Consider the following 144179-nt stretch of genomic DNA (forward strand, 5'->3'; position numbering starts at 1 on the left):
GATGAGCTGTAACTTGACAAAATAAGGCTTGAATTTTTTAATCAGTAAAAATATGAGTTATAAGAAAAAAATTTCAAAATATGAACTTTATATTACACTAGATGAAGGGCATTTCTGTGTATATGAGAAAGGTAGATTAGTTATAAAACTATTTTTAAAATTGTGCTGACTCCATTTAAATTTATAATGTCTCTTGGAATTAAACTATAAATATTTATGAATTATGTTATTAATTTCTGTAACAAGTCAGATTTTATTTGAATATTTTTGAAGCAAAACTATTTCCTTGGGTAATGGAATCCAAATGAATAAATAAAAATGTTCATTTATAATAAATATCTAACATGAGAATTTCCAAATAGTTGTTTCCTTTGGTTTTTATCCTCTCCTAATACCTATCATAATGAGCTGTGAGCTGAAAAAGGTCATTTGTAGTATGACAAAGCTGTTCAAGTGGTGAATTAAGCTTTTAAATTATATGGAATATTAGAGTCATTTTTTATCTGAACAAATCAAGTTTAATCCCCCCAAGAGGGCTGACTTTCTAGACATTAAATAAAACCAAAGGAAATATCTTTAGAACTTGAATGTCTTTTAATCTATTGTACTGAAACCAATGGCAAATAATTTCTTAAAATGTCCTTTTTATGAACTATTTTTGTCTGTGTAATAGGCTAAATGCTATGGAAGAAATCTGCAGAGAACTGTTACCAAGCACCAGAAATTTACAACTGATTTATTTCTAAGTTACAGCTTAATAGCTATTAGAAGTTAGCTAATACTGCATGAATCTCTGTTCAGAGAAGATATTGAATTGCACATAACCGAAAGCTGTTTATATCCATGATAAAGGGAGTTGATATGATATTAGAGGATGAAATGCCAATTGTTTCAGAGTCATTCTAGTTCACATACCTGTGATGCATACACTATGTATTAGTGACAAAGTTCAAAATATAAAGCAGCAGGTTTAGGCAGTAGCCAAATTTTCCAAAATTTCTTTTTGAGGCCTCTTAGCTTCTGTATACGAAGAAGACCAAGAAAATAGGCTTAAAAATGAAAATCTATGGAAAACATTTTGAGGGTGTGGGAGTGTTAAAAAAAAATAGCTGAATATACAAATGTACTTTTCCCCAGGAATAAAAGGGGAAAATTAACATAAATATATAATGAAATAATCTTCTGCTGCTGGAAAAACAAAACATGTTGATATTGGGTTTTTTTCTGTTTTACCTGGTGGCGTTTTTTGTGTTTTGGTTTTTTGGGGGGGTTTTTGGTGTTTTGGTTTTTTTAATGTATCCATGTTCCTAGGAAAAAAAGCTTTTTTCCTATATGAAGTAATTTTAATAGTAATATTTCTCAACATGAAATGGCAAAAGCTTCCTTTTATAGACAAATATCGGTAAACCATGAGAAAAGAAATGACGTTCCGTTCTTTTTTTTTTTTTAACAAAACCACCCAATACGTGTGGTTCATCCTGCATGGTTCAGAAGGTGGCACTGTTCTCCCTGTTGAGTTTAAATGCTTGGGTGGCATATTGGAACAGGGAACAGCTGTCATTTAATGAAGTAATATGAATTCCTTCCCCGTCCATTAGCACATATGTCAAGCAAATGGAAAAATAAAATGTATTTTAACACTTTTCTTATTATTCACTGATATAAGTCAAGTAATATCCTTTTACAATTCCAATTATGTTTCTTACCTGCCTCTCTGTGCTTATAGTATGTAAATAATTCTTATTCACACAATGGAATTACAGACTGCAGAATTTCATTATGAATATCTTTTCTTAATTGTTTTTCTCATTGTCAGACATTTGTTATATGGTCTATTTTGTTCATTCTGCCCACAAGTATATGCCAAACACAGTAAAGACAGCAGGCCCTGAATACCTCTTAACTCACCCAAGTAAATTATTTTGTTTTCTCTTATAAAGAAAAGAATATTTACAGTTTTCAGAAAGGGAAAATAATCCACTTTCTAGCTGTATTACATTAACTGAAAAACTGTAAAATAACAGATGTCAGTGCAGATTGGATTTATTTTTCCAATATGCTTTCAAATGAATGAATGTGAAACTGTTTAATACTTGTTGTATCTCAGAAAGTTGGTTATATTTACATGATTTGAATGTCTGTTTTTTTCAATGTTAGAACTGCAGTCACGTATGTGGGAGGTAACTGGCACTTTCCCAAAAAAGGCTAGCTGTATGAGCTTGTCATTTAGCATGACAGACATCTTTTCTTTCCTATTTATTTTGTGGTTTCATAAATCAGATCTTTTGTTGTTGTTGTTATTGTTATTGTTGGGGTTTTTTTCACAGTTAGATACTGAATGTGTATTTCTACTCACAGGAGAGCTCAATAATCAGATTGAGTCTAACAATGCTCTATGGGCAATCAGGTCTAACAATGCTCTATGGGCAATGAAAAAGGCTGTCCTTCTCCAGGGAGAAAGACATTGTAGTCTTCTACAGTGGTGTTTCTTGTATTGTTGTTGAAGCTGTACAGAGATGTTTTCTTATTGATGCAGATAAAGAAATAAATTCATTCATGGTTCATTACTTGTTGGCATCGTGAGAACGTGACAAAATGGGATACAATAATAAACCAATCTTCAAAAAGATCTTCAGGAAAACCAATAATGTTATTGTCCTGTTACTCTAATCTACACCCTTGGATGCTGTGGAGTCACATGTACTTCCATTAATGACAGAGATTTTTTTTCCACTTCTGTGCTATGGTATCAATACAGTTATGGAAGAATGAGCTGAGCAGGTCTCCAGCTTTCCTTCTACATCATACACACTGTCAGCTTAGCTCTCTGTCTGCAGAGTCCTCATTAAAAGGGGAGTGGAAGGAATGAACAGATTGCTTTTTTCAGATTCCAGATGGAGTTTGTAAATCTGACAGGTGAAGAAAAGAAATGAGTTGGAAAGAAAAAATTTCATGCTTGTGAAATTACAAAAATCTGTCAAGAAATTATTCAGAAAATGAATATTGGACAAATTTGGGTTGTAAATTATACCCTTCCTGAGTATAACAGTATCTGAGGGGTTAATCATTCAAAAATGCTTGAAACTGACACCCAGATAATCTGCAATTGCAAATATGTCAGATGAATACCAGCTGAGATCCTTGTCCATGAACAGATTAATTTGTATAAAGACTTGTGCTATTAGGTGTTTATTAAAATTTTATACAACTTAATATACTGAATTCTTTTGTGACCTTGTAAGCATGAGGCTGTAATTTTCCAGATATGTGTATTAAACTACACTGCACAGGTGTCTGACCAGGTAGCTCTCTAGCTCCAGGTCACTACTTATTTGCTTGCTTGCTTCATATCTGACTGTGCTGCTTATTTGAAATGAACCAGACTTAAATAAATACAGCAGTTAGTTTATATGGAATCATACTTGCTATACTTCCATACATCCATTCATATGGAATTATTTTGCACATTTGCAAATATTGCAGGCAATAGAAAAGAAGTCAGCTTGAAAGCTTAAAAGCTAAGGTTTATACTACAAGCCACTAAATTTCTATGTTTTCCCAAAAGGTAAGGAAAGAGCAGGGGGAAATCCAATTAACATGTGATAATGAAATACATAAGACTGAAATACAAATTTTCTTTATCAGTGTGAATAAGTATGTGGATATATCTGACTGGTCTCTGCAAATCCAAGCTAAGCAGTTATGCAATACTACTGGTAGCAGCAGGTTGAGACGAGATATAAACGATTAAATATAAATATAAACATATTATCCATATTCCAGATTACATTGTGTCATGGTAGAGCCTTTAGCTGGCTTGTAAGCCTCTCCAGAGTACAGAGAGGTGAAACAAATGCCAGGTAAAATAAATAACTATATGTCACTGGGTTGAGCACTCCAGTACTTTAGAGTATTTAAAGACTAACACTACAAGTAACTCACAGAAAGTCTTTCATATTAATTATGATCCAGACATGGACCATAATTTTATAGAAAGAAAATTAAATATGTTCAGAATATGATGATAAGAATTAAGCTACTTAATTCTGCACAATAATATATGCTTTTATAGAATTACTTCAAGATATTAAGAAAACTTACTTTCTGTTAGCCTCTCACTTTGGTATTACACCATTAATTTTAAATTTAAAAAATAAATCTAATTTTCTTTTTGATTTTTTTATTATTTTCCCAGGTTTTGTACACCATTATTCTTGAAATAATTTATTAGTTTTGCATTTTTTATTGTGAGTGTTCTTATCTTATGTTTCTTTTGACTTTTCATGCAAGAGCTGGAAATTGAAATAAAAGGAATATTGCATAGGGTCAGTGCAAATGCTTATCTAATCCTTGCAGTGGCTGAGAGTGCCTGCAGAAGAGTACAAGAACCAGGGTATTTATATTATTCTTTCTCTTTTGGATTCTGGAAGATCAGTAAAACTGGAGGTTTAAAAGAAACATTTTATGTTTATCAGCTATAAGTGGAACTATCTTCCTAAAGTTATCTTTCTCTATTATCTTTAAATACAGGAAAAAAATTTTGTTTATTTTTCATTTACTGTGCTCTATCCTCCAGCCTTTATAGTAGAGACTGAATCAAGATGACTGTACTTTCTCCTGAAAGAGCCCCAGAAGCTGTGAATCCATCAAATGATGTCAAAGCACCTAGAAAAAACTGATATGTAAAAAGCTATTCCTATAGCCTGAAATGGGTTATTGTCAGGGCTTCAAACTCTGGATATAAACTTCTTCTGACCACAGAAGGCCTGAATATGGGTCAGAGTAGAGCAAGTGCTCTCAAGGAATATGAGATTCATGATTTTGCTCTCAGTGGATTGTAAACTGCAAAAGGCTGCATGCCTGCAGTCTGCATTCAGAAGGAACTCTGGCTCCTTTGTATTCACCAAGGGATATCAGACTCCTAGATGTCCTCTGGGGAAAATATATATATATATATGCTGGGAAAATAAAGGTCTTGTCTCTGCCTCAGGAAAGTGTTACACTGATGCTTTTATAAACTGTGGAAGTATATTTGTGACCTGCTACGCTGTCTTGTACACTAGAAATTCTTCAGGCTTTTCTTACAAGATGTTATTTTTCCTTTAGTTCGATTTAGAAAGGAAAACTACCTTTTAGGCTAGTATTTCACACCTCTACTGTCTGCAAAGTATGCAGAAAAAAAGGATTATTTAGTCATTGAGTCAGAGAATTCTAATTTCTCTTCCCATTTTTTATCTTTTTGCTTTAATCTAGGCTCTTTAGGAAGCAGACATATTATCTATTCTCATAAAGGCTCTGGTAGAGATTTATTAGCAACATACTTCTGAATTCTTCAGATTAATATATGACTGAAATGCAAAATGCCCTTACTGATTATAGAAAATGCAGCTTGTATTTCCAGAATACAGCTTTTTTCATTGACTTAAGATAGAATTAAATTCTGCTGCATTTGTGTCCAGGGTGTGTATTAGTTAGGTAGTAAGAACTACCAGAGTCTCATTTATTTTGTTTCTCACCAAAAAACATGCATTCTAAAAATATACTTAAAATATTACTTGGGCAGCCTCTAACAGTGCTTGGCTTTGAATTAGTCACCAAGTATTGAGAGATAATTATAGCACTTAGAGTGAGTGTGAGGAATTGTGGTTCTAGTTGCTGAAGCAGAGATAATTGCTGTGAACAGACTCTCCACCCAAGCCATTCTATAAACACTCACAGTGTTTGGGAGAGTGGTGAAGAGATTGCTGAATGTCCACGAGTTCATAGCCTAGAGCATTAAGAAGAAATTTGTTTCAGTGAAATCAGTGGTAATTTTTTCTTCCACAGCTGTGTCTTACTCTACCAAACTATCTGAGGCTCAAATGTATTTATCAGTCCATCTCTGCAGTGTTAGTAGCATCCATCTGACAACAATACCTGCTTTCTGCAGAAGTATCCCCAAAGGATCATGACTTCCTCATGACCCTCTCTTCTCTTTCCACTTCAGTCCCAGATGTCCTTACAAGCACCAGAAAAACCACACAAGAACTGAATAAAAACAGTCCTCTCCTTGCTGATGCGAACCCCCTCGTTTCTGGTATCTAGCAACTCACTGGCATGCACAGGTCTTTTTTTTTTCCTCAAGATATGAATGCCCTCCATCCCATTTACATGGGAATATTTGGCATGTAATAAGTTTTTAGGTGGTCCCCACAGATGCCTTGATTACCACCATACCTTTTTTCTCCAACTTTCACTAAAACTGGAACTGTACACAATAGCAATCTGCTCTATGTAGACTGCAGATAAAAGTGCATCCAAGGACTCTAAGGTTTGATGAAGATGTTGCCTAGGCTGGTGCCAGAACATGTTCTAGAAAACTTGCTGTTGTTTCTCTGTCCCCTTGTCAATCCCACAAGCTTTTTCATGTTTTTCTCAAGATCTCTCTTCTCTTTTTCCCACTTTCAGACTGGCCAAAACGCAACTCTGAATTTGGCAGCAATTCCCTAAGGAAAGAATTCATCCAGACTTATCTCCAAATGCAGCAGAGCATGTGGGGATATTCTGAAAGAATATGGAGAGGGATTTCACATGGAAGGAACTATGAAAAAATGCATACCAACTGAAAAATTCCCAAGTAGTAAGTCATGCATGTGATGACTCAGCTGGCCTAAGGAGCTGAAGCACTCAAAGCATCTCTGTTTCAGGTACAGACACTTGGACACTTATGTCAGATGTCCTTTCCACAACGGCAAGAGAGGAAGGAGCTTGTGAAGAGCTCACTCTCCATTCTCACTAGGACAAACACAACAAATTAGTAGATTTTCTGAGACCAAGAATAGAAAATGAAGGCCCTTCCTTTCCTCTTTTCCTATGCTTACCTTTCTACCTACCCAATGGAATATCTAACATAACCATGCTCGCTCTTCCAGAAACCTGAATCTACAATGTAGAGTTCAGCTACCTGGAAGACCAGCATCTAAACTTCCTTCTGGAAATAAAAATAAACTCCCATAGTCCCCTATCACCATCTAAGAAAATATAAGAAACATTTGCAGAGTATGATCACATACTGAAATTACTTTTGTGTCAGACACAGTAGCCTATGAAGATGTTTTAAAAATACAGTTCTGATTCAAAGTGCTCTTCATTATCTGAGTATGGACTTTTAACTTTTTTTTTAATGATTTTAGTATCATGTAAAAGATTCTATTGTTAGACTTGTTTCACCATGAAAACCAAGTCTGAGTTTGTGTCCCATCCTCCATTTGATCAGGCGAGTGTATGTTCTTTACTATAGACTCAGTGTGTTTTTAAGGCAATTGCATCTTATTTGCAGATCTCTACATTTTGGAAAAAAAAGCCTAGTGCTCTTGTGTGCACATTAAATGAACCATATTTTAAATATCTGAGAAAGAGTTTTCATATATGATGTGATATCAGGAAGTAGTTTTTTTCAGCCCAGTCAGCAAAATTAGGTTCTAATGGAGTTAATTATCCCCCACATGAGAAGCAAGTGCTTGCAATGTGGCATCTTAAGAAGCAAAAGTATAAATTTAAATATGATTTTTACATGCTTTTAAATTAAAAATCACATTACATAATAATATTTATTGTCTATACACAATTTTTATCCTAGACAAGTTGTTGTAACACAAAATGTCAATTCCCAGCTGTTAAAAACATGAATTCTATTTTGTATTTTAAGTTGTTTCCCCTTGAAATGACATTGCAAAAAATATATTTTTGGGAGTAGTTGTCAGTGTTTTTTAATATTATGTGCTTCTTCTGTGGGATTTTTACCTAAAAATAACTACCTAAACTACCTACCTTGATATCTGCACGCTCTTCGCTCTGTCTATTTTAAATATTTTTTGCACACTACAAAGTGGCAGTATGTTTTTAAGGAAATACACTTATGGTCCTTTGTTGCTATATTCTGTTTCCAAAGATCTGTAAATAAAAATTACATAAAACTCAATAAGGTGGTTTGAGTTTTTGGGTTTTTTTTATTTCTTCTAGCAATTATCCAAAAGTATTGACATCAGTATCTGTATATTTATGTAAAGTACTTCAATAATTTTGACTTTAGGGAACAAGCTCATTCTAATACTTAATAGCTAAAAGGTCAATTCAAAACTTCAAAAATTCAAAGACTCTTTGTTCAGCTTGCTTTGAGTTTTCAACAATTAGTTGATCAGTTGTGATTTTTGAAAAATCTAATTACAGTCTCAGAGCTGTAGGACATCTTGGATTTTTTAACAAATCCTTATGTATTGAAAATCTCTTTACTCATCATGAAATCTGAATAAATATTTAATAAAAATTTTATTATATAGTCATAGAAAAAATTACTGAATCACCTTAACTAACATCTTGAAAATAGAAAGTGAAATAATTATTGACTGATTTTAATGTCACATTGCTTCGGACTGTCAGGATGGCGAGCTCTTTAGAAGAGCTTCACGAGAGCTTGAGGCATCTATAAAAAACACCAGAACATCTGGGTTAGACCAGTTATAATCTGAGTAAATTGTTAGGTTTTGAGTTAGTGATTCTTCTTCTTCTGGGCGCTGACTGGTGAAGAATTGGGAATTAAAAAGAACAGACATGACAGGCAGCATCATGTTCATAACCCAGATACAACTGGGGTGAGAAAGCACAAAGATGATTCCTTCTGTATCTGTCACTCACGAAGATGATGGGCGAGAGCTTTTGAACTGGTGGATGCTACCTCCTGAATTGCCTTGTCAGATGATACTCAACAGTAGGCTCTCTGATTGCCAGAAATGTCACCTGTCTACCTCCTCAGCTGAAGGGGCAGCTCAGCACAGATTTCTGGGTATGGCCATGGACGCTCATCTGGAAGCTGCTCTTTCACTGATGGCCACACTACAGCACTCAGTCAGTATTGTCCCCAGGCTCCAGACACTACTTGGTGCTGGTGTCTGGGTGTTTCTGAGAGAGACATCTGGCAGTGAGATGCATCAGCTGCACTGCCAGCTCTGTTCCCTGCCTACCACTCTGCACTTTTTGGAGAGCTGGGAGCTGTTCCATGGCTGCGCAGCTCCATTCCCAAAGCCCAGCTGCTCTCAGGTTGCAGACCAGAAAGGTTTCTAAAGGGTACGCTGGAAATCACTGGGCTGAAAGGCAATGCTGTCCTGATAGTGATGTTTCTTTATCAGGGGCTATTTTTGCAGGGCAGAGCTAAGAAACAGGAGAGCCTAGGAACCAACTGCCAAAAGCCTCCTGAGTGTGCCATGCAGATAAGCAGAGGAAAAACACCAGGCAATCTGGAATGGCTCCCATGTGCCCACAGAGAGTGCAGATGTAAATGCCATAGTATGAGCTTTTCTGCTCTCCTACCTACTCCTATTCAAATCTGCACTACTAAGTGAGCTGAGGGCATAGGGATCCCTTTTAAATCAATATGAATGTATGGCCCTAGGTACCCACAGAATCCTTTCTCTCCTAAAAGCTTTCCCCTAGTTTAATTTAGTTTTTTTCTTACGTTAAACACTCCTTCTAGCTAAAGTTCTCTGATTCAGAGTTCTCAGTATTAACACCTGAGAACAAAATCACAGATCAGTATTTTGAAAACAAATGTGTTCTGAAAACTGTCAGGGGGTCCATGATATTTTCAATTTATTTAGTTTAAACTGCATTAACCTCTAAAAGGACACAGTGCAGTTCTTTGTATATCATTCTATGTATTGCTGCAGTGTACTCGGTTATCTTGGGGAGAAGGCTTTGCCATTTTAAATTCTTGTATCTGCACTGTTGCACAGAAGAATATTAAACACATGCAAACAAAAGATTGCAGCTGAAAAGAAAAAATGTCTTGTGAATTTAGTTTACTGACTGTAAGCAGTAGAAGAGTGTTGGGGGTTTTAAAATGCTGTATATATATATATATATATATATATATATATATATATATATATGTATGTATGTATGAAAAAAAACAGCTGAAAAAAATGGTTTTCCAGTCATAGAAAGATGTTTTATGGGTACACAAGCAAAGTATTTGCTTTCATGAGAGCAAAATGGAGAAAATAAGTTTGAGAAGATTACCAGATCAAACAAGAAGTAACTCCGTGGAAATTAGGGAGCTACAAGAACAGAGCAAAGTCAAAGTGCACATTTCAGAGTAGGGCCAGCACATCCTGACTATCAACGTTGATATGCAATGGAAAAACACAAGTTAGCTGCAGTAACATTCTCATTCATAGAACACTAAAAACCAGCATTTGGACGTTAACAAGAGTGTACAATTTCACAGTTTTCTCTTCGTCAACTGCCCTTTTTATCTTGAGTATTTTTAGCCTGACTACTTTCTTCACTTCCCTTTAGAAGGAATCAAGCCTCAGGAGGCAGAAGTTGCACAACATGGATATTTCATTTATTTTTCTTTCACCTTAAAAACAAAAGTTTACCTTTAGATACAAAAGCAAAAATATACAACAGATATCCACACCTTTTTCACTTTTTTTCACTTAGATAGGATGGGTACAATGAAAGCTCATTTCAGAGCTGCTTATTTAAACACTAAAGTGCCCATAAAAGAAAGAATTTATCCTAACTGTTTGCCAGAGATATGCAAGTTAAAAATAGTATGGCAGTGAAGCAAAACACATGATGACACTGTGCCAGATGACAACAAAATGGCCTAACAATGGAAAAGAAATTAATTTTATATACAGTAAGTTTTTCTCAAATACTCTTATTTTCTACACAGATTTTCTCTTCTCAGTTATCCTGTATTATAGCATGACTCAAAAGCAGAATAGGTAACAAAATGAAGTGTTAAGTACAAATTAGAGATATGCTACTAGACCTTGGTGTTTGGGGAGGCGGGAGGGATTATTTTGTAGGAAATAAATTCTAGATTTTATCCATTAAATATCTTCAGCGTTATTTCTGTTAAGTAACAACAGAATTTGTTAACAAATTATCAAACAGAAGGCCATTCCAATATTTTGTATATAATTAGTTTAAATGCCTCACAGGAAATATTTCTGGTAACAGTACTGAATGTGCTTTGAGAACTGAATTTATTCAAGAGTCTGTTTGGTTTTCATATTATGTTATCTCTTTCTTTTATAGACAGAGGATGTTTTACTATTTTTTTTCTTCTCTTAGTTTGCAGAAATTAAAAGTTAAGGAAGAGATATAATTTAGAATCCATTAAAAAAAATAGGTCATCATTAGAAATGTTAAACATAAAGCCTAATCAAGACAAAGTTTAAAGTGCAAAGAGGTTCTTCCTAACTTATGCTAAGAAATGTTTACATCAGTAATTAAATTAAAGGAAATTAGTCTATTGTTACTATTATACAGAGAATGAAAGCTTTTCAGAACAAACCACACTTTAAAATTACCTGAATATCTAGAAGAGCAAATTTCAATTACTTGAAGAGTTTATGATCCTTCTTGGGAAGTTAAAATTACTGGCCATAAATGGGTATGCAATTAAACTAATTTTCTAATACTAAGGCAAAGTATTCTTTTTTAAATCCTCAAGAATATAAATTTTTAAAGTACCTATCCATTACATGTGCTCTGATCCCTCAAATGCAGTATTGTCAATACAGTAACCTCTCCCCAAATTGATTATGTCTGTATATTGGCTACAGATATTGAATCAACATTTTTAGTATTTAAAGAAACCTGATGGTGTTATCAGTTGTATTATTTGGTAAGTGATTTAGGATCAAAACCACAGTATTGATCAGACTCCATCTTTGAAAGAAATAAACAGACTGAACATCTATTGCTTTACCTTTCTGTGCATGTATATGTGTGTGCCTGCATACATGCACAGCTGTTTATTTTGACAAACATAGTTTTATTTGTCCCCAGAGGAAATGGTGCCATTAATCAGCTAATTATGAGTGCAAAACTATCCATTGGGCATTTAATTATTTGTCAGAGTACACAAAGCCATTTCACCCAACTGATTTTTTTAATGGTTAAAGAGGCTGAGTACTATGTTACGTACGGGCTGAAAATTGATTATCTTCAACACAAAGTGAAACTCAAAAGTTATTAAGTATTCACACTTGCTGCTTTCTTTTTTTTTTCTATGCAGTGGAACCTTTTTATGGCTGGAAATGGAGCTGACTGGACTCCAAGGCTCTTCACTCTGAAGCAAGGATTGTGCAATCCCCCAGGGTTGGTGGGACACCGAGAGGATGCACTGGCTTTGCACTGCTTAGGCCCCCCTGAGAGTGGCTTTTTCACCTCTGCTGCAGAAAGTCTCAGGGCACTTGTACTTAATCTTCAAGAACTTTGGTTATTTCAGAAAGGTCCTAGTTTTAAATAGTATCCCCACAGAAATATATGCATATGTAGGATATAGATACATATTTAAACATTATTAAACATTATTAAATAACTTTTTAATTTCCTTCTTAAGACCTCTGATTTTACTCTTTCTGCCTCTGAATACAAGATTTAATTTACTGTTGATAATTGGGCAATGAATCTTACAGCTTTCAGATTGTAAGTGGGTTTCTACATAATAATCCTTACTATTATAAAAATCATTCTCTGACATTCTCCTACTTTCATAAATCCTTATCCAAGCAACCTGTCCACACAAATTATTTCTAACCTAATTTCAGTATGACCTCTGGAATTGGCAGACAGTGAACATCTTTTAGTGTTAAATGCCTTAACAGGGCCTGTGGCTGATTTTACAAGACTCAAATCTACCCCTGAATTTAATACTATTTCATATATTAAGTCTGTGACAATTTTGAAACTATTTTCAATTTAATACGTCCTCACAAGAGGCAGACATAAGGTCAGTTGTAGAAAAACAAAGATAAAACCCTAGGAAATCTATTTTAATGTTAGAAATCTTAGAAAATATTAGAAAAAAATTGTCAACACAATTCAAAGAGCGATGATGCAAAATTATTTCTGGAATGATTTTTTGTATCTGCCTTCTTGTGTTTTATTCAGACTGGTTGCAGGAAGTAAACTCATTAGAACAACAAATCTGAGGTCTGGAGAATAAAGCCTGGCAAGATCTCGAAGCTTCTCAAAGATTTATGTTCTTCCACTTTTTGACTGATGCTGAATCCACTGCTCTGCAGATACTGATTTTCTGATTTTTTTATGGTTTAATTTGGTGATTCTTAAAAAAAAATAAAATATAAGGAGAAATATTGGTGAGTAAAAATTTTTACAGTTCAGTGTGTAATCCAAAAGCATGCCTTTTCATTGTGTTCTGCTTATGATGAATATTTATAAGCAGAGGTTTCACTTTTTTTTTTTTTTTACAAGTAAGTGAGTCCTTTCAATTTTTCTTATGACTTACTCCTACTTTGAAGATTCAGAAATACACAGTTTGGAAATCCTTGAAGGATTTTACATGGGATGTTACAAGAAATACAAGCAACTTTCTCAGTCTCTGAGAGAGACATCTGCCCACCACAGTGACAGAACACAGCTTTGCAGAATGTATCGCAGTCCAGGTTCATCTCCTCGTGTCCCCCTCAGGGCTGTGTCAGGATAAAACCTTCTCAGGCAGGTTTTGAATGTCTGTGCTGGCCTCAGATCTTACTCCCAGTTCCTCAGGTGGACACTTGAATCTAACTCAGACATGGAATGACAGAAAATATTATTGGGTTGAGACCTTCAGAGGTGATTTTGCCCAAACTCAAAGCAGGGCTCACTTGAAAGACAGATTTGCCCACTCTAGTGATGGCTATTCCACTGCTCCCCTGAGCAACCCCTCCCTTGGTTCTGAGAGTGTATCATCACTCTCACGCCCAAGAATTTAGTTACAGATGTGTCTATGGACAATACTGTAGTTGGGGCAAAATTATTATAGTTACATCAGTAAATCTCATTAAGAAAACAAGTCCCCCTTAACCACCAAGTTACAGAACAAAATGTACTGTTTCAAACCTACCAGCTGCCTTGAAATCATGGCCACAATTTTAAAATATACTTCTAACTTTACAGTTCTTATTCTTGTATATTATTTTATGCATTTAAGATGGTTCTTAAAGTCTAAGATGCAGTTTTTTGCATATCTGGCCTTTAATTCTTTACTTGAAAAGGTAAAATATACTTTATAAACTATTATGCATGCCATTTGTCAAAAATTGGTGTAACTCTGTTTATTAGTTTAGAATGGTGAATTTAACCTGTGGATTTTCACTAAAAACACTCTTTTCACCTTCAGAATATCTACAACTGCTCTGGAGCATATGTTATCCACATCTCTCATCCATGGCTCCACTTATATCAGAAAATCTGTTAATCTCACAACTAGAAAGTACAGGGTACTCTTCTAATTCTGAGTTGTAATCAGACATGAGATATGAGATGCTTGTTTTTTAGGTATAATGTATTATTAAATATGAATTCCTTTGTATTGACAATTTTCTGTAAATATTTGTGTTTATAGCTTTGACTGTCTCATAGAATTACACTTTAAACAGAATGTAAGACTCTGCCTAAATTATTTTCCCTTAATTAAAATTCAGAGAGTTTGTGTATGTATATATATATATATATATATATATACTATTTAAAAATAATACCTATTGAAGAAAATATATTTCATGTCCATTTTATATTTCAAATATAAACCATATAATGGTTTACACATTAAACAAAATTAGGGTTCGTAATCACTGAAATAACACAAAGTAATGGTTTTCCAGAAGAACAAAACTTTCCCAAAGCAACCAGATTTTTCTCTTTTTTTTCATTCGCAGCTGCAAGCTGAATAGAAAAATAAACTTGTTTCTTTCATTTGTATTATCTAGTCTTGGACATAATTTAGCAAAGAATACTAAGGAGCTGATAAAACATTACACAAGTGCTTTGTACAGGCATCACAGTAAATTATGCAGTGCTATTTGCTTTTTCTCCCCTTTACCATGAAGGGTATTTTTTCAAATAATTGCTGTTAACTTTCTATGAACTCTTGACTCCAAAGCAAATAGCAAAATGTAAATTTTTTTAAATTAACTGTCATGAAAGCATATTTCTAACCTTTCTAAAGTCCTTGGATGTCATACTCAGACCCATGATATTTAACACCACTGTCCACATGGCCATGATACTAACCATTAAGTGATGATAAATAGTAAGGCATGCTGTGCAAATGATATATAATTTTATGTTGCATTCCCCATACCCTATTACAAATCACAGCAGAATTTCTGTGGTTAGGTCATATACTGTGCTAGGCCAGGCAGCACATGATGTCACTCCCCTGATAATCATAAACATTATGCACAGATTTTATCTACTGGTCAAAAGAAACCTGTAATTAGTGACTAAGCCAACCAGATCTAATAAAATGACAGGGTCTTTCCAGTCCTATAAGCATGGAAAAATAAAATCCCTTAAAAACTTCCACTGCTGCCTAGTATATTTTATGTCTTTTCAGAAAAGTGCATGTTCTCAAAAAAATTTAGGAAAATATCACAAACATTTCCAAGATGTCTGAGGCTTACTTGTGCCCCTTTACCCTGCTCTGCCTTGCTGTGCCTGCAAGTCTTCTGAGCCACCACTGGTCAATGAAGGCAATTACTCATCTCATTTTCACATAGTTATTTTTAAACTGGTCCAAGCATGTTCTGACAACACAATCCAGTACCTTCATTGCAGGAACTGGGACAATTTTAATGTATCCCAGTAATTAGGGATTTGGATTTTCCACATATAGATAGACACATATCTATCAATGTCTCTGCATATCTTGATGTTATCTTAATTAATTAGAATTAAGGGTTATTTATTTTGGACAGTGTTCCTACTTAATTAAACATTTTAATTTTCAATTGGCAGGCTTAGAGGAGATCTGAGTTTGCAGTTAGAGATAATTCTTTTAGTGTAAACAGAAAATTAATAAACATCAGAAGATATCAGTGAATAAAGAATGAACAGAAAAATGGTGAAATATTTTTTTCTTGCCTCATTTTGTCTGTCTAAAGAAGGATAAAACCATCTTTTGAATGTAGAACAGCATTCTCCACATGCTGTTCTTTTATTGACATATTGTAGTAGTGAAACTTCCTGCTCTTGTTTTATGGTGTCGTAAGATGAGAGGCCCACAATGAACCTCCTTTGCTTTACATGTCCCAGAGATCCTGCTGTGGAATATCCCATAGCCTGACATGGCTTTTTGCTCAGCCTGTCTTGCTTCCTATGCTCAATCCTTGTGGCTGTTCTTTCAGCTGCATAGAAGGAATATTTTCAGGAAGGTGTTTGAGGGGAGAGATATTTTTATTATATGGGAAAGGAAGAGTCCTGAAGATAAGAGAGAAGGAATGCCTCCTTTGCTACCTGCCAATGCATTCTGCTGCTGAAAGAAGTGCAGAATTCCTGAATGTTCCCTCCACAGGTAAGAAAGGGCTAGAAGCAATTTGTCAAACGACCCTACTATCACCAAAAAGTCTCTATCTATTAATGTAAACATCAATTTTGCATTGAATAGATATATAATGCTTTTTTTTGCAAACAGTAGTAAATCATATTAATTCTCTGGATTGGGTTGTATTAAATTTCTTTTCGTTTAGCAACACTTGCTAATACTGAGGTCTTCTACAAGAAAATATGACTCAGCAAGGATCATGGGAAGTATCCTTTTATGTTAAAATTTTATTTGTATCTTTCACAAAAATACAGAAGCAAATCTGTCCACTTACTTTTGTACATATGGAGGCATTCTTTCATGATTGGAAGAAACAACTTATTTATTCTGAAGCAAAAAGAAAAACAGTGGTGGTCCTTCAGATGACACACTGGGGACATGCTGTAGTTCTGCAGTTTGTATGCATTGGTCACAGATGAGTAGCTTCTGCTTTTATCCACGCTGCACAAGGGTTCACCCCTCCTGCCATCAGCTCTTCAAAGGGCCCACCTCTTGGCTCAGAGACTGGCTGCTTTCCCACTAGGCAACAGGAACACTGCCTGCCACAGAGACTGCCCTGCCACCACCCAGTCCCTGACTCTCTTTACTTCTAGCCACAGACCTGGTGGATTTGCCATGAGGGGTTTTATGATCTGAGCACTAGAACAATTAGCTAGGGGGGCAGTGTGTGCAGGTGACTCAGAGCCCAGTGCTGGCTCCTACCTGACAATTCCAAAGTCCAGGACACAGCTCCCCTCTCTATATAGTTCACCAGGAAATTGTATCACACACTTTCTTATGATCCATTTTCTCTGTCTTGCAAGTGTAAAGCACTTAAATTGCTTAATGACTTTGGCTATGCACTAAGCATGAGGCCCAGCACTTGTCATTTAGCAGCCTTGCACATTCAGTTTATGCTACCTATCTTTAAATAATACATTTAAAAATAATTTCCTATATAAGACTTCAGGTGTCCTGCACTGTTAGTACTGTGAGGAATTGTAGATATCCTGCTTGTTAGTCCTTTATCAAGCTGCTTATCAGTGACATTCTGGTAGTTCAACTGCATAACTGTAACAGTCAGACTTCTGCTCTCTAGGCCCACAAAACACTTTCTTTAGTCTTAATTCTGAGGTCATGTTTCTCAGAAACAGTTTATTATCTAAATGTAATTTTAAGTATCTTGCACACAAACCATTTCAATAGCCTTATGTGTTCCTGGAGCAAAGGCTGAGGTTTGCTTTTGAATACTCAGATGAGTCTTACACACAGATAACCACCAATATCTCTATTTCATCTCTATTCCAGTGGAACTGATGAAGAGGGAACCTTTCCAAATCTGGACCTCTCTCCTGATCCCACAGGATTACAGGCAAGCTCCGACTTTGTTTCTCAGATCTCACTCCTGCAAACACTATTCTTCTTAGAGATGTGCTTTGGTACAATAATTTAAAATTATTTAAAACACTATCACTACCTCGGTTTAAGCTCTGTCTCCTGGCCAGCAATTGCTACAAGAAATGTTTATGTTAGAGGTGAGGTTTGTTTGTACTGAGATAAAAGACTATGAATTGGGGTAGGAGAGACACAAACATGTCCTGTTCTACTATGAAGAATTCTGGAATACTGCAGTGGGATTAACCTTTCAAATTCATTCATCTAGGCACTTAAATAATTTTACATGGTTGACTGACACATTTTTTTGTGTTGCTTATGGCCACTTCCATGTGGAAACCCACTTGCTTTCCTTGCTTTCCATGTGGAAACCCACTTGCTTTCCTTGCTTTCCATGTGGAAACTCACTTGCAACCCACCTGTTTGGCATGAAGGTTGAAAGCTGCTGGACAGTTTTTTTATGCTAAATCTGTCTAATAGCATAATAATAAATAATAAATTTATCCAGGCATAGGAGGAGAACAATGGCTGAGCCCAAGCATGCCACTCAGCCTGACAAGCCCAAGGACACTGAAGACATTTTACAAGCATACATGTCACTGGAAATGACAGGCTATATGCTTAAATATAAACTCAAGGCCATCAATACACTTTACATCAATACATTTCTAGCAACACCAATCCAGTAACCCAAATTAAATACTATTAGTTCAAAAGACAATGGAAGCAAAAATTAGACAAATTTGAAAAGTCTGAGTAGCTGCAAGAATAAAAGCTGGAAATTTAATTTCAACTCTTACCTAAAACACATTGCTTGCAAGAATCTACAAGAGGGAAAAAAAAAAAAAAAAAAAAAAACAGAAAAAGAAGAGGAAAAAATCTAAAACAAAACAAAATGAAAAAAAAAACAACTAAACAAAAAAATTCCCAAAACCTGAAGCTTGCCAAAATACACTAAAAAGAGAAGAAAAAAGGGGTGAAAGGCTGAAGGGCTGAAAAGTGTCATTATTAGTGTTCATGAAGACATATTCAGCTTTTCTCTTGGTTTCTGTAATCAGGCAATACCCATTGTAACTTCAGCATTCCTAGTCTGTATTGCTGCAGGAAAATTAGAAAATAACATTTTAAATGACTCAGTACTTAGATAGTAGATAAAGATGCATCACTTATCTGGATGTTCCCAAGTTTATCTTTCTAAAAAAAGGTCATGGGGAACTCTTTGAAGATCTCAATGCTCAGATTCATCAGAAAAAAAAAATAACCTTGTTTCCAACTTTGCCTTTCCTAACTGTGGCCTGTCCTCCCTGTTTCCGTTCATGGCTATCTATCTGGCCTAAAATTCACAGATGCTGGAGACACTGAACTCTACTAGCAGTCATATTCACAGAAAAAAAGGGATCCATCTTTTGAAAAATTGGTTTTAATACAGAGGGGCAGCTGAAGGCCACTGGAGGTTGAACTTCTAATATATAAAATAGGAAGACATTTTCAGGAGGCTGTTGCCTACAAAAGTAGATTGACCTATTTCCATTATATCCATGCAAAATTTATTGGAATTAATATGAGTCACTGAATGGATTTCACAGCATTTCTAAGAGAGATCTAAAGGAACAGCAATACAAGTGAGTGTAATGGTCTGAAAAACTGAGGCTGTAGGGAACTGCCACTATGTAGCATCAACAAGCATTAGATTAAATGACAGGATCAAAACACACACCCCCTGAGGAAACAGTCCACTTACATTTCTATTCACTAACGGAAGTTGTACCAACTACAATTCACATTGACAATCATACAAAAACTCAGCGTTAAACATTGTAAAATAAAGCACAAAAATATTTTGCAATGTAGTGAATGTTTATTTTCTAACTAACTGGCTCATTTTTTCCAAGCATTACATTCCCAGCATTGCCACAGTGGACACACAGCAATGCGTGTGGCCCAGGATCTGGACACGTCACTGACACCCAATGTAGAAAATACAATAGCAGAATTTGTTTCCACCCTTATCCTCTGAGTGTGGAGGAACATCCCGCTGTTATTTGTGTGACGCTCTAGCAGCAGACAATGCCTTCCAGGAACGTCGCTGGGGGCCTGGCAGCGATCGCACACCTGACCGATCCCAGGATCTCCGCGGGCCGCTGGGAAGAGCCGAACCCGGCTCCCGCCCCGCGCGCTTTCTGTGCCAAGGTGAGAACGCGTTTCTGTTCCCAGCACGATTAGTGCTGCAAAACTCGTCAGAGAGCTGAAAGGGCGCTTTACACGTTCATTTTGGAGGTTTGCCCGTCTAAACTCTTAATTCCGGCGCCGGGCTCCTCCGCCTGCCCCAGCGGCTCCGGCGGGACTCCGGCCGCGTTGGAACCCGGCCCGCGGGAGGCTTCCCGGCCGCGGCGGGCGCACGCCTCTCCTGCGGAGCGCTCTCGCGGAGCGGCGCTGCCGCCAGCCCGGCTCCACGGCGGCCCCGCGGGCGCGGAGGCGGCGCGCAGCCCCCGAGCAGCAGCGTTTGGGGTTCCCTCCCTTCAGCGCTCCCAAACTCCACTCCAACGCGCTTATTTCCTCCTGCCTCCCAAGCCAGCTTCCTGCCCGCGCAGCCACCGCTTCTCCCCGGCATCCCGCCCGCCCCACCGCGCCACGCCGCCGGTTCGCGGGCGGCCCGGGACGGTGGCGGCGGGGGCGGTGGGCGGCCCGCGGGCGGCCCCGATTGGCGCAGCCGGCGCACGTGGGGCCGCCCTCACGCCTCGGCGCTGGCAGCGCGGCCGCCGCCGCGGGGCACGGCAGGGCAGGGCGGGGGAGCGCACCGGGCTCCGCTCCGCGCGGGTCTCCGCGCACCGCACGCGGCGCTGCGGCGGGGAGGGGAGAGAGAGGAGTCGAGCCGAGCCTGCGGAAAGGTGGGTGTGGAGGGGGCCAGGCGCCGCGCTGCGGGTCGCGGTGGCCGTGGGGTGGGCGATGTGCCCGTCGGCTCCCTCGGTGGCGCGCCGCGCTCGCCCCGTTGGGGCTGCCGGCTGCGCGGCGCCCGCGGGCGGAGCTCTCGGAGGGAGCGGGCCAGCGAGTTAGTGATCAACTCCGCGGCGGCGTCCCCCGCCCCGGCACGGCGCCGGGACCTCCGGGGCGCGCTGGGGGTGCCGGGCCAAGGCGGCCGCTCCCGAGGGCGGCCGGGGCCGCGGGGCTCCGCCGAGCGCCGTCTGCGGGCGCGGCTGGGGCGAGGCGGGCGGTGCGTCCGGCAGCGCAGCCCTTCAGCCCTCGCCGTCGGAGGCTGCGGGAGCGGGGGGGGGCCGGCCCTGCAGCCCCGGCACCGGTGGCTGTGCTCTGACACCGGCCCCGAAGTCTGCCTGGAGCCGCTGGTGCAGCCCGGCGGTGGTCGGTCCCTGTCGACCGTCCTCGGGAGGCTCTGCGGGTGATGAAGAGCAGCACGGAACCGGCCAGTAAATGTAAAGCTGATGCACTGCTCCCCTTCCAACACGATGTTTCGAGAGTAACCTTGTCAGTCCGGTGGACCGACCACCACCACCTTCCCCTCTTTCTGTTTGAGCCAGCTTTGCTAATGGAAAAAAGTAAAATTTACAGTAGCTGTAGTCATTACCCACTTGTGATGGATAATCCTCAGCTGATGAAATCTGAAGTTCAAGGAAATATTTACCATTATTTAGAGAAATGTGTTATTCTTTTTTCATCATATTTTGCCCCCTGTCAAACAGAGGAGCTTATGTTTAAGGAATTGCATCACTTTGCAAATCCCTCTATCTTTCTCTAAATATAAGCTGTCTTAGGATGTCTTCAACTTGGCTGTTTTCCTTTTGTGAGTCAGAGCTAGTGTTACTGCTTTTCATTGCTTGAACGGGCTCCACAGACCCATGACACCTCTCTTCAGAGTTTTAAGAGTTGTTGCTCATGTGATGGGGATCATCTGGCAACTCTGCTTAACGTTACTGAGGCAGACAGGACCTTTTCCAGCCTAAAATACTGGAAGATGACGATAAGGTATCTTGATTTTCTTTTGATTATGACATCTAATCAGTGCTGCAGTGACTAACTGTAGGGGAGGTCTGTAACGTGTCATCTCTTGTAAGGGAGGAGTAAGCAGAGGGCAGGGAAGTTGTATCTTGCTGGTGATGCATTGCGTTAGCAACTCAGGGGTTTCTTTTTCACATCTGTTGTTTCCAAGCACACTTTACCTCTGATTCTTTCTGTAATTCTAGTAAGTTATTTTAATGAGGCCCTAAGAACTCAAAACATAGTGAACACAGAATACTTGTGGTAGTTTGAGTGCAAGTAATCGTAATGGGGTGTCGGGCTTTATTTTATTTTTTTTCCCCATGCTCTGTGAATAGGAATTTTCAGCTTCTTGCCCTTAGGAAGAATGTCCCCCATGGGCCTGATCTTAGTCTGCTTGGTAAATACTTGAAAAAGTCACTTTCAGTGAAATGTTTAAGGCCTTTCTGCTTGAAGAAAAGCAGTTACATTGTAGTCGTGCTACCCTAATTTCCCATCTATTTTTTCAGGACTATGCCTTAAAAGTTGCATGGCACCTTTAAAAATACACTGAGGTAAAACAGCGAAAATAAAAAGTACTCTAACATTTTGAGTGTAGAGTGAAAGCAGCATTTTGGAAGTTAGCCCAATCACCATTTTGTGATAGCTTCCTTCAGTGAAGGAATTTCTAGGTGGAAAAAGAAGGCTGTGAAGAATTGTGCAATGGAAAGTAAGGGGTATCTTTCCCTTGAGTAAGAGTGTTTTCTTGGTGACTGAGATTTCTTTTAACTTGCACATGTTGATTTCTCATCTCTATTTCATTTATTCTCAAGTTTCTGAGTGTCTCCTAGACATGGTCTGGATAGGAACATGTAAAGTCAGGGAAGTGCAATGATAACATGGTGTTATGAGCTATAGAAAGGTCAAAGAGAAGTACTTTATGGTTTTTTTTCCCTTTGAGATTTGTGTTCAGATCACCTCAGTCCTGTGTGGATGTGGGATGTTTGGACAGTGAAAATAATATAATCCATTTATAAAGTCCTCAGTCTGAAGGGTTTTTTTTTCGTCCTAATCGAATATTCTTTCTTTATACTATTTAAGGCATCTTTTACTAGAAGTTCACTTCTTAAGTAAGATGAATTCATCAATAGGTACTTCTTGTGTTTGTAGTGTTGTTACTAGATTAAAGCATACATTTTAGAAAACTTAAAAATACCTTTTTTTTAAAAAAATGCAGCTTATAAGACTATATGGGATATCTTCTGTTTTATAATGAATAAAATTCTGTGAAATGCCAGCTCTGCAAAAATAGTAGCTGTTAGTTTCCTTTGGGGAGAAGCATTCTGTCTGAATAATAGTGCATTTGTGCTCTCTTCTTTCCTCCTTATTTCCAGTGTCCAGCTGGTAAGCTAACATTCCCAAGGCTGTACAAAAGTGTATTAATCACAGGTGTTCGGATAATATGGTGGTAAGACAAACTTGCCTTCTGTTTTTAACCAAGCAGGAATGCCATAGCTAACATGTGTGCAGAGAAAAATCAAGTCCTTCAAGGGGAACACCTAATTTTCCTAGTCCTGGGTTGGTGATCTGGTGATGCTGGGGATTTGAAAAATGGATGAAATAAAAAGCCTTGATATTAATTTATATTGTATCCAGACATGCCAGTGAATTCATTAATACACTTTTGCATATGACTGCAGCAGTTAGTGCTGCTTTAACTGTATAGAAGCATGTTTAAATTTAGGCTTTTGGTTTGCTTGTTTCTTGTTCTGAGTCAGGAAATGCAAACTAGGATGTATCTAATATTTTATCAGTTCTAATAAACATTGTGTGTTTGTTTACAGTTTCTTGTTGTGTAGCATTCCTTGGTTATACAGATCTTTAATCTTATCCCCAACAAATTTCTTAAGCTTGAAGAAAAGGAGAGGAAAATAATAATAATAATTCAAAACAAGAACTATGTTAACAAGAGAAGGGACTATTGGTTTTCCTGCCTAAATGATGTCATAGAACATTTAGGCTGTAGTGTGCAGGGAGAAAGTGGTTTTAGGGAAGTGGGAGGAAGGAAGAACATTGCTTCTTACTACTTTTTTTCCCTCCTCTGGGTAACCTGCTATCACGGAAAGGAATGATGATTTTTCAAAAGCAAATGCATTTCTGAAGCTGTATATAGCAGAAATAGACTCATGAAATATATTCACTGGGTAACTGAGGAACAAAAAGATATCAGACCATTTAACAAAATCATTGTATTCAAACTCTTTCAAAATTGCCAGTATCCTCTTCCATCCTGAAAAATCTTTTCCCAGTAGTCCATTTTCTTTTCCAGTATACATTTGTTGGAGGCCCAGTTGACTTCTGGTATGTGTTGTTCATTGTGGTGCTCTAGAGCTCACAGTTGAACATTAAGCTGCCTTTTTTTCCATATTAAGCTTAGGCAGACAGCCTCTTCACCTGAGGTTTTTGACACAGACAGTGCTGTGGGGCTTCTTTGTCATAAGTATAAAAGATTCCTTTGTAACTGGGATTGCATGACTATGAGTTAGCTTGATACATTACCTATTCCTACTTTCCCTTTCATCATTTTTCTTTGCAGATAGTTTTGGGAAAGGATTCCTGCTGTGCTGAAGTGCTGCAGGTCTGGGAGCAGTTTGGACTGTAATGTTCCTGTGTTCTTTACAAGACAGCACTTGTATTGGATTTCTGATGCTTGGAAGACCCAGTTTCTGTATGTGTGTGTTGTCAGTTTCAGACTTTTATATGTAGATAACAGTGCTAATCTACTGTCAACAGCCCCAAGGGAAAAAAAAGCAGACACTTCTGTTCTGTAGCATTTTGATTTCCTCAGTAAAACAGGAGCATTGTGGGAGTTCAAGGTTGCTCAGTGGTGCACAATTCTTACCAGTGGCTATGAATCCAAGTTACTGAAGGTTTTTATGGTCATGAACTGCGGATTAAAGTCCAGCACTAAAAGCTGAACTTGGGGGTTTTTTGCCCTTTTAACTTGGTTCCAGTCTTGCTGTAGACATGGGAATGGTGCTGGCTCCAGGAATCTTTTTTTTTTTGTTTTTTCTTCTACCTTTATTGTCTTGTGTGGTTTTAAACTTCAGACACTTTCACTTCATTATCTCTTCCTAGAGATTGCACATGTTTTTTATATATGTGAAGTTTCTAAGTAGTGTGAGACCCTCTGTGTAATTACAGACAGATCCATTAATAATACGGCAAACCCCCAGATTATGTGTATCTGTATGAAACACTTAGGATGGAGAGACTTTGGAAAACAGGTTTCTGGGTAGGTTGAGTTTTTCTTGTCTGTGCATAAAACAGTACAATTAAATGTATCATAGTAATAAATAAACTTGTTTTGGAGTAGATTTCAATATAAGAAATTAACATACTCTTACTTAAGCCATGGTTAAATTATTAAGATTCTGCCACTGTGGAAACAATTCCTTTTTCTTGATGCATTACCATGAGATAAAACTGAAAATGTAACTTCTGTAGAATTTGGTGCTTGCCATTCATCTGCAAAAAAGAAATACTTATAATTTCTTCTTGCAAACTGTGCTGGCCAACAAATTTTTTATTTACACAGTTTGGTTTTGGGTCTCCTTTTCACAAGCCATTCTGTGCTATGTTTGCAGCCTGTTTTAGAAAACACTCTTTGTATCTTGTGAATACTTGCTTGGAGAGCCAAAACAGTAATTCCTTAACTTTACTTACAGGTTTTCTTCAGGGTTGTTGAGGTGCAAAATTGAGATGTAATCTAATATTTTTCCTACCTTTCCACTTGCTAGTGTATTTAGGAGGAGGGGAAGAGCAAACAACTGGCCATATGCAGTATTCTAGGATGTTCATGAGTTTCCTCTTGAATTGTTTGCCTTTAATGGGCCATATCAACTTTCTGTATTCATTTAAAGCTAGACAATGCTCAGTTCAACATTGTTAATCATATATGGAAAGAAAGAAGGAAAGAATATGATCAGTTATTGACAGATTTGAATTACACAGAGTGAGTTCCTGTTAGTTAATTTATTTCATTGAGCTTGTATGGCAGGTTCCTGACAGTGTAATAGTGTCCAAGAGCTTTGATATACCCAGAGGTTAGTGACTAGTCTGTAAGCACATCTGTGACTTTAATATAAACATGGCAAATAGTTTTTTGAAGTGGCAATTTGTTCAGTGTAGGTTAACAATCAACTCTACTCTCTAACAGCAAACACTTGTAAGTCTGTAGGATGCCATGCTGGGGCCTTAGGCTTTCAGGCAGCGTGGAGAAAGGATGGATGCTCAGAGATGTGCTCTGCTCATGTGTGACAATGCAAAGGGGCTTCTTTCTGGCTTCCTGCTGGCCATCAGTTCCTTGCTGGTAGGCATCCACTGCAGGTGGGCTCTCTACCTGGGCCTTTGCCACATTTTTCATTGCATGAAAGTTACAAGATTCAGAGAGACAAAAAAGTGTCTGGTGTCTTTACACAGGAAAGGGCCAACAAAAAACTTGTATTCATTGTATTCTTAAGGACAGATTTAAAGGTGGGTGTTTAAAGTCCAAATTTATAACTTAGTTTTGTCATTTTAAAATCTAGATCCATACTGAAGGGGTTGCCTTAAAGAAGCAGTCTGACTTTAAAAAACAAAAACCCCCAAAAGATCACAGAACCATAGAACAGCTGAGTTTGGATGGGACCTCTGGAAGTTCCTTTTTACAGTTTTATTATACCACTCTCTTTAGGAGAAGAGCTGTGTTAAGCTTAGCTTTTTTTGGACAGTGCTCTCAGGTCCATGGTGTGATTCTTGGGTTTGTCTGTGCAAGGCCAGGAGTTTGACTTCATGATCTTTGAGGGTCCAACTCATTCCAACTCAGGATGCTCTATGATTTGTTTTGGGGCATACAGAAAGGAAGTTGCAGCTTGTAAATATAGAGGTTCACTAGTATGAGGGGATATCAAACAAAGAAGACTTTGTTTTTTAAGCAGACAGCTGAGTGAACTCAGAGGCACATTCTCAGATGGAATGGAGTTCTTGGTTACTAGAACTGAAATTTTCCTAACTTACATTTTTTTGAACGCTAAATGGGGACCTTTTAAGAATCATCTTACATTGTGCCCAAGCTATTAATTTTTGTCTTGATCAGTACAGAATTTCAGTTTCATTATGAACACATTTTCAATATGTTCTTTGAAAAAGCAGTATTCTTGACTGATTTTAGTAAAACTCACAACTTAAGAAAATTAATGTGTCAATTATTTATTTAAAACATTGGTTTTACTGTAGCCTGTGTGCATTTACAGCTGTTCAGAAGTGACTGTCAGAGGGGCAAAGAATGATTCAACAGCATATGAGGTGCTGGATGCTTCCCACATCATTGGTAACGTATGATCTGTATTTGAAAAATGTAACCAAGACTGAATCTTTACATGTTTTCATGTTTCTTTTTCTGGGCAATTGACTAGTTAGTTTGGCTATAACAAGAGACTGTGTTTGCTCTAAGTTGGGGTATTTGGATTGCTTTCAGTTCACCAGGGCCTGAAATACACATAACGAAATTCACAACGGAAGTGTTTGCTTTGAAGATTCTGATTTAATTTAACTCCTGTGGAAGCTAAAGGCTGTAGCTGACTTCACTGGGACTTGAACAGAGCAGGTAGGCAAGCTTTGTCCCATAGAGTTGCTTTAATGTTTCTGATTCCTGTGTATTTAGTAAGGCTTCAGATGTTCCTTTATTATGTAACTATAGGGCTAGGTAATGTGTTTCACAGATGCTGAGATGCAGTTACAGTATATAACCTATTGTTTAAATATCCAAGTGCAAGATTAAGGATTTGCCATAGATGATCAGTTGTACCTTGCAGAGTTGTTAATTAGACACAGATTGTGTTTTTGACTGAGTCTGGGCTTAAAATGAGTCTCTTTTTTGTCAGTTCAGCATTGACTTGTGAGTTAATGCTGTCTACTTAGGCACCTGATTGTCTTCTGACCTGAGGTGTCCACATTTCCTGTCAAGTCAGTGGAAGGAGTTGAAAGCCTTGGGGGCATGAATCACAGCATTGTAGTGTTTCACAAAATAGTAATGACATTATTTCAGTAAGCAGTATTAAAAAGCATGAACAGAAGAAATAGCTTTTATGTGCGTTGGGAGTAAGGCAATACAATTTTGTCACTGCTGTGTTAGCTGAAGGTAGCTGTGTCTGTTGAGTTCCACCTCATTTACACATCTTGACACGCCACTGTCCCTGCTTGCCCCAGTTTGCCAAGGTCCTACTGAATTGTGGATGGTTCTTGTCCCCAGCCCAGGAAATCAGATGCTTGGGGGTGTCTCTGGAGAAAGTTTTGGGAAGGTAAGCTAAATGATTATCTGTGAAATTTTTCAGGAGGAAGCTAGGACTTAGGACCTTAATGATTTGATGGGATCTGAAATGTGGCATTTAGTGTCTTAAAAGTAAATTCCTTGTGTCCAATATGATATTTTAACGCAGAGCCCTTATCTGACCAAAGGCTAATGTGACACCCTTTAAAGGATTAAGAAACCAGTGTGCCTATACCTTGATAAAGGAATTTAGTAGATAGAAACCATGTATAGGGCACCTTCAGGTCCTTGTGAGATTACATAAAAGAGTTTCAGGTTCTGTTTGGTTGCTAAACAATGTTTCATTTTAGAGGACAAGAAGCCTGCAATTAAAAAATATTAGACTTCAAACTTTTAATTGTTTGGGGGGCAAACATTATGCATTTTAACCTCCTAAAAAGAAAACTTCAAGGATAAGCTCTGTAAGCTAAGAAATATACTGGATTTAGTCATGTCATGTAAAACAACAGTGCATTAAACTGCCCTTCTTTTTCTTTCAGCGGTGGTTATTGTGAAATATACAACAGTGTTTTGGAGTGGGAGTATAAGGGCTTATGATGGTTCCGGATGCCTGTGGGTCCAGTTCTACTGCTAGTTACTTCTGTATAAATCTTCTCATTTATTCTTGTAGAAATGATTGCTTATTTGTGAGAGTGGGCAGGTCTGGGCTGAGGCAAGGCTTGATCCTGTTGTCCTTGGAGTGCAATAACAGTGCTTCTGCATTCCTCTTAAGGGGGTGATAAGACCATGTTTGCAACTCTGCTTTCTGTTCCTCTCCACTAGTTTATTAGGGAGCTGGTTTAGTTTTCTGGATGTTTGGGTAAAGAAAACTGAGAATTCTCCAGTAGTATCTGACACTTGTTTATTTCATGTTTGTTCCCTATGGAAACTTGTGAAGCAGGATATAGTCAAGATGCTGACATAGCTTGTGATTAGTTGCTTGTTTCAGACAGTAATAGCTGATGTCTTCACATCTTAACTTGGTAATACTGACTGGTTTTGTGTGTGAAAGTAGGCTTGTTATTAATTCAAAAGCTAAATGTGCAGTTTTGTTTTTGCTTTTTCTCTTCTATTTGGTTACAGTGGAAAGTGCAGGAATGGATTGTCTTTGACAGTAACCCAGGTACCACTTTGGGTGCTAAGTGAGGCTTCCTTCCAGCTCTCTCTGAGCAGTGATTAAGCTGAAGAATGCATTTTTGTAGCCTGGTAACACTGACCTGGTGGCCCCATAAGTGCTTAGCAGATGCCAAACTCTCCCATACATTTATGAGCTGGGTGTGGTGACCCCTCATTTTCTGCAGAAGGAAATGATCTTAAATGAGTTGTTCAAGTTGATATCTGTAGTAAAACTGTGATAATACATCTTTCTAGTTCTGTTTTTATAGATTATCAGTGTATCAGACTTTATCTTTTAAGCAATTCAGTAAGAAATTTGTAATCAACTCTGTGTGCATTTGAAAGCCTCTTAAAAATTTGTCAATTTATCTCATGGAGAATCTTGCCCAATGTATAACGCAAACATCTTCCCTTTCCAGCTTATAACAAACCTGTTACTTAGTTTTCTAGAATAAAACAGGCAGTGATGTATATGGACTGTTCTTCTGTCTCTTTCATGGTGCATCTGTTGTGTCTTCCTCTGTGTCTGACATAGTTTGTGCATGTACCCCACACATAGTCTGTGCATGTCTCTGCACAGAAGGAAGTGAATTTTCACAGGTGGAGCAATAAAAGCCACCCTTGTGAAGGTGTAGTGTCTGGATGTTTCGTAGGGAGTTGGTTTGGTGGCTGTGAGCAGTTTCTCACTTCCTGCTGGTGACAAAGCAGTAAATCCCAAGTTGTTTTTCTCTATGTTTCCCCCACTATGTGGATTTATTTCATGTTCGTACAGCACAGGCTTATCTGAACTTCAGGATGTTCCCAGCTTTGACATGAGCGCTCATACTTACTTTTGCCTTTTCATTTAAACATTTCTCCTCCCTCCATTTTCAAAAGGGTGGCATGAGGTGAGGTTGACAATTGATGTCTGTTATGACTAAAAGGGAACCTTGCTTTTCTGATAGAGGGATAAATACATAATTTACCTTGCAGTAAGAGGAAAGTGCTTTTCATTTCACTATGCTGAGGAGGGGATAGTAGGGATTCAGAAAAGTGGAATCCAGACTGTGATAGACTGTATTGTAGTATGTTATGATGAATAAAATTTCCTGAAAATAGAAAAGAGATATTAGAGGACTCCCAGGAAATGCAGCAATTCCCCTAGAAACATGTCTGAGATGGGAGGAAATGAGAGTTCAGTACCACTGAAACACAGAGAGGTGCAATGAATTGTCTTCTGAAGTGTGGGAGCTATGGGAGGTATTTATCTGATTAATGAACCAGTAGCACTGGTTCAGCTGTCTTCCATGGACGAGGATTATTCCTGTAACATGGTCTCAGCTGTGTCTAATCTCCTTCTAATGTCACTCTTTGTTTTCTGCCTTTATAATGTTGTCTGTTTCTTCTTAATTTCTCACTATTTTTTATCTTAGCATCCTTTGTACATTATTTTAATCATGGGGCAGTTCTCTTTCAAACCTCATTTAGCAGTTCCTAGGGACTTCTTAAAGGCCTTAATAGGTGTGTATTTCCCTGTCATGTGTCAGTTTAAACATTAACTTTGGCATCTTTTGTCAAAGAATGTTGACTAGAGATTGATTTCCTCTATTTATAGGTGAGTTATCACCTTTCTTCATGTTCTTACTTCCTCATTTAAATAATTACACTTTTCTAGTTTATCTTAGAAACAAGGTAACTTTGGGAAGAGTAAGATGTGACCCAGATGACTGGAAAAGGGGAAGGATTTTGCCCATCTTGAAAAAGGATAGAAAGGAGGATCCTGGAAGCTACCAACTTGTCAACCTCACCTCTGTGCCTGAGAAGGTCATGGAACAGATGCTCCTGGAAGCCATGCTAGGGCACATGGAGGACAGGAAGGTGACTTGAGACAGCCAGCATGACTTCAGCCAGTGCAGGTCCTGCCTGATGAAGTGGCCTTCTATGTTGGAGTGACTCCATCAGTGGACAAGGGAAGCTATAGATGTCATTTATCTGGACCTTTGACATGGACCTCCCCAACATCCTTCTCTTTAAACTGGAGAGAGAAGGATTTGTTGGGTGGACTGTTAAATGGATAAGAAATTGGTTGGATGGTCACATCCAGAGGGCAGTACTCAACTGCTCAGGGACAAGTGACGTCAGTGACAAGTGGTGTTCCTTAGGGATCTGTAAAGTGTGTTGTTTAGTATCTTCTTCATTGATATTGACAGAGGGATTGAGTGCACCCTCAGCAAGTTTGCAGGTGATACCAGGCTGAGTGGTGTGGTTGACACACCTGAAGGATGGGATGCCATGCAGAGGGACCTGAACAACCTCAGGAACTGTGCCCATGGGAATCTTAGGAGTTTTAACAAGACCAAGTGCTGGTGCTGCACCTTGGCTGGGGCAACCCTGGTATCAGCCCAGGCTGGGGATGAACAGCCCCAGAGCAGCCCTGCCCAGAAGGACTTGGGGGTGCTGCTGGCTGAGAGGCTGCACGTGACCCAGCCGTGTGTTGTTGGAACTTGATAATCTTTAAGTCCCTTCCAACCCAAGCCATTCCATAGTTCTGCAGTTGCGTGACTTACTTGGTAGTTTCCATTTCCCTCTACTTGCAATTCTACTCCCCTTTCACAATGTTTCTTCTGAGTTGCATACTTTCAATGAAACAACAAAGTTATTGACGATAAGGGATGAAAGGTAAGTGTTCTATGAATGCCACTGTGGTATGTTCTGGATCTTTCCAGATATGTTACTGCACTCTGTGACAGGATGTGAAATATTCCACACACATTGAGTAAATAATAGCTGTTATGAATAAATGCTTTTAAATTAGCAGAGCTGGATAACTTGTTTCTGAACATCTTAAAATGAAAAGCCTGAAGAAATGTAGATAGAATAAGGAAAGACCTGGAATTATGTTAGATATGTAATTAAATGGTTGCTTCTTATTCTGTTGTGGAACAAAAGAAGCCAGTGCTTTGCCAGTGCTGAGGGGTCACTGAAAAGAAAAAGACAAATTTGAAATTGTAGGCGGTTGTTTGCCTCGGTATGGTGCTGGCAAGTCTAATATACTTTATTATGTGCAGAGTATTCTGTATATAATTAAGCTTAAAATGTGAGTAACGTACATTCAAACACAAGAGAAATGCGTCTGTTATCTTTTAATCTTTCATTGAATGGAGCAATTGATTTCAGTGTAGGATTATCTGTATTACAGGGTACAGGACACGGAAGGGCTGCTTCCACTTCTGGTTGGCATTTTTCATTGTTCTAAAATGTCTGAGCACTTTAAGTATGGGCAATATATATATAATACTTTGAATTTTCTATTGTGTTTCTTTAAAATTACTGGTTAAAGGTTATCTTTAGTACATAATTTACATAATTTCTAAATTATTACATTATGTGTGTGTACCTGAGATCTTTGCTTTTTAAGAGGTGAATTCGCATCTCTGCATAACCACAATATTTTGGTTTATTTGCTTAGGTCTTTGGCCCACACGGACATCTGAGGCAAAAACATTTTTGGAAGGTTTATTAGCAGTAGATCCTTGCTTGATTCCAGATGGAAATCTCTCAGTTCTCTTGGGGGTCCTATGAAATTGTTCTTTCCTACAGTAATAAAATAGTCTCTCAATTATAAATGGTGCTAGAATTGTCAAGCTGAGCGAGCAACTAAAACTAATGAGTTGCAAAGAATTCCAAGTATGCATCTGGCTTTAAGGCTATACCCACAGTTTTGTGATATCTTTATTTGGGAAAACATCTCTTGCTTTCTTTACTTGCTGTGCAGATGGCCATATAAAAGATTGCTCTTTGAAGGAAGACTAAAACATCAGTAGGCATAGTAGATAAAAGCACAGAATGCACTTAACACTCTCTTTCTTAATTTCAGAATCTTTCTCATGAGGATTTAGAAGCAGCTCTTATAATGATGTAGCTTTTGAGAAATTAGTATCCTTGTAAAAGCTAGATGAAAGCCTTTTAAGAAGTTGTAAGAACAATATTTGTACCATGTGCTATGTGCCTACATTCATGGCTCCTTTATTATAGATCTTGATTTTTACAGAGCTGCCTGTCCTTGCAAACCTTTCTGTATGAAATTTTCTTGGAGAGACAGAAGGTTCTAAAATACTAATAGATCTTGTAGTCTATAACACAAGTGTACTTTGCAAATGAAATGCTTCTTTCTTTTTTCAGCAAATGGAGTAATGTGAATACTTTTTTGAAGAAAAAACCAAAACCCTAAGCTTCCCCTTCCCTCCTTTTCTCCCTGACCAAAGTATTTTGGGATATTGGCTTTAAAAATGTGGTTGACTCTTTTCATTTTCGGAAATGTTCTAACATGTAGACAAGAATAGTAAAAATTCTTAATCACTGCAATCCTGATAATATCCCACTTTTTAAAAAGTTATTAGTTCTGTTGGACTCTTGGAAGTATATGAACTTGTGGAAGACTTAAGTTCAGCTACCTTAGTGGTGAATGACCAGAAGAAAGCACATCTAAATTCCATTTAGGGTGCACTAAGACCCTAATAAGGATATTGCTTAGTGGGGTCTCTTTTCTGAAACTTCCCATCCTATCTGTAAACAGTGTGTTTCATTGGTGGCCTTGCTGTACTTGTCAGGCTGAATAAAGGCTGTTAGTTCATATTGTGACTCAGCATCACCTCTGAAATGTATACTGTACATCTGCATTGTATGGAAACTCACTAGTAAAAAACCCCAAGCAACTTTTTAGTATTTCTTATATCTACCAAGGCTCGGATTCAGACATTTGAGTTTCTGGGTGGGTTATTTTGCTTGAAGACTGAAACTTACATAGGCAACCCTGAGAAACTGTTGTGATGGTAACATGATGGCTGATACTTACTGGGTAAGGATGAAAATGTTATTTGCAAAGTGAATGTGTGCAGAATCAAATGGATCTGCCTTATCTCTGTGGGGTATGAGAAATTTTTGGTTCATTCGAGGTTTATTTGCCTTTGTCTTTTGTTTATACTGTGTTCTATTTTATTAGTGATAACATCTATGATAAAATGCATGGCTGGATCCTTGCATAATGGGAAAGCTACTGAAAGAGCTCTTAAATATAAGTAATTATCTGTGAGGCTTTACCTGCCTGTCCTGAAGATCTCTCTCAGGGATTTCTCCAGTTGTTGAACATAATGAGCACAGACCATCATTAACTTTAGAGATACTTGTGTGCCTCACAGGATTCTGGGTCCCTGTTGATTGGATGACACTTACTGATTTTCTTTGTCTTGGAGGAAGACATTTCTCCTTTCTTTTAAGTCTGTCCTGTCACTGCTGCACATTTGTCTTTATATAAAAATTAGTAGGGATTCCCTTCCTTTTCTTGTTTTCTTCTTTCTTAAGTTTCTTTCTCATTGTTCTGTTGTTACATACTCAGATTGCCTTTCTTTTATCTTCTGTTTCATTCCTTCACCAAATTTCACATAGGTATGGGTGGTTAAAAAGACTCTAGTTGCATCAGGTTGCCTACTCAGGGTACAGCATGATTAGTGTGAAAGCTTGATATTGAAAGGAGAAGATTTCAAAGATAAGTGTTAAACTACCAGCAAAAATGTACAAAACCTTGATATTTACCAAGGTGTAGAATGCCATGCACACTTCAGTAAAGAATATTGATCACAGTACTCACAGAAGTGTATTAATAATCTGGATAAGATTTTAGCAATCTAGAACAATCAATCCTAGTTGGTGCAAATTTGCTTAAAAATATTTACCTTCTGACTTCAGTGTACATTCTCACACTTCTCTGGCCTTGCCACTGTATTGTAACAGGGCTCACACCCCCTGAGTAAAGCTATTTTTAATTCCTTTTAGGAATTAATAGAGGAGGGAATTTGTTTCTGGTGAAGCCAGAGCTGTGTACAAGGAAAGTACTAGGTCTGAATCGTTCTTATTACAGTTGTGAAAAGGCATTAGAGCGATAAATAATTCTCTTGTATAGCAGGAAAGACAAAAGACAGTAAACATTTGCATTTGATCTTGAATCTGATTTACATAGTTTATTTAACAAGGCTATCTGCTTTGATTGTAGAAGAGCAGGAACTTTTGGTGATAAGGTGAGTTGCAATTTGAGTCTCCATTTATGCCTTTCCTCTGTTTGTACCTTGGGCTTACTGGGTGTCAGATACCTTGAAGCAGTTAATAGATCTGCAAAAGCTAGAAGGAATACTGCTCACATTTGAATGCTCAGCAAACAGATGTATGTTATTTTAGGAAACCTGACAGGTCTTAGAGTAAACTTAAAAGTCACCAAATGTACTGGTACATTGAGAACACATCTCCTCAGTGTGAATACAGCTGCACTACCCTCCTGACTACTGGGAGATGAGATCCTGGGAAGGGTGAGTTGTCGTAACAGAAGGCAAAGAAAACCTGCTGATGTTTGAAGGACCTAGTTCTTTCTGTGTGTGAAGTGCAGTTAGCATCATCTTTGCAGCACAAGGGAAGAGAGAATGAGGTAACCTTCTTGTGAGAACTTCAGAGTCCACACTGACTGGGTTTGAAAGCACTGTATGAAAACATTCTGTAGTTTTCTGTCCCAGCAATAGTGTAGCCTGGGAGTAGGGCTGAAGACTATGGTTAATATCTTTGGGGTGTTGACAAATTGCAAATGAAAAAAGATTACCTGGGCTAGAAGGGAAGATTGTATTCATCTTCTTTCATTGTCAATTACAGCAGAAATAGCCAGAATAACATGTTAATTTCCAGTAGACTGTTCAGTGTAGATTTAAAAGCTCTGAAATATGTAGACTCACATTTGTTCATGAAACTTGGGTAACTTGAAGCAAGTTGGGAATGTTGTTCTTCCTTTCACCTGCACCCCTCTATTCACATTTTGAAATTATATTGGGATTGTACCACCGATTTCTGTCAATGTCATTCTGTATTTCATGACAGAAATCGGTGGTACAATCCCAATATAATTTCAACAGAGAGTTTCTGCCTCTCCTTAAATGAAGGTAAGAAAAATGACATCATTCCTATTGTCATTGAAAGCGTGTTGTTGAGTAATAACAATGAGGGCATTTTATTAAAGCTGTAAAACTGTCCCAGATCTCTCTCTCATCAAAACATGGTTCTTCAAACAAGACTGAAATACTCCAAAACGTAGTCTGCCAATATATGTGAACTAGAAGACACAGGCTCAAAGGTCAGACACAACGTAGTGTAAGCACTTACTGAAACTAAGTTTATGTAAAAAGTGGTAGTAGGTAATTTCTTTTTTTGTCTTCTTTGGGCTAAAGCTAATAAAAGCAGACTTGTGTGGATCAGTAATGGTAATATTCCACAGGTATAGCATTCAGATCCAACACTTTGCTCCTAATTCCTTTTCTTCCGTATCACCTGCATAGTACTGCTGTCTCCTTCCCCTGCAAAAGAAATGTACTCTGGAGATCCATAAATTGGGAAATTATTTCATCGCCTGTAAGCAGCTAAGTTCATTATCACTTCTGTGTATTCAGGTTGTGGTATGAAATTTGCAGATTTGAATTGCTCAAGACATTCCTCAAAACTATATCAAAACAGTAAGCACAGGACAGGAGTTAGAGCTTGATGGAGTTGAAGTAGAGGTGTTGAACAGAAAGTAGTACTGTGGTGAATAAATAATGTGCTTGGATTATCATAATAATTTTAAAGGATATTGGGGCTGATTTAGCATAGAGATAAACGTTTTTTTCTTAAACTACATAATGAGAGGAAACATTGCAGTAAGAGACAGACTGTTCCTGCCAGACACTAGAATTATGACTACATTGATAAAGTTAGTTGGGATGATTTTTTTTCCTTTCTAAGGTGGAGGTGGCAATTCCTCTTTTAGAATATGATTTCTGAGATCTTCTGTTAATATGTGCAACAGTGAGACTGCCAGAAAATGGTTTTCTAAAAATGCAATCTCTTAAGTCAACCAAATGCTTCATTGCAAGCAGTTTCTTTTAATCCACAAGTCAGTAGGCATCAATCCTGTTTAGTAGTTTGAGTTTTAAAAGAAGAACATTGATGTCACACTGAAGCTTGCATAATGCCAGTGGTGGCTGCCTAATAAATATTATTTCTATGAGCTATTCTAAATTCTAGATTTCTCTGGTAGTGCAGATACTGTACATCATTTTATGGAAATAGAAATGGATGCTCTTCTGGATATTCTTTTCTGCATTGTTTTCCATGTTCAAGATTCAGAATGACCAAAGATGATCTTTTGCCTACCATTTTCCACCAGTGGGCACAGCAATGTTTGTAAATATTTCCAATTTAGCAAGACAAGTTTATGAAGGTAATCAAAGAAAGGTCATTTTGAAATAGAGCAGGAAGAGAAAGGGAACCTTCCCCTGTTATACTGTCCTTCTACTTAGGTGAGAATGGCTTGGAAATCTGACCGTTGCATATGGGTTTGCTTCTTTTTTTCCTTTTTTCCCCTGTTGGTTATTAATAGAGTGGGTATACTGGAGATTAACCTATGTTAAGCCCTCTGTTATAGTATGTGGAGTGCTGTCTCTGAACTAAAATGGGAAGAGAAGTGGTGATATATAATCTTATATGGGTCAGAAGGATACAATTTATGAATGTGAGTTTTCAAATCTAGTGTTTTATTTCAGTATACTTTCAGTTTGCATCTGTTTATGTACTTGACACAGTATTACTACGTATAACTTTAGGATTGACCATTCAATTGTTTGTTGGTTTTTTTTAATTTATTTTGTATTTTGGAGCATTTCCTATTATTAGACCAACTAAAATGTAACAGTTTGTTGGTGAAGTTGATAATATCTTTTGCTGCTCTGGCTAGAAGGAAGAGCTGTGCTCTCTGTTCATTGATTACCTCTTTGTTTTGTATGATTGTGTTAGAAGGTGGTAACTGGCACCTTGCTTTTTCGTACTATTTAAGGATACCTTGTAGTTAATATAATTTGCTGTTCTTCAAGGTAACTAATTCACATGTGCAGTAATTCAAAGGAAACCAAAAGGAGGTTACATGGAATTTCACTTTTGGCAGTGCTTGGTAAGCATGTTTCATCATCCCAGAAATTCTGTTCAGTCAAAGCCTAATTTTGGAAAAGAAGAAAAACTGTCTGTTTCTGTCTGGAACTTGCTTGATACAAAGCAAGCAATTAAGCTTTCTGCCTAAAGACTTGTAATTTGTATTTGAAAAAATTAATAACTGTAAGGGAAAACTCAATAGGAGTTGGAATCTTAGGTTTTTCATTTGATTTCAACTGTCACTAAAGATTTGAGTGGTTTCATTTCTTCACTAACCTCTTTTTATGAATATGCTCTATGTTTCTAGTTTCCTTCTCCTTTGGGAATGCTTGATGACTGTCATTGTGGATTTTTATTTGAGTGAAAATGACAACTTGAGTGTAAGTGACAGTTTTCAAATCCACTTTTAAATAGATACAGATTTTCCAAATGCTTTGTAGATTATATCAAACCACTTGCCTTTAATGGGTCTGTAGGATCTCTTCAGCAGATGCCAAGGAGTCCATCTTAAAACACTGTCAGGATCACCATTTATCCTTTGCCCATTGTAATATCTGTGGTTTGCTGCAAAAGTGCTGAGCAATCCCAGCATGGATACCCATGATTCATGAGTCTGTTGCATACCTTTTGTGCATAAGCCCTGCAGTTACCTCATGCTTATGTGTCACAAGCACAGGCATGAACCTGGTGTGTAACAAGGAATGCTCAGGTGAGAGAGGAATGCTTGGCAGGGCAGTGTAATTAAGCATGGCGCAAACAGGACATGTCCGTCTGTCAGATGTGAGCTGTGTATTCTGCAACCAAAATGTCCAAGTAAGTGCTCATCCTTTGCATGGACAGATATGTAGTGTTTTTGATCTTTCCAATGCTAAATGACAGAATTATCATGTGCTAAATGGAAAGCTCTTATTTTTTCAGTTTTAAATTTTGATTTCAAAGATTTAAATCTGTATTTCTTCTAATACTGTTCAAACTAATTTTATCCATCAAGACAGGGACAGTAGTTTCTGATTTTGAAATGTCAGATTACTAGTTTCATTACTACTTTTTAATGCGTTTATGCACCCTGGCAGTGTTTGTGAGTTTGAAGTATTATGCAGATGCAGCTGAGGTATAAATTGTATAAATGACATTAGTAGTAAGATAGACTAAAGGATATTAAAACAGGCCAAGCAATTACTTGTTCCATTTATTTATATCTTGTATGCTTAAGGGGGGTTTCCTTTGGTTTAGACAGATGTAGCAATGACATTTCCTGATTTCATGTCCTGGGGCAAAAAAATACCTTTATACTACTATATACCTAATACTAGCTGCAGGTGCAGCTAATTGTCTGTTCTTTCTGTTTCTAAGGCCTGCTTTCCCAGCTTTCTGAAAAACTTCTTACCTTTACTGTTTCCCACAGGAGGTTACCTTGAGTTGGTGTTAACTGCTTAGAGAAATATCAGTTCTAAATAATGTATGTTTGAGTTACCCCCAGTAGGGAATGGATCTTTTGAAATACTTTTGAAATCTATTTCCTGAGTTTCCGTAGTTTAAACTTCTTTCTGAACAAAAACTTCCTCATTGTCCTGTCACCAGAAATAAGTTGATCCATTGTTTTTGGTGTTCTACTATAAGTAAGTCTTAACTGAAATTATGCCTGTCATTGGTACCTGATTATTTAGGTTTTATTGATATTTTCTGCTTTGAATTTCAAAACATCACTTCCTTATGCAACAGAGAATACTGTAAAGAATCTTTTTTATCTGTAAGTGGGTATAAGAGTGCTTGTTTACAATGGGCAGTTGTGCTTGTCATTTTATGTATTCACTGACCAAACGGGGAGCAATCCTGTGGAAAATCCTGTGGAAATAAGCCTTTGAAATTCAGCAGGGTTTATTTTGAAATATTACCTCAAAATTTCTCATAACTGTTCAGGGAGAAGTTTCAGTCTTATTTTTTATATACCCAGCATTTTGAAAAATAGAATTAAACTATAGAGGCTTGTAGCGTAGTCTCTTACTGATAGTTACATCTACTAGTATCTGTGAAACTGCTTTTACTTTTTTTGAACCACTGCACAAATTGCTCAAAAATCTGATTTTAAGTGTTAATTCCTCTGTTATGTGTACACCATAGCAATGCTAACTATTTGAACTTGTTTTTCTTTCTGTTCAGATATGGTTATAGGTTCAAGGTTTTATTTTCTGTTTTAATTTCAAATTTACAGACTTTCTTAAATTCAGATGACTGCCTACTGGTGGCCCATATGGAACAGGAACCATTCTTAACTGTGAGCGAGACCATTTTGGGCATAATTCTCCTTTTTGGCCTGCTCTATTTATCATCTTACTAGAATGGGATTATGCTCCCAGGATGTTGATAAATGTTGATGAATTGTAGTTTGAGCACTATTATGCATATCGTATTTGAATAACCAGGAATTTTTATTGACACATAAAGGATGTATATGTCTCTCTAATTATCATAGTGTTGTTGAAGTGCTTATCTTTTTATCTTGACTTAGAGTGGAAGAACTGGCAAGGCTTGGCAGCTCCTTTGCCTCCTGTCTAATTTGGGTTTCTTGCCAGTGTCACTGAAGCAATTTTTAATGTGCTCTTATTAGACTAGAATGGCTTGTATCATTTTTCTTTTCTACTAAGTCTCAGCTCAGAGCTTGTCAGCAGGATTATGTATGTCCTTGTGATGCTGGTGTTTCAAAGAACATTATCAGTTACTTTGGCCCTGTGTGTTGAGGCTTGCCTACAGGGGGTGTGGTGACTGAGGGAGATGCTACAGCCTTTTTAGGTCATCGTTAAATCAGGCTGCTGCTGTCATTCTGCAGAAGTTTTGCAGCCCTCCCTCTGAAGATCTCCATCTGCAGTTTTGAAGTCCTTGCTGCCCTTGCTATACACATATAAGCAGAAAGTTTTTGATTCAGTGGTATAGCTTTTCAGATGCATGTTGTCTTCTTTCCCACTGCTGAGCTGGGCAGTCTCTTGCATAATTACCTTTTATTTGAAGAAGAAATAACTCCAGCTGGCTACTGCTGCTGCATTACCGTGTGCAGGCAATGATTAGGTGTTCTGACTTTCCTTCCTTGTGCTTCTCTACTCTCATTGCTTTGCCTGTCCTTTGCTGGTACCTTCTCTAGTAGTCTCTCTCATTATCTGCCATCTGTTACTTAAAACCTTCTAAAAGCAGGTAAAAATAAGTTTTGTTTGCTTGATTCCTTTGTTTTCCCTTCCCCTGTCCTTATGAAGTTGAAATAACTGCAAAAGGCTTGAGTAAGCACAGGCTTTAGATCCTGTTTGCTGCTTAGTGTGTTTACTCAAGCTGTTGCTGGTGTTCCTTGTGCAAACAGCTGCTGGTGGTTTTAAGTTGATCTTTTGTTTCTCACGTTGGTTAAACCTGCCTAGGTGCCCTGTGTGCTGGAGTTTCCCTGTGGCTGTGGCACCAGGAGTGGTGAGGGCTCCCTGGGGTCCGGGCTGTTGGGTGGCCTCAGCCTGGGGCATGGGACACCTCCCTGGGGCTGAGGTCCAGCCCAGGCTGGGGTATCAGCCCACCAGCAGCTGGGGGGGCTGGATCAGAAGAAGTTCTGCTGAGAGGAGCTTCGGTCTCACAGGGCTGTAGGGATGGCCTGAGGCCAGGCTGGGATGTGGGCCCACAGGTTGGGACTGGCTTGCTGGGGCTCATGGCCACCTGGGGGGAGCTGGAGAGGAGCCTTTTAGAAAAGAGTAATGCAGGAATAGGACTGCCCTGCTTTGTCTTTTGCATACAAAGTAAAGCCTGATTATTTTTTATTATGAGCAGGACGTACTGAAGGAATTAATTCATAAACAAAACATCTGTCTCTCCAGCAGTTTTTTCTGCTGGGATTGGAATGAGTCATGAGTTTGGGAACTGTGCTGGTCTCAGCGCAATGAGATCACCAGAAGACTTAAGGATTTTGACTGTGTTTTCCAGGAAGAAAAAAATATATTGTGACGTCAGCAAAACTTACCCTCCTTTTACATTTGCACATGGCCACCTACTCTTATGCCTTTATGATTTTGGGAACTGTCTTCCAGGAGAGCAGTTTCCTTTTGTTCTCCAATAAAGCATTACAGAGACTTGGACAAGACTTTCTATACTAGTAAAAGTTAACAATCTGAATGTAATGAGAGGAAATGAAGAATGTCAGGAGTGGTAAAGAGCAGTATGTTGTTGCCAATTCAGTTTTGGCCTAAACTTAGATGTGGGTAAATACCATTATTGAGGAAAAAAAATTGAGTTGACTGACTAAAAGTAGTCCAGAAATGTTTAAAAGAAAATAAGATTTTAACTGTAACTTACTTGAAAAGCAGTATTATGGCACTAGGAGATGCAAAATAGTCATTGAAAATGAAACTCTGTTCTTCTGCACTTGCCATTTCTGAGGTTTTATTTATGAAATGTTAGTTTATTTATCTAGCTAAGTTATGATTTACTTACAAGAAGAAATTGAAGTGATCAGTGCTTTGCTGCTCAGTCAAATTGAATTGACTTGGTTAATTCCTTCTAACTTTTATAGGAGCTGTAGCAGGTTTTTTAATACTGTCTAGCAAGGCTATTGTATCTGTATTCTCTGGATTTGGTGCTGTAGTTCTTACTGAGAACAGTCAGTAATTTTGTTGGCAGAAATGCACACAGTCATGTTAGCACAATAACTTTGCACTTGATCTTTCCTTCCTAACACTTTATACAATTCTATAAATTTGATATGTATAGAAATTGATCCAGTCTCAGGCCCTTAAAAGAATCTAGTATTTATACCTTAGCTGCTGGATCCCACGTTTGAGCTGTTTTGTTACCGTGGTGGTCAGTGGCGCTGTCTCCATGTCTCTTGCATATATTCTCACACTGAGATTCTCTATTTGACAATCTCATTAAGCAGTGGGCTTCTGTGCTCCATTTATTAGTAATAGGCCCTTGCATAGTTTTATTTTCTCTTCAGAGTGGGATTTTCTATGGGGGTTTTAATTTTCAAAGTTGATTTTATATATGTTAATATGTCCTAGATGCATAGAAGTTGAGGAGGAAGACTTTTGGAGCATGAACTGTTACTTTTATCCTTGGCAAGGCTATTAGGGCACAAGAGTGAGCTGATTCTTGACAGTCTTTGACATTTTCCTATCTAGCCAGCCCCTGGCATAGCTGTAGTCCAGCATAGTAAAGCCCAGTCCTGGATTTCACCATGGACACTCACACTCTATGGTATGGTCTGTGAGGACCACCTTCAGTGCTTCTGAGTGAAAGAGGCTTGGCTTCCTCTAGCACAGGAGTTTCTGTTGTAAAAGAAACATCTTCCTCTGTGCATGAGAGGAGACTTGTGAAGGCTGAACAAAATGACAAGATGCATACTCCCAGTGCTTCTCTTCTGATGTCATTGTAGCATTTTGAGAAGCGGAGCTTTGTCTTTCCCCTTTTTATCATAACCTATGTTCCTTCTGTTATTTAATAAATTATTATAAATAACTTATTTATGTTATTAGTCTGTTTCCTCTGGTAGAGTTTGGGTTCTCTCTGCTCAGAGATGATTATGTTATGTGGGTAAAAAGAAGTTTTACCCTTTTGTCTGGAATGCAGAGACATCTTTGTTAATCTCTTGTGGTAAAGTAGTTTGTTACTGTGTCACTTGCCAAATGCTTCATAATCAAGGGCCTCTTGTGCTTGGAGTTATACTTGATTTTTACTGGTATTTCAACAGATATTCTCTGTGTCCCATCTGTTCTTCACTGGAAGCTGGGATTGCTCTGAAGTTTCTTGACTTATGTAACTGTACCCATACTGTTTGAAAAAAAAAAGTATTTGTTTAACCTACATCCTACCTTCCTTGTACCTGTGCTCATGGTGCCTATCTGGATAGCTAGTGCTTTAAGGCAGATGTAGTGAGCCTTTTGTTTATTATGTACTTAATGTTGGCAAAGTGCTGTTTTCAATGTGGATCAACAAGCCACAGAAATAAGCCTTAATGTCAGTTTGTCAAAGTACATTGTCTTAATAAGTTCCTATATACCTTAAACATGCAAGCATATTTTAGGTGTTGGAAGTTGTAAATGTGTCTTGTGAATTTAAAGCCACCTGTGTAAGTTCTTAAGCTTCTTTGCCTGTTGTGTTAGCCATTGTGAAATGAATATGTTTGAAGTAAATTGTTAGAGTGATTAAGTCTAATGAATGGCCAAGTATCAGGTTATAAAGTCATTTATTTACCTACTGACTGTGTGAAATGAAAAGTAAAGGGTAAAGCGAAGCTTGATTGAATCATTCATGTTTTTAGATTAACCATTCTCTTTTAATGTAGCTGATTTCTAGATGGGTGATTTTGAGGAGTTACAAGTCTGGAGATAATGCTACTGATACCTTTTATGAGCTTTATGGGTTTTGTTGTTACTATGTCTGCAAAATATATGAAAGGAAAAACCTATAGCAAGAACAGCACTTGATTTAACATAAGATGTACTTACAAAATTTTCTGGGTGCTGTATGTAAGCAGTTAATTACTGAATTATGGAATTGCTTTTAACTACTTATGTTGGTTGTTGGATTACAAAGGCCAAGTAGTTTAATAGCTTTTAAAAAAGTGTGGTGTTACAATTAGTAGAGGTTGTAGGTCCTGTTGAGTAAAGAAAGAAAAAGATAAAAACTGCAGTTGAGTCTATAAGTTGACTGTAACAGGGACATATCATTGTCTCTGAAATGGGTTCAGGATTCAAAAATAATAAATTTTAAGAATGTAATTTTAGGACTTGGTTATAGAGGAATGTGCAGAGATGAGGGTAAGGTTGAAGAATGAATTAACCCAGTGAACTGTAGATTACTGCCAAGAGTAGTGCATAGTCCTCCCACAGTCTCACTGTTTTGATACTAATGTGCAGCTGCAAATTTTACTATAGGTTGAGTGTTCTAATGAATCAGGAAAATACTGGGAGATGAAGGATGTTGACCCCTTTATTTGGTAACATCCCACAGTTTATCTGGCATAAGCCACTACTGAAAAGCTTCTTTTAGTTGAGGACAGGACTAGATTTTTTTTCTCTTTGAAACAGTATTCTTATCTGTAACTGCAAATTTCTGTCCTTGAGCAATTGTATGAGTTGCTACTATTGTGTAGTGATGGTTAGGTTTTGTATAGGAGGAGGATTTTCATAAGGCTGTTTATGGTAGAAGAAGAGTGATTTGAGATAAACACATCTATATCTACATGAATTTGTTTTCTAGGCTGCACACCACAGCCAGGGCTATGTGGCTGTCAGTTGTTTTCCCTTACCTTGTATTCAGATGTCTTAGTTAAAGATGTAATATATTTCTTCCTGCTGTTGGTGCAGAATGCATTTGTGAAATAAAACTCAGAATATGTACTTGTTCCTTTCGTTGAATGCCATTTTATCTAGGGGTGTGGCCATGTAAAATATGATGTGGGTTGTATGAAGTTGATTTTGGCACAGAATTGTTGCAGAGGATTTATTGCTGTGGACCTTGTCAGTTACTATACATACTAATCTGATAGGGGAAAATTGAAAATGCCACTCAATTTTAAAATGTGTATTTATCAGTCAAGTATGCATTTGGTGCTAAAATTACCTTTTCATAAGCCTGTGGAGATATACTGAGAGATTATATTATTTCAGGGTCCATAGCTGTGCCTGCTCTTTAGAGACAGCATAAATTATTCATTGCAAAATGCTGGTTGACATTTAAGTTGGAAGGGTGTCTGATAATTGATTGAGCTGGTGTCTTCTGGGATTTGTCTGAAGGAAGACATACATTGTATATTTTGTCATAGTTTTTGTTTGTTTTGTTGTTTTTGTTTTTTTTTTTTTAAACAGCCCTCTTACTTTGACGTGGGAAATTGGTAGATTTCTGGTGCCTGTAAGTCTAAGTTCTGTGTGCAATAAGCATGGAACCACTCCTAAATGTACGAAGTGGATGATACAGGGGGTTTGTGTTGTACTGTCTTGCTGTGTCCCCGCTCCCTGGACAGGATGCTTCTTAACAAATGTCGGTGTTACTCCTTCATCCACCTTCTCACCCTCATGTTGTATTGTCTTAGTTTCAGGCATGCAAAATAGACATGATTCTCCTAATGTTTTCACCTCAAATAAAGGCATTCCAGTCTCTTCCTTGACAAACTATAAAAAGACATAATAGAAGTAGAGAAGGATGTTTTTTGTTTGCTTGGGCTGTCTAGGTTACCATAATTCTTTCATCCTTCACTGTGCTGTTATACCGTTGTTCTCAGAATTTAATGTAGAACTGGAAAATTTTGCTATGTGTTTTACAGGTATCCCATACATTGATTAATACCACACTGATCTGTAAGAGATACTAATCTAAAACATAATGGTTTGTCTGCATCCATAAACCTGATGAAACCTTCCCCTACCTCAAGAAGTTCCTGCTTGTTCCCTGCAAGGAGTGCAGAGGGGACAATGGTATTTTATTTATATTTTTATTTTGAAAGAAGACTGTCTTCTTCCCAAGAGGCTATCACTTGACAAAATTTCTGCATTGCCATGTTTGATGGAAACTTTCTAGCTATTAAAATAAAACAATTCTACCACTGATCACTGATTGCAAATTACTATGAAAATAATTAAGGAGAACTTACTTGAGATGAGAGGAGAAAAGCCAGTAGTTTCCTATCTAGGTTTTTCTCAGCTTTCTCTAAGATTGAACAGGTCAGTCCTCAAACCCAACCAACCAAAAATAAAAACCCGCACAAAACCCCATAAATTTCAATGTACAAGGTCTGTTTGCAGTCATGGTTTTCTTAAATAGATTCTGTCAGGAGAGCAGAGCTAAGTATCAAACATAGTGGGGGCTAGAAGCCGTGGATGACACTTTTAATCATTTCTGAGCTGATAACATCCCTTGAGCAAAACACTGGATCAGACCGTTTTATTTTTGTTTGTAATTTCTTAAGTTTGCAGAACACTCTGCAATTTTGCAAGCTTTGTTGAACTCACCCATTTTGAAGTAAGTGATCCTTGTAACTGCTGGAAGATTCTTGGAAAGAAGTATGCATCATGTCAGAAATGTGTTCAGGTTGTGTTATTTGCCAGAAAGAAAACCTGTTTATTTAACTGCTGCAAAGTATCAGCACACAGCCAACAGATGGTTTACTACTATTACAGTGTTTGTTTTCCCTCAATAAAAACATTCATGTAGTAGTTCATAGAGGTGTGTCTGCTCTTACAGAGATCTTAATATCCCCAGAAGTGCATATATTTCATTCTTAAAAGCATTATGCATTTTGCTAGTAAGTTATTCTTCTTAGGCATTTGGAATGATTGAAAAAACCCCACTATTTATATTTACCAAGGAATGTTGATTCACCTTTGATGGATGAAATAAAATGCTTTAATACCTTGATGTTATCTTTTATTGTCTTGTCCCAATGTATTACTATGCTTTTGTACTTTTCCTCAGCATTAAAGTAATAAAAGGAACATTTCCTTTTTTTTTTTCTGGTGTGGGTGTTGCAGGTTGCAGTTTAGAAAATTGAAAATATTTAGCCTGACAGGCCTGACTTTGTTCCCTCCTTCTCTTTTGGGATATTTAATTTAATGGACAGCTGCAACTTGTACCAATATCAGTTATGTGAGGAGGAATGGAAATGGAAATGGAACTGGGAGGATTTGTAAAACCTGATTTCAGAGTGTACTGAATTATACTAGTTGGAGAAAGCAAGTGGTAAGAGTACTATGTGCCAGTTTTGTGGGGTTTTATATTTTCTTTCTTTAAAACACCTTCAGCTGATGCTGTAGGAATAACCTGTCTCTCTGGCAACCTGTACACTAAATTATTAATCCATTTAATGTGTTTTTTTCAATTATCAGTACTTAATAAGTCAGAATCTGGTTCCTGTGAGATATCTTGACAGAGTAGGTGATGTGAGTTAGTGTGTTGTAGTTATGGGTGCTATATTGAAGTAATAGCTTTGCATCATTTGTTTTGTGTATTCCTATAGGCAACAGTTCTGATAGTTGTGTAACAGAGACAGACTTTTAACCTGACTTTTGCTACCTCTCTGTTTAAGCCAACAAATAATGGAGTCAGTATACCAAGAAATTTTATACTATTTTGAGGCCCATTTTTTTCTTTTCAAGGAGACCCATATGAGCTCCTGTTTTAGCACTTTTTAGTAAGTTTGGTTCTTTGTAGCAAGTTTTGATTTTGAAAAATTTTGTCTAGTTTGGCTCCATGCCATGTCTTCTGTCAGTGATTTCAATATTTGATGAAAGTACATGACATTTTGGGTTCTTCTCTCTTTAAAGCACAATTTCATGATCCTTGTAAACTAACACTGCTAGGGGCCCATGGGAGCCCTAATCTTACCACCTGCACTTCATTCGTGTGTACTGACACACAGCTGTGGAGTGCACTGTATCAGGGAGCTTGATCTGAGTAAAACCAAAAGAAATCACTATTTTTTTAAGATAGCTTAAAACTGGATTAATTCTCGTCTAGTTCACTGCACTACCACAGAAGCATTTATGCTGTCACAAGGAAGAGAAGTACAAAAGGAAATCAATAATTTCTGCCAGAACAAGTGCTCGTGGTGGTCATAAGTTCAATGAGAAACAACACAAACTACTGAAAGAAACTGTGCATGTTCTAAACTACAGCCCTTTCTACTAGTTCCCCTTTCCTTGAGGAGCATGGCTGCTCCTTCTCACCAGTATCCTTTAATTTCATTTTTTTAGTGATTTTTCTTTGCCAAAATACGGACAAACAATTGAACAAGCAAAAATAGCTCAAATGCAACTTCAGATCAGTTGATTTGGGTTTGTGATAAAGTATTACGCCATGTGAATAATTTGGAACTGCTTTAATGGTGCCTCTGATGCTGTCCCACGTGATATTAGTCACATTGGATTAACTGAGGAAATTGGGTTCACATGAAAGTAGCATAAGATGTAAAAACAAATTATTTAGGAATGTATTCTAAGGAGTTGGTATCTTTCTAGTTCTTACTGGAGGAGCGAAAGGAAGCTGTGTTATGTCTCAAACCCTTTTAACTGTCCAAAGTGATGGCACACAGAATGTACCTCCTGACTTTTGGTGAGTGTCAGTCTAGAGAACTGCAAGTGTTAAAAGACAGAATTGGACTATAAAACTATTGTACAGTAGGAGAAATAGCCTTAAAGCAGTAAATACAAAAATCCCCTGTTAAGTTGGAATAATTAGTTATTCAGGTGTCAAATGTCTTTATTTTTTTTTTTCTTTCCCACAAAAAGATTGAAGAACATGGTAGATGTTGAAGTGAAGCTCTTGTGTTTTGCTGACTATTTATGGCAGTAGCTGTATAAGGCAGTAGCTCACTCCTTATAGGAGTCTGTAAATCTTGAGTTGGTAGGGGCCCATAAGGGCCACTAAGTTCAACTCCTTTCTCCTCACAGGGCTACCTAAAACTAAACCATATGATAAGGGCATTGTCCAGATGCTCCCTGAACTCTGATAGGCTTGGTAAGGTGACCATTTACCTGGGGAGCCTGTTCCAAAGACCCAACAAATAGTTCTTTCACTTGACTCTGTTACCATCAATGAAGCTGTGAGTCCAGACTTGAGGATTGCATTTCGGAAAAGATGTAGGGTAAAGGGAAAAGGCCTAGAGAGGTGAGGTGTTTGGAGGAAGAAATCTGTGAGGAATGGCAGAAGAAACTGTGGCAGTTCCTCCTGCAAATGAAAGTCTAAGGTTGGTTTTAATAACTGGTCTTAAGATCTAAACACTTCTAAAAGGTCATAAGAATTAAGTTAACCTCTTAAGACTACAATGTACAATGTTGTTATGCAAAAGTAGTAGCTCTTACTGTTGTGAATGTCCCAGTGTCCTAGGGCAAATTTTTACAAATGCAAATCTGGTCTCTCTGTGGCTTTGTTATAACATCTGGTAGTTCCTAAATTTCTTGGTGAATCTGTGTGATTCGAAATGTTCCTGTTAAAAAAGGATGACTCCAGCACAGGCTTCCAAGAAGTTCTTGACTGACTTTTGGTAAACAGTTTTGTAGATTGGGGGGTGCTGTTTAATGTGGTGTTGTCCATCTTTATTTTCGAATTCTTACATTCTTAAAATAATAATGACTTTCAGATTGTGGGATTCTTGCAAGGAGAATCTGAGTGGGTCTCTAACTGTTGCTCTTCACTCAGAAAGACCTGGAGAGGGCTGTACCTCCTCTGCAGAGATGCCTTTGCCTCCCTGGGGCAACTCACAGAAACACCTCCCGCTTTTCGTACCAGTTCCAGGGGAAGGCACATTTAGGGAACACAGCTGCTTTTGGCGGTTAAGAAAATGCTGAAAGAATCAGTGTCCACTGATTCTTGCATTCTTATTTTATTAATTTCTTATGAATATAGTTTTGATCCAGAATGCTGTGAAAACATAAGCAGAAATTAATTTTGATTTGCTGCAGTTCTTCAATATATATTTGTTTTCTGCGCACCTATTTAAAATAATCTACTAACAGCCTGCAGCTATTCACACACAGAATCACAGTACAGAAATGTTATGTCTTACATTTGAGTTGGATTTTTCCCAGATTGCAGTATTTTACATTCTTTTCAGTATTACATCCTTTTTGTGAGCTGGGATCTATGACACTGTTTACTAGGACCTTAGCTTCTAGATCTGGAATTGCTGTTTTCTTTTCAGAACATGATATATGACCTGGAATATACAGTAACCCATCCCTCAAGATGTTTCTGGCGCCTCATGTCACCTCCTACTTAATTTTCAGTACCATTTAGAAACAGTTTAGGGGCACAGTCTCAAAAGAATGAAGTGATACTGCATCTTCTGCTTTTTCTGCATCTTCCTTGAGGAAGTACAGGTATTACTTACCATGAGCTTCTGTGTATGTATTTCACTCAGCAGAGCAGAGTGCAGAAATGAAAGCAGCTGCTCTGTCTTCCACATGCAAGTGGGACTGGTTCTCATTTGCCCATTTATGGGATTTCTGTGGTGTCCCTGATAATCTGTCTTTGTAAGGAGATGTTTGGGTTTTTTGTGAGGTGATGGAAGAGGGTGTACCAAACTTTTAGGTGTATTTTTTTTTTTAAGATTGTGTTACAGATTAAATAAACTCAAAAGTACCTTCCTTTTTTTTTCTGTCTCTATAAATGTGTATTCCATTCAGAGCTTTTTATCTCTTTAAATCTGTAGGTCCATACTACTTGCACAGAATCCAAATCAACTTCCCTTGTAATGAAAGGTTATAGGAAATGCCCAGGGCCTCAGGCTGCCTGCCTCAGGTGAAGAAATGTGTTGAGCATTGAGGCATTTACTGCTTCTGTCTGACTCTTAGATCCTATTAATGTGCACTTCTCCTCTCCAATTTTTTTTTCCTTCACTAAAAACATCACATGTTCTCAGACCACACAGTATGGTAGCCAGTATAGTCTTTCATGTTTCTTTTGCTTATTCTAGGAGCTTTTGAGAAATTCAGTGATTCAAACAAGGCTTCTTGAAGGTTTCAGTAAACAATGCTGCAAAATTCCCATAATCAAACAATGTCTTGATTAAAAACAAAGTTAAGGCTTGTATTTCAAATTTACAGTAAATTCTGCCATGTGTTGGTCTTGGATTAGGTGGGCTATGATATAAACCTTCACTTAAAAGACAGAAAGAAGTTACTACTTTAGCATGTAAGATTCAAGTTTTGCGTTTAGGAGCTGCTGCTCTCTGAAGTCTGCCTATGTCCTATTCAGCTTGATTGGGCAGTTTATTTTGTAATTACATATGTAAGTGAAAACACACTTCTTGTTTCTAGTTTGAACTGCTACAAATACAGTTCTAATTTAATGATTTTCATATTTTAGAATTAATACATTATTCAAATGAACCAGTCTTAGCTGAGAAGTTATTTGGAAAAATAAATTGGAAATGTGACAGCCTACAAATAACTCTGGAGAATGATTGAGGCTTTCTCAGTAAATACTTCTAAAAGTTGTAAACCCGTGTTAATAGGAAGTAATGGAATGTTTCTGGCTGCTACAGTGGCTGCTGCTATTGTCCTAATTTAAATAAATATCTTTCAAGCAAAGTTAGATTTGAAAATAGGATGACAGAAGATGATCTGATTTATTTTTTATGTTCAAGCATTTTAAAGATTTTACCTCGACTGTTTCAGAATAAGGTTGATCAACTGATTTGATCCCTGTATGCAAAGCTAATTAAACTTGGTGTTATTCCTCTAGGATAAAGTTACACTTAATAAATGTATTGCAAACCAACTTTTAAAACTTGTCTGCTTTAATATTTGCTCTTTAAAGATTTATAAATTAATTGCCTTGGGTTTTAAATGTTTGGTTTTTTCTGCTTTTTTTCAGAATTGTACTAGCTATTTGTTTGAGATGACAGCAAATACAGGATTTTGATGACCTGTAATACTCAAAGAAGTTTAAACACTTCCAGCAAGTAAATACCAGGCAAGTATCACAATAGCAAAAGCTGGTTTTTTGGCAACAGTGTCTTGCAATTATTTCCTTAAGTAGATGTCATCTTTCAGGATAGTGGCTTTATTAAAAGCAGATTTGAGTGCTTGCTAGAGTTACTATTCCAAGAATACTTGGTTGCTCAGATGATTTCACTCTGCAGGCAGCATTTCAGTGGTTAGCCTGTCCTGTGAGCCCTTCCCTGTTTGTCATTAAACTGAAGATCCTTAAAAACAGCCAGGTTTAGCATACTGAACATTTTTTTCCTTTTTTTTGGAAACCTTTATGTCCTTTTCCAGCTCTTGCTTTGTATTGTAATTTACTCCTATTTGAATTCTGAATGCTGAGGATTAGTTTCCTTTCTGCATACCTATACCCTCAACAAAGATACTGTAAATCCCCTTTTTTCCACTTATTTGCACAGAGTCCTATGAAACATGTGGGTGTAAAGATAAATTAGCCATTTGCTGGCTGTGTGCCTGAAAACAGTCTGAGATTCTGGCTGACCAGAAAACTGTCCAGTTTTTTTTTGTTATTGAACATGTGGGATGCATTAAGGATTCAGCTTAATTATCTTGGTTTTATTTAATCTTCTTTTTAAGAAATTGCCTTTAATTGTTGCCCCCTCACATACTTCTAGAGGAATAGTCAGCTGTTCACAGAGGGAGCTTTTAGTGATAGAAATATAGTAGAGAAGAACTGTAGTAGAGGAAGATGTGAGAAGATGCAAATGAGCAGCGCATTGCGGGCACTTTTTCAAATCCACACAGGAATCTTTCCTCTCTGTGTTTCTTCTTTGTGCTGGGGCCACAGTGTAAATGCTGACATTCTGTTCCATAATGCTATAGTAGATGGAGTGAAAAATTGCAGAAGAAAAAGGGGGTCTTTGTTTAGCCTAAAAGCATCAGTATAATAATTTGAGTGGAAGTAAATATGTGGAACAAAGCATGTGAGGTAGGAAATGTGGTCTCTCTTTCTGAACTCTTAGGTTTACTGGAACATTTAAATCCCCCTTACCTCAGAGGGGTTAATGCTGCAAGCAGCAATGCACTGTCTGAGAGTGCTCAGAGATCCTCAGAGATCCGGGATTTTATTTTGTATTTGAGTACAAATGGGAGGAAAAAGTTTGTGTTCCAGTGCATGAGTTCATAAGGGCCTTGAGTGGAAACTCCTGATGGTTTGAATTTGTCCTGGAATGTGCACCAAGAGAAAACATAATTTTGCGAAGAAATATGCATATACAACATGAAATTGTGCATGTACAGGCAAGGGCTTTGTTTTGTTTTGTTTTTGTTTAAGGAAACGAGGGATTTTGTTGGAGAATGGGAAAAAATGAGACTTATTCATGTTCCTTGAGGAAGTGTATACTTTTTTTTTTAAGTAAAACTGTCAGAGATTGTATTATCTACACTTGTGAAAACAGGGAGCATTGGAAGGCTTTACTTATTTAAACAGAGGTCTTCTGCATACCTCTACTAGTGCATAGGAGAAGGTTGCTTATTTGAATTCAGCTGCTGATTTTTTGACCTATGAAAAACAACTTCATCTAAACTATATTGACATCTCAATCTCAGAAGTCTGTTTGTACACAGGCACAGTTAGTTATTTTCTTCTGTAAATAAAAGGGCTTTTGTGGTTTGTGTTAGTGTCAGTTTTCACATCAGATTTGGCAGTTGTGTCAAGTACACACTGTTAGATTGTTTGAATATGGCTTCTGAAGCTGTTGTCAGCCCAAATTCTGGGAACAGAAGGATCAAGGATCACAATCTCTGAAGTCAGGAGTCCACACCTTAGTTGGAGGTTCCAGTTACAGTCCAGGTATCTGCTGTGTCTGTGTACAGCTTCTGGTAAATGTATACAAACCAACTTAATGTCAAAGCCAGTGGCAGCATGCAGCAATAAACCACTAACATTTTGTGATAATGTAGGTAAGAAAACTTGCATCTTCTCTTAATCCAGGAAGCCTTTACATCCCTGAGAAATCTTTGAAGTCATATTTATTTTACAGTCCATGACCATTAAGAAAATGTCTGAAAACATCTATTCAACAACTCAGTTGCAGAATTAACAGCATCAAATCATTGCAATCTGGAAAGCACTTTTTCAGTTGAATGTCACTTGAGTGTCTTTTAACCTGACAGCACTTCTGTGTGTTTTCCCAAAAAGCTATTCATTGAAAATTCTTTAGGCGCATGAAGGTCTGGGTTTTGCAAAGATTATCAGTCTCTAGTTCAGTCAGGAGGAGGTCTGTGTGTTTAAATCCATTGTTGTTAACAGTGGCCTTGAATTAAAAAAAGGAAAAAAAATTAACCCAAAAGCTAGTTGCAGTGTTCTAACAGTTTAAATGCTGGTATGATGTACTGTGCAAATATTTCTATAACACAGAAGAAGAGAGAAGTATGTGATGAATGTGAAAACAACACATTTTCTTTCAGAACTTTTTTCTAAGTAACTATCATGTAAGTTTATTCTTTTGATTCTGTTGTCATGTAAGTATTCATTTTAAAGGATAGATAACTAAGATGTTGGGATTTATAAGATCACAGCTTGTCAGGAGGTATGCATTCTTTGATCCCTTGAAATTGATCTGGATTTTTCTTTTGATGGAGACAATTTTTAAATCCAATTCACTTTTTTAAAGGTTCATGTAAAATGACCTGATGCTAAAACACGTCAGAATTCAAATAACTATGTTGGTTAACTGAGGTATGCTGTTACAGATTGTTTTGGCACAGGATTCTGTTTGCATCCCAAAATTAGCAGGTGGTGAATTAAGTTTGGACTAAGTTGTGCTGTCTCGTGTAGTTTCATTTTTTTTTTTAATTTTCCCATTTTTTTAAGATAAGGAAATGTCATAAATAGAGACAACAAAACGTTGAGACTGTAAGTGTTTAGGCAATTACCTTGCTGGTAGTATGTGCACAAAAAATAGTGGATCCGTGGCCCTCTTGGGTTTATAATCTAATTTGACTATAGTTTATTTACATTTATTTTAAATTATGGCAAATATCAAATGATCCCACAGGCAGAATTATCAGGTAGTTCAGGCTTGAGTATAATCATCTTCGTACTAAGAAAACTAAGGATGTCAAAAAGATCTGTCAGCTTTAAAGTCTTAGTAATACAGAAATGTGTAAATTAATATATGTGCATTGGAGTGTCATTACATTGGGACAATTAAAGGTGTCATTCAGCAGTTTCCATGAATGGGAGCCTGGGTATGTGTTACAAGAGTCAGTGCAGAACTAATGGACAGCTTGCACAAAGAACCTGTTAATGTCCCCTCTCAGTTGTCCCTCCTTTAGTTAGGCCCCTCTGCAGGCTGTGGTGAGGTTTGTTTTTTGGGATGTACATGACTAAGTAGCTTCCCTCCTCCCTCCCTGTTCTCTACAATAATTTTTTCCTATATGAATGTGTATGTCTCTCCTGAAACAAATGTCTCTCCTAAGTCAACTGTGCTGTTTTGTTACGAAACACATTGAGGAACTGACCTGAGTCAAAATGACACAGCCCAAAAGTAGAGGTGTGGTTTTGTCTGTGTTAATCCCGATGGTGTCTCTAACACTGTTTCCTGTGCAGTTGCCCAGTCAGTAATTCCAGAGTTGAGGGGATGAGGTGCTAAAGCTCTAAGAGATGCAAGAGCTGTGCAATCAGGTGCTGTCACCAGGAGCAGTGCTCCTGAAGGAACAGTCTCACCAAGTCTGAAGCTGTCTCTGTCCTGTGTGAACGTGACTTCTTGTGTGCCAGCACAACCATGGTGCTCCTTCCCTAAACCCTTGCAGTGCTTTCCCTGTGTATGTGGGACACAGATCCGAGTTTCCCTCAGTTATCAGAGGGGGAATTAATGAAGCTTTTATGCTGCGTGAAGTTAAACAGGGTGTTTCTCTGAGAAGATTTTGCAACATACTGAAGTGCTAATGCTTCTGCCCAAAATAAGCTAAGCTTGTATGAGCAAATTTAAGAAGTGTGGAGAACTTCAGTGAAGACACTTAAATACTTTGAAAATTCTGCCTTTACAAATACGAAATTATTTTCTAAATTCTTTGAGGCATTAGAAACTTTCTTTGAAGGTCAGAGTTTTTAATGCCTGAGTAAGTAGACTTTGATATAACTTAATAGTTTCTAATATTGTGGACTTTGATACCACTTAAGAATTTCTAATATTGTTTTATATTTATGATTTTTTTTTTTAATTTATGATTTTTATTTTTAGAGAGCACCAGTCTGCTATACCTGTGATCTACGATGAATGCTAAATCTGCAATCAGCAAAGAGATTTTTGCCCCACATGATGAAAGGATGCTGGGAGCTGTTCAAGTGAAAAGAAGAACAAAAAAAAAGATTCCTTTTCTAGCTACTGGGGGTCAGGGTGAATATTTAACATACATATGCCTGTCAGGTAAGTTTAATGACTTTTGACATCCAGTTATTTATTTAGGTTTATCTTTGATTAACTGAGCAGCTGTTGTCTGTAGCCATAAGGAGCTGGATTGTTCAAATCTTCATAGTGTAATGAGAGAATTGTAGCGCTTATACCTTTTGTCTTGAGGAACCACATGCTCTGGGCTGTTTATATTTATATACTATAATAAATTGAACAAGCAGTTTCATTGTTTTAAAACCCCTAGGTGTTCTCACAGCACAGCTGCAGAGTATGAACAAATAGAATATTTGGTAACAGTCTTTCCTTAGTCAGATTAAGATATTTCTTAGAAAGATGAACTTTTCAGGACATTGAAGGGATATACAATGTAATTTTTTATGCCATGTTGCAATGACTGCCAGCTGAGTGTGTGTGAGTACCTTTGGTATTTAGGGTGATTTAGTCACTTAGGTTTTTAGGCATATCAGTTGCTCCCTTTGAGTGTGTGCATCTTGCTGGAAGTACAGCTAGTGGCCAAAAGCAATGTGCTATGACTCTCAGAAAAGTACAATTATTTTTGAGCTAAATGAGAGTTTCATGACTCTTTCAAATTGTGGTGTTATTTTTTTAAATAATGTTAAAACTTTCAAAAAACGGGAGCTAAAACTCAGTGACTCTACTACTGTTCTAGCACATCACATGTCTGCCCAAAAAGTGTACATTTACTGAATGTTACTGAGATGTATTCAGATACATATGTACAAATACTTCTGTTAAAATACAAGCTGCAGAGGAATTGCACACACATACTGAGGTCAGCGAGACAAAACAGAAGGCCTTTCATTTACAGCTCAGTATTTTGCTTGTCATTGTAGGATCGTAGAATATCCTGAGTTGGAAGTGACCCACAAGGATCATCAAGGCCAACTCCTGGCCCTGCATTTTGGTAAAGCCAAAAATGGCACCATGTGTCTGAAAGCATTTCCAAATGCTTTGTGAACTGTGCCAGGCTTGGTGCTGTGACCAGTTCCCTGGGGGCCCTGTTCAAGGGCTTGAACACCTTCTGAATAAAGAACCCTTTTCTGATACCCAGCCAAAGCCTTCCCTTATAGAGTTTCATGCTATTTCCTCAGGTCCTATCAGTGCTCATGAGAGTGAAGAGATCAATGTGTGACCCTCTGTTTCCCCTTCTGAGGAAGCTGTAGACCACGTGAGGCCTTCCCTCAGTCTCTTATTTTCTAGGCTGAGCAGGCCAAGTGACCTCACCCATTCTCCCCGCATAGAGAGCTTCAAGGAAGGATTTAAAAATTTATTCCCCTAGGCTGTTCCATAGATTTGTGGTTGGAATACTCTGTGTTGATGTAAGAACTTCATGCTTCAGTCTTCTCAAGGTGTAGAGGAAACTAATCTAGGCCTCTCAACTCTTAAAGAAATGTTCAAATCACTAATGTTTTTAAGCAAAACTAAACTTTTCTTTTGGCAGTCATATTTTTCAAATGTCAGTCCAGTTTCTTTTTCTTAAATCTTCTTGTAAAGAGCAATCATGTTCTAGGTCTGTGCAGTAAGTTTTGAGATACAGAGGTGTTTGATACCCATGTTCATGATTAAAGGTTAGAGATGTTCTCTATGCTTACAATTTTCTGTAGGCTAAATATTCTATGGGTGGATTTTTTTGTCTTTTATTTTTTGTTATTTGATATTCTGTAAAACTTAGCCCTCCTTCTGCTTCCCCACCCCATATTCATATGCATCAGTCAACATGGATTTTAAGACAGTGTCTTAAATGCATTTATTGTTTTACTGCCACAGTATATTATGAGTAAGGAAGAAATAGTGGATGTCCTGACTTAAGCAGAGTTTGCCACTCATGATAAGGAGAAGCATTCAGGGTCCAAATAAAATTACTTTGTGGCAGACACTGAAAAGCTGCATATTGATATTGCAAGAACCCTCACATATGGCTCACTATCCGTGGTGTTTTGCACAGATCTGAGATCAGGTTTTCTCATATACATTTATAGTTTATATTATGAGAGTACAGTATGATTGGTAATATTGGTAAGCAACAAAGTGACTAGGGAGAGGGCTGCCTGGCTGTGTTTGATGTCACATTCCAAACAGCCTGCTCAGCCAGATATGCAATTCAGTAGGGTCAAGTGCAGTTAGGTATGTATTCGGGAATCATCAAAGGCACAAAACCACACATTGGGGAGCAAGTGATTCTGCCACTGTGTAAAAGAAATTGTGATGAGGATAAACTGTGATTTTTGCCTATTCCTAATGGCTGTGAAGCAATAATGCTTTTAGTTGTAGCACATTGTAACAGAAAAAGTTTCAGTTTAGTAAGGCTAAGTTAATGTAGTCATGGCAATTTAGCTGTGCCCCAAACGGTCCAAGATGGATTGTATCTTGGGACAGCAGAATATACTTGATTACCTTCCTTTTTTGATGTAATATGAAGCAGTGTACAGTGTACGCTGTGAAGCAGTCACAATGGTGGTTGCCTCTGAATTTGTATTTACATTTCAGGCAACATTTCATGTGCTTTAGTGCTGAGTGTTGCGACCTCTTCCCTGGAAAAGCCTTTATCAGCCTTTGACTCTTGTCCCAGGTTTGCTATGTATTAGGTAAACAAAGTGACTGGAATATCTCTGTGTTCATAGTTTTCTTGGACTAATTCAGTTTGGCCTTTGCTGAAAGGAATTTGATAATTTACTCTTTAGAACAGAATTTGACAGTTGAAAGAATAGAAACTGACTCCTTATATCCTTAGGGGATATAAATATAAAACATTGTGTCTAGTTGTAGTTTCATCAAAGATATGGTACAGAAAATGAAACATCAGCCGCTGTGACAGCTACTTCTATTTGCTGCTCACTTTGAAACTGAGAAATTACACAAATTGTTATAACCAGAGTTAAATGTTTTCCTTTCAGTGTTGAACTGAATTTTGGTGTTGAAAAGACATTTTATCATAGTTGTTTATTTGAATTTCTGGAAGCGTGGATAGAGATGCTGAGCCGGGAGAATGCCTTTAGCCTCAGAGATGGGACAGTGAACCATTAAAAGAATCGAATATTGAGCAGAGTGAGATGGGAGAATAAGGAAGATTCTTCTTTAGTATTGGTATTTGAAGTATGTACTGGGTTTTTTGATTGTACAATATTGAATACTGAGATGTTAGAAGTAAACATTAATGCTTTTAAGAGGTATAGATAAAGCCTGTAATCTGAAACTGAACACAGATTAAGCTAAGAAAGCTGTAGCAAGAGTGCTTGATAGCCTGGTGGTAACCAAGCAGCTGGGTTACCTGCAGCTTTCTAGCCTAATGTTGGAGCTAGCCAAGTTAAACTGGCAAACAGAGCCAAGACAGATCTTTAAGGAGTTATTTAGCTGAAGAAGAACAAGAAAGGAGTAGACAGATGGGAAACACAGAGGTGGGGTGGCTGTAGGCAGAACAGAGAAAATGAACACTGGGATTTTTGTAATGTAAAAGAGGATTTAACACAGAGAAAAGACAAGAAATTCAAAGCTGAAAGTGGATATTTATCACCTCCTCCACACTAGCAGACCTAGTGAGAGTTATTGGATCAGGTCTAAGTTTTAATTTTGTCGTCATTGTCTTATGTAATTGAAACATAATTGTTTAAAATAGTTCTTAGCCTTATTTAGAATTCTGAATTAAGTATAAAATGCTTAAACAGTCACTTCAGAAATATAGGTCATTGGCCTACTTGCCAATGGCTGGTATTTTCCCCTCTGTTTAAATGTTGTGAGAATGTTACTTCAGTGTTCATCAGATTGACTTTCAATCTGACCCACTTAGATGTCAGATTCTATTGCATATTTGAATATTTATACAAAAAAGGTCATGACTGACATAAGAGAATTGGTCAGCCCAGAAGAGCACACCAGCCAAATGATGATCTGGTCTTCTGTAAGCTCTGACCTGGACAGCTGTTTGCAGACAGCTGCAGGCTAGTTGTGGTGCTTTGCCCAGCCCCATGGACCCAGACTGGATCATGGCTGAACATCTGGGCACAGACTGGGATGTTCAGCAAGGACTGAACAGAGTCCAATACAAGTTTCATATTGTGTTTTGTTGTGAAAATTCAAATTTCTTTTTTCAGAATAGAGAAAAAAACAAACAAGCTTCTTTCTTCACTATCTTATCTTGGTAATGGCTTCTTTAAGGTGAAGGTTTAATAGTTCAGGTATCTGTAGGGCAAATAATGTCTAGCTTCTCTTGCTGTGCGCTCAGTGACCTAAATTACTGCTTTAAACTGGCCGTAAGTTGGATAATGGAAAGCACGGGTGTTTTTCAAATTGTTGCACAGTGTGGTTACATTCATGTGCTGTATTATGTGTGTCTAAATAAATATATATTAAATGTACACATACAGCATATAGCTTCTAGTGCTGATATTAACAAAACATAATTGCCTTCATCTACTTATAATAAATTATTATGATACTGACTATAGTTCTTAACCAAGACTCTTTTCCTTCTTTTGTCAGAACATACTTTGTCTTTGTTAGGTACTTCTGGTATTTTAACTCCTTTCTTAAAGGTCTTTGAAGAACAAGACCTCGTGCATTTTGAGTGGAAGTCAGATTAACCTTCTGCATTATTGATCTTTCTGTATATATTGAAATAGAAGAGAAAATGATGAACTACTTTGGAGGGTAGGATGCATTTATTGATTGTATCCTTAATATGTCTTGATGCTCTGATCCCTCCTGATTCTGAGTTGTCCAACATAATATAACCAGTCCTTTTCCACAAGAATTTTGTGTAGGAGGGCATCTTTTTACAGCAACACAACAGAATTATGTATTTGAAAGCATTTAGTCTTAAGATTGATGTGTTTTGGTTTGCTTTTTTTTTTTTCTTTTTAAGGTGGAGGAGGAATGTATGTTTGTTCCTGTGCATCCTCCCAGTACCCTACTTGATCTTATTCACATGTAGGAAATATTTTGTCAATGGCAAGCTGAAGATGTGTAGTTATGTGTCTGCTGTTCAGCACTTTGTTTGCCCCCCAAATCCTTCAGAATAGAATTGTAGCAGCTGGATAAAGCTTAGCAGTTTACTGTGCATCAGTATTGTTCCCCAGAGCTCAGTATTGCACCCAGTCCTGATTAATATCTTCATTTATCATCTGGATGAGGTGATCAGGTCCATCCTCAGACAGATTACAGACTACACCAAGCTGGGCAGGAGTGTTGATCATCTGGAGGGCAGGAAGACTCTGCAGAGGGATCTGGGCAGGCTGGATCAATGGGCCAAGGCCAGTGGTATGAGATTCAACAAAGTCAAGTTCCAGATCCTGCACTTGGAGCACAAGAGCCCCAGGCAGCACTACAGGCTGGAGACAGAGCAGCTGGGAAGATGTCAGGTGGGAAAGGATCTAGGAGGGCTGGTCAACAGCTAGATGAACATGTTCCAGTGTGTGCCCAGGTGGCCAAGAAGGCCAATGGCATCCAGATCTGTATCAGCAATAGTGGGGGCAGCAGGACCAGGGCAGTCACTCTGTACTCGGCATTTCTGAGGCTGCACCTGAAGTCCTCTATTCAGTTCTGGGCCTGTCGCTGCAAGGAAGACATTGGGGTGCTGGAGCATGTCCAGAGAGAGGGGTAATGAAGCTGGTGAAGGTTCTAGAGGGTAATTCCTTTGAGAAGCAGCTGAGGGAATTGGGGTTGTTAAACCTGGAGAAGAGGATGCTCAGGGAAGATGTTACTACGGCTGCCTGAAAGGAAGTTGTAACAAGGTGGGGGTCAGCCTCTTCTCCCAGGTAACCAGTGATAAGACAAGAAAATGGCCTCAAGGTATGCCAGAGAGGTTCAGGCTGGACATCAGGCAGAACTTCTTCACAGTGGGGCTTCTTAAACACTGGAATGGACTGCTCAGGGTGGTGGTGGAGCTACCATCCCTGGAGGTGTTCAAGAGAAACGACTGGATGTGGCACTTAGTGCCATCACATATCTGACATGTTGATGTTCAGTCAAAAGTTGGACTTAATGATCTGAGATGTTCTCCAAGCTAAATGATTCTGTGACTTTCTGAGTTGTTTTTAAAAAATGTGTCAATACACAGAATTTCTGTTACTAATGTTGCTTTCAATTCTATTCAGACTTGATCTCTTGAAATTGTTTTTCCTTCCACCTCAATCAGACATAAACTCCCTGAAAAGATTTCCAAAATCTCAAATGAGAAATCTTGGAAAAATGAGAAAGGAAAAAATGTGATCAAAACAAAGACATTGAAAACAAAGACATTGAAAAATGTCAGGCATCAGATCTGTTTATTCAGTCATATTTAAATTTGCAGTAATTAAAAGGAATAAATTCAATATTCATAAATACAAAGCCAGTTTTGATGCAACAAGATTTATGCATAAAACAAATTGGTTGTAAAACTGTAGATTGGAAGTTGTACCATGGGAGCTGCTTGTTGCCTCATTCATCATAAAAGAAACTTGATGATATTATTAATTGGACTTTGTGGGCTTTTTCATGGAGGTATGCAAAATTTACTACATGAAGTAGTTATGTTGCAGACCCCCTCACTCATCTCCATGTTCCAAAGAGAATGGGGGCTCTCTAGAGCTTTATCCATTTATTGTAATTACTTGTGCTGGGTAGGTTTGTATTCCTCAAGAGCTGGCAGCACCTTACTTCAGTGGTGATGATGTATTTCAGTGCCATGTTTTGCCCAGAATGTGGCAGATGCTTGCATCAAGTTTAATGCCAGGTTAAAATGTTTGAATGTCATGATGTCTTTGGAAACAGTTTGTTCATTCTTGGTCCAAGTGAGGCTTTTGGCAGGGTTTGGTGCTATCTTGTATGTGATAAAAATGCAGAGCTGGAAAGTAAGGCTGTACTTAACAAATTTTCATGGTAGCTGTCCCTTCAAGTTGTAGTACAGCAACCATGCACATTAGACCTGTGTGAGTATCCCCTAATTGCTAGATTTGGCAGAAGCTATTCTTGTGGTACCATAACAGTTAAAACTGCTGTGTTTTGCTTTGCAATAGGATTCATTCTGAACAGTCTTCTTAGTTTTTGTAGTGCGGGAATGTAGTATGTATAATACTCACTGCATTATGGATTGTTGAACTTGAATCATACTGGGCAGAAAACATCTGGAATGTTCCCTTGATGTTGCATTTTAGAAAGCATTTCTATTGATTTCTGTATAGTTCTGCTCTTAGAAGTAATATCATCTTGTGAACAAAACCAGAAGTTCTCTTTCTGCCTGACCAATGCTTACTGTATTAGACTCTTTTAGTAGATAAACATCAGATTAAAATCTTATCCTTTTATAGTACTCCAAGCTGTATGAGTCAGAGCCTGTAAGTTTGCACCATACATCTGGCCTTTAAATACTGTACCATGGAATAATTTTCAGCATGGAGCAGCACGTAAGAAATACTTAACAAAGGAACTGCTAAGCTGATTAGAATACTGCATTAAGCTTCTCTATCATTAGATAGATTTTATTGTTGCCTTGACATAGAGAAAGATGAATAATGCAGTTCTGATGTCTAAATATTTTTTGTTTGGGACTTTAATCTGTAAATAATCCTTTAAAAGCAAGTAAAATTGAAAAAGAACAGATCAGAACTGATGATTGATTTTCTGGTGTGTTTAGCCTGTGTCCCCCAGTTTATGCAAACTGCTGCCACAGGAGCTCATATACCAATCAAGTAGCAAGACAGACCTGAAAAACACAGTAGGGTGGAATTAGTTAATGGACTAAGTCTGTCCAGTCGTCCCTTACTGTTATAATATCTGAATGTTTCAGACTGTTGCATTAAAAACAAGCTCATATTCTCATGTTTGCATGTATATGTGCTACTGTGAACCAGTGCTCTGCATTTACAGCAGGCATTGTTTTTCCTCCAGCCTACTTACATTGAGATTTTTAGTAACTTGTTTTTGTACTCTGATTATGCATATCCTAACAAGAAGGAAAAAACAACATATGAAGGGTGGGGAGGCTGAGAGAATATAAACTATGCAAAGTTTTTTTGGCCTTGTATCAGGGAGGAGCCTGCCCATTAGTCCAAGTTAAAACAATCTCTAGTAACTGTTTAGTTGGAACAACTTCATAGAGAAAGACTGGCACACCCAGTCAGCTGCTTTTCTGTTCATTAGAGCTCAGCAGCACACAGTAACTCTCAGATAGCCTCAGGGAATGACAAAGTTAAAACCCTACAAATTCTCCAGTGTTACTGTTTTAAACAAAATTTCATTTGGGTGAAATTTTCAGGGGTCGAGTCTGAGAAAACTTTATAACATTGCAGAACATATTTGTCAGGCAGTAAAGTTCCTTGGGCATTTTTAGCCCCTAATTCTAAATAGTTATTAGAAAATTACTTTAGGCATTTCATTCTCTTTTTATTGTCTACTTAGACCTGTCTTGGGAGGACAGGCTCAGCTGGAAGGGAAGCTGCAACATAAATGTCTTGCTGGATGAAATAACTGGTAAATGCTTTTCCTGGATAATATGATATCAGCCCCTGCTGTGTTAGTTTTCTTAAACCTGTGCCTCATGTCACTCTGTGGAACACAGATAGTGTGGAACACACATAGTAATGGCAAGAGCAATTTTCTGTGACTGGATCAATGACTTGGAAGGGAATAGAATGTTAAAAGAACATTCTCTTACTTCTAGCAAGAGAAGTGTTTACAACATGTATTTAAAGCAGTTACATAAAGTATGCTTTTTCTGAGTGAGGCAAAAAACGTGGAAGCTGAAGTAAACAAAAGCTTTAAACCTTCAGATATTATATTTATTCACTTGCTTTAATGGCAGATTGCTAAAGAAAACTTGACTGTTTAAGTGTCTGGGAATATCTAAAGTTGTCTAGAATACTATCTGAGAAGATTTTAGGCAGCTGAAATTTGTTGAATTTGCTCAAAAAGAAAACAACATCTAGGTAAAGAATGCTTAAAAGTTTGGAAATAATTTCTGTTCACCTTTATTTTTGTACTCACATATCATGATTTCCTTTAAGAATATTTTTCTTAGGTTTAGCACACATAAGTTTGCCGTACAAATATGCAGACACTCCTTCAGCTGTACTATTTCAGGGAATGCTGCATTTTTGCCCAGTGTCCAGTCTGTAATGAAAGGTAGTTGGGAAACAAAACAAAAATTGTCTTTAAGTATGGGGAAGAGAAAATGGGTTGAGGAGATGGTTTGAAATTTTTTAGGAACTGGGAGAAGGGGGGGGGGTTTCCAGTGACATTAGGAAGAGTCTAAACTCATAAACCACTGTGTGGATTGACTGATTAAGCAATTCATATTTTATTCATTTGGATGCCGAAATTATTTTTTTTTTAGTTTAAAAATAGGTTTTCCTTTTGTCTCCTGTTTTCCCCTGACCACCTAGAGATTAAAAAAAGTAAGCAAGTTTGCTTACAATTTTGCCTTTGGGTTTTGTGTTGTACTTTGGAAGTATTTTGAATCACATAATTCCATAAATTCCATTTAGGTTGGAAAAGATCTCTAAGGTCATTGAGTCCAACTTTGACCAGTCATCACCTTGTCAGCTAAATTGTAGCGCTAAGTAACATGTTCAGTAATTTTTTCACATCTCCAGGGATATGTTCTGTGTGTTCATATAATTTTTAACTAAAAGTGAGGTTTGTTTGTGTTCCAGCTAGAACCTGATGTATCCTAATAAAAGATGTTTGTGCTTAGGTCAAATAGCTTTTGTTCTGGCCAGGGAGAAGGGTGAGGAGGGGAAGAGCAGAACAGAAAGAATCAACGTGTACAACTACACCAGCTGGTTGAACTACATACTTCTGTTGCCTCTAATGATGTGTTGGAGCATGAGGTTGCCTTTGTGCAAGTTAGGACTTCCAGTCTGTACTGAGATATTGTGAGGACTAAAGTATGTCATGGTTGTGAGAGTTTTTGATCCGTGTGATGAGAAACAACTTTTCTTTAAAGGCTCTAATTGCCTTTTAAATATGATAAAAATGTTTCCTTGTTTAATAATTTTTCAGTCCTTATGTTACACTAATCAGAGAATAGCAGAACAGCCTGGGTTGAAAGGAGCCTTAAAATAATCATCTGGTCCAGTCTTTATTTGTTAAATAATATATTAAAAAAAAAACAGTGCATAGTGAGGCACTGGTGTTGTTCAGACTGTCTGCTGGAATTATCCAGAGCAGCATCCTAAACAAGTAGAAATGGTGTCAAGAATAGTTTCAACTATTCATTTAGGTAGGTAGCACAGTCTCAAGGACTTGAATGACCAGAGGTGTACTACTGCTTTGGACTGAAAATTTAATGATGTAGAAAATCTTGTAAAACTTACATGTGTCTGTGACTATCTGCTGCTCTGCTTTTTCTATTTTAAGTGTTTATCCATAACCCATGGTTTCTCACTGATTCAGCTCAGTCACTTTAAAGAATTTCATATGGTTCTCAGGTCTCTTTGATGTGGACCTGTTCAAACAGTATTCCTTTTTTTCCATTTGCATTTTTCTCTCTTTAAAAAACACCTGCATTATTTAGGGCAATCAACTTGGTTTCATGATGTCTTTCCCTTTTTTACATATCTGTAATGCCTTTAGAAGATGGGAAGATATTTGAAATTCCCTCTTTCTGTGAGTAGCTACTATTCTAAAACAAATCAGTTGTGACCAACGTCTTTTAGTGTTCTGACTAAAACTTGCACCAAAGTGCAAGTTTTACTTTGGCAAGGTTTCTGTTTGTTACTTCCACTTCTAAAATATGCCTTTTTCTTTATGATAAATTAATTGCATTATTTAGCCATGGCTATTGCTTCTTGGAGAAGTTTCAGTCACTAACCATAGTTGTTTCACTTCAAGTTAATTCTTGTTTTAATTTTGCGCACTTCCTTCCTGAATGTGAATATTCACTAGTAACAAGCCATTGTCCACTCGGCTCTATTTCTGCTTAACTCAATCTCCAGCTGTCCAGCTCTGTGCAAAAATCTCTCCTTTCTTGAAACAAAACATAACACTAATTCTCTCTGCTTATGCCAACTTCTTCTGTTCCTAACACTAGTAATGTTGCTGATTGTTAACCTCATGTGATTGATTATTCCACCCTCTTTTATCTTTCTGCTCTATTTAAAGAATCCACTTTCTGGCTTTTCCATCTTGCAGTCAAGCTCTTAATTTTCAAAACCTCATCTGCTCTTTTGGACCATATTTTTGTTTTTCTTTGTTTTTCCTTTTGTTTCTAGAATCCTGCTGAAGCTGTAAACCCAGGCTTCCGCTATGCCATTTCCGTGAAAATTTGATATGTTATCGCTTGGCTTCATTCCAAGTTCAGGAGGAAGGAATCACTTGGAGTACATAATTCCTATTTCTTATTTTCCCTGACCACTTTGTCTGCACTTTAGTTGGATGTTTGATGTTTCTGGCAGGTTTTGTGAACTCCATGCTTTATCAGTGATTGGCTAATAGGAGATCAAAAGGTATCCAGTTGATTTGTGTAATATTTGATTAAAGCAGTCCTAGGAATTGCTTGTCAGCTCTGTGCAGAAAGCTTCTGCACATAACAGAAGGGCAGAGAAACTGTTCATACAAAATGGTTGGAAATTTTTTGGCTGTAGAGCTAGGTTTTAAAACTATTTGAAAAAATTAAGAAGCTCACAGAATAGTGAAGAAATAATGATTACTAGAGCAGCTTTGTAAGGCTGTATTTTTGTCAGTTAAGGAGGGTCCATTAGGACACATTTGTAGGGATGGAGTACTGGAAAAAACTGAGTTGCATTCTTTTAAATGTTTGACATTCATCTGTAAACTCCTGTGGTTGTGCTCTGGCTTCCTTTCCACCTGTTTGAGTGTATTACTCCTTCCCTCTAGGAAAGCTTTTGGCTTTATCATCCATGCTTCATTCTCTTTCGCCTGTTAATCTCAATGAAAAGAGCATTTACAGCCTCTTCAGCTTTTTTTTGTCCTCCACAAATACTGTCACATATAACAAATAGTCTATTACATTATCCATGTGTTGGGGCTTAAGTAAATATGGAAGAGAGGGGTACAAATTGAATTCAACACATACACCTTATGTTTTAAAATTAGCTTTAGACATAGTTCCTCTATTTGTTATGTTTTCTCAGAGCATTTCTTGCAAAAGAATACAGATAAAAAAATCAGTAATATGGTGACTTCATTTTTTCTCATAAAATACTTTATTTCTAATAGTGTAACATGTTAATAACAGTTTGTCAAACATCTGCATGTATATAGAAAATAGAAGGAATGAAAATTCTTTCAGCTTTAAAATGCTGCCTAAGCAGACAATTTTATTTAATCATAACAGGAATGCATCAGTTTGAGGGCTGATATTAAAATTGTTTTCCTAACAATAGAAATGTTTTTTAAAGCATGGGGTTTGTTTCATTTTGAACATATTACAAATATCTCAAGAACTAGATGGAATTGATATTCAGAAAATTCTGAAAATTTAATATAGGCAAATGCAACTTTGTCAAGCTATTTCGTGACTATGTGCTTTATCTGTCAAAGCAATCTGACTCAGAGTACACATAGAATTTCCTAGAATAGGAGTAACTTGACTGACATGTCCTTTATTTTAAGATGTTATTTTTACTGAATCAGTAGTTTCATAATCTTGTTATCAATATTCTTGAAACAAAGGCAGTTGCCACCAAGTTGCTAAGTGACTATAAGCTTTCATAAGGGGTAATTAGTACTACAAAGAAAAGGGGTAGACTGCTCACTTTTGATATTTCCAGTATAAATCTAAAAATTCTTGTCTAACTTTCCAGGTTAATTCTTTGACACTGGTGTGGCTGCAATTTGTGCAGAACTTAGTTTTATCATATTGGATAGTGAGTACCAAAAGATATCTTACAAGAACCCTCAAATCATAATGTAGTTGATTGTAGGATTGCGTTTCCACAAGATGTGGTACTTCCTTATTACCCTAAGTGTTGGCTAGTGCTTAGTTTCATTTTTTAAAGCAAGTGGAAGCAGGATCTTTGAGAGGTACAGGTGTCTGGAAGTGTCAGGACTAGCTGATGCCATACTGTGCAAGGTGTGCTCAGTACAATGTGCAGCCTGCAATTTAAGATGCAGCTGTGTAACTCCTCTGCTCATACCTGCTCTCTGGCCACATCTTTTTAAGTAGAATCATCAGCCACCAGTGAATGAGGCTCAGAACCTCTGAGGGGTCTCAGCACCTGTTCATAGGGCACATGTTCATAGATTTGTTATTTTGGCTTTTGGTAGTCATTGTATTGAAATGCAATCTGGATTAAGGGATTAACCAGCGTAAATTAGAAAGAATATTATTCACTGAATAATATGCCACAAAGAATATTATTTACTGGAAATTATGATGGCTGCAGAACATCCAAAATGGGATTTGCAAGGCATCAAGATACTATTTCTGGATATTTCAAATGCCATGAGGATCTGCAGGAGTCTCTTCACCAGTATAATACGGTATGAAAAGAGTGAACAGTAGAAGTAGTAGCAGTAATAAATGAGATTGCATTCCTTTCAGTGTTGACAGTAATGAATTGAAAAAGCAAACTGAGGCCTATAAAAGGAGGTTGATTTACTAAACTGATGTTTATCAATAGATGCAAACCATGTGTTGGTAAGGCTTAGAATCTGGAAGGGGTCAATATAATATATGAGCGGGAAACAGTGTTTCTTATGGACATCTCTAAAAAACTGGATGTACTTTCAAAGGAAATGCAGAGTGATGTCATGTGTTAGCTCTTTTCATATGTGCACCTTTGGGATTACTTTATTGCTCTGAAATGCAGAGAATGTTTCAAAATTACTTTCTTGTCTTCCCTATCTTTTGGGTTGTACCGGTAAATGAGTGATGTACAATTGATTACACTTGTGCAATCTGTAAAACCTCAGTCTATGGGTTAGCATTGTCATAATGCAGTAATAAAATTTAATGGTTTTCTGCTTATGCTTTGCTGGGGGTTTTTTAACTCTGCAGGGTCATTCATATGATAATCAGTCTTGACTGTATCTTGTTTGTATTACATATTCTATAGGATCTCTGTGGGTAGCATTTGTGTAACCTTTCAAGATGCAGCTGCTGCTGATGTTACTGAATCCTTTTCATTATGTATTCATTACAGAAGGATAAATAAACATAGGTTTAATAACAATGGCAAGAGAAATCTACTGCAGTCTGGGATACACAGATGCAATTCGTATAGCCTTTTTCTTCATTTTGTGTTCAGTTCTAAAGTTCCTAATCATTAATACAGCAAGAATCCACTATGAATTTGCTGTATAGTCTCTTAAATTAAATTTAAGGCTGGCCATCATAGGATCAAAGAATTAGTTACTAAAGTCTGGGATTCCTATTAAAGCTAACTTGGTAAAGGAAATCCCTGAAAGAGATATTAATCTGAGAGTAATGGTAGTATATACCGTATAAGATTCTGATTTGAAAATAATCTGTTAAAAAAATCTCATTCTCTTTAATATGTAGAGTATCAGAATTTCTTGCTTGCTCATGAAAAATCTTAAAAATAGAAGAGTTACCCCTCCTGCAAAACACTATCGGTAATACTGTACATTTTTTAACTTCTCAAGTTACAACCCCGCCTGAGACTTGTTCAGCACAGGAGTTGGTCTGAACTGTGTGTGTGGAAGGGTAAGGAATTACAGGAACTTGAAGTAGATGTTGAGATGACTGATTTTTCTCAAACAGCTACAAGCGGGGATGGAGAATAACTCAGCCAAGTATCAGTATGTTTCTACTCCAGGGACTTGAACTAGCTAATGTTATTCCAGGCCATGGGCTTTTGAATCCATGTTTACTTGCTTCATTGAGAGAAGTACCTGCAACTCTGATAGCTCTTTATCTTTCTCAGTGAAGTATTACTTGAGTGAGATTTTTGCGGTGTTGAGGAGGACTCCAGGCATTCTTAAACAGAATTTGTGTGTTTATACATGAAATTTTTAGACAAATAGGTATGAAAGAGCACACACTGGTGTTTCTCAGGATCCTGGTATGTAGCTCAAACCCCTAGTCTCACCCCTAGTGCAGCAAATTGTGTGGGGAAACCTGCAAATGTTAGAAGTCTTGATCTTATATTTAGGGAAGACTTCAAGGTGGAAAAAAGGAAGGATGTATGTGAGGCTGAACGCCAGGCAGGTCTGTGGCTTAGATTTGTTTTATTTTCAGCTTTCTGACTTGGTTTATGAAGAAAATCCTGAAAAAGCCGTGTTTGATAATGTTAAAATAATTGATCACAGGTACTTAAGTAGAATTTTTGAAAAGTATACTCTAGTATACTATAGTATACTATATTGTGTGTTAGGATTTGGTTATCCAAAGAAGTTGTGGATGCCCCATCCCTGGAAGTCTTCAAGACCAGGCTGGATGAGACTTTAGGCAACCTGATCTAGCCTGCCCATAGCAGAGGGAGATGGAACTAGATGATCTTTATGGTCTCTTACAATCCAAACCATTCTTAAATTCTGTGAACAAAGTGTGAATGTATTTGTGTTTTAATTTGATTTTCCAGATTAGAGTGATTTATCTTCTTACCCTGATCTGTAATTAAATGCAACTGGTGGATCCCCTTCAGGCATATGGGAAACACAGTATCTTAAGCAGCTTCATAAAGCCCTGTGTTTGCATTCCTGTCTGAACAGCAGCATCTCTAGCAATAATCCAGAGAACTTGCCTCACCATTAATATAGGTACTTTGGGTGAATTTAGTGATATATCCAGTGGTGCCTATTGTGCTGGTAGTTGTAAGGTTTTAATTATCTACTTCATGCTGTCTTTCTTTTGCAACTCTTACAGCCAAGTCTAATTGGCAGTGCTGCCATGGGAGACTGTACTTAGTGTTCTATTGTCAGTGGTTTTGTTAAGGAGAGAAATGTCTGGCTAATCTAGCAGTAAAAGATAGGTAAGACGTAAAACATGAACAAAATTCACATGCTATTTTTGTAATGGTATCACATTGGGCTACATTGTTTGGTGAATTGGAAAGTAGATAGTGTCCTAAGGCATTTATAAAAATGAAGGAATTGAGTTGCTTGATGACAGCTTCATATTTAATTGTTTGCTGAACGATATAGACCCTTTCTTTTAATCTCATATGTTAAGCTGTCATAATTTCAGATAAAGTTATTAGGTAAATATTTAAATTAATTAAATGTCAGAAGATAGAGTTCAAGTCCTATGTAGTCTCTTGAAAAGTATTATAGGAAACACAGGTCACGAAACTGTTTTAAATTAGTATGGTCTGTTTTCTTTATGAAAGTGAATTAATGTGGTATAACTTTTGACAACTTCATAGCTTCTCTCAAGCTGCTAAGTATTGGTTGTTTTTACTTTTTGACACTTGAAATAGTTTTAACAAGTGTTAAATCAACAGGTGGATGCAGCTTGAACCAGAACTTACAAAACATTAGATTAGAAAAATGCCTGTCTACCAAATTGATGTTTAACTGATATTTAGTCAGCACTTATCCAACCTAGTGGGGACTGATATAGTCCAAGTCATGAAAAAAAAGGAATTAGCTCAATAATGTACCAGAGGATGTTTGAAAATGAAAAAAATTACCAAAAAGAAAAAAAAAAAAATACAACCAAAAAACAAAAAAAAAAAACCCCACCAAAAAAACCAAAAAAACAAAAACAAAATTAAAAAAAAAAAAACCAACAACAACAAAAAGAAAAAAAACAGAGCAAGAAATACAAGTCTGAAAAAAATCTGTAAAGCAAGTCCTTCTGCATAACTCTTTACTTTTGTTTCTTTGGTGGCTCTTTAGGGAGTTGCCATTCTCTCCCTCTCCAAATGGCACTGCAGTTTGTGCAGTCATATTACTGATCCAGGTCAGGAACTGATTCAACTGAAAAATATTTTTCTTTTCCTGTGTTCTTTTTCATCCTGCTCACTCTGCAGTCTGGTTCCACCTGTGACTGAAAGCCATGGCATGGGACAGAGTGAAAGCCAAGGCAATGGGAGGAGGCACCTGAGAGCAGTACCTGATTTATGCCATAGAGGTACCAAACTTGTGACCATGACCTCTGCTGCCTCTGCATTGTTGCTCTTGTTTGGTGCTGGTACAAATCCTGAACAAATTGATTCCATGCATTTGGCCAAAGCTGTATTTGAATTTATTGAGACCAAATGGTGTCTTCATAAACAAGTTATGCATTTACTAAAAGTAAAAAATAAAAATATTATATGTTAATAATCAAAACAGGAACAAAGTGAAAATCACAGGGCTTATTTACTATGCAACGGCTTTCCTAAGCAGCAACAAGTGGTTTTACCCCACTGCTTCAAATGTGCTTCCCCCCTTATACTAAAATAGTAATTTCCGTAGGCTCCCCTTGATGAATCAGTTATGTATACTAGGATATACATTTAGAGGAACTGACTGACATAACAGCCCATTATATGAATGAATATATTCACAAGCAGCAGAGCATTCTCAGCAAAAGTATTAACAGCTCACAACCCAAATAAGTGTTTTGGTTCAGTCACCTAAGCCTCACAGATGGCTAGCCCATTGTAAAGAAGATATCATAACCATGTCTTAAAGCATTTATTTCTACCAGATTTATGTGAAATACATGATTTATTTCCTCAAACCTATTGTACTTTATTTGTCACTGAATGAAGACTTACTAAGTATCAACATTGTTGATCGTCTCAAATATTGATTTTTATATGCATGGCAATTGATTAACATGTCATGTGTTGCAAAAATAGATGTATAATATATCCTTGTCTTTCTAAGGGAAAATGTAGATTCTGATTGGTAGCATCAGGTGAGTTGGGAAGAACATATGCAATTTTTTTTTTTGTCACTTTCTAATCCTTGTATCTTATAGTGGGATATCAGTAAAGGACTGCTTCTCTCTAAAACAGAACTATTGCATCAGATAGCACCCTTTGTTATAGGACTACAGTACTAATGGGTGTGTTCCCATGGGTGGGCACATGCATAGATGACCTTTCTTCAAGGTCTTTTTAAAATTAAATGAGTAACTTATGTCTTGATAATTTGACCAACACAGAAGTGTGGAAATGTTTCTGCCCCTTTTTTAGATTCCTTTCTAAATGCCTGGTATGTAGGGGTGTTGTAGCTGTGAAACATCATTTGGCTGATTATGGACTTCAGCTCTCCTTAAGATACATTGATGTGGTTTAATTATTTGCTTTAAAGTAATCTGGTCCTGGTTGTATTTTTATACTTTTTCTAGTCATATTCAATACCTGTTAATCAGGGAATGTTCCAGCATAACTTGGCACACAAAATACAACTGAAGCAGACATCCCTTTAAAATATAATTAAAACCTAGGGACCTTACTATTCCCCTGTTATTGTCCAGTAATCCTTGAGCATTTGTAAGCTATTGAGATGCTTCTTTTAAAAGTCTGCTCATCCTTACTGTATTTCTTGTGCATCATGATGCTGAGTTTTACTAGGGAGAGCAAGATGCTAAGATGGAAACCTTCAAATGGGATAAGGCTGCTCTGCTCCCTTCCCCTGTAATTTTAGTCCTCGTATCCTTTTAGTCTAAATGCCTTCGCTTTCTTTCCATGATGTAGTTTCTATAGCTATATTCTGGATCACATTCAACTTCTTGTGTTGGCAGTCTTTGCAATTATACCACATTCAGTAAATCTCTGAAAAGGCTAAATTGACTTCTAAAGAGCCTTTTGAAGGCCTCATTACCATCATTTTTTGTCCTGACATGCTAATAGGGACACACCCCTGCACTTTTAGCAGTGCCAAATTATTAAGTAGTTGAATACCTGTCCCTGTAGCATCTAAATTTTCTAAGGTAGTGCTCTTTTCTTTTATTATCAAATAGCATATTCTGTATAGCTGTGATAGAGTCAGTCTGTGGGAAACCAAGAACTGAGATGCAGATGTGTTCCCTTAAGAACTGTTAAACCAGCTGATGCTGCAATGTACTGCTTGTACATAGCTGTCTCCAACAGACATAACCTTTTTAGATTGATAGGTAATCTTGTGGATTTAAGATTTTAGTTCATGTAAGAGAAAACCAGTTCAGTTTTCTCAAGCCTGGGAGGACCGAAGGGTTCAGTGAGCATCTGTTGCTGATGCCACGGGAGATTTTGCAGTAAGCGTTATAAACAGCTCTTGCAGTAGTTAGGCAAATCAAATGACAGGTACTAATTACTGTGTCCCAGTGGTTCTCAGGTATTCTCATGTCCCATTTATTGTTTCATGAACAGAGACTTAAGTTTTGAAAGACAAGTTATTGCTTCTTGAAAAGCCAGTGACAGAAAAAATGCCAAGTAAGGAAGAACTCAAATAGGAATGGTGTAATGATTTCAGTATGTAATTTTAATTAAATTTTTTGAGTTCTCAAATGATCATGTGAAAAGATGGAATGGGGAATTAAACCTCTTATAGCAAGGGGTCCTATTCTTGATCTTTTATTTATGTATTTTGGGGTAAAGCACAACAACTTTGGTTTTAGTAGAACATCTTATCTAGTAGCAGAATGCTGTTCTGAATGAGTATAAGCTGAAATGGCTCTATCTGCAACGGGTCATTAACTGGGAATAACTACCAGATGGAAAAGTAGTGGAAGTTAATATTTGTGAAACAAGGTAAGGTTTCTCATTAGGAGAATCAGCCTGTAGGGTGGGCTGTGGTGTTTTTTTCTCCCTTCCCCCACCCCCCTTTTTAAGGTGCTGTGTCTAACTGCTACTATTAATGTATACTTAGGCAAGTAAGCTATTGAATACTGATAATTTTTAAAAAATTGTGTTTCTAGGAAACTTCTCTTAAATTTCACTCCAGAGCAACTTACATGATATGATAGCTTTATTGCTACAGTCTTGGGATTTGGAAATATCCAGATGATTTTCTGACCTTCACTCAGAGACAGGGTCAGAAATTATGATAGCTGTTGACAATATGCTCGTATTGTAAATTCTTCAAAGCTGTGAAAGCAAGTCTTTAGAGTGTGAAGCAAACTCTGTGTGGTTTTTTTTAAGTACAAAGATTTTTGAATTTTTGTTTCAAGCCTTTTTAAAACTTCAATTCTGTTTCCAGCTTATAACTCTAATCTGAAATTGATTTATTCAGTAAGGTTCTAGTATGCAAAAGAAAGCAAAATAAAGATTTGTTGAATAGGTTTGTCTTTGCAGGGACTAATTTTTGATTTTTATTGCTCCTATGGAAAAATAGTAAGCGCTTTTCCCCTCTCTAATAGAAATTCTTTGGCAGCCATTCTGTTTAATTTTTTTAGTTTCCAAGGAATTCAACAAATACTCTGAGTTTTCTAGAAGGAAAAGGTCTGGAAGTGCACTGTATTTTCTTGGTGGGTAGAGGACAGAGAAACCAGCTATAAAGGCACCACATTTGGCTTGCTTTGAATTACCTCAGTCTCCTTAAGGTGTGTGCTTATCTGAAAGAAACAAAACATTAAAATTATTCATTGTTTAGAGCTTATTTGTACAAAAAATAGATACCTAGCATTGAGAGAGCCAACCACAAAGCATAGATCTTAATAATAAAACAGGTCTTGATGCAGTGTGGTGAGGTCTTCCAGGCTGAACAAATCAAAGCAGTTATTATTATTGAAGCAGGACACAGTTTGGCACTGCATGAATGAAATTGTCCTCAATGTATACAAACAAAAAATAGTAGCCTTAGGCCATGTGTATAAGACAGTGGTCTGGAGCTGTTTTCTCCTGAAACATTGGGCAGAGACATGAAGCTCTGATCCAGTTCTCTTTTGATGTCTGGGCCTGGCTGGCTGGGAAATGGTGCAGAAGAGAACCATTAGGGGAAAATAGATTGTGGCAAAGCTCCTTGTCTGTTCTCCTTTTATCTTGACTTAGGAAGATTGTCATACCATTGGTGCAGTGCTCTGATAGGAAAGGGAGTGTTAGGAGTCTGAAGTGTGCAGACAGTAGTGGTGTGTAATACAAATGTGTGGCTCTAAGCATTGAGAAACGGTGATAGATGGGCTGCAGTCCTGCATCTGCCAGCCCCACTTCCTGAAACTGCAAAGAGCTGAGCCCAGTAAAGTAAATAACCTTTGATCTGAAATGAGACTTTCACTAGCTCATACCAGCATGCTTTAGACTTTTACAGTGTTCTTTTTACTGCTCAGCATTTTCCTTTAGCCACCTTGAGTCTGTCTTTGTCAGATAATGATTATTTAATCTTCTCTCTATTTTATATTTCTTTCCTTTTTAGTATTGGATAATATATTTTGTTGAAATGATCAGTGATTCCTTTTTAAATTGATGATAGCACAGTCTTGACAAACCTTTTGTTTCATCTATTGGGTTTAGTATTTCTGGTTTTGCTTCTAAGCTTGAACTTTATGTGGAATTATATGGATTTGTTGCTGTGGTACCAATAATGCCTTGTTCATAAAAGATTCAGCACTATAGCTGGCTTCCAGGCTAGAATAGTCACTCTTGAATATGTAAAATTGTCTCTGCATGAGAAAAAGGTATTACACAGGAATATTGGTTAAAGGGGTTTTTTATTATGTAGATGGGAGTGGTCTTAATAGAATTGCACTGTGAAAAGAAGCCTCTGATCATGGCTATGCAGTCCTAATAAGTTCTTTAACCATGGCAAGGGGAGGAGAGGAGCATGGGGCAAAAGGAAGAACAGATAATTCAGTGTTAAATTCTCTGTATTCAGAAAGAATGTGAAAGGGTGTTAGAGTATAGAAGATGATGTGTTTCGAGATAAGATATGCATTTTTCTTAATTTTTGGCAAAACTTCAAAAATATGTATCCTTGCCAAAAATACAAAAATAATCTCATCTAAATCAAGATGTTTGGGGTAAGGGGCAGAGGAGAGCAGTCTAAAACCTGTTTACTAGAAATAGCCATTCTTTGGCTTTTAGGTAAGTCACTATTCTCTGAAGTAAGTCCTGGTTCAACTCTTTAAGTGGCATTTAGGCATTAAAAAACTAGAAATAGGTTGCTTGTAATGCTTACATTTATTTACTAACTGTCCTGTTACACTGTTCTCCAGGACTTATTTTTTGTAAATTTGAGGTTTCTTAATAAGTCTTAAACAACATAAGTCTTAAACAGCATTCACTGGGAACTGCTTATGATGCTGAAGTTACTTCTCTTCTAGCTTTGGCTGAACTTTGTTGTTCTTTTGCTTCTTTAATCCATAAAACATCCAATCTTAAGTCCTCGGTATAGACAGTCATGAAAGGATTGGTATTGATTGCATCAGTTGTGAGTGGGCATAAAGGCCATGTGTGTAAATCAGGATTGGACTGGGCCTTACACCTCTTGACAGCCTGTCGAGCAACTGGACAGATTGCATAATATATTGTAGTCTGGGAGAGGGACTTCATGTCTTCTGTCTTCAGTAAATGCTAAAGTTCTCAGTAAAATAGGGCATCTTAAGTCAGTTTTGCTTTTAATATATTGATAGTGATACACCAGAAACTTACAATTTCACAGTATTTAATTTTTTTATATCTGAGTCAACACTGTCGTATTTTTTCTGTGGAATTATAAAAGTGTTATTCAGTGAGTGTTTTTGAGGGATCAATTTTGTAATTTGCATCTCTGGACAAAGTTGTTGAAGTTTAACCTAATTGACAAAATCTGCAACTTTAAAGGAAAATTATTTTCTTTGGGAAGTTTTGACTCTTTTTGTTGGTCAGCTCTCATCATATTGTTTTTGAATTTTAAACTTAAAAAGTAGCTATATGTGTCATTGATCTATAAGTATACCTTTCTCTTTCTTAATGCTTTTAAGCTCAGAAGTCAATACATGTAAATAACGTTCTGAATGTTATGACTTTGGTTCTTAGTTGATTGTTTGATCACATGGAAAATGTAATTTCAAAGGACATTGGGCAGTAAACTTTTTTTCTTACATTGATTTAACATCTGTATCATTAATTGATTTACTAGGGAATTACTAATCTGCAGTGAAAATACAAAGCATTACTAATACTGCTCTAGTATAGAGATTGACAACAAGGAGGCGTAGAATGAAGTAAAATTTTGAAGTATCTTCTAAAATATGTCCTTAATTCGTGGAGTATAAGCAGAAATAGTTCATGGAGTATCTTAGGGGAAGTGCTTTGATGTACCTACTGATCAGTGTTCAGAATTTACTTTCTAAATTGCCATAGCTGAGTATGAGTGCATGTGTTGCAGTGATACTGATTTGCTTTGTGAAGGTATTACTCAGGATGCAGTCACATGTTTTGTCTGCAGCTATTAATAATTTCAGTAATGCAACTGTATTTTCATTTAAATTTTTATAATAAAATTTTATACTGGACTTTTTTATTTTGGAAATGCCAGTTATTGTCTTTTGAGGAGAACATGGCTAGATACTGGTCTCAGTAGCTACACTATAAAGGTTTTATATGTTAAAGTCTTTTGGCAAGCTTAGAAAGAATTTTATTTCACAAAGAGTAATGGCTTAAGGAAACTGAAAAACCTATGGAGGTATTATTGCTACTACTGTAGTTCAAGTTAAAACCATTCTGTTCATGTCTTTAACAGCAAATTTTAGTGTAGTTCCAAGCCCTTGAAAAACACATTGATACATTTAAACTAAGCAATTTACAGTCAAGATGACAGATTTTCTTCTTTGCTGCACCATTTGTCTTGTTTTATCAAAGAGTATTTATGGATGATTCTAACAGGTTAATTACAGGACAGCCTTCATGGACTAGGCAGCAGACAAGCCAACAGTCATGGGGATTCTTGGCTGTAACTGTGCAGTGGGAAGAAGCTATTAGCAGCAACTTTACAAGCTATGAGGCTTAGAATAATAGATTATGATTATATTAATACTGTGTATTAGAGAACAGAAAAATCAAGCAAATGCTCTACTATACATAAAACTTCAGAAGAGACAGAGGACCTATTCTTTCAGGATGGGAATTTTCTATATTAGAGGTATATGAAGCAGAGAATAAAAAAACCTCCCAAGAAGTCATAAACTAACTTACAAAAAACCCCTTTTTACAAAGACAATCGCAAATACAAAAATGTATGTACGTTGCATAGTAATAAATTTCATGCAAGAAAAATAGGAATCATTTTGCATGTGTTGACAATACACTTGTTAATCCTGGTGTTTGGAGATTCTTCTCTTTCTTTATATGTTTAATTTTGAATGGAGGGAAGAGAAAAAAATTACAGTCTAGTAGAAATACTGGGCATTTTTTCTTTTACTTTATTCCCCCACCTTAAAGTGCTTGCAGTTTTTACAGAGTGGTCGGCACAGTAAAAATGACTGACATAAATGTTAAGAATATAGAACTTGAACAGAAGTAAATGCTGACAGCAAGAGGGCAGTTAAGTTGAATTAACAGAGTTATTTCTGGGTAGTGTGTCATTTCTGTGTATTTTTAGAGTTCATTCAAGCTCTCACTATAAGCTTAAGGAAAAATTGCTTAAATTGAAAATTGAAAATCAAATTTAATTTGTAAATCTGCTCAGCTCTAGGCCCTTAAGCACTATGTTTCATCTGATTTTAAGTGTTAGACCCTGAGCTTTCAATAATTAAGTAATGCTAAAGTAAAATATTGGTGCGGGTAGAAATTATGTGTTACGTAAAACTGACACTAAAAGACAAAATATCTATAGCTCATTACATTAATGTTCTGTATTACAGCAGTAAATTGATGCTTGTAAAGGAATTTATGAATACCTGAGTAGACCTAATATCACTCACTTAGATGGGAATAGAGTCGTGTAGCACAGCTTTCCCTGTCCTTGTAGGCAGATGGGGTAATTTGTATAGCAAAGCTGGAACTATGAAGTGAGAGGAGCACACGGGGCTCAGAGCTGTGATTCTGTGTCTGTGCAGTGGCTCAGTGTCACAACGGGATGGCTGCTGGTGGCATGGTGGCTGTGGAAGCTGATCCTGCAGCCAGTCCTGGTTCATTTCCTTTTCCATTACTAAGATAACAGGATGTGCTGTGTCCCTCAGGTTTGCAGGTGATACCAAATTGGAGGGGAGGGAGGTAGGACTTTCAATAACGCGGCTCTAGATGTGGGAATGGGGAAACAGAAAGGGATTTCCTGATGTTTGGCCAAGACAAGTGTGAAATCCTGCACCTGGGCTGGAATAATCCACTGTCTGGGGTAGAGTGCTGCCTGTCAAGTCAGGAGAGGAAAAAAAAATCCCCATAAGAAAGTGAAGCTCTTCATTTGGTTTACTATCTTTGGCAATTAAGTAACCTCACTGAATGATAATGTTTGCCCCAATTTGAGCAGGAGTTTGACTAGGTGACCTTGAGAGAAGTCAGATTCACTTTTGTGATCTTAAATTGTATAAATGAGCAGGCAGCTGTGAAGGAACTCTGGCATGTTTTGACAAAGTAATTCCAGTCTGTCTGAAATCAAGAACGTTTTGGTAATCTGAGAGCTGTGTACAGGCTTCTTAGAGTTTCATGATGGAATTGGTACAAGCAGCATAAACTTTCTGCAGAAAGAGCAGAGTATTAGATTCAGATTAAATCTCTGTCAACAAGCTGGATGCTTTCTAAGACTGTCACGTACCAGTGGACATTTTTTTCCCTGAAGATTGAGTTTGGATATCTCTGTTAGTCCTGAATTGGACTTTTCTTTGAATGGCAAGTACAATAAATAAGAACTAGGATGCTGTTAAATGCAAGACATCTAGTGAGAGATGAAAGGTTCTATCAAAAAAAACTAACTTGGTTTTATACTTGCTCCTTAAAAGTATTGCCAAAAGTATCTCTGCTCAGTCATAACTTAGTTGGTTATCTTTTCCAGAATTTAGCAGTGTAGTGTGTCAAGATTGGAACAATATTATGCTGTGAAAGAAATTGTGTTTGATTTTAATTTTCCAGAGCAATATCCCTCGTGAGGAAATCTGAAAGTCAAGTCTTACTTATTAAAGTTGGTATTTGAATCTTACTTTGCTTTTCAGTGGTGGATGTTACATGTTAATTCTGAAACTATTGGATGGACATGGTTTTATTTGGTGTGTTTCTGTATCCTGCTGTAGAATGGGTGGACCTGATATGTTCTGCTTTAGGTTAAGTGTGACAGAAGATTTATGAAAGTGAACACAAATTACCCATTTTCTCAGGATTTAGGCAACCAGTATGTTGAGCCTTCTCAACAGATTATGGTAGATACAAGAAGTAGCCTCATTTAGGGTCTTCCATTTTAAACAAATCAGAATAATTATTTTCATCTGGTCTAGTTTGAACCTTCTAATGTCTGGCTGGAAGAAATCAAATGCATTTTCCATTTCAAGTGTGTTTCCAGAGTTTCTTGTGAAACATGTAGCATGGTACATATGATCCACTCTTGTTACCTCCAATGCACTGCGAGGGACTGAAAAAAGTTGGTCAAAAGATGATAAAATGTCATGAGACAAAAAAGGAGCAACATCGCATTTCATTTTTCAGGCTGTGCTTGTCTTTCAGTCTGCTTGTGTTTAGAGTTCATAAATTCAAATATATAGTTTTAGAAAACCTGCCAATATTTTTGTAGGTTTTTTCACATTTTCACAGTCTTGCCAGGTACGAAATTTGCCTTATCATGTCCTGGTCTGCACCTCAACTTCTACTTTAGGAAAGCTGAAAATCAATTGGAAGGGTTAAGTACAGGGAGATGTAATGAGCAGTTCGTCCACTGTAAAATACACCCCTCCTGTTGTATTTTGCATGAATGCATAGTGACAAAAGTAGGAACAAACCTTCAAGGCATTATAGTGTTGCTTGTAGTATCAGTTCTCTCAATGTTCAGATTGTTGGCAATTTTTCAGCATTTCTTCATATCCAGACTGTGTTCTTATGGCCTTTTTCTTTTTTCTTTTTCTTTTTTTTTAACCTCTCCCCTCTTTAAAGTGATTTTACTGTACTTCTCCTAGTCTCCTAGTTTGGAGAAGTGTCTGTCCTCTAAGTGCTAATATGGTTTAGGGCTTTTTTGCACTATTGTAACATGGTATTTTTTCTCTCATGATATATGGAGGAGCTTTTTTTAAATTTGACTGCAGTACTACTAATGTTCTCTGTAGAACCACCCACCAAGACAGCAGGCAGCTCCATCCATTGTAGACCTTGTACCAGCATTCACAGCATGGCTGGAAGCTAAGGGGGCATGTCTGGTGTCTCAAGTTCAAACTGCTGAGTCCTAGATTGTGAAACTGCTTTAAATATTTGAGATTATAGCTCTCTCTGATCCAGACTTTTTATATGTTTCATGCCTGTTCTTTTGGCATTTTTTTCTTCTTTCACAGACAGTCTTTTAAACTGTTGCATTTATCTGCTTCAGGATATCTTTAGTCTTAACCTTTTGAATGTAGGAGAAACCCGGATCTGAGGAACAACTCTTCTTTTTTCCTTCCACCCATTTTTAATTTGGCTATAAATATAAATGTATTTCTAATACTCAAAATCTGCAAAAGAGAATAATTGGATTTTCCCCTCTCAAGGGCTTTATTAGTGTACTGTGTCTAGGAACACTATGGATATTGCTTTAAAAAAAGTATACTTCCCTCAGTGTAAGTTTCCTTTACCTTATCCTTTGTGTACTGTCAACTAATTTGTACTTTCACTGGCTCTTTTCTGGTAGGAAATTGGTCCAATTCAGTCAGACAAAATGCATGCTTTCAAATAATTCATACTTATCTACTTGGGCAGATACAATCCTATTGTTCAGGTACTTCAAAACAAAATTAACCAAAGCAGTAGTGCTTTTAACAGACATGATTTATTTATTTCTGACTTCATGGCAGTTTTTAGTTTCAGATTAGGTTTTTTTGATAGTTGTTACTTTGTAGAGCGAAATTAGAATGTACCTCTGTAGTAGTAGCTTCTATTGTTGGCATTTGCAGATTGAACAAAATTAGTTCAGTCCACATAGACTTGTTGAATAACACTTCAGTACTGACCTGGAGCCCAAAATAAAACTTTAAAATGTTTCCAAACTGAAATTTATTTTCTCATTTGGCTTTATATCACATTTCAGCTGTACCTTTAAGTACCTCCCCACCGATATATTTCTGGGGTGTTTATTGGTTTGGGGACGTGTGTATGTGTGTGTTTCAATTTCTTCATAGCTTTAAGTGGTTGAAGTCTGACAGACTTTTTTTGTTGCTTATATTGAGATTTAGATGTTTTCATAGCACGTGTATGTGAAGGGAATTCTCTCGGACAGTCTGAGTTACAAGTGCATGGAATAATTTGCCCACTGCTGTTCTGACTGAGGCCATTGTATAGCAAAAGCTGGGGATTTTGTCTTGAATGACTGTAATAGCCCTTTCTTACATCTGCTAATGGAAAGTATTTTTTTTTAGTAGCAGTCTCATCTGCTGTATTTTAGGTCATTGATTCAGTGCAAAATCAAGAAAAACAGTTTTCTAAGTAACTTTAAAAGCTCCAGTAAACCCTCTACCCGCTTATAACAGGATTCTCTTAGAATGTAGGATCTTAAAAGCTGTTGGCCAGTTTGTTTCATAACCTGAAGCCTCTCAAGTTATTTGAGCAAGCTTAGAAATTGAGCACTATTTGTTAAATACCATTCTCCTTGTATGAGTTACTGAGTAACAAATTCAGGCTTTAATTTTCCAGAGCCTCTTCCTGCCTCTCATGACACTTGCTGTGAAGTTCAAACATTGTTTTCAGGCTGGTGAGGTAATTCCTAGTGTACTCTCTGCTAAGGATGCACATCTGTTAACTTGCACGGGAATTATGCCAAATTCCACTTAAGTTGACAAGCACTTTTGTGCTAATGATTTTAATTGGTTCCTCACAGTTTCAGGTGCTGAAGTGACCAGAATGTGATAAAAGGACGACCCACACATGTATTCACTATGGTTTGTGTCTTGAGCCTTGATTTCTAAGCTAAATTGAAATGAGATTTTCTGCAGTGTGCATACATGCTTACAAGGTGATTTTAAAGTATGCTTGCTGTTCAGCAAAGTCTTTGTAGAATGCTGCCTGCCTTTTAAGGAAAGGAGAGCAAAGAAGATTGAAGGTATAAGTGATCCAGAAAAATAGAGTGAACTGAAATTCTCAATCACCAAATATTCTCCAATTAAGAGACAAGACTCTATCATGCCAGGACAAGGTGAACTACTAAAATAAAGTGCTCTAGGTCAGGATCAGCTGGAGCTCTATTCTAATTGAGAGATCCCCTGATGAAGATTTTGGTGTCTGTGTTGTGAGAAATTCATCATTCTTCCCTGGGACATGGCTTGAATATCTGTTATCTTCCCTAGAATTACCCTGCTTTGGTAGATCTGCCTGAGCACCATGCTGTCCTCTCAACTAGGTTTTAACTAAACACACACACAATAAATCTGCTGGTTTTGACTGGAAGTATCTTGAGTCCTCAAATGCAGCTGACTGTGCGCAGGAAAAAGGAGGTGGGAAAAGTTTGAAAGTTGGCTGCTTTGCAATATAAAGTAGTAAAAGGCAATTCAAACAAAACCTGGAAGTTCAGTCATCATTCTGGAAGTGAAAATGTGTTTAATAAGATTCCTTTGCAGATATTTGCAGTTAAGCAGAAGCTTTCTCTCTGGTGACAAAATGAAGTCTGCCGTTCTTCCCACTGTTACCTACATTGGTCTATATAACTGCCACTATGAAAAGCAGTTGCCTTGATATCAGTAACTTAAACTATATTGCTGTAGTATTTTAAGAATTATTTAAGCAAGTTATTAATTTAAAACTGAAAAAATTCTATATTTATAGCTTTAAAATTTTGATAGAAACAAAAGATGAGTCTTCTGCAATGGACATGGATGATGAGGGGTTCAGGTGTTTGAATAGTCATAAAGTTTGTTTTTAAGGACAATTATTTACATAGTTCTGTGAAAAATATATGGCGGGGGGAAACCAAAGGCAAGGCATTCTGCCTCTAAGCAGCAGTTTTTTATTAATACAGTCATGTTGGAAGACGCTCACTTCAGGCTTATAACACTTCATGGTGTCACATGCATGAACAAAAAAAGTATTTTTTCATTGCAACTCAAAGCAATATTTTTTTTTTCATTTAAAGTCACCACAACACTTTTTTATCTAGTCCTTTATCTTAGGAAGATACAGCACATATCTTAACCTGAATTTCCAGGTTAACCAATTTTTTTAGTACTTGATTTTTCTTTTACTAGTCAACAGATAAAGATAACTTGCATGTAGAGAAAGGCATTTCATACATTTTTATCCTGAAGCATGAGGCTGGCAGTGATGCAGTAGAGCTGATTTAAGCAGACAGATGATGAATATTGTTATCTGAACTACTGGGAAGGGCTGTGGGAAAACCAGTATGTGTTTAGACTTAGGAGTAGTTTGCCTCTTTTGTATCTGAAAGCTTCTCTTTCTTCCAATTTGATGTCAAAACATTATGCTGTGCCTAAAGAAACAGAAGGAATTAATGTTTGGTTACACTGCTATGTATTTAGGGCCATTTACATCCTCATGTCCTATTTGGCAAGTGGAGAAGGTGGGACTGTGCTGCTTGTCCCTGCTTTCAACTCCTTAGATCCCAGATGGTGAGAAAGCAGCACTGTCAAATGAAGGAAAGAGGAAATATGGGCAAAAAAAAAAAGGAGATGCCATTCTGAGAAGTCAGGCCTCAGCTTACGAACATTTTGACCAGCAAGCGGGAATTTAAACCTGCCCCAGTTTTAGCTGGTTTTGTTTATTTTCAGTGAGGCTAGCTGTCTTTTGCTGCAAACATATATCCTTTCTTTTCTCTGTACCTAAAAAGAAAAATTAATCCTGGAAATGGCAACATAAGTCTGAATTCTTTTTGCCACAGTCTTCTCAGAGCATCCTTTTGTACTATATATAGATCGTTGAGGTCTAAGAAGTGCGGCAGGTGTGCAAGAGGTGATAGTTGGACAATCACAGTGGGAAGGCTCAAAGTTCTAGAATGAATTCAGACTGCACATTAAATCAGTGTTAGTTGAAACTGTTCTGTGAAAACATGAAACACTACAAGTTTTGATGCTCAAACTCAGAGCTGGAATTGATAGGTAGTAAAGCTCACAACCATCATGTAAAGCAGATTGGAAACAGTTTTCCTAAAATTCACATGGTATACTAAGACAGTTTCATGTATATCTAGCTCTTACTCCTCATGACCTAAGTAAGTCAGAATGCACCTGTTTGCTCCATCTTAATTCTCAGCTTTATTTCTTTGATTGTGGGAAAGGTATTGTAGGAAAATCTGGAAGTTGCCGGCCAAGACCATACTTTGGGGACCATGTGACCTGAACAGTAGTAGCTTGAACTACCTTGTAGCCTTGCAGAACAGGGCAATACAAACTTCTACTATCATAAGGGTTAAGGGAATATGTGAGTGTCCTTTCCCCTGCCTAGTCTTCATTTCCTTGCTTTGGGAAGAGTGTAAGATTTTGAAATGAGGGGAAAACAATTGTAAGGTTGTCTTAGTGACAGAAGGAAGACCTTCTTATGCTGAAGGAATAGAGATAGATCATCTTTTCTTTCCTTTTGCTTTGGAGTTATATAGGTAAGAATAGCAAATGGGGGCCAGGCCTCATAGATATCTTAATGCTTTTTCTTTGAGCCTTTGTACTTTGACATCTGAAAGAAAACCCAAGAAATACTTCTTTCTCAAACTTCTGGGGCATTTCTACAAGTTACTTGTGCTTTGTCCTCTGAGACAACATTGCAGAATTGAGTAGCAACTGGACAAAGATACAAAAAAGTCACCAATCTCACTAAGTCTTCCATCATAAATTGCACAGCTTTTTATTTTGAAGGCACAGTGTTACAGTTTAAAAAAAAAGGCAAAGCAAACAAAAAAACCACTTAAAATTGAAGCATAACTTAAATATTGGCTTTTATTAAGATAGATGATGATCATGTAAGATCTTAGCAAAAATGCCTAAATGATTTGTTGGAGAGGGAATGTATCTAGGTATATGTAATTAATTCTACACTTTTTCTATTTTTTTTAGAAAATACTTTTTACATGTTTGCAAGATAACTCCCACTCAGTGGCTGGTGAAGTGCTCTAGTTTTTTAAGCAATATAATGAGCAGCTAGTGAGGATGGTTTTCCTGGCTGCCAAAGGGTTTCTCAGTAGTTACAGTGACTGCCATATTACTGTCAAGCTGTCATGGACTAAGTGATGGTTTTAAAGCATGTTTGGTGGGTTCGTGAGTAGCTGATTTTTTGAATGCTATAGAAATGCTAACTGTTTCCTAAAATACTACCACACAAAAGGTGAAGTGCATCTAGATCTGTTTGGCTGTGCACAGTAATCATGAGTGTGAGATGTAAAGGAGGAGCTGCTGTTTTCCCGAGAGGATTGCACCATTGCAATCTGAATTTCTGCTTAAGGTGATGACATACCCAAGGTCCTTGTAGGTTCCTTCACAGAGGAGTAGCCCTCTTGGCCTCTCCCAGAGTTATGTGGTGGATGATACAGAAACAGTCATCTAATCAAGATGCTTTTATAGTTCATCAATAATAGGCATTTTAGGGAGGTGATGAAGTTTGGGAATGTAATGTAAATCTTTCGCTGCAGTACAGAGCACTAATGGCTCCAGATGAAGACAAAGCTGCTGTTTATTGATTATTAAAAGTGCTATATATAGAAGTTTAGAGAAGTAGATTTTGGATATGTCAAGTGAACCAGTTTCTGGAGATGCTGAGATTAGACATTTAGTGTTTAAATATCATCTGTAAAATTTTGTATTCTCACCTTGAAAGATTAATGCCCCCTGTTTTCAAGAGCATTTAAATGTATGTCATGTATAAGCCTTCAGAACAATAGGAAGTTTGCTATATGAAAGTTTAAGGCTATACATTTCATGATTGGTTATCCATGAGACTCTGAGAGGGGAAAACATCTAGTGCTTCCTGGTGTCAAACCCTTTGTTTTGCAGAGCTGATAGTGTTAATTATATGTGTGATTTACATATAGTAGGCACAATTTTTTTCTTTTTAATACATAGCTCATTTAGCAGTAGATCATTGCCCATTTTGCATGGAAAGAGACTAATCCAGAGGCCATAAAAGTTGAGCCACTGTTAAATAACCTTCAATTAGTACTGATTTGTAGAAGATATGTGAAACTTGGTCTAGTAGAATGCTGTAAAGTGTTTGAATACAAACAAAGAGTAAATTTAGGGAAGATAGGCACATAAACTTTTACAGTTTTTGAGTTTGTTTCGCACTCACTACTGTGTAGATTTGAAGTAGAAACAGAACATCTATATACCCTGTAGGTATAGACAGGTTTCGTGACACCCCTGCTTTGTTGGGATTGTTACATTTGTATGCATGGGCCATGGAGTAAGCAATGAATCTTTAATACTAATCTCACTTCTTAGTAATAGCCGTCTTTGCATTTCAGTAGTTGTTCTGGCCTAATTTTGCTGCTACCTTTCTGATACTGCATTGATCTTCTGTGTTCTGTACCATTTGATGGAAGATTCTATATCACCTACTTCACTATGCACCAGTTTGGCTCTCAGTGCTTCCACTGTCAGTGAGATTTCTGGCAACTTGTTTGCTACATTCTTGTCAATAGGCTGATCAATATACTTAGTCCAGCTGTGCCTTCTATCCAAGGTAGCTTCTTAAAAACAATTATCTCCCTTTGGAATGCTAGTATCTCTTTTTTTCTTTTTCCCTGCTAAAATTTCCTTGGAATGAATTTTCTGTTTATCAAGTTTAGTTCTCATAAGGGTGTTTGGACTTTCACGGACACAGAACTGAAAACATCTAAATTTGAGATACTGAAAAGAGATTTTCATATTGACCTTCTTTTGCTAATGTATTCCAAAGTACATTTAACAACAAGACACTGATCTGTGTCTTTTAAAATTTTCATCCTAAGAACCAATATTAACTTTTTAACTTCATGGAATGATAAGGTATTACATCAGTATTCACTTAGTGTTTAACTCTGTCTCTGGGTGCAGAAGTGCGTGCAGCGTGCTTTTTCAGAGTGGGAAGCCTGTTACTTTTCCTGAATATCTGGGCAAATAGGGTGCACAAAAATATGCAATCTTGCTGTTTAAGTCTTGATTATTTTAGAAGCTCTGACTGCCAGCATCTAAAAGCAGAGAAAAGCAACTTTTCCAATAATACTCTTATTTGGTGGACCATATGGGTAAAATTATTTTTGGATAGAGTTTAGGTAGGAAAAAAAATAGATGACACACCAGGTTTAGTAGATTATGCAATACAATGATTATACAAATTATTTCTTCACTGAAAGTGGAAATGTGTTTGGGAGTGACTTAACGTACAGCAACAGAAAAGTGACATGCAAATAAAATACACATTTGACTACAGAAAGTGTCTAAAGCTACTTATAGAACTTCCATGGGGTTACACTGATTAAAAGAATATTTGTTTAGAGAAAACATCTAATGCAGGAAGTCAATTTTCCTGCTGTTGAAAAGCTAGCCTTATTAAGTGCTCTTTGAAAACACGATTCTGACTTAATGATACACTAATTTGAGCATTGTATTGCTTTTTTTATTCTTTTCCAAAATCAGAGCAGTCTTCTTTTTTGTGGTTTTTAACATACATTTTGTTTATAATAAGTAATATAATTTTTATTCATGGTTGTTGTTTGGGTACCTAATATTTGGAAGGGAAGGTGTCAAAAAAACTTTAGTTCCTTAATTCTTATACCTGTGTTTTTCACAGACTATTGTCTGATTTGATGGATTTAATATGTAGTAAGCACATTTACCTATGTTTCTTGGCTGGCAATCAAATGTCACAGATGTTGGTGGTTTTATACAAGCATGACCTACATGTACCATGTTGTGAAAAGACTGGAAAAACACTTTGTTTTTTTTAATCAGCAATATCAAATTCAGTCTAAAGTAACAGGTTTTTTTAATAAGGTGTATATACTTACATGGTCATATGGTTGGGTTTTTTTACCTTCTCTGTTTTCCTAAATTGAGAAGATGAGAAAGAAACTATTAATACTCAGTGCTGAATATGAGAAACTTCAGCAAATTAACATGGGGGAAAGAGAACAGTAAGGTAGTTGATGGTACACCTTTCCTATGATGAAAATCGGAGAGAATTGGGTTTTTTCAGCCTGAAGAAGAGAATGCTTTGAAATTACCTAATTGCAGCCTTCCAGTACTTGAGAGCCTACAAGAAGTCTGGAGAGGGACTTTTTACAAGAGCATGTCGTGATAGGACAAAGGGAAATGGCTTCACACTGCAAGAGAGTAGATTTAGGTTCGATGTTAGGAAAAAAAAGTCTTTACTGGGAGGGTGGTGAGGCACTGGGACAGGCTGCCCAGAGAGGTGGTCAGTGACCTGTCACTGGAGATGTTTAGGACAGACTGGATGGAGCTCTGAGCAACCTGACCATGGCAGGGAGATAGGAACTGGGTGATCTTTAAGGTCCCTTCAAACCCAGACCATTCTGTGATTGTGAGAATGAAATGGAAAGAACTTTGTTGTAGTGCTGGGGTTTTTTACAGGATGTTGGTAACTTAAGTTGATAATGGCTAAAATATATCCAATTTTGAGTACTAAACAGCTTGTTTGGCATCATACCACCATTCTGAGAATAAGGAATATGCTTTTCAATATGTTATCCTGGAAAGATAATGCATTCTGCTGTCAGAATCGGTGACATGTATTTGCTTCATGAGACACTGTAGAAAATACACCAGGAAAACAGCTACTGATAAGTGAAGTAAACAGCATGCTCCTGAATCACAAAGCCCATTTCAGTTATATGTTTTCTATATGTTCAGTGACAAACAAGAAACCAGCCCAAGCATCTATTACAAAGGTGAAGCAATTTGAAGGCTCCACGTCATTTGTGAGGAGAACGCAGTGGATGCTCGAGCAGCTCCGCCAGGTCAATGGCATAGACCCTAATCGGGTGAGTTTGAACTCTTTTCTAGAAAATGAAAATTGAGCTGTTATGTAATTGATTTGGGAACCAGGCATTCTTTCTATTCAAAGGGTATCTGGAAATATAAGATACAGGTTTAAGTGCAAATTCTCAAAAAAGAAATAGTTAAGTGGAGTATGTGAAGTAAATTTTAATGGGAAACATGGGAGGAGGCTAAAACTCAGTCATATGGATTTTTTCTTCTTGTCTTTCCATACTTTCCTTACTTCTTTCTCTTTTCTTTGTAAAGAGCAGAGTAAGAGCCTTGTTTGCTTCAGCTTTAAGCCTCTTGGGGTCTACTTTGGCATGCAGCTGTGCTATGAGATAGAGCAATAGGTAGAAGTAAGTACAGAGGAGGTTGCTGAGATTCAAATTTGTGAAATCTTGTGAATCCTGCATTTTTTCTAGGACAGTCCTTTCCTCAGATATTTCGGCATTCCTTATCTTATGCTAGAAAATGTGGTAGTGCCCTTTAGCTGCAAATGGCAAGTGAACACTGATTTAAATAAAAAACTATCAAAAATAAAATAAAAAAATTACCCCTATGTTAAATAGCTGTGGAATTACTCCTTTAATTTGGGCTGTGCAGCTCACCTTGAGCTATCTCAAGATGAGGTTGTACAAATATCTCTTAGGCATTATGAATGCAGCTCTCCAGTACTAAAACAACATAATTAGAAGTTAAAAATGTGTCTCATATTATGTGCTCACCAAGTGATTTTGTGTTATTTTTATAGCAAAATATTTTTGTGACTAGCTCCCTTGTTTCTTCAAAGCTGTGCTCTGATCAGCCACCTAAGCATCTTAATTATGGTGCACTAAATTCTATCACTACCCAAGTCTTAGTACCTAAGTCCCTAGTACCAAGTCTAGTTACTACCTGAAGACTTGGTACAAAAAAGAAGCTCTTGGCCACTGCCTTATGAAATGCAAGGAGTGGAATTGTATTTTCTGTGGGTAAAGGGACTATGAAAGCAAGTGAAATGACAAAGAGGTAAGGGATAAGAGTTTCAGGTCCTTTTACAGCATCTGCTATGCAGCTAGGTACATAACAGATTGAAAGTCCTGCCAAGCTCTTAAGCTTAGAAATGTTTCCTTCAAGCTCATCTCCTTGTGAATTCCCAGGGTTATCAGCTGGAGAAGAACATTTACTAGATTAGCTTGCAAAGCAGTGTTTCCCAAATATTAAATGTATAGCATAATTCTTGCATCAATTCCTTTTATTTTGGCAGCTGAATCTGGTATAGAGCTGCACTGTGATTTGTTCTGGGAGTGGCCTTTTGCTCATGTTATCCTGAGTCCTTTGCAACACTTTATGAAAATGCATTAAATACAATTACTAGGACTTGTTATTTGCTTAGGACTTAGCTTATTTGTTTGGTTGAGCATGGAGAGCAGAATCCACATCTTCTATAACATAGTGTGACCATAGATTTTGTGTTGAGAGACATAAACGCTTGCATAATATAGATGACACAAATAACTATATATCTGAAGATAGCAATGATTTCTTATGAGAATTTGACTTTTAATTTTTTGATCTAAAATATATTTGTTTTCAGATATTTTTGTCATAGCTGACTATTCCTCATTAAAAATAACAGTAAAAAAGCCTTCCTGCCTGTTCGGTCCTTTTTGTTCAAAAATATGCAGTAATACCAAGATGTTTATTAGGTGCATGACCTTTCTGTTTTTTGCAACGCAGTACATTTTAAAAAATATCTTTCTCTAAATCATTTTTAAAACAGGAATAATAGCAGTCTTTTTTTTTTTTTCTTCTAGGATTCCCCAGAATTTGATTTACTATTTGAAAATGCATTTGACCAATGGGTAGCAAACACAGCTTCAGAAAAATGCACATTCTTTCAGATTCTACATCACACTTGTCAGCGATACCTTACAGACAAGAAGCCAGAATTTATCAACTGCCAATCTAAAATTATGGGAGGTAAGTGAATCAAAGGTTAATACTTTGCAGCTGGAAATTATTTGCATGTGATCTATTCTGTGTTCAGATAATCTTGCAGCCTTATGACATCTTGAAATCATGAGTCTGAACATGCTAACTTAGCAGTAAACTTCTAGGCTTCAGCTTTTCTCCACCAAGCACCACCTCACACTCTTCTGTTACCTTTTCATTCCTTTTACTTTAGCTACTGAAACTGATATCAGATACAGATAATTTTGTCAATCAATATTTTTCTTTCAGTGTCTTCTCAAACTAAGAAAAATGTGCAAAATTTCTTGTGTCTTCTCTAATTCTTTTTCCACATGAAGAGAATTTCTTTGTTTTCTTCTTAGTGTGGTGGTGAGGAGGGAGCTGCATTAGTGTTTTCTATTTCATATGTGAAGTGTTGTGTTGGTTATCTGTTTGCTAATGTTTCTCACTTCATCATTCCTGCAAATAAGTTGTTATTAATAAAGCACAACACATTTTGCCTTTGAACTTGCATTATTCTTCTAAGCTTGACCTGTCCAAAATCGAGTTCCTGATTCAACTGACCCAGTATTAACTTTATCCTAAACAAGTGTCATCAGGGTGGAAAAAATTGCCACTGAGGTTCATAAATATATGCTTAACGTCTACTTTTTCAACACACACTAGACCTTGCCATGTCCCATGAAGCACGCCCAAATTCTACCTTTGACAGCTTCCTAGATAAAGTGGGAGTATTCGGTAATCCTCTGATAGCAGGTGGTGACCATTTCCATATTCCTTGCATGTCATTCTGACTGGGCACAAGTCTGGTCTGTGTATGTACACACACAGACATTGTATAGGAACTAATGAATCTGCTCATGGATGCAGTGCTTCTGCTGTTCTTCACACTATCAACTTTTCCCTCACACTGGGTGATACACCGTTGGTAGGTTTAAATTTGACAGAACCTGTACAAACTGTAAACCAAATAATAGTTGACTAAATTTAAGTGACTTGCTGTGTCAGCCTCACTGAGCCAGCTGTTTGTATCAAAACCCATTTAGTCCAAAACCTTAAATACCAAGAGGATTTTCTGGAATGTATGTTGAAATGTGTTGTCAAGCTCAAATTCATCCCGACTAGAGAAATTAATGTCCAAATGTAGCCAAGCAAACCAAAGAACATAGACCTGAGGATATAGTTTGAACTATATTATATCCAGTTGAGAATTTACAACTTGGGGTTTTTTGTTGGTGCTGTTATGTTGGTGTTTTTTGCTAACTAGTCAAAGCAGTATATTCAAATCATACTTAAATCTTAGTGCGGTCAGATTTCAAGGCTTGTGACTTCATCCCCTCAGCCAAGGCAGCATAACATTTAAAGTGATGTTGTGAACTTTCTGGGGATGTGAAATTAATACTTTTTCTTTTTGATGGTTTGACAGTTTAACTTCTAATACTCTACAAAATTTTGAAAATAAATTATTAGAATATATGTATGTGCATGCATTCACATGGTTTTCTAAGTCATTATATAGATATGCCCATCTACAATAGGCATGTGTGTAATGTGTATCTTGTAGCTAATGCGTATTTTCAAAAATAAAAAAAAATTGCCACCAAAGAACAGTTCTTCCTAAGTGGAACTGAAGATGAAAGAACTTGAAGGGCTTGTTTACAAGCCTCTACTTATCTTATTGAACCTTTTTTCCTTCCTAAAGGATAAGTGTGAAGAAAGTGAAACTCATGCTACTCCTGTTTCTGCAGGAAGTGCTTAGAAGCTTAGCTTTAAGTAAATAAGGGTGCTCTGGTGGAACTCCAGACCCTCTTCATGGCCTTCCTCCTTTTACCTCCTTTCTCTCTCACACACAGATACCCATGCATTTCCCCCGATAGCCCAGAGCCCTGCTACTGACTCTCCTTCTGCAGAATCATTTTTTGCCTTATTTTCATTTGTGTGTCATGTAATTATAGTTTGCAGAGTTAAATAGGCTAGACTGTTTTCTGTAACTTGATTAATGACATCAGTACTTGCAGCAGTAATGAGAACTGACTGACAGTGTGGGTGCTACTTCTGAGAACAAAGAAAAAATTGAAGTTTAGGCAAACTGTAACAAGATTCCTCCTACTAGTGTCTTAAACTAAATATTTCGGGTTTGTCTTTTGTTTAGAATTTAGGTGAGCCCTGTCCATAGCTTACATGCATTCTGGATGTTATGGTGGAAAGAAAGGCAGGTTTGGGGGCTAGAGGCCTTTTTTTGACTGATTTTTCCCCTTGTGTAAATTTATACCATACAGGTTCTGATACTGGAATGTGTGTAATTCGGAGTATCTTTGTGTTATGTTGTTATTTGGTGGCCATGTTAGTCAGGTTGTATTGCTTTTGCAAAGCAAAGTTGGAGATGGCCAGTGTGCAGAAACCCTTAGAAGTTGTGTTCATTGGAACATCTTGGTTCTTGACATACCATTAAACTGACATTGAGGATACATTTGGTTCTCATTTCTGGATAGAACCTTGAGATACAGAAATTGAAACTCTTTAGAGATTAACTCAGGCCCTATAATAAAGAACAAACATTTGCTGCCACCTTAAGATGCATATTAGAAATGCATTTGGTTTTAAGCTTTGTCCTACCTCTACACATTGATATTTAACAATTGTTCTGCTGAATTAATAAAAATATTCTTGGAAACCCAAAATGATGGCATCTTTACCTTTGTGACCTTTTCTGTAGGACACCCTGCAGGAGTTATTAATGAATCACTATTTTTCCTCCAAGAATAAAATGCCAGTGTGGGAATGGTAATGAGTACTTTTTCCATACAGTATTACTCATCTTGGCTTACCACATTTGAGACCTGCTAAGCGTATAGTGGTGTTTACCATACACAGCAAGATTAATGACTGACCAAAGGAGACAAACAAAATCTTGTGTTAGAAATTGCCCTGAGCATCCTGATCTAGTGGGTGGCATCCCTGTCCATGGTGGGGGTTTGGAAATAGATCCATCTTTAAGGTCCCTTCCCAACCAGGCCGTTATATGACTCTGTGAATTAGGATGGGAAAAAAGACAATTGTTGCCCTCCCTTCTGTCAAATACCTGGTAGTTGATTGATTGTTTCAGTTCTTGCCTGAAAGACATTGAAAACAGTGTGTATTTGAAATAGTACTCTTGCAGACATTCACATGTAAATTAATTCTGATAGAAATTAATTTGACCCCCAAAAAATTAAAAAACAAAATAACAACAGAGGTGAGTTATCTGCAATATCTATTATTTTGGGGTTTTGCTGGTTTGAAATGACCAATGAAATTTAGCCATGTTTCCATACAGAAACTATTTTTTTTTCAGTTTATTTAGGTATTTTTTGCCAACGTATACCAAATACTCAGTTATTGCCATTCTAGAGATTAAAATATTAGAAGTGTTTTCTGCTGCTTAAGACTATTTCAGATGCTTGCTCTTATACCCTGCATATTCATGTCTAGATTAATTCTGCTTTGCAGTTTTACTTAACTATGTGTGTTTTACTGATCTTAAACACATAAGCCATGTATTGAGATTCAAATTAATAAGAATATTTGAGATATTTTTTGCGATAGAAATTTGGCATATAATCTGAGCTCTAAATTAACTTCTAAAAGAGGAAACTTGTAAGGAAAAAAAGTACATTATGTTCTTGCAAAATCTATAGGGATACATAAATTGAGAAGGGACATTTATCATTATAAAGGCTGGTTCCTTTTTCTGATACGTATGACTCTGAGACAAGGTAATGTAGAAAGCATTAAGCAACATATTTGCTTGACTTTCTGAAGACTGAAGGTTTAAGTAAGGTGTTCTCTTCAAGATGCAGAATATTGCTGTTTGCCATAGAAATTGGATTTTTTTTAATGTAGTTGTTAGATTTTGATGTTTACAGAGCCAGACTGGGCTTCTGTGCTTTGTTACAGTTACTGATTCTGAAAGTGTCTGATTAGTTAGACTGTCCTTTAGTATAAATCTTAATTATTATTGAAAATATTGCTTACTTAAGTTAGAATTAATTTTATAAATGTATTAGATTAAAATTTAAAGTTTTACAAGTTTAAATATATTCTTCCATTTGGAAAGCAGGTAAAGATTGTGTTAATCTGAAATTGATCCTAGTTAGGTATTTCCTTAATGTATAAGTAATACACATTATACAGTAACAACCTGTCCTGGCATCAATGCCAGTAATTAAGAACATTAATGAGAGAAGATAAGATTTTCTGTAAGGAATTTGTGACCTGTTTATTCATCTCTTAATCCTTGTTCTGTATATTCTCCAGAGCTGCTAGAAATGTAAAACATAATTGCTTTTCTGTTTCTTTTAAGGAAGGAAAAAAAACAGTCCTGGGTGACAGACAAATGAAATCTGTAAAAGTGAAAATTAATTCCTAATTTCAGTAATTTGATTAAATTTTAATACTGTATTGATCTAGAAAGGCAGAGACATCAAATGCTATGATGGTGTTGAACCCTAGAAGAATCTTAAATATATAAATATTTATAAATATTATATTAAATATAAACTATAAATAACAGCCTTTTTTTTTAATTTGAACATTTATTAGTACTCAGATCAGATCATAACCAAAAAAAAAAAAGGTATAAAGAAAATAAGAAAGTCCTTACCTATGAAAAACCTACCTATGAGAAGGGAAACTGGCCTCGCCCCATGTTGTGTTACGGGGAGTGAACACTAGAGATCACATCCTCCAGCTGTACAGTTAAGATGAAATACAACTGCCTGGACTCATAAACTAATGATGATATTGATTAAAAGGTTGCAACATGTTTCAAATGCTCTCTGCAGGTAGATGTTATTTGCTGTGCTTTCCTAGAGAAAGTTGATGATAAGTAAGCTGAAGGTTGATGTTTTTCTTCTTTACTCATGGATTGGTCTTAGCACACCTCAGTTATGACACACTCCGTTTGTCAGTCCTGTCAGCCCACCTCAAGGACTTCTTGAGGCACTTCTTAGCCAGAGGTGGAATTTATCTTGAATGTAATTTATGATCATAGTGGCAGAGCTGCCACTGCCAGTTTTACCCTGATTTCTTTTACTAAGATATCTTTCACTATTTTATCTCACCTAGCTTCATTAGTTTAGTGTTTTTGATAGATTTTGAAGGTACAAGTCTGATTTACACATACTCAGTATATTTATATCTACATAGATACATTTTTATATGGATAAAACATAGGCTTAGGTTTGAATATATATTTTACAGCATTTTGGAATTCATCAGTTTTTGCCTAAAATGAGATGGATGTCAGTTCTGTTTTGTGCTGCTGAGCATTACTTGATTGGTGAAAGCTATCTTCTGGTCACCTTTGTGTGTAACCAAGCAAGACCAGACAGAGTTTTTTTGTCCTATATAAAACTTCCTTTAATCTAGCTGACCTCTGATGTGGAAAGGTGATTGTCCATGTTCATAATGACTTCAGAACTATTAGAAATGTAAAATAGCATTGCTTTTCTATTTCTCATAAAGAAGGAAAAAAAACAACCTTGGTTGATAGACACATTGGTAAAAGAGAAAAACCCACCACCTGAATGCCCAGGTTTCAAATGTTTCAAAAACCTGTTTCAAAACCTAAAATCTTCCTTTTCTGTTCCTGCAACCTGGTATTTCCTATGTTTCAATGTTAGTTCACTGTTACATCATTTAATGCAGCATTTTTCCCAGTCTGGAAAGTGAATGCATGTGGTGCATCAGTAGTAATAACTATTCAAAATACCTCTATGGAACATACTTTGTTGAATGAACCCAGATACATTTCTCAATATTTCTGAACTTCTTAGACCCTTGAGAATAATTTTTGCATAAATTCTTAGGTTACTTGAGTCCAGAAAACTCAAATGAAGCATTAAATAACAGTTTTTTCTTAATGACATTGCTCTGAATATTTGACCTTGTCTTGTTTGTAAATCACGCAGCCACTCGCTCAAATATGTTGCTGAAATAAGCAGACATATATTGTGCTTAATGAATTGCTGCAGAGTTATCATTTTCTTACCTTTTTGAATTTTAATTCTTTCCAGTCTGTCAGAAAGGATCTGTTTAAAGAATCACTTCTTGATCTTCTTATGAAAATCCTGTATACTATGTTTTTCATTATCAGTCCCTATAAAAATCATAAGGCACTGGCATTACTATGTATCAGAACAAAGTCAGTAGGAAGTGTGAATTAACTTGTACTTGTTGTCCAGCATTGTCTCCATTCCAAAAATCATTCTAAACTTAGTACATTGTAGTTCCTCATGACTGGCAGGAATTCATTAGTGTTGACATTTTCAGTCTTCTGAACTTCTTCTGCTGACACAAGTAGGATCAATTCAGTATGTATAATGGCTCTCTTTCTACTTCAATAGCACGGGTCATTGCTCTTCTGAAGCATGTTAGAATTTTCTTTATCTTTCACAGTTCCCATATTGACATAAGAAAGTGGATGACCTTGTTTGGATAGTCTTGTTTACTAACATAAGAAACACTATTAAATTTTTTACTGCTGAACAATAAAATACTCCATATTTTCATCTCTTTCCTCCAATTTCAATTCTGTGTACATAATTTATTTTTTTTAAGTCTGTTGGCAATGCTGATGCTTAAAATAGCCAATTTTAATTCTAACTCTCTTTTCCATCCCTCGATATTAAGTGTCATTCTGTCCTAGCTTATTTATATTTATTCAGCATCCACATTGGAATAGAATGTTAGTCTCTACTCTTCTTTGAATTCTCTACAAATTCTTTGAATTTGAAACTAGTTTTTAAGTGTCTAGGATCTTTCATTTGGTCTCCAAATGAACATGTATATGAAAGTTTGCTCCTAACCCAGCTTTGTAAGCTCTTTAGATTTCTGACATTGAAGGGTAAATATAAAAGATATAGAAAACATAGAACTGTAGGCCATCTGTCTAGGTAGCAGAGAAAAATGTCTTCCAGGCTACTTAAGCCATTTGAAAAATAACTCACAGAATTTAGTTTCAATTACTTGATATTTTGATATTCATGGATTAGCATTATTGTTTAATATGAAATATTAATAAATAGAACACAGTGTGTAGTCTTGGTGATGTCTTAGGTCAAAGTGTTGGATTTTTCAGAATTACTTACAAAAGGATTGTTTCAGAAGGCCCACTGTAGAATGATAGTAATTTCCTAAGTAGGTAATTTATTGATTTTTCTGTCTCTCTCTTCACAGTATTTAAACTCACTCATAAAATGCAAAACACATTGGATGTACATCACCTTCACTCACTGTGGACTTTATTGAATTACATATTTTGCTTCATTAAAGTAATATATAGTTGATGGATCTGTACAACATTTTCTGTTCCCTCTCTACTGCCAGGCAACTAACATCAAATGGGTTTTTTCAATGTTTGCTTTTATTTACATTTGGCAAAGATACAAAATTACTCCCTTGGCCAGGTGCTGTTTTTGGTAATCAGTAGATACTCTTGGTTTGCACACCTGTATTAACACTATTCTTTCTGTTTCCTTCTCCCCTCCTTCCTTCTCCTTTAAGGCTGGTGCTAAGGTGGTACTTTAAAACTGGTTATTGATTTGGTTAGGAAGGTACAGAGTGTGAAGTTCTCTACAGTGTTGACTTAAAGGCTGCCAGTTTGGAGAATCAATGCTGGCCTGGACAGGTTTTTAGTAGCATATGCTTTCATAGCATACCAAATTAAGGTCTTTCAGACTCCCTTATCCCCCTTCTGGGACCATAGGAGACTTCTATTTGTTCACTGTGAACTTCAGCTCACGGTTAGTTGGCTGTTGAGTACCTGGATACTGTGATTGCTCTACAATTTTTTTTTCCCCATTTTAAAATGTACCTTGCAAATCTAAGGAGCTGACATGGCTAATGAGAGCAGAGGAAGAAATTTATCTCTGTTGTCAATAAGGCTTATCTTGTTTTGTTGCTTGCTAATGAAGATACTGAACAGTCAGGATGATCATTTTGCCTCGTATATCCTCTGTAATTGGTAGGACCTTTTTAAAAGTACAATGTTGTGATGCACAAGGTGTTCTTTGTTATTGTTAGAAATAACTTGCAAGCATCTGTTTAACTCCCAAGATTATAGGTATTATTTAACTACTAGCAGGAATAAAATACACATTTTCTTCATATAAGAGTTGAGATAAATTTGCCCTCTTTTTGTGCTAAAAGTACAAGATTTCAGATACACAAAAATAAATTGTGGGCAGATGTAAATAATGTTCAGAAGCAATGAAGTGACAAACTGGCGTTGTATTAGAACATGCTACAATATAAAGTATTATATGTTACTATAATTGATATTATAGGCTTTATTTCATTGCAAATCAGGAAGACTGAAAAGTATGGGGTCAAATCCGAATAGTTTTACTGAGGTTTAAAATGCATTTATAATATACTGGGTTTGGGGTTTTTTTTTCCTTTTTCTGTCTTACATACTTTGAACAAAATACCGGATTAGATGAATTTTTAAGTCTCTTTGCATCAGCATAATACACAATATTTGCCCACCTTTTTATATTTAAATTTGTTCCTGGCCAGTTTTTGTATTGATGGATATTAAAAGATCCAGATGTGTCAGAAGAAATTGCCTAGCCCACATGGGAACAGAGGAAAGTACTGTAACCAGTTTAAATTTGGGATCACTTCTTACTCTGAAACCTGTATTTCTTTTCAGGGTAGAATAAGATTTTTATAAAGGTGGAACCATTGATTGTGTCCCTTGGGAGTACAATGATTCTTAATGTTGCATGATTGGTAAAGGCTAAATTCAGTGCAGAATATGTACCACTTACATCAAAATAGTTACCAGGCTTTTTAAGGCTATAAACTTTCCAGATTCAGGTGCAAAGCCTTACAGAAGTTTTTTGTTTACTTTCAAAGAAAGTGAAAGTCCATGGCAATCCTGCTGGTCCAGGCTGTGCGACTTCTAGATTTTATGGTCAAATATAATTTCGGAAGTAAGTTATGTTTGAAAGATAAATTGAGACGTTGATGTTCATATTTAAGTTCAGATTCAAGTTTTCAAAGCTGGAAATCCAGTGAAGATTGTACTTTTTATAAATGTTCTGTCTTTCAGGTCACTCTAGGCATCCTTTCTGGATGATAATTTAAATATTGAAATTGTCTAGAGAACATTCAATTTGTGTGGAATTCATTGAGTTGTAAGAATTGTATCATGTGTGTAATTCATTAAGTTGTATCATCTTACAGGATTACAATCAGAGAAGTACTGTTTCTATAATCTTCTACTTATTATCTCAAGCTGTTTAATAAGGCTTTCACATGGCTGTTTAAGAGAGGTCAGTGAGAGATGTTTTTTTCTCTTTGGGTCTTTTTAGTAGCTCTTCCCTCTTTTATTCAAGAGAGCTCTTAACCAAGGCTGTCAGCACAGCACCAATACGCATAAAAGGATGTGTAACAGTGAAGAAGGAGGGGAAGAATGTGTTTGTCCTGTGGACCTTTATAATCACCTCTTGTGTTACAGATGTGATGGAAAGCCTTGGGTTAATGTTAGTCTAGGAAATGTAACTCTGTGGTAATGATTTCAACAAAACAAATGTGCTCAGCAAGGAGAGGCAGCTAATGGATGTGTGAAGTCCACCATCGGTTGAAACTTCATCAGTTGATGTTGATGTTGAAATAATGTAGCATCCTGAGTTAGATGCTTAGACTTCACTTAATCCTTTATAATTATTGTGGTGTTTCTTGGGTATCATTCCAGACTAAGTTTTCCTTATTGTGAGCAGTTTCATGACAGTCTTAGCAGTAGAAGAGGTTTGCCTTCATGTTTTCAGTACTGTGTTGCAGTAATGAGCAGCTCTTAACTTTTTTTTTTAAGGCATAATTCTTTCTTCCAACAAAATGTATGATTTTGATTGGTGAATATAGCTACTGTGTGGGAGTCACCTGAACCTTGACAGACTTAGGAGAAACTTTCAGATCAGCAAAACCTGTAATTGCCTCTTGAGCTTTCTGTGGTCACTTGTTTCATTCTAAAGTGTTGTTTTCAGTGATTCAGTACAGTTTGGAGGTGGAGACAGAGATTGGGTTTTTGTAAAGTGCTGTCTATAAGAGCAATGTTCAGGCTGGTTTTTATTGAGAGTGGTTGATTGAAACAGATGAGATGTGCATAATTAATGTGCATAATTAGCAGAAAAAGCTATTCAGACATAAACATACGTCAGTCATACCAGTCTTAGGTGATTGGGATGGTGCTAAAATACTGCCTGTAAACATATAGCTCCTGCATTACCCTGAGGAAGGGCTGGCACAGCTAGTTGCTCTCAGGTCAGATGCTGCATTTTTCATTTTATGGTTTGCAGCCATTGCTTTTGACTGATTTCATCCTGACCTTGAACAGTTCTTACTCAGTTTTCATTCTTACTCATGAGCAACTTTATTTTCACCTTATGTGATAATAGAAGTTGGTGTTTTTCAATATGCTGCTTAAGTGGCAAACACAGAATTTTCAAACTCACTTACCTGATGAAGAAATAGGAATGTGTTGACAAATACACTGTGTTCCATGCCTCCATTGTAGCAGGTTAATGCATTATGTTTCTCAATAATAATTAACACTACTTAAGCAGAAGCTCAATCAATAGTATTGACACAATATCTACTTTAAACACAATATCTACTTTAAACAAAGAACTGCCTTTGTTTAAAAGAATCCTGTGGTTCATTTTCAGGGCATGTTGCTGTCTAACTCTCCTACCCATCCTAAAAGAAATGTCAATACTTTGGTGAATTCAATTTGAAACAAAACAACAAAATTGCATCAGGAGGTGTGTTAACACTTTGGACTGCCTTGACAGGGAAAAGTGTGTTAGGCTTTCTATTGATTTTGGCTGGGATGGAGCTTGTTTTTCTTCATAACAGCCAGTACAGTGTTGTATTTTAGATTTGTGACCAAAACTGTGTTGGTAACACACCAGTGCTTTAGGTGAGGTGTGCTTACACAGTGTCAAGACCTTCATGGTCTCTTCCTTCTGCCTTGTCCCCCAGCAAATGGCCTGGGAGGGGACACAAACAGGGAATCTTACCAAAACTGACCAAGGAGATGCTCCATGCCATGTAACAGCATGCTCAGCAATAAAACTGGAGGGAAAATTGCTTTTTCCCAAGGTAGACATTGCTCAGGGACTAACTGAGCATTAGGCCAGTGCTGAGTGTTGGCTGGTCACTGATTGTTTTTACATCATTTGTACCATAGGCTTTCATTAAAAATAGATTTTTTTTTTCTTTTAAATATTAAATATACTTCTTCATAGTAGTCATTGGTTGGGGGATTTTCTTATTCTATATGAAATCTGCTCCATCATTCTGAATATTCCCTATGGAAAAATATTCCACTTTTGAATCAAACTTGTTTGAAAATATCAGCTTGTGGTCATGAAGAAATGTAGTAAGTACAGCATTTTGCCTATGACAGAAATGGCTGGAAGGATTTAACCAAAAAAACCCTCACATTTTTTCTTTATAGAATGACATGAATGTTAGTAAAAATTGACATGAGAGTTATCCCATTTCCAGTTATTTTACCTGTCAGCTGATCTAAATCAGCAAAGCTGGCAAGTTTTTTCAGTGTTCACGATGCTCACAGCTCTCACTTGTCACCCCAGGGGAGGAGTATTTAAGATTAATATTTAAATTTGCCAGCTCATTCTCAAAAGAAGCTTGCCATGGTGCGTAGCTGCTGTTCTTTGTTTTAATTACACGTTCTGCTTCTTGTCAGGTTGGCTGTAATATGAGATCCTGCTGAATTCCAGAACTTTTCCAGAGTAAGCCTCTTTAATACAAAATTGTCATCATGGGTAAATGTCACTTCACAGTAAGGTTTTTGGACATTATTGATTTTATACTCCCCAAGAAAATTACCCTTTCTAGAGAACAAATCAGACTTCCTTCCTGCAGGGTTTTCAAAGTTATTACATAGAAAGTTTTTTCACATTTGGATCTTCAGAGATGAAGTTTTCCCATTTTCTTCCTTCAGATCAGAGGTCCCTTATTGGGCTAGAAGCCCAATTCCCCCATTTAATATTAATCATCATGATGGAATGTAATTTAATACTGATTTTAATTTGTTGGGATATATCTATAAGAAGATGTTTGCTTAGAAAGAATAAATTTGCTAAAAATGCAGTAAAAGTAACAGCATAATCCATACATACCTTGCCCCCACCCCAAGATTAACAACATTTCGACCAGAGTAATGATCAGAGACAAATTCCTATAATAGAATGATGCAAAGATAATGCTAAAGTAATTTTTCTGATTCTACTGCTTGAAATTTGACTCTGCAATTAGTTCAGCTGTTCAAAAGTATGAATAATTTACATGATATTGTTGCTGTGGAGTACTGAATAAAAGAAAATCTCAAGAGAGCAGGAGGTATTTTAGTTATCAAGATACCTCATCAATGAAAAAAATCTTTTTTGTTTTACTCTAATGGCGCCTCTCACTATTTAACATAAAAAGGCACTAGCATCAGAGATAAAACTTCATTTTTCTTATGACTGTAGCAGGAAAGCTTGTGCTACTTAACTGCCCATAGAAGAGATTTTTCTAGTGCCTTGCAGAACCATAATAAGGGTTGGTTTTTTTGTAATACAGTTGTTTCTAGATCTAAGATTTTGCAAGCCACACTGAGAAATGAGAATACACTGTGTTTGCTAACCAATAAAACTACTGAACTGTTGAACCCTTAAGGTTATTCAGGTAATTTATTTTGTCATGTTATGGGGTTTTTTGTTTGTTTTTAAGACCTCATCTTCACAACATAATTAAATTTTATTTCCTATGGTCTGCAGAAGTCATTCTGGTCATGTGCTGCTTTCAACTTTTTGTCAGCTAATTGTCTAATTTCATTTTTGTCTTTCTGGTTTTCATATATTTAAATATGGGAGTTAAAACACCAGAAATCATCCAGATGTATTTGATATGTTTGAGATGATACTTTATGAGCTAAAAGTAGGGGTGGTTCTTTTTTTGGAGAAGTTTATGGAAATAATTTAGTCAAGATACATGTAAAGATACTCTTTGACTCAAGAAAACCCCAAAGCCACGAATAGTATTGTAGACTTGGAAAATATATTAGTTAAGTATCACTATATATTTATTTTGCTCTAAAAATTTTATTAAAAATGTCTGCTGATTCTTGCATTTTTGTAATTTTCATAATTGTCCACTGATTTTTGTTAACATTTTCAGAATTTTTCTTGAAACATAAAGAACATTCAAATCAGATCAGTGCAAAATGTATTTAGTCTTGTATTTTGGTTTTTTATGGGAGCATTGTGGTTTAGGAATGGTATTCCTCTCTCTAGTGCTCCAACCAAAACTGTGACAGCATTCACATCCCCTCCCCCTCCAGCAGAAAGCACAAAAGGCAAAGATTAGTGCTTGAGATAAGAAAAATTTACTGAAAACAACAAGAAAATTAACAGTAACAGCAAGAATACTAATTACAAATAATCAAAGCTAACTGCATTTATTTCCTTCTCAGAAGTAGGTAGTTGTTAAATGCTTAATTAATGCACGTACAATTAAAATTGAATACTCGTGTTTGCAAATCAGTCACTGTAGAGTCTGATCACTAATCTAAAGATAAATCTCTGCATTGAGCTGAAATATATTTGATATGGCTAATAGAGAATGTGGTGAACCTTTTATGAATGTGTGATAAAACAAATGATGCAATCTAAAGAATGATATCTCTATAGACCAATTAGTTTCTTTGCATACTTGATTATGACAGTATTCCTGTATCTTTCGGGTATTGGGCATGGTGGCTAAAGGATGTATTTTTCATTGTGCATGATAAAAGTCCTAAAGCTGACTTCTTGGGGTGTAAGAGCCTCTTGATACAGCTTGAATTGTAGAATATCCTGAGTTGGAAGGGACCTATAAGGGTTATCAAAGTTCAGCTCCTGGCTCTGCACAGGACGCCCCAGGAGTTACACCATGTGTCTGAGAGCGTTGTGCAAATGCTGCTTGAGCTCTGTCAGGCTGGTGCTGTGATCACTGCCCAGGGGAGTCTGTCCAGTGCCCAAACACCCTCTGGGTAAAAAACCTTTTTCTATTATCCAAAATAAACTGAAGAGGTCAGTCAGTGCCTGCCCCTCCTCTTCCCCTCAGGAGAAGTTGTAGACTGCTGTGACTTCTGCCCTCAGTCTCCTTCAGGCTGAACAGGCCAGGTGACCTCAACCACTCCTCATATGGCTTCTCCTCTAGATCTTTCACCACCTTTGCAGTCCTTCTTTGAACACTCTCCAATAGCTTTACATCCTTTGAGTGTTGTGGTGCTGAAAACTGCACACAGGACTCGAGGTGAGCAGAGCAGGACAATCCCTTCCCTTACCTGGCTGTTGCTGTGCCTGATGCCCCCCAGGACAGGGTTGGCCCTCCTGGCTACCAGGTCACTGCTGGCTCAGATTCAACTTGACATTGACCATGGCACTGCTCTCTAGCATCTTGTTCCTCAGTCTGTACATAAATCCACGGTTGCTTCAACCCAAGTGCAGAATCCAGCACTTTCCTTTGAAACTCCATGTAGCTGGTGATTGCATGGCCTTCTAATTTGTCAAGGTCTTTCTGCAGGGCCTCTCTGCCCTGATGGGAGTCAACAACTCCTCCCAATTTGGTATTGTCTGAAAACTTAGTATACATCTGATTCCTGCATCCAAGTCCTTTTTGAAGATGTTGAAAACTGGGCCCTGCAGAGCCCTCCTAGTGAAAGGTCACCAGCCTAGTGTCACCCCATTCACTGTAACCCTTTGCACCTGAGCCATGAGCCAGTTGCTCACCCATCATACGATCTGTTTATCCAGCTGTGTGCTGCACATTTTGTCTAGAAGGATAGTGTGAAAGACAGTATGAGAAGCTTTACTAATGAAATCCTAAAGGAATCCATCAACATGGAAAACATCTCTCAGGATATTTTGAATCAGAGTAGTTACCTCCTGAAGAACAGCTTAAAAGTTTTGCAGGTTGTAGATTACTAGATTATTTATTCATATGAATGATTTTTCAATATGTCCAGTGCAAGGTTTGCTATTCCTGCAGTGATACTAATACAGGGATGAGGCATAGTCAGTCATACCAGCAACCACCTACACATGCTCTAGAAATACACTGATGAAATTCCATAGTCTATTGACATGTGGGTTTCTGAGTTGCTCAAAGATGAGCACAGATTTTTTTTTGTTTTACTGACTTTTCCATTGGTAAGGATACTCCAGAAGTAGTTCTTAGGAACAGTCTCAGAATAGCAGCTTCTCTGCAAGTCACTGCCTATGAGAAAATACAGCAGATCTTACCTGGAGAGAACACAATATTGTGTTCGCTAGAGGGAAAAACAGTTACTGTCACTGTGCCAAACTTTCAAGTTCATTCTTCTGTGCTGAAAATAATGTGGAGTAATAGATCCCAATCTTTGGCCACAAATCTACAAACAGTTTTAGGAGTATAGAAAATAAGGAATATTTTTAGGAGTACAGAAAATGAAAAATATTTTTGTTCTGTAGTTTCCTATTGACATGACAGAAGGTCAGCAATATGTTAGTCTGCTCCGCAACACATTTGAAGACTTCAGAAGATGCTTAGTTTTATAAGTTTGTCCATGTAGCCTGCTTTCCTTGAATTCAGCAGAGGCTTTGTGATCTTGTAAAAAACTGATTTAATTCAGTGTTGGGAGCTTTTAAAACTCTTGTCCTAGAGAACTAACATGATACAGGAGGCCAAAGCCATTAGATCACACCACCAAAAAAGGAAAACTATTTCCAGTGCAGTGTTGCTCAGTACATGTGTTTATTTGAAAAGCTGCCTGAACAGAAGCCAAAATAATAATCTCCTTTAAAAAATTATGAACAAAATAGCAATTGACTGAAAAGTTTCAAAGTAAGAAAGTGTGCAGGAAGTGAAGTTGTTTGGTTTTACAATCAAACTCCTCAGTGTCTGAAGGGAGATCACTTGAAAAGATTAATTTCTGTATCTGCAAAGTTCCAGCTCACAGTATTGTTAGATATTAATCTCCTCAACAAGAATGCCAGCTATTATATTCCTTTTCTAAATGCAACAATAGAAAAAAAAAAACCCCAAACCTGTCGCAGTTCCACATCTACTTTTTTTTTCTTTTTCTTAACTCCTGATGTGCAAAATGTAACAATATTGGTATTTAGGAGGCCAGGATGTTCTTTTATGGCTATTTCTCATATTGACTCATCATCTGTGAGTCACTTTGTGTAGGTTCTTAAGTCTCTCCCTCACCTCCATAGTTTAATACTAGTTGAGTTTTAGCTTAAAATTGTAAGGCAGTTTTCTTTATCTCAGGAATTCCTGCATATGCAGCTTGTACCGTGCTTCACAGGCTACTCAGGGCAGCCTTTAGCTTCACTATTCATTGTTTGTTTGGCCTTTCTAAGGAAAGGATTATTATTTGAAAACTGAGTCTGAAAGGATTGTTTGTTCTTTTTTCTAATGAAACTGTGAGCTAGTTTCAGCTGTGTTGATTTTTTTATCAGTGGCTGGTACAGGAGAATGTGATAGATTTGTGCTGAACATGGGGTTGATAATATGGAGATGTTTTTTGTTATTGCTGAGCTGGGCTTGCACAGAACCAAGGCCTTTTCTGCTTTTCGTACTGGCCATGCTGACAAGGAAATTGGGCCTGCATGGGAGGTTTGGTAGGAGGAGACACAGCTTGGACAACTGATCAAAGGGTATTCCAGACCATATGACATCATGCTCAGTGCATAAAGTGAGAGGAAGAAGGAGGAAGGGGAGGAAGTTTGGGGTAATCACGTTTATTTCCGTGAGGAACTGTTTCTGTGTGATGGGTGCCTGCTCTCCTGGAGATGGCTGAATCCCTGCCTGCCCATGGGAAGGAGTGAATTAATTCCTTGTTTTACTTTACTTTAGTGCTTAGCTTTTGCTTTCTCTATTAAACTGTCTGTATCTCACCCCATCAATTTTCTGATTTTTACCTTTCTAATTCTCTCCACAGTCCTGCTGGTGGGAGAGTGAGCAAGGGGCTGTATGGTGCTTGGTTGCTGGCTGGGGCTAAACTACAACAAACTAGTAGCAAAGTAGCCCTTTAAATTAATGTTTGGATTTGATTTTTTAACCCGAGAATATTTTTGAAGTAGGTACACGTCCTCAGATTAATGAGAAACGCAGTCAGTGTGTTTGTGTCTGTTTTCGCTTGTCTTTGTATGCTGGTAAGAACAACAGAGTTAAACAGCAGATTTACTGTAGTGAAGTACCACGTTCAGTTTTGGGTCCCTCACTTTAAATATGGCATTGAAGTACTGGAGTGTGTCCAGTGAAGGGAACAAGGCTCTGAGAGAACTTGTCTTTTGAGGAACAGCTGAGGGAGCTGGGCTTGTTTAGTCTCAAGGAGGCTCTGGGGAGATTTCATTATTCTCTACAAGCACCTCAAGAGATTATAGTGAAGTGAGGCCAGTCGAAATGGCAAACCAGCTCTAGAACATTATAAATTAAATTACTTGTATTTATTACAAAGGACATATATACTGAGTACTCTAATGGCTTCTTGGTGTTGCAGGAAACAGCATACTCCATTCAGCAGCAGACAGTGTGACAAGCGCAGTACAGAAGGCAAGTCAGGCCTTGAATGAGCGTGGTGAAAGGCTAGGTCGTGCAGAAGAAAAGACAGAGGAGCTGAAAAACAGTGCTCAGCAGTTTGCAGAAACTGCACATAAGGTAAGATTTTAGTAGGATAAAGTCAGACATTTGGCTGCCATAGTTTGTTGAATGAAAGCATGTATCTATACTTCGTTGTATAGAGGCTTGAACTTAGCTCAGGGTAGGTATCAAATCCTCTTCGTGACACCTTCTTCACCTTCTTTGCCTCTAAAAAATTACTTCCATTTGTTGGTGACTGCTCAGGATCTCAAAGTTATAAATTCTGTAAAATAAAAACTTCTCAGAGTTGCCTGCCAAAGACACATTTAAAAAACAATTCTGTTTGAGGAAAGAAAGGAGAGTGTTGGTTTAAGTTCTTTAGTGCTTAAATGCAATTCTAGTATATCACTACAAACATTAATTTCTTTTAAAAGCATACTTGTAACTTGAGTATCAAAGGTTTACAACAGTTTAGTTTGAGTCATTTATTGGTTATCATTTCACCGTTAGCAAATGAGTGAATTTTAACTGCTGCTACTAGTTCTGTTTTCTAGGTGATTTCCCAGACAGCTCACTCATCTCAGTTTTGTTAGCATGCTATTATCTACAGATAGCAATTTTTTATTATATGGAACCTAACCCTAAGCCCTCTGCCTGGTTTGCCAAGTACGTTTGTCTACGCATTTTTTACAGGTTTTAACTCGCTTCATCTCTTTCTTCTCCCTCTCATTCCCAGTTAAGTGCATTTTTGAATTATTTGAAATGGAAATAATTGGTAATCACAGAGGTGGAAAGGCAATCAGTCCTTTATTTTTCATCATTTTGTAGTGGCAGAGCTCCTGAATAGGTGTTTTAAATTACTTGTCTGGAATTTCTGATTGTAGTTAATAATCAAAATCATTGGGTCAAAATTACTATTCTTCTAAGCACATCTTTGTTTCTGGTGTCTTGCTCTAGCCTTCCTCACAGACAGCAAAATAATGGAGCATAGGGAAACAGAGCTGGGAAAGCAGATAAATCCTGCCTCCTCAGCATGGCAGAGAGAGGCTTTGCCTGTGTGTCCCAGGAAGGGGAATGACTGTATAGCTCTGTGCAAAGAAGTTAATGGATTTCAGGCATCTTTTGAAGAATTTGTCTTACAAACTCCTCTTATCCACACTAGCCACATTAGGCTGATACAGCTGTCGTTCTTGGCGATATCTCTTCAATTAATTTTTTTTATTTCTTTTTCAGCTTGCCATGAAGCACAAATGCTGAGATACTGCCCAAAGTTGAAATCTTCTCAAGAGAAGCTGAAAAGGCTACAATCAGCAACTTTTACAGGAGATTCAGTCTTCTGTGTGCTTTTTCCTTCCCGTTCAGTGGAGATGCATTCTTTCAGTTTCTGTGCAGGAAAAAGTGTTGCGTTTCTACTTTTCTGACTTCCTTCTGTTCCTCTTTTTTAATATTGCTACACAGTCCTGCGGTACTTTCTACCTGTGTTTCAGTTGTTACAGGAGTGAAAGCAGACATTGAAAAAGGACCAAATGACAAGCTGATCAGGATTAAAATAGTAATATTCTTCCATGGTTGTATAAAAAGAAAGATTGAACTGATTGTGGACATGTGTGTGGAAATAAAATCCAAAGAAGGGGTATAATTTTCTTCATTTAATGTAGCATCAGCAGAATGTGAATGAATGTTAGAATTAAACATCTGGGGTTGTAGCTATAATGGAGGACAAACTGCTTTGTCCTGGGAAACAGAAAAAAATTGATTCTTCTAATGTAGGAAGCGTTGCATGTGCACCAGCATTCGGAAGTGCATATCTGAATTTCATTCATATCAGCATTTTACATGTTCCTATTTTCACTTTCAGACTGATTATTTGAATAGTATGCTGAAACCTAGAGAATGTATGCTTGAGGTTTCAAAATAGAGGAAAAAGGTAATTTTTACATCTATACGCACATAGCTGTGCCTCAAACACAATCTACAATTCAGCAATCTTGATATAAAATAGCATTTCCTTTTACCTGTGATTGTGTGGCTAAAGGCTCATGAAAATGAGAATGCAAAGGCCTGGGAAGATGAGAGTGCACTATTTTCAAGACATCTGTTTTTCATAAATTCTACAGTTTTTGGAACACTTCAGAAATGTGTCTGATTTTAATGCCTTCTCTGTTAGCAAGTTGTCTGATTTTTTAATATAGAGGCTTTCAAAAAAGCATGTCTTGGTACACTAGAATCAACTTCTAGTTTGAGTCTCAGCTTTCAATATGTTATCACTGGAAGGATGACTCTATTTCATCTGCATTCATTATATGCAATATATGCACTGTGTTTCTCTTACAAAAATAAGTAGGTTACCTTTTTCCTTCACAGCTGTTTCCTTAACATTTTTAAGATGGTCTAATCTGCTACAAGAATGAAAAGAGAAAAAAAGGAGAAAAAGATGTTGATTTTTTCTTTTCTTAAACCAGTAAGCTAGAAAATAAGTCCTTGCAGAAGGTACAGCCTTCATCTTCTGAAGATGCCTGCTCTTCGTTTTCACCCTCATCTTACCAGAGAAAAGCTGGCATTATATGAATGTACTGTATTCATTGTAGAATATGATTTTTGCATTATTAATCACACAACAGTCTAAAATCCTCAGAGCAGTGCTTGTAAGAGAGATAAAAGCTACTGTAGTAATTGAGAATATTTTACTTACTGCAAGCTGAAGTAACTGAAAATTTCATGGAAATGCCCATTTCATAAAAAGATGCTTGCCTTTAGGAAAGTATTCTCATTTGAACTAAGGACACTGTCTAGTTAGCTGATTGCATTCAAACTTAACATCTGTTTTGGTTTTGGGGTTTTTTCCCTGTAATTTAAACAGTTTTGTATGAAGCTTTTTATTTAATTTCACACGGGGAGTTGAGAGAATGGGTCATTTGTGTAGTACCATAGGATCATTTAGTTCTATTTAGCACCAGCCTCAACAGTTACCAAATCTAGCACCTACTGAAAGGGAATTTGGCCACTTCTGTTATAAATCAGAACAGGTTCATTAACAACACAAGTTCTGAACACTCTGTTGAGCTGTGTGTGAGTAATGGTTGCCCTGGAAATGTCTGAATGCTATTGTAATGACTGGGTATTTCTGCAATTAACCAAGGAAAAAGTCTCTGTTTTTTAAACCAAAATTAAACTTCTGCTAGATACAAAATGTTAGGCAATTTTTTTTTTTTTTAAGATGGATCCATTTTAAGATGGATCATAGGTCAGTCAGGGAGAGCATTTTTGGCCACACAGCTATCTTCTTGTCATATTTTCCATTCTTTTAAAACTATATTCTGCTGCTAACCTCACAAGTCTCTCTTGAGAGATGGAAGTAGATTCTGAGCTGCTGCCATCAAGCACTTGCAAATAATTAGAAGAAATGCCTAAAACCCAGGTCAGATAAACCTGAAAATAACTAATTGTCTAAATTTAGATGAAAAGGCATATATTTTTGAGTGTTTACATAAATATCAGCTGGACAGGACAAGATCATAATTGCACTGCTAAGTTCCAGACCTCTTGTGAGCTGAACTGTACTAAAACATTGCTTTAGTCTCATCTGAGTTTTTCAGCATTTTGGGTTGTTTTGTATCTTCCAGTTAAGAGTATGGTTTTTATCATAACTCAGGACTTTAATCCAACCATCAAAAGCCATTTATATGGGAGCTTTAGGTAACCTAAGTCTTCTGAATGAAGGATAAGTGGTTTGTCTGTTTACTTTGTTCTTTCTGTTCATTAAACTACAAGGTTTGGTAGTTTTTAGGAAAAAAATCAAGATGTATAAATGTTTATCCAAAGGTAAATCTTAGAGCATTGCAGTTTCCTTCTGAAACTTAGCTTGTAGTGTATAGAACCTAGTATTATTAGTCATGTACATAACATATAATATGATTCAGGTTAATGTTTCATATGAAAGAATGTATTTGTAAATTGTAACAATATTATTAGTTTCTTTATCTTTTTAAAGTTCTAAACAGAATAAAAATGATGTATTGTTAGACTTGACTGCTGTACTGCAAACTCTGTCTTAAAAGGTTACTTTTGTGTCTAGCAAAAGTTGTGTATTATGTGAAATATTAACAAAAATATGTGCTCTTTAAACTGATCTTAAAGGTATGTAGGTTTTGTCATGATTTGCCAGAATTGTAATACTTGCTGATATCTATTGTAACCAATTCCTTGGAAGTTCTCAAAGATGTAGAAATTATTTTGTGCCATTCTGGGGAGAGAAAAAAAACAGTGGGACCTGCTCTCGACTCACTAATGGAAACCCTGATTTTTGTCATTAAATACTTTACTGTGATGAAAACTGTGTTTGGATTATTTGAGTTCTCTATTCAAAATATGAATTGTTCTTGAGTTAGTTTTTTGTATTTCACTCTAGCAAAATTATATTGAATCTTAGCAAAACTGAATAAAAATTATTTTCTGCTATAGTGATAAAAATTTTCTCTAGAGTACTGTAATTAAAAGAGAAGTAGTGGAAACTAGGTTAAAGCATTTCCTGTCTAAGCAGATTCCAAAAAATAATTGCTAGAGGTTGAAGTTAGCACCCTACCTAAAGGCTGTGTAGGTTAAAAAGAATCCTGGTAATTTACTTTGCATTCCTATGAAATGCTTATTCTCAAGTTGTTAATATCTTCTTTTGGCTATCTAATTTTTTTTTTTTTTTTTATCAAAGCACAAGCAATTTTAGTTACCCTATAAGAATAAAACTATAAAGGTAGAATTCTTCTACACACAGAGAAGCAATCCCTTGGATTCAAATGAGGTCTACTTGCACAAGAACCATATCCAATATGAACTGCCTTTGCTGCCATCTCTTTTCAGGCTTAAACGTGATCCCTGTGATCGTAATCTCAAAAATTTCTTGTTGACAAGTACTGTCAACTGTTCAATTACTCTAGTTACTAGGTAAGTTTTGCTTGAATTCATGTTATCCATTGATGTTGAGTACCATACATCTCCAATGCCTAACCTGTATGAACCTCTTGGTAAAAGAAATAGATCTCTGGTGGATCAGAAGCTAATTTGATCTGGACAGCATTTTGGTGTAGATTGAACAAAATGTTCCGATCATTTTTGAACATTCTTGTAGATCAATTTCACTATGTCATTTTTTAAATTTATGTTATGACTTTCATAACTTATCAGCCTTATTTGTTGCTGTGTATAAATTAAGGAAAAGATAGGGCTTTGTTTGTCATCTTTGATTCATGGAAGAAGTTCAAGCATGGATGTTTGCTGATTCAGTATGTTTGGTTTCCTAAGTAAAGTATATGTTAGTATGTTCCTGAAGGGATAATATTTGACTGAGAAAATTGTTCTTCAGCTACAAGTCATGGCATCTATGAAGATACAGATACACACTACTTCAGGTAGTGAGCAGGAGTGCTGTCCACTACTCAAAAAGGATTGCAATGTCTCAGATTAAAAATGGCTTTCTCTTGTTTCATAGTTCCCCATGGAAGTGGTCAGCTACTACTGGGGTAAGACATTAATTTATATAAACAGTAACTTCCGTAATAATTTCAAAGCATCAACTTCTACTTCGTGGCACATCATTACAGCCTGTTTCATGCATCATCTGGAAGCACTGAATGGTATTTAATGTCTCTTGCATTTATACTTTTTCTATTTGAGCTGTTACTGTCTTTTTTTTCTGCTGTGACCTCATGCGGTCTAAATTGTGGCAACATTTTTTAATGATGGTGGCTAGCTTTGGCAGGAGTTGACATGGGAATACAGGCCCAAAAAGTATTTCACTATTTATTTTTACAATAACTGAACAAAAGCAAACTGAGGGTAAAGGTCTGTTACGTGGAGGCAGCATATTATGTTAGGTGTTCAGGGCCAGTATCCAGAGTAGAAAAGTAACCTTGTTAACTAAGCAAGTCAGGTGGCTTTAGAAGTGTAGAAAATACATATCTAGCAAAATACTAATTGATATTTCAAACAGTTTCAGAGGTTTCTGGTAGCTAAACGTGTGCTAGCTTACGCAGAGGACTTGAAGCCTGTCTTGTGTTGAAATTCTGTTGGTGCTAAAGAGGAAGGAACAGTTTTTATTTGTGTCAAGTATTTTTTCCTGTAGAGAAGAGAAAAAATGTGGTAAAAAATAAATGAGAAAACAGTGATATTGTTTCATACTGTATTGAAAACAAAGTCTTCAACATGTGCAACTAACAATAATCATCATGTTGATTTGCAGCCAAACCAGTTGGGGTTTTTTTCCTATTTCAGAAAGAATAGACATATGAAAGCTTTCTTTGCTTTGGCATGATGCTGGAACTAGGACTTCTGCAGAAAACATCTTTACTTGTCAGAAGTATTAAGATTTTAATGAGACTCCTTTCCAAAACTTTCACTGGTTTTATAAAAAATAGCATTTGGAAGCACTTATTTGTTTCTGTGAGAAAACATAGAAAAAGGAAACATAAAAGAGAAGGCTATTAGATTTAACAGTAGATTGCTGCATTTATTTGAGGATTGTAAGAGACTAGTCAAAAGCATGGCACTATTACTTTTTAGGAATAAGGAAGTGTAAGCACTGTTCATGCTGCCAGTCTGCCTGAACCTGAGGAGAGGTTGTGCAAGATGAGGGACAGACTGGAGACTCCTGCATCACCAGGTAAGCAAGTCAGAGGAGATGATGAGGTAACTTCTCAGAGAGTCCCAGGGAAGAGGAGAAACATACCCCTTACTTGGGAGGACACTGCCATCACTCCCAGTGTGTGTCTTCCCCCCCACTTCTTTCTTGCCCCAGCTTTATATGCTGAGCACAAAACTGCATGGTGTAGGATTATCCCTCTGGTCAGCTGGGGTCAGCATCCTGCTTGTGTCCCCTCCCAGTTCATTGTTTAGCCTCAACCTCTTTGAGGTTGAAGAAACAGAAAAGGCCTTGACAATGTGCAAGGCCCACTCAGCAATAACTAAAATATCCCTCAATTATCAGCACTCCTTCCAGCACAGATTTAAAACACAGCCCCTTACTTGTTACCATGAAGAAAATTATACCAGCCAAAAGCAGCAGACTGTTCAGTGTTTTCTCACAAATGGGTAAAGAGCCATTTGCAATTTCCTCAGGACAGTTCTGAGGTGTTTTAAACCTACATAGAGAGAAATGTGAGTGCCCTTGGTCTTTTATCTTACCTGTTCTTTTCTGGTGCTTCCTCATGTGCACTTGTTCAGTATTTGAGACAAGCTGAAAACAGGTCTGTTAAAAGTCAGAGCAATGAAACCACATGACAGGTATTATTCCTCACTGAGGCCATGAACAATTGCTGAGCTTCCAGTGTCTGAGTGAAATAATAGCTGTATATATAGGATCATTTGTAAGACAGATGGCTGAGAAAGGTACAATTTATCTACCAGGCAAGGTTTCACAACTTTTGGCCTCTATTCTTGTCAAATGCATCATTAATGGGTTAGCTATTTGCTAATCACCTAAACTTAGGAGATGTTAGATTAGAATATTTTTTTTTCCTCCAAGTCTATTCTAGGTGGCAATCTCTGCAATAGCACTGAAAAAGGAAAGGGAGGTGGGGAAGAAAGAGGTCATGTGTTTAGGTTCATTGACTGGGTAGGCCTCATAGAATCTGTTCCTCTGTCTAGCACAGTACTTTTGCAAGGTTATTTATGGCTTCCTTTAATACCCCAACTGTCCTTCCTAGTTCCCACTTTTGAATAGTCTTCAATATTCATTGTTGTGTTTTTGCCATATTGCTCACTTGAAAGTATCTCGTCCTAAGGGGTGGCTCCACAGCTAAACTATCAGGATTTCTAAGGCCAACATGAAGTACAATCTTTAGTGTTTGCTCTTTGGTGTTTGAACAGCTCCTCTTACATTATTTATTAACTGCAGATTGTTGCTGTTTGTAGATGAAGATGTAGGCATGTACTGCACATGAAATGAGGATACTTCACATCACAAGGGCAAATTTGTAGTGAAGGTGTTTCAGCATGCCTGAAAAATTTAGGATAAGATTTTGCAGTCAGAAATTCAGAGTGCTGGATCACCAGCTGAAGTGTTTCTTCCTTATTCTTGTGAAAGGCTTTTTTTCCAAAGTCTGTGATGAAGCTGTAATAAATGATACAAGGTATTTACCTTAAACATAGCAGATTTCACCCTACAAGATTTCAAAAAGAAATATCAAATTTGTTTCATATAAAACAAGCCCCAGAAGTAAGTAATATACAGTAAATTCATGGACCAAAGTAGAATTCAGATCTGAGAATATAAACTCCAGTGTCTCCAGTCCTAATTGAAAATTTCAGGATTGTAGTGGAAATACTTCTAGTTTCTGGATTTGTTAAAAAAAATCAGATACAAAAGCATGCTTCTCTTTGTCTTGCTTGAACTCCTCTTAGCAACCAAGCACTATGCAGCCACTTCATCTTCCTCCAGTGAGACTGGGAAAGAACCTGAAGAATAAAAGTTAGAAAACCATGGGTTGAGATAGAGGCAGTTTAATAGATGAAGTAAAAACCACACACAAGAAAGCAAGACAAGGAATTATACACCATCACTTGTTGTCATTTATATTGCAAGAGCAATAAGCACCTCTAAGCACTGACTCTTTCTTCTTCTCACAGCAGCCAACTGACTTCAGTTCCCCCTCAACCAACCAATCCACTCTTTTATAACACTCTTCTTATTGGCTACAGCTGTGGCCTGTTAAAGTCAGGCCTGCTCCTAATCTTTAATAATTAGCCCAGCTGCAACTCTTTAGGGGTAAGTTTACTTTATATACGACCTTTATTTTCTTATATTCTGTCCTCCTACAATCACTCCAAATGTCCTTGCCTGCTCCTATGTTGAGTGTAACACCATATGGTCTGGAATATCCCTGTGGTCAGTTGGGGTCCCATCTGTGTCTCCTCCCAACCCCCCCCACCAGCCTGGCAGTATGAGAAGCAGAAAAGGCCTTTGCTCTAAGCCCTGCTCAGCAATTAAACAAACACCTCTAAATTATCTACCCCATGTTTAGCACAAATCCAAAACACAGCCGTACACTAACCATTGTCAAGGAAAACAACTCTACCCCAGCCAAAACCAACACACAGACGTTTGTTCTTCCTGCTCTAGCAATACAGTACCTTTCATGGCATGCAGTATAGGCTGTTTGCAAGGATCAATCTGTTGCTGCAAAACATATCTGGAAAAAGAGAGGCACCAAAGGAAAGCTGAGAAAAAGCAGCAATAAAGTCTCATTGCTACTCGGATTTTACATCGCAAGAGCAAACAGTCAGCTTTGAGGCTGAATGCCTTTGTATTAATGAAAGAACCCATTTTAAGGTATTTTGGGGAATGCTGTGTCTGTATGCCTCTTCTCACAGGCTTCAGCAGCTGTGAGGAAAAAATGTCTGTTGCCTTGTGCTCAAACAGTTCTCTGACATTCTCTCATTTAGTCTAAGGACAAAAGGATCTCTGTGTCAGAGACACACAGTGTTTAGGCAGTGTCAGCTTCCATTTAACTGCCATTTTGAAACACATAAACCCTCCCTCCTGAAAGCATGGGAAAAGTAATTCAAGGAAAAGGAGATAGATCATAATAAAGCATCAGAAGCATATTCTACAATTATATTTGCTATAAGAATTCATACTGCAAAAAGTATTTCAGGTAGCCAAACTTGAGCAGTTTTCTCATCTCAGCAGAATGCAATTAAAACATGCTTCACAGTATTTTCTGTCCCTTCATTTGGAATTTAGAAATCAAGCATTGTGATTCTCAGTTGAAAGGTATATTACAAAAGAACAATATGGTACAAATAGGAGTACTCATAAAATCAAGACTTACCACTATACCCATGGATGTGACCCATAGGGGAGTCATTTGGTGAGCACTGGAGGCAATAGAAACACCAGTCATGCTAAAGAAATAAGGATAGACTGGGCCACCTTGAACCTAAATCAGCAACAGAAGTCAGCATTTCAGAATGAGAAAAATATGTCATTTGTGGCTGTCGTGAAGGAAATGATCAATGCATTCATGTAGAATGCATGATCTTATAGAATTTAAGAGAAGTTATGATTAGAAAATTAGGGAGACTTTGTTTTTTAACACCAGTTTAGCTGTCTCTAATTACCAGCATAGGTAACTTCATTTTAAGATATGCTCATAATGGCTTTAACTCAACCATTTTCAAGTGTAATGCACAAAGCAGTAAGCTACTTTTCATTCCTAATTAAATGCTAATGTAATAGAGTTTAGTTTAACCCAAATGAAAAGCAAACAGATGTCCTAATTTTCCTTCCAAATAGTCAGAAAATAAAGCTGGTACATGGTCATCCCTTCCACATGAAAGATCTTTGCCGTGTTGACAGTTTAATATTTCACCAGCTCTGCTAAGATTCCTTGTCCTGTAGTGGGGTAAAATCAAAGCTTCTAGTATCTGCTGTCTTCACATCTGGACTTTTTCAGTTCTGAGATTTTTTTTAATATTACTACTGAAATAACACAAAGTCTGTGTCTCAATTTTGTTATTATAGAGCATAGTTTCTATCTGAAATACACCATCACGGATTTAGTGACTGACAGCTTATGCTGTGAACTGCAATTACTTGTCAAACCAATGTAATGTTATCAAGTTCTAATCAAACTCTTTATATTGGTAAATATTAATTCCTCTCTTACTAGAACTTGTATTAAAATCTGTCATACCTTTGACATTCCAAGGATTATAAATCAACAGAGTAGCATTTTGCCAGGCAGTCAGTGATTCCCCAAATCAGACTGTAAAGGCAGCTACTTGTGCCAGGGGAACCTAGAAATCTCTCCAAATAAAATAGCTTCAGGAGTTTTCTTGCTAAATCAATGTGAAACAATGATAGAAATGCTTAGGGAATGGTAAGGTCTTTTATTTTTTTAAATTGAAGAGAAGGGTTGGCTGGAATCCCTAGAGAGCTCAGGGCAGGGGCTTTCTAGGAGGTGATGATAGGTAAGGGTTGTTTGTATCTTCATAAACTCCCTTGTTGTGTTGTGTTTGTACAAGTTGGACTGTTCTGTTTCCCCTTTTTATGTAATGGTTCTGCCCTGGTTCTCTCCTCCCTCCCTTGTGCTGCCAGTTACCCCAACTCCTCCCCAGTTGCCTTGGAGACTAATGTATCCTTTCTCAAATCCCTCCCCGGTGCCCTGTCCATCACTCAGCGCTCCCACCCTTCTCCCTAGAACTCTCTAGAAACTCCCAGCTAGAGCGTCGAGTGATTGGCTCAGGGGCTGGGGCCCCACCCTCAAGTTATCCCCATCGGTATTTTCCCCAAGTCAATCTTTTGTTTAGATGGGGTTTTTTTCCCGCATCTCCCTGGTTTTGTATTCACTTTTTTCAATCAAAATTACATCAATTTTTTATGCAAATGTTTATCTCTCAAGCACTGTCCCTGGAGTTTGGAATTGACTGCAAACCTGTACAGCTAGTACTTCTTCATGGCTTTTTATGGAAAGGAGAACAATTCACAAATGCACAGAATGAGTTCATAGATTTTCCATTACATATGCACATGCAACATCAAAACCATATTCCAATATATTATATCTCTAATTTGTAATATGACCCTAATGTGACTCATTTTGCACATAAAAATCTTCTAAATTCCTGCAGAGTTTTTTAACCTGTATCCCAGTTTTTCATTTGTATCTCAGTAAGATAAATGATGAGGTCACTTGAACCAGGAAACTCAAAAATTTTAAGATTGTCTAAGAAAATTATTTCTGAAACAGTAGGTATTTGTCTATGTGACAATAAGTATTTAGCAGTCAGCTCTGTTATTGATGCACTCATCTATTAAGTCATTTTTGTTTGCATATTATAGCAATATTAATTTTAATTGAAAAGAGATCTAAAATCTTTAACTCTTTAGGATAAATTGTCTTAGTCTTTACAAGGAATATAAGAAGTATTAGTATAGAGTTAATGCATTACCAATAAAAAAATAAAGTAGAAAAAATAAAGGAATTTTCCCATCAGAATTTAATTTCAGATGTGTTTCTGAACTACAATGTTTTATTAATTGATCTTTAACCTGGGATAGCTGGTTGTTGGAGATAATTCATTCTTTTTCCTTAAACATCCTTCACAAATAATGTGCCTTCTCACCTTGCTACAGTACATAACTGCTATTGATTACCTGCTCTCTGTTAAAATCAGCTTCTGTTCAGCACTGAAGGGCACATACAAGAGTTCTGACAGATTGGTCAGGACATGCAGAAGGAAGTTTAAGGAGATGATAACTCTGACCTTCAAATAAGAAGCCAACCCAAGCTGCCATGTGAAGCGTGTCCTTTAATTACCCAAGTCTTTACACTGATATTTTTTCTGACTTTAGAAATATATATTTACAGTATTTGTGAATGTTTCTATGGAAACACACTAAACAAAGGTACACAAAAAGGTGTTAATTATGCCTGGACAAAAAGAAAAACTGAAAAACCCCCCAAACACTAACACAAACAACAACAGCAACAGAGAAAAACAAAGGCAAAACAAAACAAATCAAAAAATCCCAACCAAACAAACAAAAACAACCCTAAACAAGCCCCCTTCCCTCCCAAAAAACTAACCTTAATTTTGACTCTTTGAATTCTAGATTCTTTTTAGTACTTCAGTTCCTAGAAATAATATAGTAATAGAATGCTGTTATGGTTTAACCCCAGCTGGCTGCTGACTATCATGCAGCCACTTGCTCACTTCCCCTTCCCTGACACACTTGGTGGGATGGGATGGAGAATGCAAGGCTGAGCAGCAAGAAACCTCTGTGGTTTGGTCTATTATGAGATGCCAGTTACTGGCTGGTGCTGTATTGTTGGCAAAGATTATTCCAGCAAATTGGAAGCATGGCAGCTTGGTAAATGTAGAAGAGGAGGCAGGAATAACTCCTCTTTCTGCAATAACTGTTGTCTTTATCCGAAGAAGCCTTCATGTGCATTCAGGTTGTCTGGTTAGCCCAAAAAACAAAAGGCTGGTAAAGTTGTTCAGCTTTTGCAGTTTTATTGTAGTCAAATGAAAGGACCTGGGACACTGTACAGGGAATTTTGCTCAAGATCTGATAAGCACATCAATTCTTTAAAATAACATCTTTCTAACCCTCATCCAAACAGCCATGTTGTCTGCATCAAATATATTTTTAAGGAGCTTGCCATGAAAGTTTGTTTTTTAACAAAGCAGAATTAAAATTTGTGTGTTAAAAAGCTGTCTCATACTCATTTTCTAGCCATATGTTATTTTTGCTGGTCAAATACAGCTGTCAAATACTCTCAGCTGTATTTGACCAGCAAAGATAACATACGGCTAGAAAATACCACAGCTAATGCCTCACCATGACAAGAAATATGAAATAAAAACCATCTGGGGTATTAATTCCATGGGAAAATTTTTTTTTTCCCTGCAGAAAGTAAGAAATTTGTTCAAATAGATGCAATTTTCTCTCAAAGTAGTTCTGTTGGCAATTTTTTAACCTCTTTTGCTTGTTATTTTTTCTGATATCTTACCTGAGCAATAATTTAGTTTTTCTGGGACAGTTCCTTTCACCCAAGTGTATGCAACATTCATTCTATCAGTGCTGGAATATGCTACTATTATCCTTATTACCATCTCTTTTGCTTATTACAATTTTGCTATCCTTTAATCCCCAGCATGCTCCTCTTCATCATTTCTCTTTCCCTACAAAAGAGACTGTAAAGCTCCTATGGTTTGGAGTTTGTTTTTTTATTTTTTTCCCCAATTCTTTACTTTTCCAGGTAAGAAACTCCAAACATCTTATTGTTCACAAAGTCACTAAATCTGTCTGTTAGTTTTGTTATGTAAAAGTAAAAATTTTCAATATTGCTTTTGCACTCATTCTCTCTTGCACAAAAAGAGATCTGACATGAGCAAAAAGTAGCCTGGAACTGCAGGATAAGAAAAATTATCTGTAAAATGTAAGCAATGGGGAAATTCTGAATGTATTCAAGTAATTTATTTTAGCAAAGAAAATCAGAGAATACTTGATGGCTTTCAAATACATGAAAAGAGAACATGAAGAACAAAAACAATAAAGCGTTTCATAATAGATAGCTTTAGAAGCCATGGTATTATAATTCAGGAAAGCAGATTTAAGTTAGACAACAGAAAATACTTCTTAATGATGCAAAAACAGTGGAATGGGCATTACTACATTACATTTCTGAAACCCAGAAATGACGGCACTATGATTTATTTTCTCTCGGGGCAGATAACCTCAATATCCTTTCATCCATATCATTAATGGTTCCATGACTTCTGATCTCTTTTCTATTAACTGTTCACTTAAATAGACTCAATGAAACTGGATTTCACATCATCATTATCCTTGTACTGGCTCCCCAAATGTACTCATTACATCATGAATTAAATTAGATTGTAAGTGACCTTTCCTTGAGGACTGCTATAGAGTGTCAGTTCAGTACATGCCACTGTAGAAAAATCTATTGCAGTTATTCTGAACTACATCTCTCTCTCCAAGGCTTCTTGGAAATTGGGAGGAAGGAATGAAAAGTATGAAGATCAAGGATGAGGGAAAAAAAAAAATTGATTGGCTGGTCACACTTCTGAATAATCTTGGACTATGTCACTGAACACTGCAAGCAGGATCCAAAGTCCACAAGTTGCCTTTAATCAAAACTGACTTGTTAAGATCCTTGTGAGTGTAACTGAACAGCTAAGTTGTAACAGTACAAAACATGGATGTGACTCCATGCCTAGCAGCATTAGTAGGTTACTTTTCTCTACTTTCCTTATCTAATTCACACATAATAGTGAGCATGAGTGTAAAAACTTCCGTGAAGTTTTTTCTGAATGTAAAAAAATGTCAAAATTCTCAGTAAGGAATTGCTAGACTGCTTTTTTGTTAACTACCTATAGAGCATTTAGTGTTTTGGGTTGTATCTCCAAACATCAAGAGGAGAAGAAAGATAAGAGTGAAGTGCATACATTTCTATTAAATACCTCTACCTTACCCTGTGTGCAGTTGGATACATTACATAGCTTTAGAACTCATGTTTGAATTAGATGTTTCACATGCAATTTGTGTATGCCAGTGTCTGATGATGCCTAGTGGGTCAAAAGTAGTGACCTGGAGATTTTGAGCTACAAGATTTTCTGATATTAATTTTTTCAGAAGCCAGTGATGGTAAGGAACATCTCAGTATGTCCCACTCCCAGCCATGTTTTATCCCTTAAATATGGGATAGTATCTTAGCTAACAGATAAGGTGAAGGTCTTGGTAACATTGGAGCCTTCAGGAGCTAAGGTACATGGCAAGTAGGAAAAATTTCCATTGCTGTTGCTTCTTATGTATCTGCTCCTTAGCCAAAGCAACTGGCTTCCTTCTGAACCTCTGATACTGCAAAATGAGCTTTAGTCACTTTTTAAAGTAAATTGACAAAAATTTAAATGTTGTTCATTAAAAATTAAAGAAAATAGGCAAAATTCCAAACAATACTAGCATTATTTCTTCATTTTTTAATACGCTTCAGATGGTTTAAATCACAAATATAATTTTTAATGAGTAATTGTTGATTATTTTTACTAAGTCCTAGAGACATCAATCTACATCTTGTGCATTTATTTCCTACATTGTTTAATATCAAGTTTTAGAACTAGTTGATGGTCAAATATATACGAGATTAACCTTGCAATGAAACGTGTTTCTGACCTGTTACCAATGCACTGTATCTTTAACTCCTGTGAATGGAAGTAAGGGGAGTTACTGAATGCCAAAAGATTAAATTCAATTGCTATTAGCTTTATTTTACAAAAACAAAAGTGTTCAGAAATGAGTGGCTGTGATTGGCTTCTTTTCACTTTCCAAGTAAAACAAGATTAATTGTCTGATAAGATAGTGCATTAAAGAATTATTCTTAAGTTTAAATATTTGAACTCTATGCTCTCTATTTTATGCATTTTTCTTAGCTGTATTTTAACATAAGAATTACTTCATCATATTTTTCAATTTTAAACAGAAGGTCATGCTTGGTAAAGGTCTACTTTAAATCACGTCCATTAAAATGACTCCTACTGTTTTGCAAGTGATTGGAACAGTGGGTACTTTTGCTGGAATCTATTTCTCCTCTTTCTGTTAGAATGTATCAAAGAATCAAGAGTAAAAAAAATTGTCCTTTCTACCAAAGGTGTTCAAATTTAACAGGATAACACTTCAAAGCTATTTTCAGAAATATGCTTAAGGGGTTACATTTCTACCTGATACAGCTCTGTGGCTGATGGTGGGTGATTTTGTCACATAATACTTACTGAGTTCAGGGTTTCTGGATTTTTACTTGTCATTGGTAACCTGCTGTTTTCATAAAGCAGATCCTGCTTTCTGGAGAAGGTGGTAATTCAAATCCAAAGGTACATTTTAATTAACTTTGTTCATGATTAAAACCACTTCCATATTATCTTTGGCGAGTGATGTGCTTGCACTAATGTACACAAGGGGAGAATTTGGCTTAAGTTATCCTGATTAAAACTTTGTCCTTCTAGCTGACTATGCAGAAGCAGAAGAGAACTCTACATTTTCTTATATAAAATTGCAACTGATATAGTATAGACCAAGAAGCAAATTCTAACAGAAATGAAAGAATACGTGCCTTTAAGATATAGGTCAAAGGTTAGGCACAAAAAATATGACAGGTTTTCTTGCTAGCTCTCTCAGTTTCCTTTAGGATTTACCCATACAATTTCTTAAATAATTTCACTGTAGTCTTGGATATTAACAGTGAGATATGTAGGTAGCATTTAGGCAGGAGACACAAGCTAGATTCTGACCACATTTGGGTTTTTGGGATCCCATTTTTCATTTTGTAAAAGCAAGCCTCATCTTCAACAGGCTTGATCATAATATATAGCCACATCTTCTCTGATCAAATTCTCATTGCAATTTTAATTGGATGTGATATTCTTTATCACAGATGTTGAAAGAGATGAAAGATGCTTATACCAGTAAAGAAATGGTAATCTTGTTAATACCTTTAAGTCTGTATTTTTGAGATGCTTTTGTGAGTATGCAAGTTTGATATAAATATGCAGACAATGTGTACATGTGCAGGTTTATATGTGTACATAGACACTAAATTTGCAAGATCAGGCTTTTGATAGTTAGAAAGAGCCAGTCTGCTTATGTACAATAAACTTGTAACTAATTTTCTTAGGTTTGTGGTTCAGTATTTGCAGTCACGTCACCAGCTTTTCTCCACAGATCTCTGGCTTATTTCCAGGCATGATAGTATTGCAGATGTAACTCTGTGGAATTTTCATCCATCGTTTTGCCCTTTAGATACAGTGGCTGAAGAATGAGAAAAGATGACTGCAGGGTTTAGGCAGGTAATGGTTTCCTTGGGGAATGGATTTCTGTCCCTATTATTTCATCTGATGTGAGTGTGATTCTGTGCCTATTTCATCCAGTGCATTTCTTTCTAATGCCTCAAGATGCATTTTTCTGAGTATACACTGATACAGCTGTGCTTCAACCACAGTGGGTCTTAGAAAATGTTACACTGCTCAAAAAACTGAGGTCCCATAAATTTTCAAATTCATGAACCTAAAAGTAATAATGTGGGACTTTTTTTAATCTACAAATAAAGTGGGAAATAATGTTTCACACCCTAGTAACTACTCTGAAAATCAATACTACTTGAGAAGGACTTGGACTATATTCAGGGATAAACACCACAGAGAAATCGTCGCCAAACTCATCATTCACTGTTCAGAATAGTGTTTGGATGATGGATCACATACAAAGTAGGGACTGACAGCCTAAACATTACATTAGAAACAAACCCAAAAATTGCTGCTTTGTTGCTTCCTTACATGCAACTAAATGCCAAATAGTAAATATGCATTATTAAAAGCATAAAATACCACAGATCTGCAAGGAAACGCTTCTTGCATTGCAGTAATATGTGGTTTCTGGAAAGTTTAGTAGCAAAAAAGTAATTTAGTTAATTCTTTTTTCTTTGGGGCTGGTTTTGGATGAAAACCTCAAGATTTGGCAGTGTGTGCTCACAGCCCAGAAAGCCAACAGCATCCTGGGCTGCATTCAAAGCAGTGTTGCCAGCAATGTGAGGGAGGGGATTCTGCCCCTCTGCTCCACTCTTATAAATCCTACCTGGAGTGCTGCATCCAGCTCTGGAGCCTCCAACACAAGACAGACATTGACCTATTGGAACAAGTCCAGAGAAGGGCCACCAAGTAGATTACAAGGCTGGAGCACCTATTCCTATGAAGACAGGCTGAGAGAGCTGGGGCTGTTCAGCCTGGAGAAGAGAAGGTTCTGGGGAGACCTTACAGCGCCTTCAGCACCTAAAGGGGGCTACAAGAAGGCTGGAGAGGGACTTTTCACAAGGGTCTGTAGTGACAAGACAAGGGGAGATGGCCTAAAGATGAAGCAGGGTAGGTTTAGATTGGGGATTAGGAAGAAATGTTTTTTTCATAAAAGTAGTGAAGCGCTGGCACACATTGCCCAGAGACATTGTTGACTCCCCATCCCTGGAAGTGTTCAGGACCATGCTGGATGGCACTCTGAGTAACCTGTCTAGTGAGAGTTGTCGCTGCCCAAGACAGAAGAGCTGGAACTGGATGACCTTTAAGGGCCCTTCCAACCCAAACCATTCTATGATTATTTTTTTCAGACTAGTGTTGAGCTGCCAGTATACAATGAAGTAATTTATACAAGCTTTCCTTCTACCTTGGACATTGTGAAAGGCATGTTTCTCAAGGAAGGACAAAAATAATTTCATAATCACAGGTCTCTAACAACTGGAATTTCTAGAGATGTATCAAATATTTTGAAACCAGTAACATTATTTCAATAATTAATGACAATTCTTTTTCCAAAATGCTCAACTTCTATTAGATGCTGTAAGGAAATTGGTGTTGTCAAACCTGGACAGCACAGCTGAATTCTGAAAAACCCTTGTATACATGTGCAGCTCTCATGGCATTCACATGGATTGGCTTGCAGGACCTAACAAAGCATTCTTGTATACAGACTAACATCTATATTATTCTATACTGATATTGTGTTATCTGTTCAGAGACCAACTAAGACTGGGTCTGTAACAATAAGTATTAAATATGTTATTTATCATTTTCATTTTGCTTTTAGAAGTACTCACAGTGGCCAGTTAAATAAAAGGATAATCAGAAATTTTCTGATTATTTTTTTATTTACTTTCATATGTTTTGATTTTGCTATTCTGAAAACACTGAATGTCTTAGTTTTCAGTCTAGTTTATCTGTTTTAAAAAGAAAGAAATTATATTTTTTTTAAAAAAATAGAGCTCAGGGGGAAAAAATAAAAAGTGGTGACATTAAAATTCCTGTATTATAAAAAGATAGGCAGATATTGCCTCTCACTGAAGCTGGTGGAGACACATGTGAGATTTCTCTATTCTGTTTTGGACCTATAGTTCAGAAGCTCTGAATTTTAATACTTAATCCAAATATAATGAGAAAAGTAAAAGGCTAGCTGAATAAGGCTCTTAATATTTTTTATATTTGGAGAACGAGTCAACCTCTAACTGTACTTTTTATCATAAAATACAGTCATAAGCCCTGAAGATTCTGAAATAAAATCTGTTTTGACACCCTGCTAATAGCTGTTCAGATTGAACATTTTCTTGTGTCACCACATCGCAGCCCAGCTGCTGCAAACGATAGATGCTTTCTATTTTCTTAAATTGGTTTCCAGCCTCTGGATGGTTTGCCGTGCAAACGCTGCTGTCCTAGAAAGGTTCATGGCATCCTTTCAGAGATTTGATATGCTCACATTAATTTCCTCCATGCTTTTTTTTTTTTTTTTGGTGAATTAAGCCTGGCACAATTTTTACTCTTTGCTTTTGATTAAACATAGGGGACAAGGACTGCAGTTCATTTACTACCATGCTGGAAGTGCATTATAGAGCATGATGTCTGAGGAGGTGCTCCTGCAATCTGCGCTAAGCAGGCACATTTGCAAATTCATGAGCTGTTTTTGAAATTCATGAGCCATCCTCTGCCCAGTTTTTCCTTTTGTTTTCTACAATAGAACATTCAGAAGACCTAAAATTTTTTTCTGAAAGCATATTACTGCATCTTTTAAAACATAAAAAATATTACAATAAAATGAAAATATGCGTATAATAAAAAGGTCAACCAAACATACATGACTTATGGTCTTCTTCCTTAGCCACATTTTTTTCTTCATTCAATGCATTTCCAGGTGAAATCATAGAATATATTCAATTTCATTCCATTTCATCATCTTTAATTCACCTGATTTTTTTATTGGGTTTTTTTTAAGAACAAATTATTGTGCTCTGTGAAATGTTCCAATGACAAAGTATTTGTCTATGCTCATACATTAGCATGGGAATTATACCTGATTATGAATATATGATCATGAATAAAGGTGTGTATTTTTGTTCAGTCCCATCCCAGGGTTGGGCATCTCACCTGATAAATCCCATCAGGTTTCCACACTGAAAAGTTTTCCTGGTCTTGAAAGAAGGGTGTGTGGACAGCAGTAATCATCAGGTAATTTATTGGGCCTTTCTAACTGTAGGACTCAGGTTTACATGGACATTCCATGGACATCACCAAAATGCTTTTTAACCTGAGCACATCCTATGCCACTCACATGGTTAGGAGACAAAGCCAGAAAGGCAATTACTCCTCTCCTGTGCAGGCAATGTGGATAACAGAATACACACTAGGAGCTGGATGGAATTCTTTGCAAATTGACACATTGCGAAATCTTTCTTGGTAACTTGATGTTCTTTGTAAAACTCAATAACAGATAATGGTGGAAATGAGAACTAGTGCTTATGTACTGTACTAATCTTTTATATAGTGGTTATAACATAATGAGCATCAGTAAAACATCTGAGTTTTCTTTTTCATTGTAACAGTTGACCATCTTTAGTCTCACACTAAAACTGTTCTTCAGTTTCACATAGAGAGCTGTGAACTGAATAAATACAAGAGGTTGTGGGAGAAACTATAGGTGTTGCTCAGTTCTCTGAGCAACCCTGCATTAAATAAGTATAGCCCCAAAATATCAAAGAAAAAGAAAATGAGCAATGGGGCAGGATTTAGAAATATCCTTGATGGGGAAACATGAGAAAATTATACAAAGCACCTTAAAAATAGAAATCATTTAAAAACCCCCCAAAAATAATGTCAAATGAGACATCCCTACCAACTCCACCAATTTCAAAGGTAAGGTTGCTCTTCTAAGAGTGCAAATTTTGAGTCAATGAGATTGTTTGAGAAGAAGTTGCAAAAAACCCCCCACATAGTCTTTTACAGAAGAATGGTGTCCAGAGCAGAGAGATTTCCATTGTTCTGAGGCAACATTTCTGAGAAATCCATGGATCTTGCCATTTTTGTGGGCTACTGGTTATTGAGGAAATGATTGTTGACGTGGTTCCACAGGCTGAGGAAACTTTTATGTTACAGCCTATGTTTGTGAACTGCCTGTGGTTGAAGCATTTTCTGTTTGTCAATTCTGCAAATACAGACCCTGGCAACCTCACCATGCAAACAGCCAACATTGTATTTCTTTGCAAATAGATGTAGGCTGAGTGTAAGTGAACTTTCCAGAACCTTCCTGTCAGTGCTGCTCCATCCCTACCTTTAGTTATGTTCACCAGGAACTTCTCTGTTTGGGGTAAGAAATAGGGAATATGTCAGATTTTTAGTCCTACAGTAAAAAGATTGCTTTTAAAACATGTATTTTCTAATAATAGTTACCCAATAAAAATAATAGATGTTTTAATGCATTTTTTATAACATTAAAAGTGAGATGTTTTAGTTATCTAATAATAGGTATTTATGATGTATGTGTGCATAAAAAGAAAATTCCACTGGCAAGAATAAGAATCAATACTTTAGAAATATGTGTTCAGCTTTTATTTTCATGCCACCTAACTGACTGACATTTACAATTATATTTACAACTATATCAAGGTTTTACAACAAATACATGAAAGATGGCATTTTGTATTGGATATTTTTGCACAATAAGCACAGGATAGGATATCATAGTTTTGTCTCTATTACAAACTGGAGTAGGTGGAGCTAAGATAAATGCTGCTAAATTTGCATGAGGTTTAACACAAATTACTAAAATGGAAGAAAAGCTTAGATGTGGGTCTTGACTGGTTTTTCTTTCAGCTTGAGGATAGATCTTGAAAATTTAGCAGTGATCATGTTTTCAGATTTGTCAGAAATATTTACAGTCTCACACACCAGAAATAAATCTATGACTGCATTCAAAGCAGTTTCTTTAAAGACAAAGAAATGAAGCACAGAAAAAATTCAAATTACTCAGACTATCCTAAGTGAAGACCACCAACAGGTTTTTACACTGGAAGTGTGATATGAAGAAGACAGTTTTGTACTGTATGGTAGATACTGTGATTAGAGTCAGGTTTCTAATTAACTTTTGGGCAAAGGAATATCCATAAAAAAAGAATTCACAGTATCAAGTTTGAAAATGTTTTCAAATGAACAGGCTGATTTATATTTCTAAGCATTCAGGGACTGATTCCTTTCACACACATTAAATGGTTTTTCAGCCCAGTTTAGAAATTTCCAAGCCTCAGGGAATAAAGTAGGAAATTTAAGAGAATAGTTTTTCAGCTTCATGGTACCTAAGAATGCAAGACAGTTCTCATTTTAAGCATATCTGTTTGCTGGATGGTGTATTCGTTTTATTTTGCAAGCCACTTGATGTCAAAGGAACTATATTCACTTGAGTGACTGCATCTGCCAACTTATCAGTGTGGAGAATTTATCCTCTGGAAAGGATTGTATGGAAGGGAAGATTGCAATTTCAATGATTGTTCTTGCAAAAGAACGTATCTTCAAATAAGTTTCCAAACATATTTTCAAATTAATGTTCCACTAGTGTTCCAAGGTGGTAGTGGGATAGAATAGAAGAAAATAAAGGTAGTGTAGAAAGTAATCTTACCCCTAAGGGGTTGCAGCTGGGCCAATTAGCAAAGATTAGGAACAGGCCTGACTTTAACAGGCCACAGCTGTAACCAATGAGAAGCAGAGTGCTATAAAAGAGTGGGGTGGCTGGTTGAGAAGGGAACTGGGGTCAGTTGGCTGCTTTGTGAAGGAGAGTCAGTGCTCTGAGGAGATGCCCATGAGAAACACCAAGAAGGCATGAAACTTTTGTGATAAGGAGACCACAGTATGGAACCCCTGCAATAAGATGACAGCACAAGGTTGCTGAGGGTGTCTTGTGGCTGCACTGACTACAGTCTGTTTTTGAAGAAGAGATTAGAGACCCAAACAACTGAGAAAAACAAGAAATTTAAAAACTTTGCTTTTCCTTCCCCCTCCTCATTGCCCTTCTCTCTGCTGAGAGTCTGGGCACAATACTCTTTTGCTAAGGCAACATTTGAACTGAAGAGTACAAAATAATTAATAGCTTGCACCACAGGAAGAGCATTATTATATTTGTCATGATTCCACATGCAGTGAATCCTGAGAAAGATATTTTAAAAGCAAATTAGTGATATTTCATAAGCTAATTTTTTGTCTTTTTCCCTCCAACATGTCAATGATCTACGCTTCCATGATATTGGTTCCTTTAAAGGTTTTCTAATGTAGGGCAGTGACAATTTGTTCATTTTGCATTTATTCCTTTTGAATAACAATATTGGTATGAGCCAGATGTTTTCAGAAGATGCTTCATAGGCTTTTTTTCATTGTGATTTTAGTGCACTTGTGTGTGGACTTGTAATAGCCCAGTTACTAGCCTCAGTAGAAGAGGTATGGTGAGGAATATTGTTGTACTTGGATGTTTTACTCTATGGGTAAAAAGTTTGCAATGGTTTTTTAAGATAATGATTTATGACAGTGCTCATATATTGCTCTCCAGACCTGCAGCATAACACATTTGTGGACAGTCCCAGCTTTCATATACCACAAACCCAGACATAATAATAATGTTGCTACTACTACATAGAGGTGTTCTCAAAATGTAAAACAGAACACTGAATAGACAAGATGGTGATAATTACATAGTTTGGTCCCAAGAAGCTTAAAAATGCAGTAAGACCTAAATTAATTTTTCATATTGAACCCCAGGCACAATGGAAGTTTATTTCATATGCAGGTAAGTTAAAATACTCTATCTGAATATTCATCACAAATTGACTTTAAATCTCCTGAAATTACACAGGAGGAAAAATTCAATTCCAGATTCCTTAGAGTGGTGAGACACCAGTTTTTGGAAGTCCATCTGCTGCGACTGAGAGGTGACCTTGAATCATCAGAGCCAGCACTTTCCGCCGAGGCGATCATTGCCATTATCACACTTTGGCTGCAGCTTGCAGCAGCACTGTAGTGTTGTCACTCCTGCAGAATTCCCTGTATCCATTAGTATGAAATGGTATTTAAAAAGCCTCTATAGTCAATAAAGATGTAAAGTCTGGAAAAAATGTAGGAAAACATGGGTAATTTGCTTAGTTCCTTGGGCTCATTAAATTGGCTCAATGGCTGGATTTAAAATAACTGAGCTGATACATCAGCCACAAATGATTTTTTTCCAGAAACAGCAGCAGTGTACTGTGTAACTCCAATGCTAGATTTCCCTGTGACATACTGCCCTCTTGTGCATCAGTAGCTTTCTTATAGAGATAATCTAAGAGCAAGACACCCATTCAATAAACAAAAGTTCTCAGACTCTCTCTTGATATCCTTTGACGTTTTTTATTTTTGCCCAAAATGAATGCAACTTCTTAGGTCATGATGAAGAGGCAACACAGACTGGGCTTGTCCGGCCTGGAGAAGTGAAGACCAAAAGGAGATCCTACTGCCATGAGAGGAAGTGGGGAGCAGACTGTACAGAGCTGAGGAGGGAGGAGGAACTCCCTCAGGACCAGAAAGAACTGAACCGAGTTTTCTGTGACCTGGGAAGCCAGTGAGTTGTTTGGAATCAGGCCTGGATATTTTAAAAATTGCTTTCCCATCTTCAGTTTTATTCTGCTTAAAATGTTAAAAAATCTAATTTATATTTTATGACAGCATAAAAAATTTTGCATTTAAAGTCCTGTTTATCTATGGAGAAAGCACTACAAGGAGGTTTTGTAACCTTAGACCATCTGCAGAGTGGTCACACTTTTATACCTGAGAGTCTGTTTCTGCGTCAGTGATATTTGTTTCCTACAAAATGGAAAATCTTCAACCAAGAGAGATCCTTTTAGATTTTTCCTGGCAGGAAAATCACATTTCTTCTTGAAGGTTGATGTTAAATCAAGCCTTCTCAGACAACAGGGGGAAAAAAAATTAAAAAGAATGCTGCTGTAACTTCCCATTACAGTGGTTGTCCATTAAGCTCTGAGTGAAGGAATTCCCTCGTTCACAGTTATTGACCAGGGGATTCTCAGGAATGCCAAGGACCACAGATGAAATGAACTATACCCTCACCTCATGAGAGGTTAGATGAGAGTTGTAGCTGCAGTTAGCTGTTTGGCAAGGATTTCTCATACTGAGGCAATCCTGGTGGCAAAAATAAGAGGGCATGAAAATTACTGCATCTTAATTTATTCTATTTTACTGTCAAGTTTGGCAGTAAACACTTAAGCCACCACATTAGTTAGAATCTTTTTGTTGATATATCCCCTCTGTAACAGTAAAATCTGGAGAAGGTTATGAGATTTTAGTGCTTTTCAAAAACTGTTCTACTGTCTTTGGATTAAAATTAGAAAACTATCTGGTAATTTAAAAATAAACCATATTTCCCTGACTTACAGCAATGTGTGGCCGCTGTACCTTTATGAGGAAGGAAGAAATGGTAGTACAGCTATTCTACCAGCAGTCATGTACCACACATCTATTAAAGTGCCAGGAGCTTTCAGAAACACAACAGTTCAGATTTCTTAAATAGTAATAGTAGTAGTAATAGCAGTAGTAGTAGTAATAGTAATAGCAGTAGTAGTAGGAAGAATGAGATGATGATTTGGAAAGGAAATATTTTTCATGTAAAGAATTGTTCAAATTATGCAGGGAAAAACTCTCCTACACATTAGATACTGCATACTATACAGTTTGCAAGCTTTTGTAGCTGAAAAGCCTGCATACATTTCATGTGTCTGCCAAGTGCCAAAACATGTATAATGAAAGGTGTAAAACTGGCAATTAAGTCAAGTTGCCTGTGAGGTTGCTGACCCTGAACAGGAACCATAAATTATGTGAAATCAGTGGGTGGATTGTCTAGCTCAGGTTGAAGTGTGGGACAGTGTCTGGAACCTAAAGGTTGAAAGTCTTGAACTCCATCTCCCTGGTTTTAATTGTGAAGGAACTGGGCTCTGCCTGTGCAGAGTAGCAAAAAGGCCCTGAGTCCTCTGGAGATACCTCTGAACAGAAATGTTGCTTACTACTGTCTAAAAGAATCCTAGAGAGTTGTTTTTACAATTTAAAGTTCTTTGTTAGGTGTATAAAATTTTACAAGGCAAACTTTACCAGCATCCTAGCTCTGACAGTTCACACAACAAGCCCCAGTTCTTCATTTGTTCCAATGTAATATTGTTATCATCAATAGCATTCATCAAGAGGGCTTGGTAGTGAGTTATGTCCATTAATAGAATTCTGAACGATCAGTTTAAACCAGTTAGTGTTATTTTCAAAGGCCACTTTAAACATAATTTTTGGTATCAAAAATAAACTCCAACATCACCAGTGTATTGTTCTTCTGTGTGTTTCACAGATTGTCACAAGAAGTTCTATTCAATTTTACTCCATTTCAAGCTCTGATTAGGGGAGAGCTAGTGAGAAATAAAATAAAGATTGTAAGCCCAGGAGTAAGAAAATAAATCTCTAATGTTCATGTTAAATTCTGATGTGTGAGTTGATATATGTACAATTGAACTGGAAAACAATGGGGATGAAATATCGAACAAAACTAAATAATAAAAGAGCCTCTAGTATCTTAATTTAAATCAAAAGGAGAACCAGCCTAAAACTTGCCTATTTACTTGAATTGAAACAGCAGCTCAGTTATGCTACAACAAAATAATGACAGCAGAGCTGCCCCTATTGTAGCTATTTTTAGTAATTTGTTTTATGCAAATAATCTCCTTTATGCTACACATTTCTCCCTGATCTGAAAAAAAAACCGCATCAGTGTTTAACCTTACCTTGTGTGAGTAGTTGTAGTGATTGTTCTTAAGAATCAGAGCCATTGCACACAGCAGAATTGGCTCAGTCCTGAAACTTGTCTCAGTACAATTTGGCATCATCTCCTACTGTCACTTATCTACTATGCACTTGTTCTGCAAAGATATATCTGGCCTGTGGAGCGAAATCTGTCCAATAATTCTGAAGTAATTGGTAAAATAATTTTCTTCCAACAGAACACATAACATTTCCAATTACAGAGGTTATTTACTGTCTTCTTTCTAAGCTTCTTGTACTGGCTATTAGTAATCTTGTGGTAGGTTCACATTTCAGTTATGTTAGTTTTCAAAAAAGTGGTGTTTATTAAAATCTACTCTAGCTCTGGAAGTACAGCGATATTTACATATCGTGAAACTAACTTAATGACCTGTTGCCTGGGTCCAGATGTACAAAAAGAAGCAGCAGTCAAGCTCAGAGTGCTAATATGAATGAAGAAACCATGTGGTAAGAGGTCTATGACCTACTTATGCAGTATTTCTGTTTACTATGGGGTAAAACATCTCAGTATACACTGTGAAATGTGTAGCACATGGGAGAGACCTTTGTATTGATTTTCATGCAGTATGAGTAAATGTAAATGAACACAACACATTTTTAAAAAAAAAGAATATATCTGATTTGTAAATTAAAGTGATGTGTACAGACAGTGCTTTGCAATATGTGTATAACTTAAATGTCCTGAGAGTTTGTGCAGTTTGCCTTCTTGTGACAAAAAATGATGATGACAATAAGTGTTTTGAAGGACTGGCCACCACAGGGAGATGTTTTCCTTCACAGCTCACCTCTGCTGCTGGAGGTGTGCCTCACTGTGTGGGACTGCCTGGACCAGGCAGGGCCAAGGAAACACAGTGGATGATTCTGGGACAGTTAATAAATATATTTCCTTCAAGAATCGGGAAAACTAAGCCTATGAAATGCTTTAAATTAGCCCTTTGCTTTGAAATAATGAGTGCCTCAGTTCTGTCACTGTTTTAGTGGAACAGAGGAATTAGCATGGACTCTTTCTGAAACCAGATGTGTGTTTGTTCCACTAAAAGCCAGCCACATATTTGCATATTGTGTAGCGTATACTTCTTATTGCAGCTGTGTAGGTCAATAGGCTGAGGTTTTATTTTCTGACATGACCTATGTAAGAGCACAGATGTAGTTCTGAATTGCTGTAAAAAAGGTGATAAATTTTTGTGTACCCCAAGTTGAAATGGATATTTTACAATAAGGAAGCTGACTCTTCCGAGAAGAGACTCATGGTTGGAGGGCTGTATAATTTGATGAAAAGCATTGCACAGTTTTATGGTCAATCTAAAGAATATACTTTCTGTTAAATGTTCCAAACATACTGGTCAGAAACTGTGTTTTCTTTAATGTTTTGCACTCCCAAGCATGGCTTAGTGTCAGTGATGTCAAAATCTTCATTTTACTGGCATAGTTACAATACTGTGATAGCAGTAGGCAACATCAGTGGTGCATGCACTTCCAGAATGGGCTGAGGTTTTTCTTTGCATGTGTAGCTCTGTCATGTGTTAGGTGCTGTTTGTTGTTGGCAGGATCTCTCTGGCAAAATTGTTTACTGAGTCCAAAAGGAGCAAATATAGAATAAAACCCAGTTTTGGGTTTTCTGATGTTGCTAACGTTGGCTATAAATCTTATAAACACAGAGAGCAGAGCGTTAATTGAAGCACAGCTCTATTTTCCTCCTTCACAGGACCATATTGTTGAGAGAGCATCAGGTTTCAGTGCTTGCCAATGGGAACATTTATAATGGATGCACTGGTTTCATGCATGAAGAGGCTGCCTGACTATGAAACAGTATAGCCATTCAACATGATCCTTCAGCCATGTGAGTCACCATGTTTCAGTTATTCCTATGAGATCATAACTTTCTGAGTGCATGTGGAGCTCCAGTTCCTCCTGGTTTTCCCCCAGGCTGTTATGTGCATGTATGCATACACTTCAGGTGGTTAGTTTTCTGGTTCTTGTCTTGGGAGGTAGCTAGGGCATATTTGTCAGTGCTCTAATTGGCCTGGTTTATCCCCAGTTTGCTGCCATGGCATGAGCATTGACACCTTGGACCCTGTCCTCCAATCCTTAGATTTAAAGCCCACCTCACCGTGTTGGTCAGTCTGCTGCAAAGATTCCCTTGTCTCTTCCAGACAAGTGGATCCCATCCCTCTCTAACAGGGTATAGTCACTGAAGAATTCCCCATTTTCATAAGCCCCAAAAACCTCTTGAAGACACCAACCACAAAGCCAGTAGCTGATTTGCATTATACATCTATTTCTGGCTGCACCCTTTTCTCTAACTAGTAAAATGAAAGAAAAGATAACTTGGGCACCAATCCTTCATGCTTGCACTCCCAGGGCTTTGCAGTTTTCCTTGTCTTTCCCCAGGTTCCAGCTTGCAGTGTCATTCACGCCCATGTGAAAGAGGAATAACTGAGAGTATTCTGTGACCTTGGCAGGTAGTGGCACTCTCTCAGCAGCACCTCTGCTCTGGGAAGTCAGCACACCTCTGATGACTCCCTGTCAGGATGGCAGTGGGAGCCTTAGTGCTCCTTAACAGAGAAACAGCAACTATGAGCACTTCTCTTTTTGCAGTATCCTCTGTGTCACTGGCATATTGTCTATAAACAAACAAACTTTTTTAGTTTAATAGTCATACAAAATAATACAGTTTTTCATACTTGTAACTCAAAAACATAATTAACAATGAGACAGCTCCCCAGTGAAATTTGTAAGCCTGGCACATTAATTTTATGGAGCATATCTGCCAAGGCAGGGGACAGCTGTAGGCCCAGACCATGTAGGCAGTTGCCTAAGGCAGCAAAAGAGACACAAAAATCACAGTGATTGCAGAGCAGCTCCCCCAGGCACCACCTGGTCTGTTGAGATTATACAATCTCTCAGCCTCAATAATGAGAAAATTTATCCCACTCCCTGGCTTTGTTTTCCCTCATCCTCCTGCTGGTAGACAAAGGAGGTCTGGATAGATCCCAGCATGGAGCCAGAGAAGAACTGCTCTTCCTTTTATCTCCCTTCTCTCACACAGTCATGCTACATTGGGTCAGAAAGTCCAAGCAGGTGTTGGCAATTTTAACCTCATTAATTTTGAAACACTGCTGTGTAACCTTGAGTCTGCCTGTGACAAAATCCTTATATTATTATATAATAATTTCTGTATGACTGTACTGGTTTGGGCTAAGATAGAGTTATTTGTCTTCATATTGTGGAACTGTTTTTCTGGTCTGTGATGAAAACAACGTTGGTAGCTCAGGAATGCTTTAGCCATTGCTGAGCAGTGTATGCACCACAGCAAGAAGATTTTTCTGTTTCTCTCACCTCCTCACCAGCAAGTGGGCTGGGGGAGTACAGGAGTCTGTGAGGGGACACAGTCAGGACAGCTGACCCCGATTAACCAGAGGGATGTTCCATATTGTACAACACCATGCTCACCAGTAAAACCTGGGTGAAAGAAGCGGAAAGGGGGAACACTCTGAGATAAGGGTGTTTTCCCAAGTGACCATCATGTGTGGTGCAGCTCTGCTTTCCTGGGGATTGCTGAACACCTGCCTGCCCAGAGGAAGTGGTGAATCAATTCTTATTTTACTTTTCATGCATACCCAGCTTTTACTTTTCCTATTAAACTGTATTTATCTTAGTGCAAAATTTTTCTCACTTTTACCATCCCAATTCTCTTCCCCATTCTTGGAAAGAATAAGTGGCTGAGTAGGGCTGAGCTGCTGACTGGGGTTATCCCACAATGACCACACAGAATTTAGGACTGTAACTCCTGAACTGCAGTGGATTTGATCATTCTGGTCATTAATTTGGTTATTGTTTGTGATCCTTGTAGCTTCCCCTCTTTACTAATATAAACAAGGCTTCAAATCAGCCTGGCAGATTTTATTCCAACATGTCTTAGGTTTCAGTGCTGCATGCAAGTGCAAAGGGAATTTACTCTGGCTAGTTCTTGTTACCTTTTTTTTCTCTCTCTCCCAATCTTTATAAGATCATTGTGAGTTCCACTAGGCAGCAGGACAGACAAAAAGAAACCAAACACTGCAGCAGTTTGGCATCCCACACTCTTGTGAGCCTTATGCATCCACTCTCACAATCTAACAACGGGGAAAATCATGTGTTCCTGTAAATTCATTGGCTGTTAACTTTATATGAGGTTTTCACAACTGATTTCTAAAAGCTTGACCAAAGTTGATGTAGGGAGCCATAATGAATTGTTTTAGGATTTGAAAGTACAGCCTCAAGTAACTTAGCAAACAATTTCTATACTGGTTGCCTTGAAATTTTCTCCAGAGGAGTAAGGAAAATTTTAATAAGACTGAATATATGCAAGAATTGTACCATTATTCCATTTGGAAAGTTCAAATGCTAAACTGTCATTACTCTGGGGTCTGATTTTCACATCTGTTGTTTCACATGGGGTTATTCTATATTCATATCCTTCTGAAATTAAGTATTCATAAAGACTTCTGAGGTCTATACTTCATACATTTTGCCACCTCTGGATTTGTTTCAACCT

General features: G+C 37.2%; 1 protein-coding gene across 3 annotated transcripts; it reads left to right on the plus strand.

Annotated features, from left to right (window-relative positions):
• The first annotated feature begins 19787 nt into the window (after positions 1–19787).
• STXBP6 (syntaxin binding protein 6) lies at positions 19788–116768 on the plus strand. 3 transcript variants are annotated; one of them, XM_071426985.1, is made up of 7 exons: positions 19788–19948; positions 52497–52599; positions 56819–57000; positions 92687–92817; positions 94612–94777; positions 112356–112513; positions 113669–116768. In XM_071426985.1, exons 3-7 carry the CDS (start codon positions 56847–56849, stop codon positions 113690–113692), a joined length of 633 nt encoding a protein of 210 aa, XP_071283086.1. In that variant the 5' UTR covers positions 19788–19948; positions 52497–52599; positions 56819–56846; the 3' UTR covers positions 113693–116768. The 3 variants fall into 3 exon arrangements, with proteins under 3 accessions (XP_071283086.1, XP_071283084.1, XP_071283085.1); XM_071426983.1 differs by lacking the exon at positions 19788–19948 and adding an exon at positions 20508–20646; XM_071426984.1 differs by lacking the exon at positions 19788–19948 and adding an exon at positions 38524–38545.
• Positions 116769–144179: the final 27411 nt, after the last annotated feature.

This window comes from Agelaius tricolor, unplaced genomic scaffold (genome assembly GCF_023055355.1).
Source record: "Agelaius tricolor isolate 1412-34295 unplaced genomic scaffold, bAgeTri1.0.p SCAF_5, whole genome shotgun sequence".
Lineage (NCBI taxonomy): Eukaryota > Metazoa > Chordata > Aves > Passeriformes > Icteridae > Agelaius > Agelaius tricolor.

What these genes read in the sequence shown, in the direction of transcription:
- STXBP6 (XM_071426985.1), top strand. Translation starts at nt 56,847, where the DNA reads ATGAATGCTAAATCTGCAATCAGCAAAGAGATTTTTGCCCCACATGAT. An exon ending in ATGGCATAGACCCTAATCGG is followed by an intron (nt 92,818 to 94,611) that starts GTGAGTTTGAAC and finishes TTTTTCTTCTAG; the next exon opens with GATTCCCCAGAATTTGATTT. An exon ending in TTGCAGAAACTGCACATAAG is followed by an intron (nt 112,514 to 113,668) that starts GTAAGATTTTAG and finishes TTTCTTTTTCAG; the next exon opens with CTTGCCATGAAGCACAAATG.